The sequence below is a fragment of the Caloenas nicobarica genome, chromosome 8 (assembly GCF_036013445.1).
Source record: "Caloenas nicobarica isolate bCalNic1 chromosome 8, bCalNic1.hap1, whole genome shotgun sequence".
Taxonomy (NCBI): Eukaryota; Metazoa; Chordata; class Aves; order Columbiformes; family Columbidae; genus Caloenas; species Caloenas nicobarica.
In genome coordinates this window covers 24,527,168-24,666,949 of record NC_088252.1, presented here as the reverse complement: position 1 = coordinate 24,666,949, position 139,782 = coordinate 24,527,168, and the positions used below count along the sequence as shown (strand labels likewise).

Genomic DNA, 139,782 nt, shown 5'->3' with positions numbered 1-139,782 from the left:
AGAAAGCTCATCGGAAAGGACTCCTGGGCCTGGAAACACCTTTCCTTTACCATGGCATGCCAGCTAGTCCCATTGCTTTCCGTAGCAGGCACAGGCTACCTGAAGGCCATCTTCCCAGCGACTTATATGTTCATCGTACCACTCTTGATGAAATTCATGGCAACGCTATGCTCATGGCCACCAGCCCATACCCTCCAGTCAGCACTTTGCAAAGGGAGAGGGGGCGTCGACCAGGGAGACGAGCTGGAAATCACAAAACTGCCGACTGTAGTGCCAACGGCACGAAGAACCAAGCTGAGGACAAAACTACGGACCCTGCTTCAGCTGCGGTGGATGATGAGAAGGAAGACAAGAAAGAACCAGAGCTGGAGACACTGAACAAACATGAACAAAGCAAAAACCAGACTGAGCCATCTGCGGTTGCCAAAAACTGTAAAGAGTTTGAACAAGGCTTGAGAAAAAACTGCGCTACTCATGAAATATCTGCTGAAACCAACAGCAACATAAATGAGAAGGAATCTAATAGCTCGTGTGCTGCTTTTGATGACAAGTACATGTACCCTTCTGCAATCCCATTCTCAGCATTACCATATGGACTTCCAGTACCCAGCAACCCACTGGTACCTTCAGGTTTGTGAAGGCTCCAGATTACAATTAGAGTGGTATGGTGGTATTATTTATTTTTATTGGTTCACTCTCTCGTTTCTTCCCTCTGTTTTAAGCAAATTTTTGGTATGGTAGAATCAAAAGCACTGGGTAATGTACTCATCAGAGAAAATATTGCGGTATGATTTGTATGTGCAGTGACTGGCACGTACAGTGCCAGGCACGTACAGTGCCAGCAGTAAACAAAAGAAGCCACCAAAAGAAAACCCTCCAGAATCAGCTACTCCTGACTATCTGGTGATTTTGGTGTCTAGGACTCCTGTATCTGTCTGTGGCTACACACTGCTGGTAATATGTTAGGTTCTGGAGAAGTGTAAAAATTCTCATGCTAACAGTAATTTCTTATTGATTTGCCAGCAAAGTCCTACAAACATAATAACATCTGTGTTTCCTCCTTGAAGGAGCACATGGCCTGGTCCTGAATGGAGAAGATATTTCTTCCATTGAAGACATTCGCAAGTGGACCATTGATGATGTATACAACTTCATCATTAGCCTCCCAGGCTGTTCAGATTACGCCCAGGTGATTATAAACACTCATCGCTTTTTCAGGTCTTTAGGACCATCTACATGTAAAGGTCATCAAACAAATGTAAATGTTAGAGATTAACTGGTTGTCACAAAGTTACAAATATAATAGTTTTCATTGTGCTTCAACTTAAGCAGCCACTTGCTTCTTCAAGGAAAAGCCAGTCCGTGCTCTCAGAGGTTATATGTACATCTGCTGCAATCTGGAGTTATTGGGCATGACACATACCAAAAGGATCAGCAGCAAAACAATAGTATAAGAAAAGTATCTTAATTTTTTCAGTTCACATGCCATGCACAATCTTTACTCAGATTAAAGCAATTTTGCATTCTTGGATATTGGCATAACCCACGCACCACCCCTAAACTCTTACAGGCATCATTCCATCTAAAAATAAAATACCATTCCAAATGCAAACAAAGAGGTTAAAATCCTGTATATTCCTGATAAAGCCTTAATAAGATGAACACTATCCTTTCTATCATAGCAGGCTGCTCACTTCCTACAAAACAAAAGAAACCAAAAAGAACTCCACGAAGCAAACAATTAATCAAAAGGAACAAAAAAACTAACCAAACAAACCACAAAAATAAACAGGAACTAAGTAACACTAAAACATTACAAAGTTCCCACTTGCCAAGAACAAGTAGATAAACTACAGACCAATGGGCCAATACCCACACACCTGAACAAGAGACCTCACGCTGCAGTTAAGAAATAAATATGAAGATAAAACACTAAAATTATTATGTCCTCCTTCTATTGTCTATGCCTCAGGATTAAGCATAAAAAAATAAGCACTCGGGTCTGTTTCAGCACAGCATTATGTGTTTTATCATTTCATAAGGTATTTAAAGACCACGCTATTGATGGAGAAACCCTCCCACTTCTAACAGAGGAACATCTCCTGGATACAATGGGATTAAAACTCGGACCAGCGTTAAAAATCCGCTCTCAGGTATGATCATTAAATGTATGCCCAAATGGCAAGTCATAGAGATGTGAGTCAGAAGCTAACAGGATGAAATTTTTCCAAACTAAACCCTATTTTTTCTCACTGATAAGGTAACTATCATGATATTAGGAGAAAAGAAATTAGTCCAGCATATCACAGAACCACAGAATCACAGAATGTTAGGGATTGGAAGGGACCTCAAAAGATCATCTAGTCCAATCCTCCTGCCGGAGCAGGAACACCCAGATGAGGTTACACAGGAAGGCGTCCAGGTGGGTTTTGAATGTCTCCAGAGAAGGAGACTCCACAACCTCACTGGGCAGCCTGTTCCAGTGCTCTGTCACCCTCACTGAGAAGTTTCTTCTCAAATTTAAGTGGAACCTCTTGTGTTCCAGCTTGAACCCATTACCCCTTGTCTTACTGTTGGTTGTCACTGAGAAGAGCCTGGCTCCATCCTCGTGACACTCACCCTTTATATATTTATAAACATGAATAAGGTCACCCCTCAGTCTCCTCTTCTTCAAGCTAAAGAGACCCAGCTCCCTCAACCTCTCCTCATAAGGGAGATGCTCCACTCCCTTAATCATCTTCGTTGCCCTACACTGGACTCTCTCCAACAGTTCCCTGTCCTTCTTGAACTGAGGGGCCCAGAACTGGACACAATATTCCAGATGAGGTCTCACTAGGGCAGAGTAGAGGGGAAGGAGAACCTCTCTCGACCTACTAACCACCCCCCTTCTAATACACCCCAGGATGCCATTGGCCTTCTTGGCCGCAAGGGCACAGTGCTGGCTTGCTTTTGCTTCTCTGCGTGTTACAACAGCACACAGGGAGACACAAAGGGAAGATTAGGACTGGTAGTTTGAGAGACGCTTTAAGTGGAGTCAGGATACAACAGCACCGGAGAATAGACTGAGGTTGGAAAGGGAAAGTATGTTTGACGAATTACCTCAGTTCACTCCTCTTTTCCCTTCCCAGCTGGTAAGAACTGCTCTGCTACACACTTGCTTTTGCTTCAACCTGGCTTTCAAAACATACCAAGTAGAGTTTTCTACAGCCTTTCTGGGATAATAATCTTACATGTTTCACGGACAGGCTGTCCTTCTATGTTTAAAGTCTTCTGCTCTCAATTTCATGCAGTAATATCAACTCTATGTGTGTTTCTATCCTTGCCGGGTTATTGTCTTTTTCTTTAACCCCTTGCTCTCTCTCACTCTCCTCTCATGAAAACCACCTTCCCTGCCTCTGGCTGGCAGTTTGCTTTCCTTGCTGTCAGATCCAGCACACTGGGACGTTTCTTTTCCCAATCTCCTCCTGCAAGAACCTGGGTCTAGAAGAACATGAGAGAGGGAAAACTCAAGAGGTTTTTTTCACTTTTGCTAACTACTGGTAACCATTTGAGATGGCTGGGATTTCCTGGATGACCCTGGCATTGCTATGCCACAGTCAGCCTTGATGTTTAATGGCTTTAACACTATCTCAAGAAGCAATTGCTGCAATTGTGCTTTTGTCCTTAAAGGTGTCTCGACGTCTGGGCAACGTGTTCTACATGATGAACCTTCCCCTGTCCATGCCCTTACCACCTGCTCCAGGCAAACCCTCAGATCAGCCCTTGGACACAGCCTCCCCTCTTCACTGCAACAGCAGTGGTGACACGCTGGATAGTCCCTGCTCGCAGGACCCAGAAATGTCAAAAGCCATGGAACAGATCGTTTCAGAAACCCGGGAAAATCCATGTGACACAGCTGGATCTCAGGCTGACTTCCAGATGATCGCTTTTCAGAAAAGTTGAGCTGACTCCAGGACACGAAACATTTTTAATCATACAGGAACCACTAATTACAAAGTGTTTGAGAAGATAGCTGCAGCCTGAAACCTCTGTATGACTGGTGCTGAAGGAAATACGCTGCAAATGCAGTGTGAGGAAGTATGGTATCTGAAAAGCGTTTTAAAAGTGCAACTACATCTTGGTGCAATTACTTTCAAGTGCAATTCATTGAAAAGAATACCAGTACAGTTAACAGGTAAACTTAATTTTTCATTAAAGTCCATTGTGATCACTAAAATCTGCCAGAGACTCAGGGTGCACTGAATGACTTACAGTGTGTCCCTGCTGAGAAACTACATGGAAAAGTTACAGTTTCCACACATAGCTGACTTCTGCTTCTGTTGAACAAAATTTAAACATAATTCATTGGGAGAGTATGGAACTACTTGCAGAATATAGAGAAATATACCCCAGACTCAGCAATTTGAGTTAATTCCAATGCTATTCTAGAGCTAAGCCTTTCTAAGTGCCTGGGAAGGGTATACAGGGTATAGACGAGATACCCTGGGCATGAAAATACCATGTGTAACAGCAGTTTTAATTATTCCGAGGCATTCTTATCACTGGGATTTTAGCTGATCTGAGTTCAGGAGGAAGCATGAGCAGACTCCACCATAAAGACCAGCCACTAGGACAGCAACGTTCCTGCACGCGGTTCCTTTCCCCCCAGCACACCTGGGCAAGCCACAGGACACCCTTCACTCAGCAGCACGCCCAATGTTCTTCATTTTGGAAGAGGCCACCAATTTTAGCCTGAAAGCTCCCCCTTCTTTGCAAAAATGTTTTCCCCTCACTTCTGCTACTGATGATTCAATACCTCACAGCAAACAAGAAACACAAAATAGAGATTTTTGCTAGGGATAAATCCTCAGCATTTTATTGTGATTCCTGTGTGAATTATCTTTGTTCCCTCTTCAGGAGTTTGGTCACAGAGTGGTCTTCCACTTTGGAAGTCAGTACACTACAGTGCCGTCTTCCACTCTCCTCCTTGCAAGAACACTTCTTTACTCCAAAGAACACACAAATATTTTTGATAAAGTTAATTTCTGTAAATTGAGTGTTGATAGATTGTGGAACTGCTGTATATTGCTACTTCAGATCCTCTCCCTTTAGTTTAGTTTGTGTGGCCTCAAGTACTTAAAAACCAAGAGGTACACTGCTGTTTAGATGACAAGTCTCTAAATGCATGAGGAGAGGGAATATTCTCATATCTTAGACTGTGGGCACCTGTTTTTTTCCTTTAGCCTGAGATAAATTATTTTATATCTTTGGTATATTTGTGCACTAGATAATATGTGATTAGAGGTTTGCAACATCGACTGAAGATGTTCACCTTACTATATTCCCCAAACTTTGCAGCCTTGAGAAGAAAGGCAAGTACCTATAGTACTCCTTTTCTAAACTAGCAAAGTCTTTCTGTAAAAGGAGTAGCACCTGATTCTGCTTTCACCGAAAACTGCCACTGACACCAGCTAAGGCAGTTTTGGGCTCTGTGCATAAACCTCCAAGTACTGTAAATGGAGTGTATGATTTTAGGGTTAATCGATAAAATCCAGTAAGGCCCAATGCCAAAGTGTGGTTACGCTACGCAGCAAAATACTCCAAAGTTGTAGACAGACCCTGAAGTAATCTCCGCCTAAGTGAAGCGCTGACCTTTCCATCTGTGATCTGGTGAAATAATGGGAGTCTTGCCCAAGAGTTTGGATTATGTCTTATGCATCATCTGTGGGTATTTTTCATATAAGGAACTATTCACTGAATACTCAACCATGTTCAAATAAAGCAGAATTATAACCTGAAGCTGGAAAGTTTAAATTTAACTCCATAAGACTGTTTAAAAGATGTACACCACCAATATTAACCTTGGACTGGTAATTAGTTTGCTTTTCACTTTGTCTCAATTAATTTCAAAAAGTGTTAACCTCTGTTCTCTCCATTAACTGCTCTACATTTTTTCATGGCTTTAAAACCTAGTAAGGCAGCTTGGAGAGTTTTATGTTGAATTTGGTAACATAAATGTTTACTTTTTCAGGTTTTGGATGAAACACAATTGTCAATGTAAAAAATCATATTCTGTTTGAAATGCTTTTACCTGTTATTTTAACACATAACATCTCAGATTAGTTACACCAGAAAAATGTTTTACTTTTACAGTAGATTTAACTATGATTTTTTTAATGTAGTCTGTTCATATTCCATGAGGGAAAAATAAAATATTTTTATACAGTAAAAATGCTTGTTAAAATAAAATTTAAAAAAAAATCAGGGACATCAATTGTGTTGATCTGAAACAATCACTAACCTTTTTTTTGTACGATTGACAATCATGTTGACAATGCCACTTATCTAATTAAACACGGTTAATGAATTGGTTTTCAAATGGCATCCTACCTCCTCATCGTCTGAAATATTTAACTTAATCCACATGAGACTTTCTCCACCCTAGAAGAGGAATCTCCAATATGTTTCCAGACCATGAGGCCACGAGGCGTCGCTGCAAAGTTACAAGAGGTTACCTACTGCCCCCCCAAGTGAAATAAAGCACACTCGAACTACAGGTGGCCTGTTAAGTGCAAGGATATGAAGAAACTGAACTTATTTTTCTAAAGTAACAGCAGAGGAGCTTGACTTGAAATCCTATATGTCAGGGAAGAAAGATTGAAATCTGGTTTTGAAGAGAGTGACTGTTTTTATAAATGGCTCAGACACGAATGACGCCAAAAGCAGAGAAAGCTGGGATGCAAAGTTTGCAGTCTGGTAGTACTTCCGCAACTAAAAAAAACATATGATCCTTTGCACATATTGGGCTCTTCTTCCCAAAACGACAAAAAGAATGACTTCATGGCTTCCTGTACTGGGGGAAGATGTGCTGGAGCAGCCAAAATGTAATAAGGGCTGGACTACAGTACAGCCGCAGAGTGAAATAGGAAGGAAAGGGACTTATCTAAATGGATGTAATTGATTCTAATTCTAATGAAGGAAATACCACTGCTAATGAATGTTTCCTCCCCTACAAACACTTCCGAGAGAATGAAAAAGTAAAATGGGTAAAAATTTTAAAAATACATAGAATCTGTAGACAGACCCATATTTTCTCATTTTGATGTGTTTTCAGGAATTATGTTTATATGTAAACATTGAGGCCTTACTGATTCTCAGCAGCTACATGTTCTTTTTTGACTTTTAATACTTATTCCAGCTGCAAAGGGATGTAGCTAGCAAGCACAAGTATGTAAGAAAGCTGGCAGAACTGTGCTACTTAATGATTTTCTGGTACCTATGCCACCACTGCATTCATTTTTTCTGCTATGCCACTAAAATCACAATGGGATGCAGACAATGTATTTTAATATGTGTGGCATCATTAGAAATGTTTCACTTAACGTCTGTTGTTGTATAAGCCTCTAATAGTGATGCAGTTAACAAAGAAGAGAATGTTTTTCATGAGATATTTTTAAAGTGTCTGATTTTGCCTGTATCTACACTAAATGTGTACACTCCTAGGGACAAGGACTTCTATTTCTTTTTTTTTTAATAGGGCCAAGTTTAAAGCGAAGGTAAATAAAAAGGTATAGCAAACATATAACAAAACGGTTCTGTACTATAAATGACAAATTTAGGAAAGTCCTGAAAAGGAATAAATGGCCTGTCCTTCCTACCACAACCTATGTTTCTGACCTCATGATTGCTGCATATGATGATGATGTGGAATACAACTTCGTACAGACCTAAATAGATAATACTCTGCTCAATTCCCCAGGTGAAAAATCTCTAAAAATGCTGTGAATATACAACAGTTGGGCAGAATTCCCACCTGGTCCAAGTCTAGCAATCATCCTAATCAAGTACATGAAAATAAGAACAAGCAGCTAGGTCCACAAGGAGATGGTATTTCAAATCGACTCATATCTACATACAGACTTGACAAAACTTAGTATTCTAAGACGTTATACAATTATGAATCCCCCACAAAAGAGTTTTCAGAATGTGAATTTATCCTTTGAGTGTAAAATAGAAAAAATAATCACCTCCAGTTCTAAAAATAATCTCTGTTTTTTAAACTAAGTAGTTACTTCTCATATTTTAGACTTTCCAAATATCCTAATATAATGTTGATTGGTTGTGTAGTGTTTTGAGTCACCACCAACATCGGACATTTTACAGAAGAGCACCCAAAACTAGCTACAGGTCTTGTTTTGGTACCCTGCTCTGATAATGGCACAATAAATCTAAGCCCTTTATTGTTCACTGGAAAATAACAAGCCAGGTCTATGAGGCTGGGTGTCCATCAGGGCTCTGCTACCTGTGATGTTTAGTTTTGACTAAGCCCTTCATGCTATAATAAACAACTATAGCTATATAGCTATGGCAATTTCAGTATAAGATGAATGCATATTATGGTAAGGGAAAAACTCACCTCTCCTTTTTCATTTGTTTGGTGGTTTTTATTTGGGAGGATTGCTTTCTGCCTTTGCATTTGCATATATCTTTCCTTTCTTCGGGAAGGCTTTGCTCTTACTAACACATATATTGAGGCCACAAGAATTATTAATATTCTGTTGACTTGACCTTTATTCATTCATTTTCTTTGTCCCATTGCCAAGTTTACATAAGTCTGTATTCTCTAGAGAGACATAGTTTTGCTACTACCTATACATTCTTCTTTAACCAACAATGTCCCTGTTGGTGAGGATGCAAAGTCTTTTACCTAGACTGTAGAAAAGAGGAACTTATTGCTCATGTTGTATAGAGAATGATAGAGTATTTTTTTCCTATAGTACAGCAAAGGCATGAATAGATGTTTCACTTTATCAAAATTTAAAAACATATATATGTGGCACCTGCGTGTGTGAATTAACAAAATAAAAATCAATCAATCTAAAGAGCAAACAGAAAAAGCATGGCTGACCAAGGGGAAAAAAGAAAGCATCAAGCCAATCTGGTTTTCATCTCTGCTGATTACCTTTTAGTTACAGGGTTCCAGCAGCTCTGGTAGAGAGGAGCGCTGCTCAGTCTGTGATTCATGGGCCTCCAGCAGGCTGTAAATATTCTGCATTGAAAGATGCTCTGCAAAGCAATCACTGGCTTCTGGTTGAATCTGTTAATTGGAGAGATGTAAACTCAAGAATCACACTTTTATGTAACAAATATTTTTAACTCACTTGTAGTCATAACAACAACTTTATGGTTTTATAAAATAATGCTTTTCCTAATGCTATATCCTTAAATATTACCATTCTTCTCCTCCCTTCCAGCCACTGCCAAAAAATAGAGATACAAGCAAGTATATTTTTTTTTAACTTTTTTCCAAAACTTCAGCTGGTTCTTCAAAAAAAACCCCAGATTGATGTATTTTATATTTAACAGATTTACATGTCCACCAGCAGAACTGACGGGGGTCTTTAGGAAGCGCAATATGCCACTCCGCATCAGGACAGCCATGTCTTTATACTAGTTCACCAGTTGCTGCTAAAATAAAAATATACTCTAGCAATGAGCAAAACTGGTATGTGAAATAGATGAAATCAATCACAGAAGGACCAGAATCAGTGGAAATTCATTCCTACTTCAACTATGTTTTTTCTAAGTTATATATATCAAAACATTCTGAGTTGTATAGAAATGTAAAGGAACTTGCAAGAGTGGAAGGATTTAAGAAGCTTCTTAGTGAAAGATAATTCTAGATGCTTGTCTAATGAATCTCTGTTGTTCTGCTAAATTATAAGCTAAGTGGCTAACTAAACATTTGTAAGCTTCTGAGATGGAAGTGACTCAGGACATGTCTACACTGGATTGTGCTTCTGAGTAGTGACTCATGTATTTGTGGGTGGATTTTAGCTAAACCTGCCTTGAAAGTATGTGTTGCTGTACAGTACGAGGCTCATATTCCTTTTATTTTGAACCTATATTCAGTGCTGAAGCTGACTGGATGAAATGGGAGGTCACTCCAGAGCCTGCATGCTACTATCTATGGATGACCTCCTAAAATATTGCTGGGGAATTTGCCTGTTTTCCTCAAATCTCTCTTTGGAAGCTCCTTCCTTCCTTCCTGCCTTCCCTCCTGCCTGCCTTCCTACCTGTCAACACAATAGTAGAGGTAATTGTGATTTGTGTTCTCCCCTTTCTTCCCCCAAAGCCAGAAGGATTAGCCATGGGCCCAGTGGATAAGTTTCTTACAAGCGAATGGTTTGTTCAGCAGAACGGACACTTGCTCAGACTTCTAGCATCACTTCAACTTCTGTATTGCAGATGGCAGTGTGACTCTAGAGATACAAATGTCGATAAATTGCCCGGAACAAGAGAATATAAAGGTATAGGAAAATATGTGCCAGAAAGAGTAGAACACCACTTAATTTGGCATCCTGCCTCAGAAGCCAAGAGAGGATACCTAAAGCAGAGAAGAAGAACAAAGCAAATATCTGAGAATACTCCCTTTATCTCCAGGGATCTATCACAGACAACCAGAGGTGATTTTTATATTTAATAACTCATGATGCATTTTTGTTTCATGCATGTATCCAGCTGTTTTTTGAACTAAGTTTCCAGCATCCATGCTGCCATATTAGATCACTCTGTTGGGGTAAAGATGAGGAGGATGAGGGAAAAGAGGCTAATGAAATGTCATCGGTTTGGCTTTAGTTGAAAAAGGAAACCACTCCACTTGCATGCAATATCCTTCACAACAGTAATTTCAGTGGTCATGATTCTGAAATCCTACTCTAACCAAAATGGCAGTTGGCACTTAAGGGGCTGTAATTTTACTGCACGGTTCTGAAACACTTCTTTTTGCAGCCTGCCCTGCAGCTGACATAGACACTAACCTTAAACGCAAGCAGTTTGAACCTCCACTTCCACTCTCTGGCTTTCTTGAGATTCAGACACTTCTCTCCTGTTTTCCCGCCATACTGATGACTGCAAATAAGCTTGTCCCATCTAAGATTCAGCCTTGATGGGCTCTGTGCTGCACAGTGGTAAGAAGTTCACCATCCAGTGCCTCACACTGGAGCACACATTCCCTGGCTGCTCCTTATGCTGTGCACCAAAGTGCTGCTTCATGTCCAGCTGTCCTGTGAAGAGCTCCTGCAAGTTGGTGTTTCTCAAACTTCAGATGAATTAAAAGTTCTGTGGAAAAAAAAAAAAAACAAACGAGAAATCCAAGGTGCTTTTCTGGCAGCAAATAGCTTGATGTACTGCAGATAATATACCATGCCAAAAAAAAAAAAAAATTAAGAGCTAAGCATTAAAGGTGGGTTTGTGAATCAGCAGTATATCAAAGACACAGAAGTAAGATCTAGTGCTAAGTAAGGTCTTAAAGAGCCTGAAATCAGAGGTATAAGGGATGATGATCTGGAATGAGACTCGTCATATGGCACTTGCGCTCTCCTCAAGGAGGGCAGCAAGCAGACAAGAGCACCGCCGTTCCAGCCTCTCCCATACAGCAGGGAGGAGCTTCCCCACTGAAGTTCAGCTTGTGCTTAGGCAGGCAAAGCAGAGGGGCTCTGAGCTACGCCTTGTTAAGCCCTCACTGCAGACATTGTGTATTATTAGCACGCTGTAAGTTACAGATAGCTAAAACTTCTTCGCAAGAAAGCCTTCATTTCTAATGTGCTTTTTTGTTACTGTAAGTAAAGCACATGAAATAACTGTTGAAATCATTGCCAACCTAAAAATGTCTTTTTGAATAAATGCAGTTTGCCCACTTCTCCCAAAGCTCTGTTTTATTGTAACCATAAAAACTTTAATTCTCTATACCTGCGATTTTATCTTTTGAATTATACTTCTATAGTTCACTCACTCTGCCGTCAGTCAGCTTAATTTGTAACTCATATAGATTTTCCACCCAGGAACAGCAAGAAGAAAACATTCAAAAGAAAAAGACATTGTACCAGAAAAAACACAAAAACTGGCACGGTGACTCAGGGGCAAATATGCTGCTGGAAACAATTCTAAGTTTTTAATTACCTCGTTTTCAATCTGAGAGGTTCCAAAATCGTAGGAATGGGAAGGGGTAACAAGATTTGAAAGGACTGGACAAGACAATACAGCATTGTACATACTTTTCCATCGTAAAGTGCCAGGGTGTGGTTTGGAAACATGGAGCCAGGATAAACCATTATATGCTTTGCTAACTTGAGTGACCTCATGGTGAAAGCACGCGGGACAACTCCTGACAAAAGGCCATTTTACTTTCTAAATCTGATTCTGTAGGTATGTGAGAAGGTCTCAGCAACCAGAGTGTGTTCAAATAAGTAACAACTAACAGAGGCCCGCTGTATCAAGCGTCTTTAAGGTCTAGCGGCCTATTTAGGAGTATGGAAATTAAACATACAGATTTTTACTGCCTAAAAGCTGGAGCACCTTTTTTTCCAGCAGGACAGGCCATCACGTCCCAAGTGACACCTTCAAGCGCCTCAGTGCCGATTTGGGAGCTGAACTTTAGACAGCGGAGCCTGAGCCCCGCAGGGTGAGGCCCAGCCACAGAGAGGTGACATCTTCCCTGAGGGGAGTTTCTCATTAACCAGACTGCTGCAGGGGGGGCCCCACAGTCCAGCCCCTCAGGCAGCGATGCCTCTTGAACCAGGGCGAGGAAGAAGGACAGGGAACTGCTGGAGAGAGTCCAGCGCAGGGCAACGAAGATGGTGGAGTGGAGCATCTCCCGTGTGAGGAAAGGCTGAGGGAGCTGGGGCTCTTTAGCTTGGATGACACTGAAGGGTGACCTCATTAATGGTTATAAATATGTAAAGAGGGAGTGTTACGAGGATGGAGCCAGGCTCTTCTCAGTGACAACCAGTGATAGGACAAGGGGCAAGGGGTACAAACTGGAACACAGGAGCTTCTACTTAAACATGAGAAGAAACTTCTTCTCAGTGAGGGTAAGAGAGCACTGGAACAGGCTGCCCAGGGATGTTGTGGAATCTCCTTCTCTGGAGACATTCAAACCCACCTGGACGTGACCCTGTGTAACCTCGTCTGGGTGTTTCTGCTCCGGCCGGGGACTGGACTGGATGGTCCTTTGAGGTCCCTTCCAATCCCTAAGATTCTGTGATTCTGTGAGGCAGTTTTCCCTCAGAGCCCGGCACCGCCCGGCGAGGCTGCTGAGGGGCTCAGGGAGGCTGAGGGGCTCAGGGAGGCTGAGGCTCGGCGGGCTGAGGGGCTCAGGGAGGCTGAGGGGCTCAGGGAGGCTGAGGCTCGGCGGGCTGAGGGGCTCAGGGAGGCTGAGGCTCGGCGGGCTCAAGGAACCGCGGTCGCCGCGCTCTGAGGGGGCACGCGCGGCCCTCGCGTGCCCTTCCCGCCCCTCCGCCGGCTCCCGCCGCCTCTCGCGAGGCCGCCGCCTCCCCCCGCCCCCCCTCCGGCCCACGTCACCGGCGGAGCAGACGGGGACAACATGGCGGAGCGGCGGAGGCACAGGAAGCGGGTCCAGGTAGCCGAGCTACTCCCTCCCTGCCCGGCCCGCGCCCCCTCCCCGGACGGCAGCACCCCCCTTCCCGTCCTCAGGGTAGCCCGGCCCCGCCGGGCGGGCTGTGCGAGGTGGCGCGGCCGCCCCTCAGAGGGGCATCCCTCCCGGTTCCGCGGCCTCGCCGTGCCGTTGCGAGGAGGAGGCGGCGGTGAGCGGTGCCGGGCGGCCCGGGCGCCGAGGGGAGCGGCCTCGTCTCGGCCGCCGCCGGGGCAGCGGGAGCGCCGCATCGGGGCTCGGTCAAAGCCCGGGCTGGCACCGGGAGACAGGTTTTCTTCAGAATTTTCTAGCAAATCCCCAAGTCCTAGTAAATACCGAGAAAAGCTGGCGGGAAAGCGCAGGTAGGAGTGTTTCGTGGGGGGTCTGAGGGGCGGCCGGGGGGAGCCCGGGCCCGTCTCCCCGGCCCATCCCTGGCCCCGGCCGCCCGGTTGTTCAGGGCCCCGCGATTCTGTCCTCATGGGGTTTGTGCCCTCAGAAGTGCATGGTCTTCCTCGGTGACCAGAGCGTGAGATTTCGAGTTCTTCATAGTTTTAAATGGCTGTATTATAGTTGGGATCTCACCCGTTACCCATGGCAAACAATAGCTCAGTATGGTACAAACACTCAAAAAACCCCAGGCGAGCAGCCGCCGTAGCCTGGAGCTGACACTCGGCCTGTCTGTTCCTGTGGTTCGTAAGCAAAAGACATGGGACAGATGGTAAAAGCAACTTAAATGTGCCCCAGCCAGGAAATAATGTAGTAAGGAAAGGAAATTTGGGTTTAGAAAACATAAACACTTGCATCTGAAAATAGACCTAATCAGCTTTAAGATCATGTTGAAATGTAGGAAGAATTATATGGTGTTAAAAGCAAAATGAAGATTTTTTAGGTATTTTCACTTACCTGCAAATCTGGACTTCCTGATATATAACTTTAACAGTGAGTTTTGCAGAGTTTCTAATGGATGTTTTGGGCATAGTTACAGCATCAGTTGCCGTAATGCCTGTTACTGTTATGTATTATTAACCCTAAGCCTAAATAGTGTTTGTTTGGGATTTATTCCTCCGCTGTAAGTGGAGATAATATTCACGAGAGAAATCATAGAGCCGTTCAACAATGCACGCTTCATATGTCATCCTTCTGCTTGGTTGCCCTCTCTCCTTTCCCTTGCTTTCCCTTCCCAGCCCACTTTCCCTTCCCCCCAGAAGATGAAGAAGTGTCTGTACTCTAATGGTTCCTTTTTTCCTTTAATTCAAATTACTCGGAGTGGGGGGGGTGGTGAAGAGGGGAATAGATGCAAAGAGTAATTAATCAGAATCTTGTTAAGCAGACCTTATCAATCACAGGCATTCAACGAATTATCGTAACACATTACAGAATTATTCTCTTTTCATAATCATCATAGACTGTCCCTTACTAAGGACGACAATAGCTCAATAAAGCATCCATCAAAACCAAATTAAATGTAATCTAATGTTTTGTATAATACCCAAGGCTGTGGTCTTGCAAGCACTTAAGCACATGCTTAATTTCCAGCCTGTTAGCAGTAGAAGTATTTCCCGGATTGTCAGTAATGAAATCGATGTCTGGGTGTTAACACGTAAGGTTTAAGCTTGTGGCCTAAATTTGTGATATAATTATACAGATAAATATGTATTGCATCTTATTAGTTTCCCAGTGTTATGTCGACAACAATGGGAAGACAAGACAGCAAACAAAGAATACTGTTGAATGCCCAGAGGATGTTCCTAATTGGTCAGTGAATAAAACAACATGTATTTTTCTTGGCGCTTTGGGTTTTTTTGTTGTTTTTGGTGAGGGTTTTTAAAGCTCTCTTTGGACTCTATTGGCATAGTTACAGTATGATTATCATGTTTCAGGATAATGCTGCAAGTTTCTTTTTTTAAAACGAAGTGTGGAATTTTTATTTGTAGATGTTTCAAGTGCTTTAGAAGTGTGTACTTATTTTAGGGTGATGCGTACCCCTTAATAAAGAGACTACCATACTTCATACATGTCCAGCATTTGAATACCCCATTGTCATTAAGCAGAGCTGTATTTCTTGACAAGAGGAAGATTCTTCGCAGGAACAGGTATATTCAGCTGGAAGAGACCGATGTAATAGAGTTCAATTACAAATAACTATGTGTACAGAAATGGGGTTCTGAATAATTTTGATAGGATTTTATGTCTGTCATCAAGATTGGAATTGTGGTAGTTAGGTCAGCTAGCTACACGTGAGATGAGATGTGAAAAAAAAGTCTTCTAAGTTTTATCAAGCCTACTTTATGTGTGTTCCCTCGGAAGTAATAACAGGAAGGATGTGTTTTCTATGCATTTTCATAAAAAGACACATTGCCCAATTTGTATTGCACAGTGTAGGCTCTTCCTCTGGCTACAAACTGAAAGTTATGGAAGTTGCAGAAATCTTAACTTCTAAAGTTTGAATAAAGACGTTTCGGACGTAAAGTTTTCAGAGTGTCATTCCTGACAGTAATGTAACTGTAATTAACATGGAATTAGTTCAGACGTGCAGGAGTCAAAAGGGACTGTTCTGTGGGAAGCAGACTGCTTGAGCCAGTGGGTCCCCACATGATACAAATTTCTGAAGTCAAGAATGCTTGCTGTATATAAAGGACTTATTAAAAGAAGAACAACACATCATCTAATAGCTAGCTTAATATTTTTTCTTTAGACAGTTACATCTCAAAAGACAGGGGATGTCTTTGAATGCCAGCAGCTTGATCAAAGCTATTTCATCTCTTGGGAAAAAAAAAAATACATATCCACGTATGGAACTGTATTTTTTTCCAAGAGATGAAATAACTCACTTAAGCACAAAATCTTCAGAGTTGGTTACTTTGACAAGCGTTCAGCTGGGTAACACGTGGCACTTTGTTGGCAGGTCTGCAGTTTGACTGTTAAGTAGGCATTAAGTTTTAATTACCTTGGCTGGATTCCATTGTGCATGGTTTTATTCTGCCCATGGGAAGTTTTGTTTATCTTTGTGTTGCGGTTAATAGCACTTGTGCAGCACCTCAGTGCTGTGTCCTGTACTCTAGAAATGTTAATGCATATAAATACTGCTCTTAGGAAGAGAGAAAACAGTTCTTAGGCAAATGTCTCACTGCAAATTGATGGCTGAGGTGGCATCAATGCCCTGTATATGCCATTAATGGCACGTACTTTCCTTGTTAACTTTTTTTTTTCCCTCTTGAATCACTGGATTCAAGCTTTGAGAGTTTTCTGATAAAGGACATCTACTAATCAGTATTTTCTGTCATGTCTTGATTTGGGCTCTGCCAGAAGGAAAATATGCGACAGCTGCATTGCTACTTCCAGTGCTATAGTTTTTGTGAATGAGTGTGGAAAGGATCTTCAGAAATTACAATTCAGTTTTCCAGTGATGCAGATTTTAATTCAGTTTGTCCATTTGTCTTCTTTTTTTTTTCTCATGAATTCTAGTAAAACTGAGTGGGATGGTAACACAGAACAGTATCAGGTGATAGGAAGAAACAAAGTTTGGCAGTGGGGAGCGCAGAAAAATATAAATTCGAAGTAGCAGCCCCGCTTTTCAGTATAAGAAGAATCACTGTCTTTTGAAAATCTGAGTTACAGTTTTGGAGGTGGGGAGGGAAAAAGTCAAAACAAAAGATTTAGGGTTAGAAGGGGGCTGAAGCTGGCGTGTTCAAGGTACTGTACATAGCTCCTTTGGCATGTGTTTTAGAACTCTATGTTTACAGCTTTTGCTCAAGAAAAATAGTGATGGCTGAAAAGAAACAAGGAAGCAAACAAATATTTTTATAGGATATGTATAGGCCAGAAAAGATCTGTTAATCTTCTTCTGTAAAGAAAAGTTAATGTCTTATGGCTAGCACACAGCCATGGTAATCCAGAAGAACTGGTTTCTCTGCATGGGTCTGCAACAGTTTCTTTTAAGACACCTCTGGCAAGCCGTGTACTGGTCATCAGTGCAAGAGTCAGACTATTTTATGTTTATTAGTCACTGAAGAAAATACAGATGGAGTCATAAAAGCAAATCCTAAGACCCTAACGTGTTTGTTTCCCCCTACCCACTCCCACCCAGTGATAAATCATGCTAATTTGTGTGCTTTTTCTTTCTCCTACTGCATCATGATTTATTTTAGGCAAAATATGAATGTTTCAGCAGAATAGATGAGGAGTACCCACTCCCCTGCCACAGGAGTCTTCTAGTCTAAGGTCCTGAGAGTCAACAGGGGAAGGAAAAATATAGTTTCGTGATTCAGCCCAAGCTTTGATGTGCTTAGACCATCTTCAGGGAAGATAATTCTAATGCAGTTGTTGTGCGCTTATAATATGAGGAGAGGTATGAGGAATGGAACATGGGTGGACATCGTGTCATTTTTGACATAGCCTCTCAGCTTGAAAAACAGGCCACACGTGACAAATGTACTTAAATTTCTTTTTTTCATTTAGGCTTCAGAAGTATTCTGTGGGGGACAGTGTTCTGAAAATCTAAGTTCTCAGATGTAGGAGCAAAAAAATAGATAGTAATTTTATTGAAATCAAAGAATATTGATGACCCCTTTAAAACAGAGGAGCATAAATCCTCGTAAAGTGTTTGCCTGCATGTGAAATAACTTGTCTTGTTAGTGATAGTCATCATTTACTCTCTTCTGATTTTCCAGAAACCTTGTTTACATTACAATGCTGTGGAAGGAAATAATCCTGTCTTGGGTCCTGCTTGTCTTCTGCAACTGTGATGCAAAGCAGGGGGGGAAAGGGTGAAGTTTCAAACCACAAATATGCTCTGGCCTTTCGACATCTATTGAAGGGTTCCAGGAGTAAGAGAACCTGAATAAGTCAACCTTAGGTAGAGATTAGGGGGAGAGGGAACCTCATGGACATACTGGTTTTAATAACTCAGTTCAGATGTTTTTATTTTTAATGTATACAGGTCTCTTTGCTGCTGCAGTCCCGGTTGGAAGTTGAATTAACTGGGAAGTACATCAGCATACTGACAGAAGTTCAAAATGCACTGTGCTATAATTTGATTTGGGAGATAATAGTAAAAAAATAATGTGGTTAGGGTTTTCCTTTTACTTCAGTGGATCTGGCAGGTCCCTGAGTTTGAAAATCTCTGCGTCGTTTTATGAATCATATAGGACAGAATATTGTTAGGAATGCTTGAGAATTATTCTTAAAAATCTTAAAATTTCAGTGCATTTCTAGTAAGTAGGTACGCTCAGCCCTGCTTTTCCTGTAGATGGAGTTCTGTCTAGATAAATAAGAAATTAGGTTTGATTTTATTTTGGATGGCATTCTTCCAGAGTTTGTAAATTATCAGGGATCATAAATCTCTAAATTTCACATGCTATCTAGTGACAGCCTGTATATGTCGATATATAAAATCAAAGTAGATACAAGGATCTAAAAATCTAGAGCAGAAGTATTTGGAAGCTTGACACTATCCTGTTGTTATTAATTGGAAACAGTTTAATAATAGAATTTTAATTGAGAAGATGTTTTACAACATTCCAGATATATATTGCCTCAAATGTTTGTTGAATCTTTCTGCCTATCCTATAAAAGCAAACTTTAAATATCAAAAAGTTCCCATTTGCTTTTTGAGGCTATGTCATCTGTTTCAAAATTTTATAATTTATTGAGAACTACACCTTGATTAATTTGTATAATCCTTTTCTAAATGTGTAAGGAGGCTTAAAATGCCTGGTGTTTGGCTATTTTTACAACTGAATGGAAAGATTGGCTAAACTGCATCTTTAAGAAGTCGTGCTTAAGACACTGGAATTTTTAGTGCTTCTATTGATTTCAGTTTATAATGAAATTTAATATTCTGACAGTCATCTGTTTTAATATTTTAACAGAAGCCTGTCTTTTCAAATAAAGGGGCAAAAATAGCATGAAAAATGGGGATTAAATTGCAGGGGAAACTTGCTCAAAATGAGCTGGGTTAAACTGTGGCAGTCTTTCTGACAGGGCACATGGTGGTTTTTTTGTTTGGGATATTACGAAACTATCCCACAGAAAAGGACAAAGCAATAGACAGTAAGGAGCAATAAAAAAAGAATCTAGTGCCAGCCACTGTCTGTACAGTGAGCGTATCACATGGCCTAGCAGAATCATAAATATTTTAGGAAGAAAAAAATACTCTAGCAGTGGAATTAACATTGATGTGAAAATCTGAAGCTTCTCTGACTGTTTTATAGTCTCTGCTGTGAAGAACATTTGCCCTCTAAGTTTAATTTGCTGCTAGGAAATATTAGAAAAGCATTATTTTGAGACTGGGTTGCTGCACGTAGTCATCATTTTCCATGGTACTTTAGTGCATGTGCCATACGGTGATGATGGTGCACCTTCCCTCATTTGCTTTAAATGCACTGTCACTCTTTTTGTTGCTATTAAACCAAATCTGGTTTGGTACCAAACTTGGCAATATAGTCAGTGATTTACAATCACTGGTACAACTGCACCATATCAGGGGACATCAAACCACAGCATATAAATTATGTACATACATACACCGCCAGTTAGTGGATAGTTTTCCATGAGTTATCTGATGTTTTATACAGATTTTTAAATCATTAAAAAAAATTATCATGGAGAAGGAGTTAATGTAATCAATCTGAGGACCATTAGGGTCATCTGTCTCAATTTAGGCACAGGTTTTTAAAACTGCCAAACTGGTGAGTATGAGAGCATATTCCTGCGTGCATATAAAGAATTTAGGCTTTAAAAAATGTCAGTAACCTCAGAACTAACAAACTACAGAATGCTTTTGGTCATTTGGATATCTCATGTCTGTGTTATTCTCTTTAAAATTGTCCTCAGATAGGAAAAGCAACAATCCAGTCGGGAAGGATAATTCATTAACCAGTTGATTTTGAAAGTTAGCCATGCAAACTGTTGAAAATTAACAACTCTCTCGCCATCTGAAGTTTTTATTCTGCTGTAACAACATCTATTTGACCTTGCATTTCCATTTAACATGCTTGCAGTGTTATGGTTATACATCTTAAAAGTGGTAACGGAGCTTGTATATGTTTATTGACCTTTAAAAACATTGTCTTTAAATAGAATCTTTGAATTCTACACATTGCTGTACATCACCAATCTGTTTTGTGGCTTCTGTAATCTATTTCTTTGGCCAGCATGAGAAGAATAGGTATAGAAAAGGTACTGGCAGTCTGAAAAGATGTCCCAGTGTTAATTCTGTTACTGATCTGCAAGTAGGGGGTGATTTTGAGAATTACTGATGAAAAACACTCTTACAGAAAGGAATTTTGAGTGAGTTTGCTTGAGTCAGTGTAATATGGTAAATGTTTGTTTCAGATATGTTCTTGCGAAGCAGGACCATTAGTAAAGTTGTCCTTTCCTGCTTGCAAATATTAGGTCTTAATTTTACATAATTGAAAATGCCCATCTCCATCCTTCTGTCATACAAACCTTTGAATTCTGCTACCTCTCTGCAAGTTGGTAAATGTACAGAATTTATTAATGTGTGCAGACTGAGGGCTCCCTTTTTGTAAAGTGTCTGGTTTGATGTTTGAGTACTTCATCCTGATGTTCCTGGTCTCTAAACTGGAAGAATCTCCTCAATGGTACTCTGAAGTTTAAAGTCATTTTATAGTCGTGCAGTGGTACTGACATTTTGTAGCCAAATCTTTCAGCTTCTTTTCAGCGTGGTTTTATCCTCTTTCACACAAAATTCAAGCAGCTTTGTATTCTGTCAGTGTGCCTACATTGCTGTAATTTCATACATACTCATTCCTCTCTCTGTTGTTTCTTTGCTCTCAGCTTCACAACTGTTTTTCTCCAAGCTTGTGTGCCTTGAGCGGCTTCCTGCGTGCCCAGTGCCCTCCTCTTAGCTGCTCCTTTAATTGCTCTCTTTCCGGAGCTGTTAAAAGCGTTCATAGTTGTTACCTTCAGATAGTGTAACTTAAGAATTCCTACTCTTTTGCTTTATGTAGGCAGAAAGTTTTTGGGAAAAATTACTTGACCTATTTTCACATCTCTTACATTTTATTTGTTATTTATGTATTGCCATAAAATAATGAGGACTTTGCAATGTCTGATTTTTGAACCCAAATGAGTCATTTTCCCATGTGTTTAAAACTGTATTAATTTTGCACTTTTCCTGTTGTAGGAAGTCGGTGAGCCATTCAAAGAGGAGAAGGCTGTTGCTAAATACTTACGTTTCAACTGTCCAACAAAATCCACCAATATGATGGGCCACCGAGTTGATTATTTTATTGGTAGGGGTATTTTTAATCAGAGAATGAAGCTTTCTTCTCACATTGTACTGGGGGGCGGGGGGCTGCGGGCAGGGAGAGGACCTGTTTTGTTTTTATTATTAGTGCTTTATCTAATAAGTACTGATCTTAGAGTTTGGGGTTGAAAATTTATCTAGGCATTAGATAGCCATAACATTAATCTTATTAGCCTGAAGTAAACACAATAACTTTTAACTCTGTGATTTAAACGTGTATAGTCATCAAGAGTAATGTGTTTCAGAATAGTGGCTGGTCTTACTTTAAAGATTGAGATGATGTGGAACATTGCCAGAACTGACTGACTAGGTGGTGTGGTTCAAGGAATGTAGACTAAATTTAAAAATAAATGTAATTAATCTTAAAGCATTTTTAATTCCATTTTTCCCTCTAGCCTCAAAAGCTGTGGATTGCCTCCTGGATTCTAAATGGGCAAAAGCAAAGAAAGGAGAAGAGGCTTTATTTACAACCCGAGAGTCTGTAGTTGATTACTGCAACAGGTATGACCTAGCCTAATTCATCAATTTTATTAATGAGTGTAGCTGTCAAGATGTCTTAGTTATTTAGGAACTAGTTTCACTCAGGCTTCATGCACTCTAAAACATCTGTGGTTGTATGTAAAAATAATGATTATATTTTTATTACTGTGTTTGAGAGTGTCACACCAGAAATGTAGTTTCATCATCTTTATTCTCAAAACTCTTCCTGCTTTCATTATGCTGCTTGGAGCAGCAAGATGAACAAAATGATTTTCCTAAATTTTATAGTTATTTTAAGTTGGTAGGGTCAGAGCTCTCCAGTCTTGCCTTCCTGTGGACCTAGTCTGCCATCATGGCAGAAGCTGGACTTGGAGGTTCAATTTATGCCTCTCAAATGTTATTTCTCTGCTGCTTAGTGTACTCTGTGTGCTTTGGTTAGATGAATGGCATATTGTGACTGTCACTCATTTGGGACAGATGCATAGGGTTAAGGGGACTGCCTATGTTTTGAGAGCTCTGCGAAAGCTGCTTAGAAATGAAGAAAATGGCTAATATTTAGTATTTTTTTTCTGGCATTTTTTAGATAGCTATGCAGCCAGGTGAGATTCTTCCTCCAGTTCCAGGGCTGAGGCAGGGTTGATTCTGTGCTTGAAACTTTAATCCTTTTGCTGATTTCTTCAAGAAAGTTTAGAAAAAAACAGCATTTTTTTAATGCAAGCATAAAAATAAGTCTTCCCTTCCGGAATCTTTGGACTGAGGTAGAAGTCTGTATGTTTGTTCTTCAGTTACTAAAACACTGGATGAGATGACAGTTGGTTAAGCCCTTCAGCTCCAGCAGTGTAAAGAATGCCTGAGCAGTGTGCAAAGAAAATCCTCTGTTCTCTGGCACTGATTTTTATCACCAGTATCGTTTCATGCCTTGATGATCCATTTGGCACCATACCATGTGTGCCGGTGATTTCTCTTGCTCGCTTCTATATTGCTAATGCTAAGGCCACCTTTGGCCACTGAAGCTGTTTTCAGAGCTTTAAACATTAACACTGTCTGCTTCCTCTGCCTTTTGGAAGGGATGGAGGAATGTCTTAATACAAAACTAGTCCCTTCAGGATAAGAGGCTGTTTAAGCTCTAATTCGTATTAAAAACAAGTACCTTAACTCTCTTGGTGTGGTTATTGCTTGTTTTACCTTCTCCATCAAACAAAAACAGGTCACACTCCTTCATCCTTTATCAACTGCATTGATTAGTTGTGTATTTAAAACAGGTTACGAACTGAATTGATAAGGCTGCTCCAGTACATAAGCTCTCCCAGTACACTTACACATTGATCTAAGTTCAGCCAGTTTTCTTTTGAGGGGATTTGTTCGCAAATAAGCTACATCAACAATGCCATGTTCAGCACATTTGTAGAGGGTTAACAGGTCGAGAATCAGCAGTAATGTGGACTTTGTTAGTTACATCAGGGTCTGTCCCGCTTCAGGACCTGGCTGTTGGCTCCATGCTCTGAGCAGTAGGTCTTGCATCGTCCTGTCTTTTTGTATTCCATCTGAGACAGAGGTCGCTCCCGCAAGTGTAAGAGCTGTCCTGCAGGCCAGACCTGTCCTGTGCGCTGCTCACTACCTGAGCCCCCTAAACTTCCAGCTGTGAAGAAAAGTAGTTTCTCCTAAACAAGTGATTTTTTTGTTGCTAGAAAGAGAATCCGTGTCAACAATTGCCTGAAGGAAGTTTTTTATATATACCTGAAACAACTTGGTTTGATGGTCAGCATGCACAGAAGTTTAATTGGTTGAATGACTTTTCTCTCTTTAGTGAGTTTTCCTAATTTAACGATCAGTAGGCCAGCATAAGAATTTGGCCTGCAGCAAGAGATGAAAGAAGTCAAGGACAAATAAAATCGATTTGAGGCATAGAATAGATTTTTGCTGTGAATGAATACTTGGATTTCATACCCTGTGGCTTCCTCTCAGTCTGAGGAGCAGTATTGTGTACTGCTCCTACTGTTCTGAATTTGGCTGTGATCTTTCAAGGACGTTACTTGTTGGTGGGAACCTTAAGACTAACAAATACTGCTTCTGGTGCCCTGCTGGCCATAGATAGGCTTCCTGTAAGGTACGTTTGTAGTTTTGGAGTCGTTACGTATGTACTGCGGTTCCAACAGGGTGATTTTGTTTTATCATGCGCCTCTTACCAAGGAACTTGACAAACCGTATGTCCATTTTTAAAATTTTTGCTATGAAATACATTAACATAAGCTTGAAAATAAATATTGGATGGAGTTTTGTTAATGGGAAAGATAATTAAATTGGCCTGGTGGCTTCCTCCAACCTACATCTTTTGTATTCATTTGTATCTATGTAAAATGCTGCCACAGAAAAGTATGGTTTTTACCCAGTTTTGAACAGAAGAACAAAAAAGCAAAGCAAGTGAGCCACAGCGAAATTAGGTCTGGTGTATATGGTTGTAAATAGAGCAGATGATGGTGAGCTCTGTCTTTCAGTCATGCTATTCATTATTATATTCGATAATCTAGACTGGTATCTTATAATCAAGTGTAAATGTTCTTATTGAACCCGCACTTAAATGTACCATTTAACTTTTTTCATGTTAAGACTCCTGAAAAAGCAGTTCTTTCATCGAGCATTGAAAGTGATGAAAATGAAACCTGACAAGGATATAAAGAAAGAAAAGGAAAAAGGAAAGGCTGAGAGTGGGAAAGAGGAGGAGAAAAAGAGCAAGAAGGAAAGTGGCAAAGATGAAAAAACTAAGAAGGAAAAGGAAAAGAAAAAGGATGGTGAAAAAGAGGAGTGTAAGAAGGTAAGTACTATCCGTGAGAGAAGTGATGAACCTATAACAGAGAATACATTAACTGATAAGATCACATTGGCTTAAAATTATGGTTAGTTGTTCTAAAATGTGACATGCCTTTTTTGCCTCTTTTCATCTCTAAAATTTACTGCTTTTTTTTTTTTTAACTTTGGAGTTCTTCTGATTTTGATCTAGATCAAAAAAAGAGGCTTCAGTTGTGCCTTCGTGTGCCTCATCATCTCTAATGTAGACTGAGTTAAACTTCTGTTCAGCCGCGGTGGGCAGTGATGCTTTGTACAAGTATTCCTGGGACCTCACATCTCAGAACAGTGCAGCTGCATGTGTGAAACAAAAACAGTTTTGCAGTGTTTGGTAATAAAAATGTTTGGAATGTAATATGTGATATTTGTTGCTTGGAAATAGCTCTGCAAGAGTGGGCACTTTGGTGTATAGCAGCTCCGTTACTAATCTGCATAATGCCTGGTTTTCAGACTTCTGATTTACTTTCTTTAAAGTTCAAGCTGTTATTACAGTACGAGTTTTCATGTGCTTGTTCACGTTTTCATTCCTGATTTCTTTTATTAGCAGAACAGAATTCCTAAATTAAAATGTTAGGAATCTGCAGGAGAAACTTGATGAAGGGATGTGTTTTTTCTTCTGCATACAGTGGCATGAGTCCAGTGAGAGTTAGCAGGATAGCCTTCAAAAGTTATTCCAGACACTCCTAAGTGAAATAATGGCGCGTTTAGTGAGAGGTATGATCTGTGTACAAAGGTCTGGATCTCAGAAGAACACTGCATGTCTAGTAAAAGAATTATAAACAAAATCTTGCTGACATTCTAAACACAGAAACCAGTATAAGATGACCTAACTCCTGAGGTACTTTAAATGCTGATTACGAAAGTTATGGACCCTTCCAGTTCTCTGTCATCTGGAGTGATACATGATTAAATGTAATGTTAATTTTTAAACTAATCATTAATTATTGAACTGATATTTTAGTGGATTATGTAAGTCAGTGGGTAGTAACTTGAACAATAACACAGGAAAAAAATTAAAAAGTTAATTTCAAGCAAAGAAAAGGAAATGGGAGGCAGGGAAGAGGAAGCACAAGATCCAAAAAGAGACTGAGGAAGGCAGGGAAGAGGAAGCACAAGATCCAAAAAGAGACTGAGGAGGGCAGGGAATAAACAGGCGGAAATTGATTCTGAAAGGATCCCCATGTGGTAAATGTAGCACCAAGGTACTAAATAATTCTAATGAAGTAGTGATTATGAAGTGTTGAACCTTGATCTTTGTGCAGACTTTCTGCTATGCATTTGAAGACATAATGTAATCCTGAAGACAGTCTTGTCCTTAGACACTAACTGAATATACAATTTCTCTTTCCTTACAATTTTCCTTTATTTTTGAGATAACTCACTTGGTAATAAATGAGAACAGGAGGAAATAAAGCATCTTCGCTTTAAACAAAACTAAATAAACAAACAAAAAGTTAATATATTCAAATATTAGAAATTAAAACCCCCTTCCTGGTTTTGTTTGGTTTTGTTGTTTGTTTGTGGGGTTTTTGTTTGTTTGTTTTAATATATGTATAATTTGTGTTTGTCCTCAGGATGAGACCCCGGGGACACCCAAGAAAAAGGAAACTAAGAGGAAATTTAAACTTGAGCCACACGAAGACCAAGTTTTCTTGGATGGAAATGAGGTAAGATTTATGGATACTTTCTAACTGTTAGTGCCAATGTACTGTTGTCAGATAATATGTTAATTTACTGTATTTCTGCAAACTCACGTTGAAAGAAAAATTAATGGCAATATGAAGGCTGATCTTGAAACATCAGATTTTTAGATAGTTGCAAAGAGGTGAGATGGAGATAAAGGTAGGACAGTAACTTAGGAAAATCTAAAAGAAAACTTAACCACTGGTAGTTGAAGTGTTGGTGAGCTGTCTGTCTGCAGGGTGTAGTAGGGTGTTGGTGCAAGATGCCCAGAGCGGTTCTGCAGCCTCCAGGCTCAGGAGCTTTCAAAACCAGCCTGGGTAGAGCCCAGAGTAACCTGGGCTAGCCTCACATCTGACCCCGCTTTGAAGAGGAGAGTGGACTAGAGACCTCCTGAGGTCCCTTCCAGCCCAAATTATCTTATGGCCATTGTTACACTGATATATCTCTAAACAAAACACAAGCCTTTTAGAACATGATGTTCAATCACAGGAGGGGAAACCAAAAGTATCTGCCATCCAGAAGCTGCCTGGTTCTGTGATCTGAGCAGACAGTGACACTTAGGCATTCCTGAATTCTCTTCCTGGCTTAAGACCGCATTTTCAGTGGTAAAGTACTTCTCCGTATTTTGTTTTCCTGGAAGACAATTTAATTCTTTAAGAGCTCCGTAATGTAGAGAGTCATATTTGTGCTTTTAAAATTTGAGAGAAGTGGTAAGACTTCACTTCAGCAAAATTATACTGTGTTCTGTGTTGATGCCGTGTGTCACTGTACTGGGATCTCCCCTAAGCAAATGCTGTAAATAAATCACTTGCATGGAAAATATGCTTCCTCTATGTATGTTTGTTTTCTCAGTCAGTTCTCTTACCACCTGCCTTGCTCTCTTTCATCCCACCTCATACAGAATCACACCTGCCTCTTGTCCTCCCTGTTGTCACCAGAATGCCTGCGGTGTTCAAAACGAGGGGGCAGGGCTGTATTGGCACTACAACAGTACTTACTTTTTGTCTTAACATGGTTTACTTTTTTGTTTATTAATGAGCTGACATTTTTGAAGAACTGCAACTCCCAAAATCCTTCTTAAGTAATAGCTAATTTAGAGCCAATCCTTTTGTATTTACATTGGAACTGTTTTTTCCCTTTTCTTCATTATCTTGCACTTAAAACACTGAATATTACACACTATCTTATTGCCCAGTCATCAGTCCTGATTTTCAGTTTGTTTGGGCACACAGAGCAGTGACTGGCACCAGAGCTCCGCCTGCATATAGTCGACTTTCACACCCTGTAAGAAGTAGAATATTAAATATTTCTCATTGCATCACACTGAAAAACTGTATTACTGCCTCTCAGATGTCCTGATAGTCCAGATTAACACATCTGCTGTGAGGGTTGCTGGCTTCTAGTAATCGGCAGCTTCTTTTCACAGGTAACAATAGTTAAGATTCAGAGTGTTTAGTTTGGTAAGGAAAAAAAAAAAAGCCTTGTTTTTCTAGTTCAGAAAGTTCTGCACTTTACCAAGAAGGTTTTTTTTATAAGGCTGGGCAAATCTGGTTCAAATGGATCCACAGTTCTCACACAAATGTTTGGTACGGAGTGTTGCAACTGTAGACATTTAGATAACGGCGCTGTGGCACAGAGAGTACAATTACACTTGTCTGAGGCCATCAGATGGGACTGAGGCCGAATTGAGCGTTTCAGCTGGTTGCTTTGTCCATATGTTCAGTCTGGTGTTTTTTACACTTAAGGGAATCTCTGCAGAGCTATAAGTATTTTTTGTTTCCACTTGGTGCACTTGAGGAACTTTTCGTGCTTCTTACAGAAGTTTTTTTGGCTTCATGCTGAACAACATTAATGAATAAAGAAAGATAAAAAGAAACCTTGATTCGGTGATATTTCTGAATCCTATATTTCCCCATCACTTTTTACTGTCCGATCGTTTTCCCCAGGATTTTACACCCCCTATAAGTGACTCTGGGTACAGCTGCTTCCATGAAGTAATTCTTTGAGAGATCCAGCCTGTTTTTCTCAGTATGGAAGCTCCTTCCCTTCCTTCTCCCCTCCCGGCTGGAAGGCTCCAGCCCAGCCAGCGCATTGCCCGGCTCTGCGCCATGTCCTTGGGCTTCCAGCCGCCCAGCTCCACTGATAACCGTCCCGTAGCAAAGGCAGTTGGTGTGGGCACGTGGGCGTGCGGCCCTAGAGCTGGTCATCTCCTTCTGTGCCTCTGGATTGCAGCATGGCCATAAGCATTTGGATAGGGGAATAAATGAAATCATTTGTCAGAGAGCTTGCTTTCCAAGTGTAAACCACATTATTTCTGTTCTAGGTGTACGTGTGGATCTATGACCCTGTTCACTTTAAAACTTTTGCCATGGGACTTGTACTTGGTAAGTAAGAGTAGAAATTAGTGAGCACCCTGTAAATGTAGGCACAGTATCAGCAGGTCTGTCTGTCCATGAGGAGGTTTGTCTTTTCCCTGGACAAAGCTTTTGCTCTTCAGTGTCAGCGTGATTTGATACTGGTCCTGTTATGCGAATTTTGATCTTGGGGTGGAGGAGCTACCCGCGCTTAAAACAAACAAACCCAAACCTGAAGGGTGCTTTAGCAAATATCTGAACTTGCACAAGTTTGCAAGCTGTTAATTTCCGTTGCTTTAAACTAACAAGTAAGTTGCCCAACAGACAAATGTGGGATATATATAAAAACGTGAACGATGTTAAAAGAATTATTTGAAACTGTGAGTGGTAGCTTTCTGACCTTAGAACTTGTACTGTGTAGGGTAAGCCAAATCAGTTAATTTTATTTTTTAATCTAAATTAGCATTGCTGTGACCTGACACCAGTGAGCTAGCAGATCTTGGTACTGCTGGTCTGACACCTTGACCTGTACCTTCCAGCTTCCTCACCCTGAAAGCACCCCCTTTCCTGAGAGTCCTTGTGACCCCTCAGGGCTGTATTCAGTCCTGGGGCCACCACCTCCACCCAGCTCCCTGCTGTGCTGTGTCCTGCCATGCTGGTGACAGCAGCTCCCTGCTCACCCACTTGCTCGTGCCCTCTCCTCAGAGCGGCTCTTTGCTCTGAGCACAGCGACATCGAGTCACTGAGCGTGGTCCTGGGGGTGCCCCTGCTCCACACGAGAACAGGAGCTCTGGGACTAGACAAGGTTTTAGTCAAGGACTAAAATACTGTCAGTAACTCATACTATGTTAAGCCAGTACCTTGAATAAATGTTGAGCCTAGAACCTTTTTACACGTACCAGGGGAAAACCAGTCGTGCTCCTCAAGCTTTTCTCCTTATCTTTCTATTCAGTGATTGCCGTTATAGCTGCAACGCTGTTCCCGCTCTGGCCAGCAGAAATGCGTGTTGGTGTTTATTACCTCAGTGTAGGCGCAGGCTGTTTTGTCGCCAGTATTCTTCTTCTTGCTGTTGGTAAGTGTCCGTCATCGTCGCTTTATCAGCAAGTGAAGGCTAAAAGGGGGAAGGCACAGGCTGCTTGATATATGTGGTCTGAGATGTGTGACTGTCTGACTTCCCAGCAATAGCCAGACTGATTCTCTGTACATATTTCCCTCCTGGCCACTGGGTGTCAGAATTGGGCCACAGAATGAAAGAAAACACAAGCTTGTGTCACCTGTTTGTGTTTTCCTGCATAGTGGAGATTTGTTTACAGCCTCCATTAAAAAAAAAAAAAAAGGCTTAACAAAGCCAAGAACTGTATATATGAAGAGATTCAGTAGTGAGAGTGGTCTAACCAGGTTTTTAAAGCATTTTGTGTCCTATATTTCTTCAGCGGAGGGGCTAAGGGCTGAATAATAGATAAGATACATGGTTAATGGGAGACGTGGTGAGAACAAACTATTCCACAATGTTGCTGCAGAATGAGATTCTCTCCCAAGGCCACCCCTGTCCCTGGATTTGGGTGGGTGGTAGTGGATATCTCTCACACCATTGTTGTACAGTGTAGATGAATTTCACCTTTTTTATTCAGCTCGCTGCATCCTTTTCCTTATCATCTGGCTTATTACTGGAGGAAGGCACCACTTCTGGTTCCTGCCAAACCTTACAGCAGACGTGGGATTCATTGACTCCTTCAGGCCCCTGTACACACATGAATACAAAGGACCAAAAGCAGACTCAAAGAAAGAGGAAAAATCAGAATCCAAAAAGCAGCAAAAATGCGACAGTGAGGAGAAATCAGATAGTGAGAAGAAGGAAGAAGACGATGGGAAAACAGAAGCAACGAGGAACTCGGGAACAGATGGCTCGGGAGGAGAGCGACATTCAGACACTGACAGTGACAGGCGCGAAGACGACAGGTCCCAGCACAGTAGTGGCAATGGAAACGACTTTGAAATGATCACAAAAGAGGAACTGGAACAGCAAACAGATGAAGAGGATTGTGAAGAGGAAGAGGAGGAAGATACCGAAAGTAGGCCTTCACATGAAAAATCATAACTCACTGTGGTTTGGGGACTAAGTATGTGCAAAGAGTTGGATTTTCTTTGTTGGCTGATCACCAAAACATAGACCATACAGTAGCATCTTTGTTTGCTGAAATGTACGTGTTACCGAACAGTTTTATATCTAGTTCCTTCATTTTTTTTAACCATTAACCTGATTACTTGGTACCATGTTAATCATTAATATCCATTTATGGAAGTTTTATCAATCTGACAAGTTTTCTATTGATTGATAGATTGCCCAGATTGTCCTCAAACATACTGAAAACTGTAGTTTTCTGGTACTTGCATAACTGATCAATCAGTTTCGCTTCTCAAACTTGCTTTTGTGAAACAGGTAAAAGTGGAATGACCAAATCTCAGATTATCCCTAGTTATACTCATTTGATAGCTAGTTAGGTAAAACCTTTCATAGCCCACAGCTTTCTTGGTATTTTTCTTGATTTTATTTTCAAAAGATTGTGAAAAATTTCCGAAGAAAACTAGTTTTAGCAGAAGTATTTTGCTTCACATACAAAAAGGCAATAGTGCTGAATTGGGCTGCAGTGTTCTCTGTTTTTGCAGGCTGTGTGCCAGCAACTGAGGAAATCCAAACTGGTTTTGTACATCTGGTTCAGAGAAAGACGTCATCTCCAGCAGGTGAAGGAAGCAGCACAGTTTGGAAATTATGGCTGTTTTCTTTCTCCTGCTCCATCTTGATTAAAAAAAAAAAAAGTGTATTCTGTACATAATTTACAAATAAAGCGAACCATTTACTTTAACTGCTACTTATTATTTAGAGATTTGATCCAGCATTCAGTTTGTGTTATTAAAGCCATTTTGTGGTGTATCTATCAGAGAAATGCAAGTCAAGAGGACCTTACAGAATATTTGTGTATGATTGGTAGCTGTTCCACAAGAGCTTTAGTTTTGTGCCAACATTCCATGTATTTGAGTAAATTGATCTTTATTAAATGAAAGCAAACAACCTAGCTGTATGTATGCCTTAATGTTAAAACTGTCTCTTTTCTGGAACTGGAATACTTTTTACACTGAAGAGGCAGGAGGTTATTCGTCTGCTCAGAAATGCAGGTAACTCAAAGCTAATATGAAGTGACCATTAATAATTTGTTTATAAATCTCTTGGAGTAGTTTGTGCAGTTTCTCTCGCACATCCCTTTCTGCTGGATGTTTGGAGGGCGTACGCTATGTTTTGGTTAACTAAGTGGTGAAGAAGTTAAGACCTGGTGTCATTCCTCTGGATGACACTAACAGTAGTGTGGATATTTGAAGATCTCCCAAAACTACTCAGAGAAGAGTGAGCTTGACCTTTTAATAACTGACTTAGCAAACTTTTTTCCCCAATCCTAAGTTACTTCCCCTTCCTGCCAGCATCAGCATTTTGGATAAAGATACTAATTTTTCAGATTGTGCAAATATATACATCATAGTGGGTTTGTTGATATGCAATTCATGGATATGGTGTATTTGCTTCTCAAGTCTGAATATTTACTCCATAAGAAAACACATAAATTGGATCACTTTTTAATTAATGTAGATAAAAATTAAAGGACCCATTACTTAAAACGGATTGACTCCTGGGCACTTGTGTGATTAAAATGGCTAACGCAGTCCTGTCGCTGCCGTCAGTGCCTTACTGAGACACGTGTTTCGTGATGAAGCATTTGACCAACAGTTTGGTGATGCATTAAGTGATGGAGTTGTAGAGTGAATCTTGCCATTGAATTCTGTTAAGCTGCGCTTTTCTTTAAGTGATCTACACGTTCCTTTGTGTCAAGCAGGCCCCTAAATCACTCATCCACTCATCACCAGTGAATTATGCAAGTGGAGTTGCAAGGAGGGGTTGAGTTTTGTTTCAACAGCGAATCTTGAGAGATGACAGCCCACAGGGATGTCTTTGCTCTGACAAGTAGCAATGGTCTCAGAGAAAGTGCAGGGCACGACAGGAAGGGGTGCAGCGAAGGGCAGCAATTAAGATCAATAATTGCCCTTTCAGGTCCTTCCTGTAGGGCTCTGTATATTTTGGGATGACCAATTGACACACGTAGAGCTCTTCATCTTCTGCAGCCTTTTGCAGGTGTTCAGATTCATCCTGCCTGATGGAGTTAAGGAAGCCAACATGCAATATCTTTTGGGAGGCAGGAATCTTACTAGTGGGAGAAGGAAGAAACTCTAATGTGTGGACAAGAACCCAGTCCTAACAGGGAGTTTGCAAACCTTGGCTGCTGAAGGAGGCATCTGACTCTAGACGTGATAGGACAAGCGGCCGGCGGAGCTGTCAGTCTATGCTTTCAAACAAGCAACACAGCACTTATATTGAGGACTGTGATGACCCCCGAAGAGTGTTCGCCTGTGCTGCCTCCTGTACTGGGTGGGAGGGGATACCTTCGGCAAGGTTAAAGGTGTAAAAAATTTACTGCCCCAGTTAAAGCCTCAAACCATTTAGGGACACAGTTAGAGTTAGGTTGTGGTTGGATTTGATGATCCTGAGGGTCTCTTCCAACCAAAATGATTCTATGATGCTTCTACGAGTCTATGCTGCAGGTGAAATTATGGGCGCAAGGTCAACTGCTGCTCATCAGGTTGTTGAACTCCCACATGTGTTGTTCTGAAGATCTGTATCCTTCCTCTCCTACTACCAGGATTTTTCCACCTGTGAAATGACGATTAGAGCACTGGTTCTCCTGTGACCTGTTACAGACCCCCTGAGATCGCACACTGTGACTTCCCCTTGAGTTTTCCAGTGTTCTCCTAAAGCATCTCAAACTTGCTGCTTTTTATACTTGCCAGTCGCTGAGGAGCCACTGTTGGGAAATGCTGCTCTAAACAGACACATTTGCAACCGCTCTTATACAAGGCTGCTGGCTGCTTCCTTTGGCCCTGCCCTGAGAATGCTGCCTCGCGAGGGCTCCTGTCCTTGTCTGTGTGCACACTGCCTGGGTGACAGCTACAGTTTCGTGTCTGAGCCCTTGGCTTATGCGTAGTCTGTGCTTGGAGCGACGTGTTCCATCAAACCGATTGCTCAAAGGGATGTTTCTGGATGAGGTGCCTCCCTTCTGGGCTCTGCTGGGTATTAAAGCGATGGTGGCTATTAGCATATTGCAGCATAGTGAGGTATTAAATACACTCAAGAGTGGGAATGCTCCTCATTTTCTGGGCTCAGGAAGCGTGGTAGGAAAAAAGGGAGAAGAAAAATTCAGAAAGCTTAAATGTGATAAGGAAGGGTTAAGAAGAGCAATATAGAGTCATTTTGACAGACAGATTCATAGCAGTTTTCTCAGCGATAGAGTAGTTTGGAGGCGTGAAATTATGATAAGTGTAGCTCTCATATCCCTGGCTTTGTTTCTTCTGGGTGCGCAGTTCTTGAAATTGCAATGGAAAAGTCGTGGATTTCCTCCTGGACCGACCCCGTTTCCCATCATTGGAAGCATGTGGTGGATAAATTTTAGAGCTGATCATGGGAGCCTGAAAAAGGTACGGATTTGCAGAGGTGAACTAAAGAACCATTGAGGCAAAAAGTAAAATCTGGTGGTGGGTGTTGATAGGCTAATGTGGTAGCAGAGAGAACTTAATCCTGAGGGAAGGTGAATCATGAAAGTTGAATTAATTCTTCACGGAAAAGGTTGTCGGGCATTGGAACAGGCTGCCCAGGGCAGTGATGGAGTCACCATCCCCGGAGGGGTTTAAAAGACATTTAGACGAGGTTCTCAGGGACATGGTTTAGTGCTAGAGTTAGGTTAGGTTATGGTTGGACTCAATGATCCTGAGGGTCTTTTCCCACTGAAAAGATTCTATGATTCTATGATAAGTTAAGTAAAATCTGCAGAGAGTCTAATTCATGTGAAAGCTAATATGCGTGCAAGTTAAACAGAACTGAGGACAGTAATTTTTTCTCAAAAAAGACTTTTGGTAACCACTCCCACTGCAAAAGAAAACTATTGACCCTTCTAATTTCCCGCACCCCTGATGAATATCATGCTAGAAGAGAGCAGCCCATTGTGTGTACATTTTGGTTGATGGTTCTCCCATGGGTATTTTTTTGGCATTGAACAAACTTACAGCTGGCAAAAAGCTATGGCAACATCTGTACCTTGTGGCTGGGTCACAAACCCATGGTGGTGCTGTATGGATTCCAAGCCGTGAAAGATGGTCTCACCACCAACTCAGCAGATGTTTCTGGGCGACTACAGACCTACGTCTTCAACAAAATGGCAAATGGAAAGGGTAAGATGTTCATATCCATGGAAGGACTTAATAGTTGATTTTTTTTGTTTCCTCTTGTTAAGGAAGTTTCTTTACCCTAGGTTTCCTGAAGCAGAGACTCAGGCATGGATTCCAGCAATTGTTCTTAAATAAATAATTCTATGACACAGCGTAGAGAACAGCTTGAGCTGGGTGCCTCTGGAATAGGGACCCCAAGTGAAGAATTCCCTGGGCAATTATATCCTTACAATCTAAGCTTCCCGCTCCTCGCCTGTCAGTTCAGGCTGGTTGTAAAATTAGGGCCTGGGGTCTCCCCGTTCTTCATTGGTTTTCTTAATTTTCATCAGGAGAGCCTTTTCTTGTCTCTGTGGGTAGTTGTTTGTCTTCTACTGACCAGACTGGGTGTCAGTTCTAGGTCCTGTCCATCAGTTGTTATTTTGCACCTGCAGCTGGGGAGAAAAATATGTCCCTGGCAATAACCAAAACATTCTACTGTGTCTCGTCTTCTTTTATATGTGCCATTCCATTCCTTTGCTCATTTCTAGGGATGCAGCTCCTATTAATGATTAAAAGCTCCCTTATCTTCTTGCTTTAACAGACCTTGTGGCCCTCCTAGGCAGAAAGTTGAAAAGTTCACAGCTCACGGACTAAGCAAACTTACTTATGCTAAGCAAATTCTATATAAGCAGTTTCTAAGCAAGTTCTATAAGCAGCAGTATAGCAAGTAGTTCAATAAGCTAGAGCAGTCTATTCCCTAACACTCTCTTGTTTTCTTTATTGACAAGGCCTTAGCTCCCAATTCACCGTTTCTGTCTGCTCAGGGTGAACAGCACAATTCAGCACTACTCTGAGCTGTCTCCAAAGTCCTACCGTCACACATGAATTTCAGAATCTCATTAGAGCAGCAATATTTGTACCTAGTTAGGTCTTGCTTGTCTATTCCTAGTGTTGTTGAAGTGTGTGTCCTGATTTGAAATAATCTGGAGTTTGTGGCCTCCTCTGCAAGCTGAGGCTGCGGTAATTCTTTATGGTCCCAGTTGTTTACAGCAAAGGTAAGGAGAGCATGGACAGAGCTGTAGAACAAGGTCTGTCTTTTTGGGAAGTGCAAAGGCACAGGAAAGTCACTGGAGCTTTAAATGTATTAGCCAGGCTGTACCTGCAACATATTCAAAGCTTCTTATTGTGCTGTCATTTACATCAGACACTGAGAATGATGGTGGATGGAGAATAAAGAGGATGCCGCATTTAAAACAGAAATGATTGCGCTTGTTTCACTAGCCTCTTCTCCAGAGGATAAAAAGCAGATGCCTTTATCCTCAGTCAGGCTTTATTGCATGTGGATTACAATCTGGAAAGCTTTAATTTATAACACTAACTAACGTAAGTAGAGAAAAGCATCCTTAAGGAATGGAGATTATTAAGTCTGGGGCCATTTCAGTCCATTTGGAAGGGTCTTTATTGCTGCCTTTTGTCTGGGTGACGTGGAGTGAAGCAGCGGGGCTGTGCCAAGGTGCCCTCGCGCTGGCAGTTTGCAGCAGGGCTGGCTGGAGCTATTGGCTGCAGGTTGGCAACTCTGCAACACAAATATCCGCCTGCTGGGCTGGCTCCTTTTCTGGTAGCCCAGGCTCTCGGGATAACAGAAGGAATAGGGGAGAGTTATTCCAGACAGTGGCCGTGCAGCTGGCTCAGGGAGCAGGCTGGTTTTCCCAGGGGAGGGGTGGGTAGAGTGGAGGAGATTGATTCCCCACCGTAGAGATTAAATGGTTTGTGCTGGGCTGTCTGCTGGACCACAGGCTCACAGCGGGGCTCTGGGGTTCCTTCCTGTCCCACAGTGAGACCTTGGTCTCACAAAGCTGTTTGTAGCTTGGCTAAAGCCTGCTCTTCCTATTCTTGTTCTTACTGGGTGGTTCTTGCCCTGGCTTCCTTTCCTTTCCAGGAGGGATCTGGACCAGGACAAGTGCTCGATATCTCATGTAAACAGCCTGGTAAAATTAGCATCCCCTAAAAGCCAGAGACTGTGTAGCACAGGAAACATGTGCTCAGAACCAGTTATCAACTCTAGCCATTAAAGAACTTTTCTTTTTGAAGCACTACCAAGCAGGAGATGCAATGATCTCCAGAAGGTTTGCATCAGGTTAAGAAGCACAAGTACAGGGAATGCCCAGACCCCCACAATGAGCTCCGCAGAAATCTCTTCTGGGTATGAGTAGCTTGGTGAGAGACACCATCGTATTTCCAGGTAGTAGAAACCTGAACTTAAGCGTTTGTTGAGGAAAACTGTCTTTGCCACTCCTGCAGAGTTGACATGGGGCAACATCTCCAAGAACACAATGTCCATATGGGGATATTGGCAAACACAGCTTAGAAGTCTTAATTGCACTGGAAGATTGCACAAGATAATAAATGAGATTGTAAGAGATTGCATGAGCTGGACTATAAGCTCGTCTATGTGAATAAGGGTTTAGATTAATTTCTGCTCAAAGCATGGGCAAATAGAAGGCAACACCAACCCACACTGTCTTGGCAAGTGTGGGAAGGCAAGTGTGTGAGTCCTGAGATCTGAGTGGGCTTTTTGCAGGGGTGGGAATGTATTAACCAAGGTGGTTTCTCTGTCTCTGACAAAATACAATTAAAAACCACACTGCCCTGATGCAGCACTCTGCTTTGTGACTGGCAGCATGATGAGATTACCCAGTGTGTGTGTCGTTTACTATTATATGAACATTAATGTGACATTAAATTGATTCTTGGTGACCGAAGGTATCCTGGTCTCAAATGGTCTCATCTGGAAACATCAGAGACATTTTGGAATTGGAGCTCTCCGAAAACTGGGAATGAGGAACAAAGGAATGGAACACGGGATACAAACCGAGGCCCATTATCTGGTCGAGTTCTTCAGGGACAAAGCTGGTACGTCACTGGTGGGGTGCTTGGTGCACTGGGGCTTTTGAGATAGAACATCATGTGCATGACTCTAAGGGCAAAGACTATTTTTGCTCTATAAAAGAAGGGGTTCGGAGCACAACTTAGAGTGCAACGAAAACTGTTTGTACAGTCAGACCTCAGCAATGTAAGTTTTGGTATCAACGCCAAGATCGAGATTTAACAAAAACAAACAAACAAAAAGGCAAACAATATAACAAGACCGGGAGTTAAAAATCGGAGGTCTTCCTGTCCTCATTTTTGAATGAGGTTTATCTTTTGTTATATTTTCCAGTGAATTTTGGGTGTTTCAGTGTAACAGTCTAAATAGACATCTATTATAAAATGCCATTGTGATCTTGCTTCCAAAATCACAAGGGAGATGAAGAAAGTGTTTTGGAGACAAACGCGTATCTCTGTCTGCAGGAAGAGCTGTCGACCCTTCCTTCCCCATTGTTCACGCTGTCTCGAACGTGATCTGTGCCGTGGTTTTTGGACACCGTTTCTCCCTAAAGGATGAAACCTTCCGCCAGCTGATTGAAGCATACAATTATATAGTGGCTTTTGGGAACAGCTACCTTTACTATGTGAGAAAATGACTTATTTAATAAGCAAATTATTTTATTATCGAGCACATTATTTATTGCATTAGTACATATGTTATTATAGTTACTGTGTTATTTAATACACATTAAATGCCGCTAAAAAATCTGGCTATGAATACGAACTGGACCTGCAGTGCTTTGGCTTTGACATCATTCAATTATTATATTAATAACCTTTATTAGAATTTCTCAGCAAAGGCAATGTGCTTGGGATGCTGAACTTTTCTGTAATGCAAACACCAGTATTGTTAGGGTGAAAAGGCGACACTCTATCAGAATAAAAGAGAAATTTTTTTCTATGTGCTAAAGTAATGTATATATACATTTATTAATATTGAAGTTATTAATATTAATTCATGTTAAATTTACTGTGAAAGTGACTTCTTTTGTGGGTGGATTAACAGGGCAAATACAAGTAGAGTTATGCAATAAGGATATGAAAGAATCCAGGGTGGAAACTGTGTTGTCTTTAATTTGTGGTTTTAATATGTGTTCATGTACTCAGCATGTACCCAACATTTCTTTTTGATGCTACAGCATTTTTCCTAGAGAAATTAATTCAGCAGTTTGGCCCCAAAAATGCCCACGCTGTGTCTCTATAGCAGCCTTGCTCGTGCCAGGTAACTCAGAGCAGCTGTGCTGAATTCTTGCTCCACAGATAAGCGAAGTTTTCCCGTGGGTTGCAGAGCATCTCCTGGGACCCACACAGAAAGCGTCTTCTTGCTGCGACTTTGTTCGCGCTTTCATAAGGCAGGAAATCAAAAGCCACAGGGAAAAAGGCAAAATAGATGAACCAGAAGATTTCATTGACTTTTACCTGGATCAGATGGAGAAAGTGAGTGATTTATGTGACGCAGATCCTGTTCTAACAGACTCTCTGCACCTTTCCTACAGTTCTCTGCACAAAGCAAAATTTTTACAGAGCTCTTTCAATACAGTTTAAGAACTCTGCTGTCAAACTCAAGTATGAACTTTGAATAGTTAGTTTAATAACTTGTTTCAGAAGTATAAATTAATTACATTGGTTTGTTTTCATACTGTGGAATCCTTAGTGCAGGGTGGGCAGTAGGGAGGACTTTGGAAAGGTGCAGATATTTGGATGGCTGTCTCATTCTGATTCTTTGTGTCTCATTAATATTTGCATTTATTATCTTTGTGCTTTGTACTGAGCTTTTGTGTGCTTAGTAGTAACGTACAATGGCCATAACAATATTAAAATGATGGCAGTCTCTGTCTTTTCGTTGAAAACAAGCATTAATTTAAAAAAATGGTAATAGCTGAAATCGGCAAATGTGCAGAGAGCAGCAAGGGTGGGATAAAACTACTTTGAAATGCTTTTTTCTGATGTGGAATTTAGCAGCAAGGCAACGAGTCATTCTAGACGGCAGCTTAACAGGATCTTAGACACCTGAGACTTTCGACAGCGCCTGTAATTTAGCAGTATCAATGTACTTATTTGAGGAAAATATTTGCATGCAGTTTTGTTCTACACAAGTACCTGTATTTTCTCCATCCTCGAGAACTATTGTTTGTTTAGCTATAGCGATCGCTGTTTGTCTCAGTGCTTTTACAGAGGTGTGCTGCATTTTACCTTTCTCATTGCCACCTGCAGACTAAAGATGTCCCCAGTTCTACCTTTGATGAGGACAACATGGTGCAGTCTGTTTTTGACCTTTTCCTGGGTGGCTCAGAGACCACGGCCACCACCCTGCGTTGGGCTCTGCTCTACATGGTGGCTTTTCCTGACATCCAAGGTGAGTTGTAGGCACAAGCACAGGTGTGTTTCATTAGAAAAATTGTCTGTTACACCTTTTTTTTTTAAAACATCAAGTTGGTTTTGAAGATCAAGCTTTCATTTTTGTTTTTAAGATCACATTTTTGAGCTTTGCTTATAAGAAGACAGTGAAGTGGAAAATCTTCAAACAGATATTTTAAAATAATTTCAGGGATATTCAACTTCTGATACTGTATTTTGTTAATTTTTGCCAGACTGTTTCAGTACTGTAAGCACATAATCGAAGATGCGGTCCAGCTGATAACACTCAAGCTGAAATATGAGCTTGGGTTAGGGAAAAGTGACATTTTTCTGGTATCCAGAGTGTATAATAAGCATATATTATTTCTACTCATTAACTGACACACCAGTTGTATTTCTGTGTAATAAGTATATTTGTTGTAACGTATGAGAATGTTAAAGAGAGAAGGAAGACAAAAAGCTGACTGGAAAAGTCCAGGCAAAGGTGTAGTTACACACTAGTTTCAAAATTTTTGAATTATTTGATACAAGGCTTTCAGAAGTGAGTACACGTTCTCGACTCTCAGGTTTAGAGCTAGAATTCTTTTCATGCTTTTGGTGCTAGAATACTGGAAGAACAGAGCCCTGCTCAGGCACATACGCTTCAAATTCTAATGAAATAAAAAGCAAAATAAATCTCTTGGATTACTAGCCTCATTTTTAAGCATGAAATTTGACCCTGAACCCTCTGATACTGTGTAGCTGTGTTACTTACTGAAGCCGAGACAACAGCCGAAAGAGATTAAGAGTGGGTGATGGTTTGGTAATATTATCCCGTTCCAGTTCTCAGCATTCCATCTGTATATCAGCCTGATACGATGACTCTCTTGCAACATCCTGATTAGTGTGCTGTCAGTCTGTACTTAGCTACAGTAAAAGTAATAGCTTGAGTAACTTAAATGATCTCTTAATGAGAAGTTCTTGTTTTATTTACAGTTCATTCCCCTTCCTTTAATTGTGAAGCTCAATAGTTCTCTTTGGCTTGTGGAAAGATGCCCCGAACATAGAACCAATAAACTAGGAAATACCAGAGTGTAGTAAAATCATAACTAGATAGTTGAATAAATGTATTTATAGTTTAAGATATGGTGAAGTATAAATTATTTACATATTATATTTTTTCACTACTATAATCCAAAAAGGAGATGAAAGCTCTGTTTCATGCAAAACACTGTTCTTATATCTATAATGGGCTTGTTTTTCTCTTTTGTAGAAAAAGTCCAGAAAGAGCTGGATGCCGTTCTGAGTCCCTCGCACCTAATCTGCTATGAGGATCGGAAGAAACTGCCTTATACAAATGCTGTGATTCATGAGATCATACGCTTTAGTAGCATTGTTCTAATCACAATTCCTAGAGAAGCAGTGAAGGATACAACCGTTTTGGGGTATCAGATTCCAAAGGTACAGGTATCCTTTCTATTCCAGTGTGATCTTTGGCTGTGAGTTAAGTTCCTTGCAGTCATGTTTACCACTAACCCCTTTCCTCTCCAGTTCAGGACAGGTGGCTGCTGGTGACAGCGCTGGCAGACACACTTTTCCCCTCCCATGGCCTCTGGCCTGTGCCTTTCTCTCACAGACAGTGAGCGAAAATGCTTGCCAAAAGCACAGTTCCACACCAATTACATTAGTGTTCTGTGAGAGTGCTGCAGGGTCTCACTTCTCAAGAGCTTGTGATTTTGAAATACCTTATAAGCATTTGAACTGTTATATTTTTAAGAGGTCTCGGGAAATACTTACTTTATAAGCATTTGAGCTCTTATTTTTTCAAGAGGCCTCAGAAAAGACTTATCAGAATTGCGCAGTGGTGTCTGTAGGGAAGGTTCAACGGACCATTAACACTAGGATATTGTCTGCCATGTGGACAAAAATTTTCTTCATTGGTGATGTCTGAAACAACTCCAAGTGTCTACTCAACTTCATTCACTTAGGTCTTCTTTTTCCTATTATTACCTCTCTGGCATCATATTTGAAATATAGAATTATAGAATCGTAGAATGTCCTGAGTTGGAAGGAACCCACAAGGATTATTGAGTCCAACTTCTGTCCCTGCATAGGACAACCTCACAGTTCACACCATGTGTCTGAGGACATTGTCCAGTCTCTTCTTGAACACTGTCAGGCTTGGGGCCGTGACACCTCCCTGGGGAGCCTGTTCCAGTGTCCAGCACCCTCTGGGTGAAGAACCTTTTCCTAATGTCCAACTGACCCTCCCCTGAACTGAACTGAAGTTTCTTTTCTTATTTTTGGAAGAAAAAAAACCCCTCAGAACAGTTTGAAATTTTTTTTTCCTAATAAAATAATCTTTCGTTTCTGCTGCCTCTCCATGTGACCAGCACTGTGATGAATTATAGCTGGAATCTGTTTGTGTCCTTTTCATCCTGATGTGTGAGAGACGGAACCGAGCCAACAGGATCTTCCTTTCAGGGCACTGTGATTATGGCAAACATCGACTCGACTCTTTTTGACCCTGATTACTGGGAGACTCCTCACCAGTTCAACCCTGGCCATTTCTTGGACAAGAATGGGAATTTCGTGACCCGAGAGGCTTTCTTAGCCTTCTCAGCAGGTAGGTGCACTGGTGAGTGAACCCCTTTGGGTGGGTTAGATTGTAAGCGTGAAACTATATTATTTTCATTGTGGGGAAGGCCAAAAGGAATATAAAACCAAACTATAGGAGCACATGTTTTTTTACAGCCCAGAAAAATGTTTGATTACAAAAATAAGTTGTTTGGTAACCATATAATCCTTGATCTTAGATTTTTGTGAAAATGCAGAGAAGGGAAAGGAATTGGCCTTGGAATTGCCAATGATTAGGGGATTTGAGTCCTTACACTGTTGTCCTCTGTCATGCTCTGCATATGCCAGATAATGCTGTTACAGTAGCTGTCTGTGGCAGGCTGCTCTGCTGGAGCTGATTTATTTTGTATAAATAATCCAATATTAATGGGTGCAGAAATTTGAAGCTGAATCAAATACATCCCAAATAACTGTGTCTTTCCTGGGGACCTTCTGGAGCCTCTCTTCCACACAGTGTATGATTTTATAGAAGTTTAAACAAACAAAAGCTCTCGGAGATCACGCCAAGATGGAACAGCCTGATTGTCAGAACCCTCGGCTGAGATGTGGAAGAGTCAGGCTCAGGTTCCTGCCCTAAACTGGGCAAAAGATGAATTTGAACGTGATTTCCAAGTCGAATGGCCTAACGACATGTTTCAGGGTCTGTCACTGTCTTTCTCTGACTGGAAACTATGTCCTGGACACGGTTAACTAATAAATTGGGAAAAGTTTTTTCTTCAACAATGGTTTTCACTGAAAACATTACATAGGAAAATGTCTAGTCACATGTAGAATGTCCTCTACATTCTGATTTTTCACTGCTGTTAGTGAAGAAAAGTCAGCCTGTACTAAGTGGAAGCTGTGAGGGAACCTAAAGATGCTTTCTTGTCATTCTCATTTGGAATCGAGACTGAAACTCAGTTCATAGAACTGGGGAGTCCTATAGATTAGAGAGCAAGTTACAAAACTGCTGAGAAGCATCTTTGGTATCTTTTTCTATGATCTGGCAGATCCTGCAAAGAATGATTGCAGACGTCTCAATTGTCTGGTCAGTTCCATCTGGGAGGAAAATGTCAAATTCAGGAAAGCCTGTTGTTCCTTGCTGATGCTCTTTTGAAAAGCTGGAGGGGACTGACTGCTCTTTCCCTTCTCCCTCCGCAGGGCACCGTGTGTGTCTGGGAGAGGTGCTGGCAAAGATGGAGCTTTTCATCATCTTCTGCAGCCTCCTGCAGATGTTCAAGTTCACTCCACCAGAAGGAGTAAAGGAAGTCAACACAGACTTCATCTTCGGAAGCACAATGAAACCCCATCCGTACAAGCTCTGTGCAGTTCTTCGCTAGGTGGCAGGGCATTGTAGATTTGAGAGAGACGCATTGCCACAGCTTTGCTAGTATGCTGATCTTTTGTGCAGCTTTTATGTTTCTTATTTCTAGCTCAAATTCGGTGTGACTCTGTCCATGTTGTGCTATATGTCTAAGAAGCTGCCCCTGAAAAATCTGCTGGTTTTCCTGTGTCTGGGAAATATCTGTGCATTTTTTTCTGCTGTATTGCAAATGAAATAAACATAGAAAATTATAATGGTGTCTGGTCTTACTAGAAACTCAACAGGAATCTTACTGGAATCAGAAGGTGTTGAGGTGCTTCCCCTCGTTCCCATACATTCTCAAATCTCGAGTGGGTTATAGAAATGCTCTTACCAGAGGTGGTGGCTCTGGATATCACCAGAGCCCCAGGTATGTTTGCACGAGGGAACAGGGTTGTGGAGGGGATGCCTCAACTAGGTGTGAGCCAGCTGGCTTGTCCAGTTAGCCGAGCCATGCAGAGATGACAGCTTGAATCTGGAAGTAACAGACCTCCAACAATGCAACCCTTCATTTGAGCGTGAGGCTGGTGACTCAGGCTGAAAGTGAAGGCAAACCCCTCGTATTCCTTGATGAAGAACTGCAGAGGGGAGCTCACTGCTGGTGGAAGAGAAGTGGGTGTATTGGACCAGTGGGCTGGCCCGTGGATGTGTGGTGTGGTGGGGTTTTTTGTGTGTGGTTTGGTTGGTTGGTGGTTGTTTGTGGGTTTTTTTTTTCCCGATATATTGTAGTGACACATTTGAGAGAGATTTCAATGAAAGAGGGAGTCCTCTGACACAGCTGTGTTTGTAATGATAACGCTGTGCAGTACTCCAGGTTGGCCATGTCTGTTGATGCCTGCAAGCACAGTTATAGGGTGCTGCTTGTGGTCTTGTTAAGCAAAGCTTGATGCCTGCAAAGGAGGGAGAGGGCAGAAGAAATTTGGGTAGCGTTTCCCGAGAGCTGTGTGAGAATTGAACTTCCTGAGAGTTTTCTGTGAGCACAGGAGCAGCTGCACACAACCTTCTAGCAGCTGGGCTGAGGGACACTGAGCAGAGTGGCAGAGTTGGGCCTGCATATCGCGGGGAAGAGCTGTGCAAGATGCACCTGGCAGAAGTAGGGACAGTGCCCAAGCAGGGGTAGTGAAGAGCAAGTGCCAGAAACCTCTCACACTGTGAGGCTGGCTTGTTACCCAAGAAGATTTAAAAACTGAGGTTGGAGTAGGGGCTGCTAGTGGATGTAGCAAACATTCTGTTGTTTTATCAGTTTTCTTCCTTGAGGAAAAGACTTCACAACTGTTATTGCAATTATACTTCAAGGATTAGTTTTCATTGCGTTGTTTATCCACCATGTTAGAGTTTTCTTTCTTTAGTTTTAAGCTGTTGGTTAAAAAAACCCAACAATTCGTCTTTGTGAAGGAGCTCAGTATCATAAGGTTCAGTGCTCTTTCCTCAGGCTTCTGGGTTGGGGCTCCAATGGCTGCTGTTGTGGTGACTCCCATAGATTTGAAGTTGGCGCTTGCTGCTGCTGCAGCTCGTCTGGGTTTGGCAGAAGACATGTGTGAGCTTAGTGGGTCAAGCAGATGAGGCTGATGCAGCTTTCCTGCTCTTTAATCCCTACCTAGCTCTGTGCTGCTGCCTTGTGTTGATGCAGACTCTGTCGGAAGCAGAGGGTGGGTTGTGCACTGCTGCAAAACTAGGATTCGTTTTTTTCTACTAACAGAAAGATGAGGTGGTAAAATGAGGTGACTGCGTAACTGCTGTGTTGACACCCAACTCTCGGGCACCTCTGTGAATATAGGACAAATGAGAGACTGAATAAGAGGTGAGGTTTAGGAACAGCAACCCAGGGTTGTATTGCTTTAAAACTTTTTTTCACTTATAGTATCTTTAAAAAAAATAACAATGGAGGCGAAATTCCTTTCGCAAATTTTTACAAAAAATTGTTGTCTTCTTCACAGAGGCTATCCTGGAAGGACAGAGTGGTTTTGTCTGGGGTGTTGTCCCAGAACAGCTGCCGCAGTCACAACTGTGACTCTTCCTCCTCCCAAGGATTTTGGAAAATACTAAATTTGAAATGGGACAAGATTGAGACAGAGAAAAGGGCAATGCCACAACTGAAGGAACTAAAGTCACATAAGTGGTCTCTGAAGTGGATAATTTAGTTTTTCAGTTTGATCCCAGCTCTCGGTTCAATAACTGGCCAGCAAGACTGCATAAGTGTTAGGTCTCTGCCCCAATTCTGGGGTGAACCATCTCGCTTAATGCCTCACAACTTTTATTTTTAGCTGTGCCAGCTCTGTAAGTTTGGCGTGCGAGCAGCTAAGCCATCTAGGTGACTTCCCAGAGTGCCACACGCTTCTGTCTAAGCCAGTTGAGCTGGGTCTAAGCCAGTGCTGCTCCTGAGCAAGTGCCAAAGCTGCGTTGTCCGAAATGACGCCCTTTGCAGGGGCACAGGCTGTACCTCAATAAAGGAAGAGCAATCCACAGCTCCCAAAGGGCGTTGCTCCGTTGCTCCAGGCACTACGGTGGGAATTAGCTGAGAGGCAGCTGGAGGCGGTGAAGAAATTTCATTTTTTATTTGGCCATGAAGACCTTGCAGCCTCACTTATCTGTACAACTGGACAGAGTGTGTGGACACTTAGGTCTTACGCCATTATAAACACCAAACTCTTGTTACCCAATGACAGCTTAGAGTCTTTTGTTTGTTTTTTTTATGTGCCCTAAGTACAAAATTAAAAGGTCTGGCCATCTCCCAAAGAGCTTACAATTTAAACCATGAGGAAAAATGAAAGGAACAGCAGAGAACATCAGAATTGACCAATAATATGAAGCGAGTGAAGGAGCACTGCACGCGATTGATACATGTGGTGGCTACTGATGAGCCCGAATTTTGAGTAATCCCATGGGCCTTGGGCGTGTAACCAACCCTCAGGATATTTTTTAAAATGATTTCTCTGTTCTTGCAAGGGACTTTTTATGAAACCAATACTGTGGGCAGGGATTTTTGTCACATCGACTGTCATGGCACAAGGAGGCATGTAATTAACCTGCATTTTGTATACCATGAAGACCTGATGATGGTCAGATTTGTAACTGCAATATTATGGAATGATGTCACATATGCTTAAAAATAAGAACACTTCATTCTCTGGGATGGGGAAGTAAAGTGATAAAGAGGGAAGGACTGAGAGGCACAGAAGCTTCAACACCTTTTTCTCTTTTAGGGAGGTACCAGCAAAGCAAGATAAAGTGGATCTATGGTCTGTGGAGCAGTTTTTCAAGACAACGTAGCCTTGTAAATCAGAAGTGAAATGTTAACAGTAAGTGTGGTGCTGCTATTTTTTGTGGTGTCTCTGCTGTTTATGCAGTTTCTGAAACTGCAATGGATAAGAAGACGATTTCCTCCTGGACCAACTCCATACCCCTTCTTTGGAAATATGCTGCAGATGAACTTCCAAATTCATCATGACATCCTTAAAAAAGTATGTATTTTCAGGTAAATAATTAATGGACTCATAAGCTGATTGAAAAGTAAATGTGACTGTTTAACATAGTCTTATTTTGAATGCTAGGAAGGGATTTATTCTAAATTGTGTAAATGTGAAAATAGATGGGGACCATTTAAAGTATCTGCTTCTTGGTATGAAAAATTTCCAGCTTACTATGACATATGTTCGTTAAAACTTCATATGCATATGAACAAAACAATACTGATAATATATTCTTGTCTTGCACATAGGAAAAAGACACATTTTAAAGCAGACTCTTTAATTCTGCGCAGTCTTTTGCATGTCTGTGTGTTGACTGTTGTTGCACTGGCAGTTTCTAAATATCACATGAAATATAACTATGGAGTGCTTATGTGTTTCAAGTATAGAAAGGAGGATTTTTTTTAATATATCTATTCAACAGATTTTTCAAAAGATCTTGGAAATTTTTCTTCTGACCTATTATACAATTTGGTCAGGTTTTCACAAGGGACTTCAGTTTGCTGAGCCAGATTGGGTGTTTAAGTAGCCGAACTAGTAGTTAATTATGTGCCTACATTGAACCTCTTTTCTAAGTCCAATTGTAATGCACAGCACTTCTAGAATTTGTATCATGGTGTTTTATATTCCCCCTACATACATATTAAATATTTACCATTTAAATAAATGCATAATAGCACGTCACTGTCACTTTTTGCTCTCATCCTTCCTTTTCCCTGACTCTTCCCTGTCCTACCCATTCTCCTCTCCCGAGTTGCATACTGAAGGCAAAGTAGTTATGACTCCACAACAGAAAACTATGGCCAGTGCATGTCTGTTGTGTTTTCTTCTATTTCTGACCTCCCAGTCCTGAAGAGTAGTATTGCTCATCCCAAGATTTCAAAAGCCATTAATTAGTCCTTCCAAAAATGACATTAGACACAAATATGGAAGCGTGTGTGTATAATTTTTTTCTCAATGTCCATATCTGTTCCCTCTTGTTTGTTCCCAGGGAGCAAAATTTTCTAGGTGAGCTAGAAAGGAGAGGGTGATTCCCGCTTTACCCATCTCCTCAGCTGCTTTTTCTACACTTAGTACATAAAAGGGAATCTGTAGATGGTTCACATAAAACTCATGAGCCTAATGTTTTCCTCTTACAAACATTCATCTGCAATGAGTTTGAATTGTAAGACATGAGATAAATAACATAACAGACATTGGCATTGTTGGCTGCCTGACATTTTAGGAACATCTTTATCTTTAGTAAATGAGATGTTGGCTAGAAACCTGACTTCAAGCTATATATATTGCTCTCTACTCCAGGTCAATCATCCCTGGGGCATCCGCCAAGGGAGAAGATCTGGTTCATCTTGTTTGACTTAAATATCCTCGTTCTGACCTATGTTGTTCTGATGCTGCTTTGTTCTACAGATGGCCAAAATTCATGGTAATGTCTTCACCTTGTGGGTTTTAAACCATCCTGTAGTTGTCCTGCAAGGGTTTCAGGCAGTGAAGGAAGGTCTGACTGTCCACGCGGAAGACGTTGCTGGAAGGCCAACAAGCCGTTTCTTCCATGTTTTGACTCATGGAAATGGTAATTATTATTTTCACAAATTATTTGTGTGTGCTTTAACCCTGATTTTGGAAAGTGATTTAGATGTCTTGATGTCCATAAGTTACAGTGGAAAAAAGTTAATATTTTCATGAGTTTTTGATGAAACATTTCTTCTGTCAGAATAATAGTGGCAGAATATAGCTATTGTAAGAGTTTCAATACAGGAGATAGATGGCCAAACTGGAAGAAGAAAGGAGGGAAAAGAGGTATGCTGCCTGACTACCGGCAAAAATTTGAAAAAATACAATAACTGTATCGATTCATGAATTTATAAAGCATTAACAGCATTAGTTCGTTATGATCCTAGGTGTTATGTTCTCTAATGGTCATCTCTGGAAGCAACAGAGGCGTTTTGGACTTGCAATAATGAGGAAAATGGGAGTAGGGAAAAAAGACCAGGAGTATCGACTCCAAGAGGAGGCCTGTGACCTGGTGGAACGCCTACGGAAAACAAACGGTACGTGACTCAGTGTGCAGGTCAGTCTATGCGATTTTATTACAAAAACGGATTTAAACTGTACATGCAGAGCTGAAGCTCAAAGGTCCGTATTGTATGATCTGCATGAGACATTTACCTGCAGAAGTGCTACACGTGAAACCCCACAGTACAAGCTTAGAACTGGGACTCCATGGTCCCTGTCTGCTGGTGTCATTACTACTTAGTCAGTTTGTTCTGTCTGTGTTGCTGAATAATGAGGTGAATCTATAGCTGTGCTCAATTATTGTGTTATTCTGGTTTTAAAGGGTAGGAGCAAAGAACAGAAGGTGGTTCTCTTTTCAGTTCAGCTGCGTATTCGTACAATGTCTCAGCTGATGTTCTTTGAATCCTGGTTATTGCCAAACATGAGATCTACTGATGCCAAGATTCTTTGAAATCTGGGTGTTTTTATAACTATTATGACTACTAATTGCATTCCCACCAGCAGTCTTTGGTTTGTTGTCTTGTTTTGTTTTGTTTTAAACCTACAGTGTTTTTTAGATGTCTGAAGTTACCTTTTACTCATGCATTTTACCAATAAATTTGCAGTTTGTCATCCGACAATCTAATTAATGTCAGAAATGCTTATAAAGTGTTATCAGCTCTCCTATCAGTGGGAAAAGCAGGAACAGTAAGTGTTAATAGTGAATGCTGTTCACTGTGTTCACAGGAGGACCTCTGGACCCCACAATGCCTGTCGTTCATACTGTCTCAAATGTGATTTGTTCTGTGATTTTTGGACATCGCTTCTCTAAAGACGATGAAAATTTTCAGCGCTTGATTGAATCCATTGATACTATAACAGCATTTGGGAACAGCATCTCCTTTTTTGTGAGGAAATGATTTTTGTTTGTTTGTTTACTTTATATAGACAATGAAAAAGGCAACTTGCTTGTTACTTTTATAAGAAAAATAGCTACAACAGTGCAACTGGAATTGCTGGAGTACACATCAGTACTTCCAGATGCCTAGTTCAAAACTTATTTCAATTGTCTATGATGCATCATAGCACAGAAATTTCCCTTGGCTGGTGGGCAGGGATAGAAATACAGAGGCTGCTATGCATTTGGGAGAGGTACAAAGGACTTGCTTGTAAACGCACTACCTGTACAACTTCAGTGTTTGAAACTACGATGGCAACTCAGTAGGAAAATCCAGGTTAAAATATCTGAAAAGCTCTGAAATAGGCTTATCTTAAATTCTGTCTGACAAAGTGACTTTCTTCATTGTATCAAATCATACGACTACCAACCAAGGTCAAGAGCAATATGAGTCTTTACTCCTTCCTTCACTACTCTTAGCTAACTTCATAGTTGAGCAATTGTAGTGCACAAAGTTAACATGTAATGAAATTGCTCAATGGTAGCTTTTTCCAATAGTTTTTGGCAGTGACACCTGTACCACTCCTGCATGTCCTTGTGAGAATTCAAGTCACACACGCTGGAAGTCACTCTGTTAGCTGCTGGGTGGTATTTGTCTCCATTCAAGACAGCAGCTCCTAACTTCACATCTGGTCCGCTGGACAGAAGAATTTGCTGTCTTGCTTCTGTGTGAAGCTGTGAGTGCAGCTGCAAAACCAGTAGAACCATTTGCCTCAATCAGGCCAGTTTTATTATTAACCATTTACAAAGGGGAACCACAATACTGTACCAATTTACCAGTGTCGAAAGCAGCCTGCTTCTGCAGAACTTGCTGGAACTCATCCAGATTTGTATCTTGCATGATTTCCACTGTCTCTTACTAATTGGAAACTGCTGTAATCAAGGTCCTAGAGAACTTGAGGACTAATCTGATACTTTTGGCAACAAAACAAAACAAAACAAAAAACCAACCAACCCACAAAAAATATGACAAAAACCCCACAGCAAAAAACCCCGAAATTACTCATAACTTTTTCTCCCAGAAGATACAGGTAGAATGATTCTAAGTTATCTTCTAATCAGGGTAAACACAGGATCAGCTATTTCCAAACTTCTCTCAGTAGGTATTTATATAAGCTGTTCTTAACAACTCTTAATAGTGTATCTATGGCTAACAAAAACATTCTAGTCCAATATTTCATTCTGTCCTGCTCTCCACAGTGCTTTCACAGCAGTGTACAATCCTTTAATGATGGTCTGTACTAATCTGTTTTCCTGGTAAGCGGACAGGTAGATTTAAGCAAAATTCTGCAGTAGGACAAAAAAGCAGTACAAGCCAGGAGTCAGAACAGGTTAGTGGGAAGATAAATCTCTGTAATGCAGCTGCCATTTAAACAGGTGAGCCCAAGAGTTATGACCTAATGGATAATTTAAACTGCAGTAATTCTGTAAACTGGAAGGGCATGATGCAGTCTGTAAAAGGGGAAAAAGAAAGGGAAACGAGGTAGAGGAATTGAATTAATGTAAAAAGAATTTTGTTTCTTTTCTGCCGAGGTGTGGTCTTATAATGGGATAAGTGCAATAATGTGAATAGGTTTAGAAAAATGAATAAACAGTAAAGAATCCACGTGGGTCAATATTTCTACTTCATCAAGTTGTTTTACAGACCACACGGATGACGTTTGCGTCTTATCTATGAGAAGGCGTACCTGAGTAAAATCCCCATGCATTCAGTATCCTACAATTAGAAATCAAACCTGGATTTGAATCTTTCTATTTTCAGTTAACATGTGTCAAGGCAGTCAGCCTGGATCTGTTCTTTTTAGTGACGAGAGAGAAATTATACATATGTTGGATAAACTGAGAACAGGGGCATGTTTTATACGGAAGTCCTTGCTACTGAAGTTCAGCCTAGCAAAGAACTGAGGTACAGAGGAACTTCGTTTGTTCTTTGTACACCTCAAGGCAAAAATGTAGCATAAAACTAAGAAATTCTGCTCCAGGGAAAAATGGGATTAGGACAGATGTTAATGAGTCATGGGATAAGCACTTTCCCTTCAATGTAAAGGTGAAGGTGCAGTCATCAGAGTCTTTCATTTGCTTTTTCCACTGCCTAAAAGCCTGTATTAGGATTCAAGTTTATTTTGCTAATGTCATTAATACCACATATCTAAAATATCTCTTTTACAGGTATATGAAATGTTTCCCTGGCTTGCAAGCCATTTCCTGGCACCATTTAAACAGGCTATGTCCAGCATCAATTTTGTGAACGCTCTATTAGCAAAGGAACTCAAAAGCCACAAAGAAAAAGGAAAACCAGATGAAAATCAAGATTTTATTGATTACTATTTGAATGAGATAGATAAAGTGAGTATCTCTGAACTCTTCTTACGCTCCACTTGCAAAAAGAGATTTTAAGTGCTCCTTTGATTATAATGATGTCTAACATAAATTTAGAGGTGTATGATTTCTCCATAGAAAAGCTTATAGGTAGAAGAATTTTAAAAAACTGATACTAAAAGATGTTGGGGGAAGATGAAGTAATAATGTAAGCAGATTTACAGGTAAATTATCTATACCACAATAATAACAGATCTGCATAGCTTTAAGGTACAACTAGAAATGAGTGTTCTGATGGGATGCAGCAGGTGTAGAAAGAATATACAATTAGTAACTTGGTTATGGCTGCAGAAAAAAATTGATAAATTGACAAATGTACTAGAAAATGTCTTCATATTATTCAGAATGTTTTATCTTCTAACCCTCCCTCCCTCTCTTTTTTTTTCATTTTGGGTAGTATCTGTAAATATTCCTGTGATGCAAGGTGGCTTACTTGTTTTCGTGTGCCTTAACTTGATCTTTCCAATTCACATCCGCAGACTAAAGGAGATCCTGATGCTACTTATGATGAAGAGAACTTGATCCAGACTATTTTTGACCTGTTTATGGCAGGTACAGAAACTACAGCCGCCACTTTACGTTGGGCACTGCTCTATATGGTGGTTTATCCTGATATTCAAGGTAAGCACCCAAGCAGTTCTGCAAATTTTTAGAAATTACACGTTCGAATAGTAGTAGAGCTTGTTCAAAGAATACTAGAAGAACTAAAAAGTAGGGTGTGAATCAGCTGAACTGCATTGATCTGTTTCTTGCTTTATCTTTCTAACACACGGGCTGGTCATTTTAGGTTTTGTTTTTAAGTGATCCGTACAGAATGCAGGGTGCGATTAATCTCATCAGGTGGAGGAGTCTGTTCTTGGATGAGATAAACTACACTGTTGCCCCTCCACTGACAATAATGGTCAGACATTCACTGCGGACAAGGTGGAGTCTTCAGGTCATCATTTTCAACCCACAGCTGCTATTCTTTGATGTGCCTCTGGCTTCTTTGGAGCTGAAATAATTTCAATGCAGTGGGAGGTTGCTAATACATGTGGTTATTTCATGAAGCTTAAAAATTCAAACTTAGATATCTACATATAAATAGATACTCAAAAAATGAGTGGGGTACCTTGAAACTGTATGCTTTTAATAATGATATTCACAGAAGAAAGATATAGGTTGGTAGAGGAACAAAGGTGAAAAAGAAGAGTCAGAGTGTACAAGGTAGAAAGGATTAAAAGGTATACAAATCACTTCAAAGGCCTCATATTTGAGAATTTAAGCTGGGTAGCAGGCACAGCAGGAGGCTGGCAAGAAGAAAACCGTGGAAATGGTAAGGAGAAAGGATCTTCCGTTGTTGTTACCAAAAAGCTCTTCAAAACACCTAAAATTTGAATTTTCTCGGCACGATCTTTCACCCTCTCAGGATATGTTGAAGTGGTTGTAAGTTTCCTGATGCACAGGGTCAACCTAATTGCAATGATAAAGGCTGTAGTATTAATCAGACCATTTTGGCTCAGAAATTAATCAGAAATTACCATTTCAGCTCAGATTGTAAGTAAAAAAAAAAAAGTCCTTGAGAAAAATTAATTTGTGTGCTTCCCAAGGCAGGTAATTACAGAATAGCAATTAGACCATCTGTAGATGACAAGCAAAATCTGTGTGGTTCTGAGTGAAGAAAAATCCTTGGTCAGTTACTAAAGCGGTCTCCCAATACACAACGAATATTTCATATTCCAGTTGATTCCCTGCCTCTAAAAATAAATATTAATAAAAGTCTTTTCATAAATTACCTCAGAGCAGTAAATGTAACAGGGATCTAAATATTCTTATAGAATGACTTTGTCAGCTGCCATTATTTTTCAAGTATTACTTGGGTATGCAACCTCTAAACAACTTCAGTGTCAAATTTTATTCAAGTCATCTGTAAGTGAATTTGAAGGCATACTGATTTTATAAAATATCTTTTTCACATTTTTGGATGTTATTCTTACTGTAAAAAGCAATAGGGAAAAATATGAGTGGAGAGTTTATAGATGGTTTCTTGTGTATTTAAAGCTGAATATTCCTCTTTAGAGAAAGTCCAGAAGGAGCTGGATGCTGTTCTGGGTTGTTCCCGTTTAATTTGCTATGAGGACAGAAAAAAGTTGCCCTATACAAACGCTGTAATTCATGAGATCCAGCGGTACAGCAATATAGTCTTGATTGCGCTTCCCAGACAGAGTGTGAAGGACACGGAGTTGCTGGGATTTCCTGTTCCAAAGGTACAAATATGCTGTGTATTTGAATATTTGATGTCTGGTTCACTTGTAATGCTTTTTAAAACTGATTTACTGTAACTTTTTAAATACTGAAGCCACCTCAGCTAGTGATTCCCAAAACACTTTCATTTTCATCCCTTTTTTTCTGGATACGTTCAAATCAACTCTAACATTCCAGAAATTATCGAGTAACAATGGGAAAAATTAAACTGATATTCGTGATATTCTGTAACTCAAAAGCTGAATAAGTAATAAAAATGCTTAGTGCCTATAGGAAAAATAAAAGCAACACATTTTAAGAATACAAATATTATAAAATCCGAACCATTTAGTTTATTGAACTTCTTGGCAGCAAGTAATAAAGGAAAGGAAGTCGCAACATTCTCAAAAGTTTAAACTTCTTATGAAATGTTATAAAGCTTGATCTCATTTTTGAAAAACAGAGACTTTAACTAAGGTCTTTATATTCTTTGTTCCTTTGTCATTATTTGCTTGTCTGATGAATATGAACAATAAGACAGAACTGAAGCCACTGCTCCTTTTTTTCAGAACACCATAATTTTAGCAAATATTGACTCTGTTCTGTCTGATCCTGGAAAATGGGAGACACCAGATCAGTTCAACCCAGGCCACTTTCTGGATAAAGATGGAAGCTTTGTAAACAGGGAAGCATTCTTACCATTTTCCATAGGTATGTGCACTGAACAGCAATTTATTTACTCGGTGTGATAACAACTTAAGATCCATTCATTCCCCAGCATAACTTGGAAGGAATCTGCAAATAGGTGTGTAAACATGTTCCACTGTTTTAAAGTTCTCCAGGAAGAGAGAAATCCAATTGAATGTGGAAAAGATTAGAAGACAAGGAAAGACACATAGAAAAGTTTATCTTGGAAGACAGATCCAGTTTTTCTCTTGGAAGAGAGATCCAGTTTTCAAAGTAGTAGCAGCAAAATGTATAGCACTCGGAAGGCAGTAAATGTAAACTATGCAATCCTGGTGATCATCTCTGTGATGCCTTGCTGCCTGCTGTAAATATAGATTAAAACTTTTGGTGGAAATACAAACAGCCTTTTAGTTCTGAATCATTAAATGAAAAAGTCAGTGAAGATAAAAGGCCAAAGTCTGCAGAAAACAAGCAAACAAACGAAAACCCCAAGCAGGCTAGAAAGGGAGGTTTGACAGAAATCCTTTTTGGCCAATTGCCTTTTCTCTTTTCACAGGGCACCGTGTGTGCATGGGGGAGCTGTTGGCAAGGATGGAGATCTTTATTGTCTTTTCCACCCTGTTACGGGCATTCACGCTCACCCTGCCAGAAGGAGTGAAAGAAGTCAATACGAAGTTTGTTTTTGGGAGCACAATGAAGCCACCTCCCTACCAGCTCTGTGCCATTCCGCGGTAGGAGAAGGTGCCCCGCAGATTCAGGGAAGACTTACTCTGCAAGGTTGTTTCTGCATGTGAAGCCGTTTTTGTATGCCTTCAGATTTTTGCTTTCCTCTTCATTTTGTTAATCACTGCCCTGAAAGATGCTTTTCAGACAGTCGCATCCTGAGGGTCGTGCCTACAAAGCGTTAATCTTTCGTTCTTGTTTTCTGTTTGGAGAATCTTGATTAATTTCTCCTGATGCATAACAAATAAAGACATTAAGGGAAGAAGTAGGATTTGCCCTTATTTATTGCTAATTATGAAAAGGAATTACAAAAAAAGAACCTGAGGCAGTCTATAAATTAGAAGTCTTGTGATTAAAGATCCGTGCATTATTTCTCATAAGCCACAGCTGCATTTGTGGAGATAGGCTTAGAGATCTTTCAGTCTGTCGCAGGATATTAGTGGGTTGAGGAGTGAGAAGAAGCTCTTGGAGGAATCTTTCTAGAGAGGCAGATAATATGAACTGAGATAACATTCCTACAGCCTGATCAGGTTTGGTTTTGTGCGAGCTTGTTGCATACAACTCTATCATTTGCACCTGGCAAGACAGTTCAGGGTTTCACCCACTGCAACAGGCAGTAATTCAGCCCTTCAGGTGAAAACAGGGGAGCGGGTTCATCAGCCACGTGTGAAGAGGTTTCCACAACACAGGCAAGGGCAAGGACTGGAAGACAAATAACAACAGGGGGCAGAAACAAAGTGTTGATAAATTGTTATTTTTATGAGTCCACTGGTTGGCAAGCAACGGGAGAACATGTCTTTGTCATGACAGGTAGTCTTCTGGTGGTTTTTGCTCTAGATCCTCCAATAATTTATTCAGCTTCTTTTATTCTTTCAGATCTTTAATGGATCCTTTATCACAGTTAACTGACTTCACATCAGTCAGCACAAATTAGTATATCATGGCCAACAGAAGATTTAGCACTATGGAAGAATTATTGAAGCCTTTTATGAGTATGGTGCTTAAGGACTTGGCAAAAGTGGATATTTAACATTTTACTAGTTTTTACTAGCATTAGGAGTATGTTCTTCTTGTCTGACATACAAAGGGGATACTGTATGCCAGCACAGGAAGGATTATTTTTATACACTGATTAGCTGATAGTGCTATGGGACTGAAGTCATTATCAGCTGTATTTGTTCCAGGTATCTCTACCTACCTTGTTTTTCAAAGTAGGTATCACCCAGTCTATAACAAGCAGAGATGTGTGAAATCAGTAATCTGCATACCAGATTGTCGTGGTTTAGTCCCACTGGCAACTAAAACCATGTGTCACTCACCCCTCCCATGCAAAACTTGTGGGTTGGGATAAGAACAGTTTAATGGAGCAGCAAAAGGGAAAAGATACACAATGATCATAATCATAATCATAATCATAATGAAAGAATATACAAAGTGAGTGATGTACAACGGAGTAGCCATAGTTGTGTTCCCTAACAGCATTGCTTTGTATGCATTAATATAAAAAGCTGGTAATGACAGGATGGATTGCAGCCACTTCACCTCCACAAGCAGAAGATGCAGGGGAATAAGGTAATCGTTGAAGAAAGCAGCTTGAGTCTTTATTGTCCCTAACAGCAGTAAGAAAATACCATTTTGAAAAAGGAGTGATTGTTGGAAAGCTTAAGAAAAAAAGACCAAGAGGGTAAGTGCTAATTTCTCCCTTCCTCTCTCTGGTAGGGCCATGCTAATACCCTCAACAACTGCATTCATTTTGTTGTGAAAATGTGTTTAGTTCTGGAGAATGTAATTGGCACCAAGTATCATCATTTCTGCACATGAAACAAAAATCGCTCAATCCTTGTTTCTTGGTTTTCTGAATCTCAACCCATGCTCCCAGGACCTTCCATGTCCCTGGTGTTAGATTGAGTCCCTGCAGCTGTTACTTCATCATTTAGGAAACTGGTTGTGTCGGGAGGGGTTTGGCTGCGTGCTGTGATGTCTGGATTCTGCTGAAAGGCTTGAAGAAGTGTACTACTTAAAAATCATCACTGGGGATGAGTTATTGTGTTTAATACACATGGTCCAAGGAACCGTGCCATCCTAGAGAGGTATCTGGAAAAAATTCAGTGGACCCAAATGTTTCAGAGTTTCACACTTGAAAATCTGATGGAAACAAAGATAGCCCTGGAGAAACTGGAGATCTAAGATGGACATTGGAATTTAAACTGAATCTTTGTTACCTGCCATACAAATATCATGAAACATCACAGATGGAAGCAGAGGGCCAAATTTTAGAAAAGACAGGAAATCTTCCTCAGGAAAACACCACCAGGGAAAAGATTTTAAACCCTCCTGAAGTGGCTGGTGTAAGAGACATGGTTCCCCATATCAGAGGAACTTGTTGGCAGAAATGATGCCAAAGAAATAAGGAAGGAAGAGCTTCAGGCTGGTGTTAGAACTATGGCAAAGGATGTGGGTGAATCTGACAAGGGGCTGAAGGGACCAGTGGTATTTGAATACCTGGATTTCTAAGAAATAGCTGATAATGTGAAAACTCAAGGCTGCAAGGCTAAAGAAAGAAATAGAGATTCTTCTGCAAGGCTGCAGCCCTAGCACAGGTGAGACCCCGGCCCTTCGCTTCTTCACTTCCCCATGGGAAACGTCACTGGACAAAAATGACTTTCACTGTTGAGAAAAATAATTTAGATGAAAAAATCTTTGAATATCTAAAAGGCAAGGGAGGGTAATACATTGATTCCAACTGAAAAAAATCTGATCGACTTGTACATTTTAAGTAAATTTATTCTGGATACAGGGCAGGTAAAACAATTCATCAGCATTTCTTTCTAAAGAGAAAATTTTTTTCCTGTTGAAGTAGAGAGCAAAACTAGAAATGGGTGCCTTGAAACATCAGCTTTTTTTGTAAACAAACAAAGCTTTTGTAGAAACATAGTTACTGCCCTTTCTTGGTTAAAAACACATTAATCAGTTATGCTTTAGCAGTAGTGAAGCGCAGTAGTTGGAGGCTGATTTACCTGGGGGCTGGCAAACACCAGGCTGTTCTTTCTGGATAAGTGAGTTTCCTATCCCAGAGCCATAAATCTTGTGAAACACTTTCTGTCTCGAAGATAGAGCCCTCAAAAGAAGCAAGTTGATGTACAAGTCTTCTTGACACGTTTTCAGTAGGTTAGTGAAAACATTTTTTTTTTGCAAGTGTTTTGCTTTCAGGGAATGGGCATTTTCCACGAGGAACCATTTTTCCTTTAGCATTTCAGTCTAGATCTGTAACACGGGGCTGGAACTGTCTTTGTTATGTGATGCCTGGAATCCCTCTCACACGGTTTTCACGGTCTGGTTCCCTGCAAGCTCAGCTGAAGCTGGGTTTGTTCGTCCTGCATATGCTGAGCCTTGGCAAAGAGCCTTGGCTACAAATTGTGTTTATTCTCAGGTTACCAAGTATGGTGCACATGTCATGACTAGTTCTTGCTGGGGCCCTTAGTTCTGGTTGTAGCTCAAGATTCCCAGTAGGTTTTTCCCATGTTTTTTTAATCTGTTTCATACTAGTTGTACTCTCTATATGCGTATGCTTTATTTATCTGGCAAGCTTTCTGGTGATAGCACAAAATATTCTTTAGGGCAGGAGTATCAAACTCATTTTCACTGGGGGCCACGTCAACCTCACGGTTGCCTTCAAAGGGCCGAATATAATTTTAGGACTTTTAGGCAGGTGAAAATGAGTTTGACACCCCTGCTTTAGGGTACCGACCTTTATGTCAAGATTGAAAGGGGAAATTCAGAAGCAGGCAAGAACCTCAGTGAAGCTAGCCAGTGCAAATAGGTAAGAAAAAAAAAAAAGTGAGGTTATATATTGAAATTTTCAATTACATTTGAAAGCATAACAAATTTTGCTTTTTGTATTAAGCGTTAGATACTCATCTGTGTATCTTGAGATAAATATGGGCTTTTAACTTTTATCCATTACTGGATATATGTGTATGTATGTGTACATGGAATATATACAAAACATTTTAAAAACTCTAAGATTGAATATCCACTTACATTTGCATGCTTTATTTGTATGTATGGCTATTGCCTTTCTAGAAGCATTCATGAAGTCTTGGTAGGAGCACATACTGTCCACAATTGTTTCAGAAAATTAGATGAAGAATTTACATGAGGATATGTGAATCTACATTGCCTGGAAAATCTTGGCCCTAGTCTTTTAAGAGACCGTTCCTACAAATCCTGTGATCCATATCTGATAAACATAATCTGAATGAGAAGAGGGAGAGGATATGCATCTATTAAACATGCTTGAGCGTGAAAATGTAATCAGTGGGACAAAAGGGAGTGGCTGATGATATAGAGGGAGGGTTAGAGGCGGGGAATGGTTATTATATGAAATTTAAACTCTTATGAAAGAACTGGTTGAGCAGCCAGCCTTAACAGCTTCAATAGACTATTTTCAATAAAGACAAGCTTGTAAAAGCAGACGTTAAAATGTTGACAATAAGTGAAGTTCTTATAGCCATGGCTGTATTTCTTCTAATTATGCAGTTTTTGAAGTTGCAACGAGTACGAAGACGGCTTCCTCCTGGACCAATCCCTCTCCCAGTTTTTGGAACCTTGATACAGCTGAACTTTGAGTTTAACCGTGACATCCTCATGAAGGTATTTATTTTCAGATACTCCTGATTGTTTAGAAGTCTTTGTAATTTCCCATTTCTCATGTTTGTTTGCTATGTGAAAACATCTTCCCTCAAAACTACATTGGTAACATACTGTAATTGTTAACTAGCTGCTGTGATATTTCATTTGGTTTGGTTTGGACCTGCTGGTTTGATTGGCAAAATAAGAAAAAGGTATTGCAGCATAGAGCAATTTGCCACGCTATAAAATCTGGTATTGGAATTTTTGAATGTGTGAAAATAATTCTGACACTTAAACCCATCACCTGTTAACACTGGATTTGACAAATTCTTGTGAAACTTGGTATTATTTTGGATTGAATACCTCTAAGGATAATACGTCAGATTTCCAGTTAGGGAAAAGAAATACTGTTTTTAAAAAATTACTTTCAAAGCATGTATTTTTAGCTTTCTGAGCACTGGCAGTCTCTAGATGGAGAGTAAATAGATATTTAGGATGCACTACCTGTGTATATGCTTGTTTATATTGACAGGATCTTTGAAAATACTCACAAACCTTTTGTTGGTCATTTTTTTTGAGGAGTCCTGTGCACAAAGCCACCTCTATTTCATTCTGTTGATTCTCACAGTGCTTTCAGGATTCTTAATAGACAATTCCAGTGGCTTCTGTCACTGGGATGTGGAGGAGGCTCGTCAGTGGTTGTGACCACACGGCAGGTTCGGACAGGGAGTAAGGACACTGTGAAACGGAATGGTTTTACTCAGGTTCCAGTACTGAAATAGGCAAATGAGCAGGGGGAAAGCAGAAAGTAACTGGTCCGGTCTCTACAAGGCAGTTATTCCCCTGACGTTTCTGTGTTCTTTTTGTGCCACTTTACCAGTACAAATGACAGAAACCCTCCTGAAATAAATTCATGCATAGAAAATACCCTTTATCACATGTATCATTGTGAACTTAGCCTTGGCTTATATACGGTAATAAAAGCTACTTAATGTTTCTTGGCATAGATCTGTGGCTCTGAAAAGCCGGAATACTCAGGTTTTTCCAACAGTGAAAGCTGGAAGAGAGTTCATGCTTTCTCACAGATAATTGTAATCTTGTGGGAAAGGTGGAGAGCATCATTCCACCTTGGGGCTAGTCCTGTAATCGGTGTAAAAACAGATTCATCCTCTGTTTGCAGCATGTGGGATTTCATCTGTGCTCTCCTGGCTTCTTTCCCATCTATAGCTGGCAAAAATTCACGGTAACATATTCACCTTATGGTTTGGATGGGCCCCAGTGATCATACTGAATGGATTTCAGGCAGTTAAGGATGGTATGACCACGCACCCTGAAGATGTTTCTGGGAGGCTAGTGTCTCCTTTCTTCAGAGCAATGGCTGAAGGAAAAGGTGAGAATTTCTTGCCATAAATATTGCACAGAAACATTGCCTTGACAAATTGCAGCTCTTTTGTAACTTGTAACCATTTCCGAAGGTACCACAGCGGCAGGGTTTGTCTATGAGGAATGACTGCCAGGTGAACTGCAAACTAGGGAGTGATGAAATAGCCTTTGGACAGCAGGAGGAGGAAGAGACCAGCAATAGGGAAAAGATTCATAATGCCTTGTGTGAAATATTCCCTGTAGCAGATTCAGAGGCGATGAGATGAGGCAGTGGTGGGTTGTGCCACAGAGAAGTGGAGGAAGGGCAGGAAAGAACATGTTTCTTTGTCCTGGACTTGCTGCCTCCCACCATTACATTTTCAGCTGGAGACTGAACTTGATGTGGGATCTTCTTCCCATTCTATTCCTTTTATGACTATTTTCTTACTCTCACAGTTGCATTTAGAGATTCAGTGCACTTCTGTTTCAACCTCGCTATAGGTTTCATGCTCCCCAACCATACGGCAAATTCCCAAGCTCCTGTTTTTCACGAACACGTGCATTGTGAAACAATCTTTCTTTTATTTGAGACCTTGACTTTTTTTAAAGGAAACCTAATTCCTTCAATTTTTCTAATTTTAATTTGTTTTAGTCATTGGTGATTCTTATACTATGTTAAAAATCCTGTTAGTATATGTTTATTTCTTCTAAAGATATTTGTCAGAAAGCCCAAGTACTGAAATTTCTGGCCTGTGGACAGGAAATTTTCTCCTTGACTCCCCTTTTCCCTTCATGAGACAATCACGCTGGTCAAGTGAGCTCCAAGTATAGAAGAGAATGGGAGGCAAGCACTTCAGAGAGCATCTAGAGAAGTAGCTGTCAAACTTTCTGAGATAATTTGTTGTCTTGAATCAAACTGAATCCTGAAAGTCATCTTATTACCCAGTTAAGTTTGTCCATTTTATCCCTGCCTATGTGTTTACCTGCTACAGCTGTTCCTTGGTGTCTTTGTGTTCATAGGCAACGCAATAGTTTCATTATATTCTGCGGTTTAGTGAATCTTTTAATGTGGTCTTTATCTAGAATAAATATTAGCATGATAAAGAGCTTTTCCTTGAATGGATGCAGGGATTATGTTGGCAACTGGTCACACCTGGAAGCAGCAGAGAAGGTTTGCACTGAGGACTCTCCGCAACCTTGGTCTGGGAAAAAGAGGTCTGGAGCATCGAGTTCAAGAAGAGGCCCACTACCTAGTAGACTTCTTTGCAAGCATGAAAGGTATCTCTGCAATAAATAGTCGTTCATTTTTGTCATTAGTCTGATGTGTATGTGTATGAACTTCTCTGCCATGCCCTGATATCAAGGGCAGCTTTTGTTCCACAAGAGAGTGTGCAGGGTCTTATAGTGTCCGTGTGGAATGCACTGAAAATGCAAAGACCCCGGTGCTGTGTTTTCAAACCCAGTGGGAGACTATTCTTGCTCAAAGTTATTTACAGAACTACTAAAACTGGGAAGCAAAACTGGAGCTTATTTATTATTTATATCATAGAGTGCTTAAAGTGGAAAGGGATCTCTGAAGGTGGTCTAGTCTAACCCCTTCTCAATGAAGGGTCAATCAGAGCAGGTTTCTTAGGGCTGAGTCCAGTTGAGTTTTAAATATTTGCAAGAGTAGAGACTTTACCACCTCTCTGGGTAACATGTTCCACTGTTTCATCAGCCCTACAGTAAAAAAGTTTCTTCTGTTGAGGCAGAATTCAATGTATTTCAATTTTTCCACGTTGCCTCACTTGATACTGCTAAGAAAAGCTTAGGTCCATGTTCTTTATTTCCCTCCATCGAGCATTTATACACATCTAAGATAATTCTCCGAGCCTTCTCTTCTCCAGACTAAACAGCCCCAGCTCTTCCAGCCTCTCTTGCATCAAATCCCCTAATTGTCCTTGTGGCCCTTTGCTCAACTTGTTCCAGTATGTCGATGATCCCTCTTGTGCTGGGGAGCCCAGAACTGGACCCAGCACTCCAGACAGGTCTCTCCAGTGCTGATTGGAGTGGAAGGATCACCTCCCTTGACCTGCTGGCAATGCCTTCGCTAATGCAGCCAAGGATGATATTGGCCACCTCTGCCTCAAGGGCACATCGCTGGCTCATATATGGTGCTGGTGCATAAAGATATGGACACATTGTCAACGCTGATGAATTAAGTCTTGTAACACCATATGCATGAGCTCTGTAAAGTACTGACTAGAATCTTGTTTTTTGTCACAATATTTTATCCTGAATAATCTAGTTAGGAGTATGTGAGTTGGATTTCCCAATACCAATCGTTATGCAAAGGAACAGTAAACCAGGACATGCTGTGGCTAGTATTGTATCTATTAAAAGTCATTAAATCTAGCCAAGTCCCATGGTTTAAGAACTAGGAGAGACTGAGATGTGATCATGCATGCAGGAAATAAAAGCCCAGAAAAATAAGCTGCTAATCAGAATTGTGCATTGGGTGTTGGACAGTTGCATTGGTACATACATAAACACAGTTGTTGATAGTAGTTTATTCTGGAGTCATAAAAGAGTCTTCTTGGGATTAAGTTTTGAAATAATTGCTTTAAAATTAGTTATTATATTACTGACACTAGCAGTTGAAATGAGTTTATGACATTTTATCTTAATGGAGGTTGCACCTCTCTAACAAGTTCAAATAAAATATAGTAGCCTTGCACATATTTATCTCCTCACTGAATAAGACTGCCTCTCTTCTAACGGTTCTTCCCTCTTTGATCAGAGTGTTCTCAGTCACTTCCATGCTTGAGACCTATTTTGAATGTGCCAGACAGAAAAATTGCGTAGAATTTTTTCCTTCTTACCTCTAAATTTGCTCTATCATATTACAAAATATTTTATTCACATGGCGTTTCTTTAGAGTGCCACACACTCCTGGGATTATGAGATTGCACCACAGTTGTGAAGAATCAGTTTAAAAACTGCAATTTTGTAAGAAGATTGCTGCTTCTCTGGGAAATGCAATGCTCTGTTGAAAGTTCTTCGGGTAACCTAAAACATTCTCTCATTTCACTAAAGCAGATAGGAGATATTAAGAGTGACGTTCATTATTATGGTTGCAGGGAAACCCCTGGATCCTTCATACCCTCTCGTTCATGCTGTCTCAAATGTAATTTGTGCTGTCGTTTTTGGACACCGCTTTTCCAGAGAGAATGAAACCTTCCGTGAACTGATTAGAGCCACAGAACATCTGTTCAAATTCGGAGGCAGCTTTATTCATCACGTAAGTAAATAACCTGTTTTCTTTTTCTGAACAAGACAGAAAGTGAGAAATGCAGATTCAAGAGGTAGCTGTTAGGCATAGAATCATGGAATCATTTTGGTTAGAAGAGATCCCTCAGGATCATCAAGTCCAGTCATAACCTAACTCCAGCACTACACCATGTCCCTAAGAACCTCGTCTTTTAAACGCTTCCAGGGATGGTGATTCCACTACTGCCCTGGGCAGCCTGTTCCAATGCCCGACAGCCCGTTCCATGAAGAATTTTTTCCTAATATCCAATCTAAACCTCCCCTGGCGCAACTTGAGGCCATTTCCTCTTGTCCTATCACTTGCTACTTGGGAGAAGAGACCAACACCCTCCATGCTTTAACCTCCTTTCAGGCAGTTATAGACAGCGATAAGGTCTCCCCTTGGCCTCCTGTTCTCCAGGCTGAACAGCACCAGTTCCCTTAACTGCTTCTCGTAAGACCTCACCAGCTTAATCACCCTCCTCTGCACTCTCTCTAGTAGCAGTTTTAGAATAGGTGAGCAGTGTCCCATGCGGCTTTGCTGGGCAGTGCACTACCTCAAAGTGTGATAGCAGAGCTCTGTATATCAGCCTTGGTCGTTTGTGTTCATTGTCCTATGTGTGAGTACTGTGATAAGGCAGTTTGCACCTAAATCTTTGTAGCAAGGCACAAGGTGATGGACTGCTCCTGGGTCACGTTTGTTACCTGGTTTCTCAACCCCCATCTACAAGAGATTCCAGCCTTGGGCATCATGATTGTTAAATACTAAATGTCAGGTCTGCAAGTGTGATTCACATACCAGGTTTAAACACTGTTTTATATACAGTCAACAGAGAGAATTATTAAAATATCTAAGTGTTTTGCCTGTGGCTACTTATCTCCATTTCCTCTAAAAGAAGTGGAGATTGAAGACTTCCCAGAGAAACTGCACTCCTTCAATGAGTGAGGAGCAGCTCTAGACACAGGCAGGAGAAGATAGGAAAAGCTAAGCCAGCAAATATACCCGTGAGCTCGCCATCAAAACCATCAGCGCTCTTATGAGAGCCAAGGAGTTTCCTGACCCTAGAAAAGGCCTGCTGTGCACAGAAGTGTATTCAAAGTTGCCCAGGAGTTCTGGTTCCATTTCTAAAGTTGTCCCAAACATTTTATGCAGTAGCTTCTTCATGTAAAACACATAAGCAATCCCTGTAACATAGAGATTTCCTCCCATCCCCCCATCCCATGGAGCAATCTTCTCACTGATTTAGGATCAGGTTCCATTTTGCCTAGTCTAGCACTGGTTCTGTAAGTTTTGTGTAGTGGTGGCAGGTGACACCTCGTTTTGGGAAAGAGAATATACCTCCTCTTCATCTCTCCTTCCTGTCCCACCTTTGCTTTAATCCAATGAATAAGATCCTGTTCTGGGAAATAAGAACAGAGGTTCAAAACATTCCAGAGGGAAGTCTGCAACCTTCCCACCTCCGGGTTGCAAAGGGAACTCAGCATTATGTAAAAAGTGGCCATTGCTGTGTCCGCATCCCCATTTCCTAACTGGATTCCACACTGACAGGCACTGAATGGGAGAACTGGGGCCCTCCAGAAATTGAGGAGTTTTGGTAGGACTTGTAGCCAAGAAGGTGGATGGACTCCGTTCCTGTCTTGGATGTTGACAGCTAAATTCCACTTGCAATTTGGGTGCCATAGCAGTGGGAAAGCACAAGCATTTGAGAGTAGGAATGCATGTGATCTGGGCAGCCATATATGATTAATCAGACCACAGTTGTATGTAAGGCTTCTGAAGAGATTTTGGAAGAAAAAAAAATACCAGAGATGGAATTAACAAAAGGATATGAAGTTCTGTGCGAATTTACCAAGGCCAGACTACTGCCTTTCTGTGATAAGGCAATGATTAATTGATATTCTATGTCTGACAAAAAGAACTGATTTTCCAAAAAGACAATAGCATAGTCTAATTCAGCCAGACTCCAGTGAACACCTAATAATGCGCCCTTCTGTGGTATAATTAGGAAAGTACTAGAAGAGCTCAGCAAAATGAAGACTGAGAAAGGATAGAATTTCTGCTGATAAATAAATCATGGGATTATGTTTCAAGCCGGAAAAGATCTATTAAGACAAAATACACTGCAGATACAAGAATAATGTATACAAATTACCCAGGCATTAAATACAGGCTGGAAATCAGAATGAAATTTCTAGCTATCATAATAGGTAGAAAGCACTATCCTTAGGCCAGATTTTCCCAAAGAGTAAGAGAGAAGGATAAGATTAATCTGGTTGTATCAGCTAACCCCTTCTTCTTTCCTAGATGAGAGTGCTCAAAAAAGTCAGGTACTGTTTCCCAGCTTTTTGGGGTTTCAGATGTTTCAAGTTTTATTGAGGGCCCTTCAGAGCTCAATTAGTAGAGAGATTACTGAGCTCGTGTGCCAGCTGCTGGTAGCCGGCTCTAGTTTTGCGTTATATCAACTGCTTTTGCGCATCCTGGTGAGAACAGGTTGCAATGGCCTTGCTTCTTCCTTCCCAGTATTCTCCACTGGAGGGCAGGATCTCACTTTTAAAATGTCTGAATACGGTTCATTGTAATTGAATACGTGAATTGAATAATTGAATAAATGAATATAGTTAATTCTAATTATTATCTTTCTAATTTGGCTTGTGGTTGAGCTGAAAGTCTGTGGAACTTCGAATTTTACCATCAACACAGACAGAAATTGTATAGTGTATTGTCTCACTACTTGAAAACATAAGCGTAGTCTTTGTCAGAATATTTTACTAATCATGCCAAACCCACATACTAACATGAATATTACCTTCTCTTTTTAGTAGGCCTAAAATGCATTTTCTAGTGGTAGAGACTTTGTGGTACCTCTTGTGTGTCCCTCCCGCAGCTGTATGAAATCTTCCCCTGGTTGATGTGCCGTCTCCCTGGTCCTCATAAGAAGGCGTTGTCTTGCTACGAGGTCCTGAGCTCTTTTACGAGGAGAGAGATCAGACTGCACAGGGAGCGTGGGATGCCAGATGAACTGGAGGATTTCATTGACTTTTACCTGGCTCACATTGAAGAAGTAAGTATTTGTTCTGCCTGATCGTATATTCATGGCGAATAAGGTGAAATGGACCATTAAATCAACCACTCGGAGCCCTGCTATCACAATCTCTTACCTTTCATGGACATCTTTATGTGAATCCAGCAACCATGGACTTGCTAAATCCTTTCTTATTATTGACATGCCACAGTACCTTGCAATCCTTTATTTAAAGGGCAGGTTAATATGTTGCATTTTTTTCTCAGTGGCACAAGTTACAAAATAATTTAAGACCTCCAGGAAAGAACACTGAATTTCTAAGTGGACCACAAGAGAACTGGGAAGGTGTTAGGGAGACAGAGTGGGATGTTCTGGATAGGATATTTGGCCAGTAAGGTTTGTCAAGAGAGTTTGCTGAAAGAGGACAGTTGGATTTGGAGAGCATTTTGCAGGGAAATAATCTAGGAGTCAGCAGAATTTCAGACAAGGCTGGGAAGAACAGAGTGCCAGGGTCAGTGAAGCTTCAAGCAAAGGGAACTGGAGCAAATAAGGACATTGTACGTGGGGATCCATAGAGTTTTGAAAGGCTGCAGAGGCTTGCATAAGCTGTGAGTGGGGACACACATCACTCCCTTTTCTAGACCTTACCAGGATAAATTTTTCTGTGTCTGAATTTCTTGGGAACTGGATCCTCTCCCTAATCCCTGGACTAGCAGATGCCCTCTCCCTCTGTGACTCCTTCTACCTCCACTTAATCACTCTTTCTTTCTCCTCTTCTCCACTGCAATGGGCTATATTCCTCTACCTGTTCTGCTTGGCAGTAGCAAGCAAAAGGAGAAAGAGGAGGAAGCGACAAGATGAGACTGGTGTTACTGGGAGTTGACAAGGCAGGGGAAGAAGGGCTGTTAGCTATTTCTGTCAGCCGGCCCCTTAGTCTTTTAGCAGATGTTTTAAGAATACTTCATAGTGCTTGATTTTTCTTATTATTATTGTGTGGAACAAAAGCAACTATCTCGTGGAACTCCAAGGATGTTGCAACTGTGAAACTGTCTTTATCATCCAAGCTGGTAATTCCATCAAAGAATCAAATCAGATCTCCTTGCCAAGATCAGTTTTCCATGTCATAATAAATAGCATTAATTTGTATTTCTAGCTGGTAAATCTTTATTAATTGATTCCCATATCAGCTGCTATATTTTTTATGTCCAGGCTGGATATCAGCCTAACTGGTTTCTAGTTCCTTAGATCCTCTTGTTTTAAATCTTTTTTAGACTGACACAATATTAACACATCTGTTTTTCCAAAGTGTTTAACTGCTTCTGAAGTCTTTCTCTGCTGTTCTAAGATTTATGAGACTTGAACATCAGTGGACGAGAAACTGTTTGAGTGAGCTCTTCTGAGACTCTGCTGGGTGGAAATCCTCCAAGTTTGTTTATTAAAAAAATTGAACTGTCTGTAATAGATATGCGGGGGCAATATAAAAAGAGTGGATGATACTACAACAGGGGAAAAACATCCTTCCCACTTTCCAGTTGCTCCAGTTGGCTAAAGAAAGGTTCAAGACCCCCGAGCATAACCTTCCTAAATTTAGATCATGAATTCCCCCAAACTATAACAATATTCTTTCATAGCACATACATACATGTCCTTACACTGGTAATTGGTAATCATCTTCGATGTCTAATATTTTTTTATCAGTCTGTCTGTATTCTACTATAGGCAGAACACACTGTAGCTTGGAACCAATGATAAAATCACATTTAAAGCTATTCTGCTTTTTCTAACTTTCATGTATAAACCTTTACTTCTTCTCATCATTTGCAGTCCAAAGGCATACCCAGGTCTACATACAATGAAGATAACATGATTTATTCTATAAATGACCTTTTCTTGGGTGGATCAGAGACAAGCAGCACTACTTTGAACTGGGGTCTGCTCTATATGGTGGCAAATCCAGACATCCAAGGTGAGTAGATAAGCACATCACAAATATCTTTAGTGCAATAGAACAGCCAAGTCATAAAATTTTCACAGATCAGAGATTTTTCCTAGATACCAGTGTATGGCTAGTGGCACACGGACCTTTTCGTACTGGTAGATCTGTGCTAGGGAGAATCAGTAGATCCAGAATATCTGTGTGCAAGCTCTTACAGCAGTCACAGGCTGTATTTGAGCTTCTTGCAACAGAAATTACTCCAGTCAGGAGGAGAATTTGATGGCTCATCTGTTAGATCTATGTATATTTAAGAAGTTTATTTTTAAGTCTAGCTTTTAGATAACCATCAGTCACTTTCATAGAGCATTAAATGAAAACCAAAGAAAGAATGATCTCTTATGCTGGATTACAGAAATCTCATTGTTAGATATCAGAATATGTGCAAATACCCAGAGGAGAACAGGATTTTAAATTAAGGAAGGAGGCGAAGACAAGAAAAAATGACTCACCTTGTAGCTATCAGACAAGAAGGTCTACTTAATGTTGCATTATTGCATGGTAATTATCACCTGATGTAATTAACATTATGAAAGCGCTGACTGACCTAAATAATTTTCTTTATCTAAATATAATACCTTGCACAGACTTGGGAAAGCAGGGTGTGTGCGGAATGATCCTTCTTGAGTCATACATTGCGTCTAGACTCTCATAAAGAACTGACACCAGTATATCTGTCCTCATTTAATTGGTGGCTTCTTTTTCTACCCATCGATACTTTTGCCTGTGTTGACACCCAGTGAAAATGTTATGCTGTTATGCAGTTCCATCAGGTTCCATATAGAACCATTTCCTTTTAATAGGAATTAGGCTTTTTAAGGGCCAGATTCATCTGGTTTAAATTCCAGAGTGCTCTGAGCTTAGTGGTTCTAACTGGCTGTAGGTGCCTGAGACATCTAGTCAAAAGAAAATCCAAAGATAAATCAGTTACCTCTTGCATTTAAGTGTTAGTAAGGCAACTCTTTAAAAGTTTTAAATTTTTAAGCAACAAATCTCTTTTCTTAATCTACAGTCAAGGAATTTCAGACCCAGAAGTAGAGCTCCCACATGTTTAAGCTGTCAGAACACCCTGCTACTTTTATTTCCTTTATAAAAGTTACTTACATTTTTTACAATAATTTTGTTGCTCTCTTTGTAGTTCTAAATAGAAAGTGTCCTTGAAAATGGAATTGGTGAAAATATTTTATACATTTTTCCACCTGAGATAGTGAATATTTCTCCACAGAGAAAGTGCAGAAGGAGCTGGATGCCGTTCTGGGTCCTTCCCAGTTAATCTGCTACGAGGATCGGAGAGAACTGCCCTACACAAATGCTGTGATTCACGAGATTCAGCGCTTCAGCAACATTATCTCGGTTGGCATGCCCAGGGTGTGCGTGAGGGACACTACACTGCTCGGCTTTCCCCTCAAAAAGGTATAGACATGGTTTCTCAGTCACTACAGACCTTTCCTGCATCACTAGAGCAAGGTGTGCATTAAATCTATTTGTGCCAGGATATTGTTCTCAATAGCAGCGGGGTTGGATACCTCTGCATCATAGTCTGAATGGGAAGGAGGACAAGAAATCATCTGCCAGGCTGAGCTTAGTGATGCAGCTCTTGGGAAAGGGTTATCAGCAGATTTTAGCAAGTGTTTCTACAAACCAATTGAAGACAAAACCTCAGAGATTGATATTGAAGAGTGCTGTGATTGATTTGTGCTGATAAGGCATCGGAAAGATTTCTGACAGAATTTTTGCCTGCAGAGAGCCTGTAAAAGATCCAGGAAAAAGCATGAAGCAACTAGCCTTCATCAGAGACCGAATCACAGAAACTTCTAATATTAGAAGTAAAAATAGGTTTAGTGCAAATAAAGTTGTTAGTTTCTAGTGACACAGCCACTTCCACTGCCAGGCTGGGACTGACATTCTGAAACAAAAAGGCTTCATGTTCCTTGCAGTTCCTACTGGGGTAAGGAACCTACCAGCATAAAACTCTGAAAATAAACTGGCACTGGTCTCGTCTGGCCGGTTCTGGCTGCTGGGGGAGGATTGGCAGCCAGATCTGAGTTAGTGCTTTTCTCCTTTCAGGGCACCATCATTCTACCAAATATCGCTTCGTCTTTGTATGACCCAGAGCACTGGGAAACACCTCGACGGTTCAACCCTGGTCACTTCTTGGATAAGGATGGAAACTTTGTGAGCCAAGAAGCCTTTTTACCATTCTCAATAGGTAAATGGACTGACAGCACAAACAGTTATGGTTTGGATTTGGACTGTAGAATTAGATGTTTATTAAAAACCTATTGGTCATTTATTTTAAACTTCTTTTTGGAAAACAGTTATAAAATCAACATGATTAATATCAGTAACATTTCCCTATCCAACTATAAACATTTGTTCTACTGAACGGATAATAAAATGGAAAATCGGAGATGTCCTGACAAATCTATACATTTAACTTGCCCTATTTTTGGAAAGAAATTCTCTGCTAATGACTATGGTTATTGACTTGGGGAATACATTTTGACACCACACATACATTTAGAAAGTACTTGCAAGCAGCTGTGCTGATGCTTTCTGCATATAAAACTGGAGCTTGACATCTCCCAGGAAGAGCTAGTCCTTAATGTTCATTTACATGACTGAAAAAATTCCTTTAAATGAAGATGGGGGTTTTCGAGGTAAATGAAGCAAAGCTCAGAGCAGAAGGGCTGCACAGTTCTCTATAGCTGCAGATAGGATTCTTTAAAGGAAGAATTACATTAAGTTTGATGTCACTGATTGCATTAAGTCCTAAAGAAATTCTGGACTTATCAAGAAAACCTTTGCTTTGTATGAGGATGAATACGATCACTTTTGAGGTCAGGCTAACTCACTGTCCTTCCTCTCTTTGTTCTGCAGGGCACCGTGTGTGTTTGGGGGAACATCTAGCGAGGACCGAGCTTTTTATTTTCTTTGCCAACCTGCTGCGGGCATTCACCTTCCAGCTCCCTGAGGGAGTGACAAAGATCAACACAGAACCCATTTTGGGGGGCACGCTGCAGCCCCACCCGTACAGGATTTGTGCCATTCCACGCTAGCGTGAACATGTGCAGTACGTCACAGACCATCTACTAAGCAATCTTATTTACTTTTGTGAATGTATGTCTTGAGACCATACAACATTTTTTTGTCTTGGATATGAATTTCTGCTCCAAAACCCATGTTTTGTCTACAGTAGATAATTTTGGTCAGATCCTGTTATCTGCTTGTGAAGGGGATTTTATTTTTTTTTATAAAAGTTCATTTGGTCTGGAGCACACCATCATTCTCAGCCATGAAGGCACCACGCAGTTGCTGCTTGGCCTGGCAGATTTAAATCTGGTACGCTAGTGAGCAAATGACAAAATAGACTGGCAGACTTCAAAAATTAATTCATTCTCTCTGAGTTATCCTGTTTTGAAAAGCAATGGAGTTTGGAAAAATATACCTGGAAAATTCTGCCTCTTTATATTAGTGTCATCACTTGTAACATTTAGGCAACTTATTGTTGATGGTTAGTAATAAAAGATATGAAGGAAAAATTATCAACTGGTTTTATTTACGGATGACTTACAGTTCACTGAGAATTTCTAGATTTGATGCAGCAGAATATTTATATCTGCCAGAGGATACTTGGTTTGAGTTCAGTAGAGAAAAGGTGCATGCTGAAACTTGGTCACAGAGTGAAGATACAGAGAGACGATTTCTCTTAGGGCAGAGACTTTTAATATTTAAAATTATGCCAAGTTAATTCTTGGAAAGTCGTTTCTAACAGAGCAACTATTTATACTTGTGGGTCGATTCCTGTCAGCATCAGCCCTGGGTGGTTGCTACAGCAGGTGCAAGGAGATTTGCCAAGGAGCAGTTTGGGTTGAGGAGCCTGCTGGAATTACAGCTGATGGCACATTGAAAAATATTCATGGAAAACACTGAAGATACTTTTTAATCACCTCAGAAGTTCAGTGGCATACCTGAAGCTACAAAGGCTCGTCCTATACACGAAGTGCTGGTCAAATTCAATGAAAGAGTCTCTAATAGCAGAAAAGGAAAAACTTGGTTCCTGTGGCAAATATAAATTTATATCATCTGGAAAAGACTTGTAAAGTGTAAGTAAACTTGTCCTTCATTAATATTCCTATTTCTGTGAGAAGGGATAGGTCGGCTAAACAGATGATTACCTGTTAAATCAGTTATCACTAGGTGTCAACTGCTGTGTGATTGTGATTAGTTTAGACAGTTTATCATTAATCACAAATTTAGACCTGTCTCATTATTTCTAATTCAACAGCTGATGGAGCACTGCATCAAAATAGTAAGCACTTGATATTTAGCTGTTATTAAATTAAATGGCAGAATAGCACTAGTGAAATATGGAAGATCACGTCATGACATTTTATTTGACAGAAAACTATGTGCCCTGTTAAAAACTGATGTCAAAGTCTCTGCGAATTTGCATGTGTGCACGGATAGATAAGGCAAAGCAGAAAATGCTGTTATTTGGGAATGCCGGAGCTGTCATTGCTTCTTAAATATGATGCTGGAAACATCAGTAGCACTCCAAGCATTAACGCTATTGCTGCGTGATACTGTCACTCCTGATGGCCATGTGCTTCCCCAGACACCCTTCCAAAAGGGAAGCTCACAAATAGGAAGCCTGCCCAGGAGGGACATGTGCAGCTGGAGCAGGATGAGTTGCCTGGACCCAAACCAGTGGCAATCGTCACTTGTCCGGATGCTCAAGAGGAGACACTCGGGGTGCTCCAGAGGAAAACCATACCTTACATGTGGGTAGGTTATTCGCACGTGGTTGTGCTAATGTTTATATGTGACAGGTATTGCTCATTGGTGACTTTTAATTCCTTTGTGCAGAGATGCCCAGGAGAGCAGAGCCCAGCATGTGAGGTGTGACAGCAGGGAGACAGCACAGGTACGCTGTTCAGAGCCTTCGCGTTTCTGTTCTCACCTGACCTATTTTAAAAGTGACGCACTTAAGTTTGTGTTCTAATAAAGCCTGGTCTTTTTCAGCTTAAAAGCCTTTTAAAGCCTGGATGATGTTGCCATGGAAGGCCAACAAAGCTGAGAGCAGCTCTGAGAGGAGCCCAGGTGCCACGGCAACTCCCTCAGCCTTGGCAACGTGGTGCCTCCTCCATCAGGCTGCGGAGCCGTGTCGCTCCAGGGCTGCTGCTCTTAAGGGAAAGGGGTGTCTTGGAGACCTCCACCATATCCTTCATTCCTCTCCCTGCTCTTCTTTAGTGCTTCTACACTAATTCTCACAGCTTGCTTGCGCTCTGATTTGGGGACGGAGGGACTGACACCCCTTCCGTCCTCTATCATAGGTGCTAACCAACCTATTAGTGTCAGCGCAAAGCTCAGCTTGCTGCTCCCAAATCGGCACTGTTTCTGCTTTCTCTGTGATGGCTGAGGTTAGTTGCTTTTAGCCTGTAAAACTGGTTGTATTTTGGTGTCTGATTTCTTGGCAGCAGGCCCCATTTAAAGGACAGCTGTTCTCCTGGGTCATCGCATCAGTGTGTAGGTCAGTGTCTTGCACCTTTTAGATCACACTTCAAAATTTAAATCTTTGTGCTGCATCTGCAGGGGAAAAGTGGACCTTTCCCACCTGTGAGAAGTATTCCCCTTTAACAGGGCAAGAAATGTAGCTCCTATAAAAGAATAAGAGAATGGCAATGGCAAGAAATAGAGTAAGGTGGAGATATTTAACTCAAATTCCCACATTAGTAAGGACACGATTTTTGCCCTTCTTTCTTGAGCCTTAGCAAACGTATTCCAGTGCCTGCACAGTGTCAGAAGCACAGCCTGAAGTGAATGTTTCTGTACTGTTCCATTTCTTGAAGACTTTGCCAGCAACTACTGAGATGAAAATGTCAACATCTTGAACTTCTAAATGTGTTACCTGGCAGATTTGCTCCATGTACCCTTAAAGTTTATACACAAAGTGAATACAAGTAATAAAGTATAAAAAAACCTGTATTTCAGTAGTATAATGAGGACCAAGGAAAGTGCTGGTTTCTCAGAACTGCAGTACATCAGGCAGGCTCTCTGGCAGATGGAAAATTTAATGCTTTTTTTGGCTTTGGTTGTGGATGAAAATGGCAATGGTGATCCAGAGGCCAATACATTTAACACCACTCGATGTTCGTGGAAGATTTCTGTCTAGATTAGGAAGAAGAGGTTAGAAAATAACTAGATAAATGTGATGTTTTCAAATTGGCTGGGCTGATTCATCCCAGGGCACTTAGGGAACAGTATCAACCTCAGACCTATTAGCAATTATCTGTGAGAACCTGTGGAGGATGGGAAAAGGTCAAAACATTTGCTTGTCTTCAGAAGGTAAGAGAAGTTGCAGTGTTATAAATCAGTCAGCCTGATTGTACTTCTCAGAACATCCTGGAAAAATAATCAAGTTATAAGCACTGGGAGGAAAACAGAAAGAGTCAGTACTTGCCAAATCATGTCAAAGTTACTTAGTTTTGTTTGATGACATAGCTGGAGGTCTGTTTTCCGGAGAGAAGCCATTAATGTAATTTACTGCTCTTTAATGTGGCTTTGACACCATCGCAGAAACTGTAGGGAAATGTGGGGTACCTGAACATGTGCAAAACTTAATGGAAAACTCAGGAAACATGTATGAATAGTACCGTGTCAAACTGGAGAGATACACTGAAAGGGATTCTGTCCTGCATGTGGTACTATCAAATATTTAATCAAGGACCATGATAGTTAATATAAACACCAAGCCTGGCTATGGTCTTGATGTCACCAGATCCCAAACAGATGCCTTCAGCAAGGTGAGAAATAGGCATTCCCAGACTTGTCATGGTTCACAGAAACTTAAAGGCAGGATGATTTTATTTGGATTTATTACCTTTGTGAAAGCACAAAGGCTGTCATAACACGGATACTTCTCCTTATCAGTTTTAATGTCAGATAGCTGGAAAGGGGAGGATGACGCTATTCCAACATCTCTCATTGTTCCCGCCTTCCTTTTTCCTGGAGTGACAGTTTTCTCTGGGGAGTTTCTCTGGAACTCTTTGCTTGATCATTATGGTTCCCACAGAGCAGTAAGTTGCAGCAGAAAAATATATTTTAGTTTTGCAGAGTCTCAAAATGCCTCTAAAGCCCGAGTATTCAAACTCAAGTTCGAGGTCCTGAGCTAAAACATTTTCTTCAGACTTTCTTGAATAAATATTTAGTGGGAAAGATAGGAAGTTTTCATTAACAAATTTCTGAGAGGGGTTATTTGAGACTATATTTATCCATTGAGACCATCAGCCTAAAAAAATCTCAGTGGACTGGATTAATTTGAAATAATATTTCAGCTGAGTTTGGCGTATTTTTTTCTTAGTAAAAAGCTTATAAACTTGTCCTAATATCTGTGAAGAAATCTCAGCCTGTGGTATTTTTAGCCAACACTCTGGCAACTATTTATTTGCATTCCTGCAGTGTGAAATTCTAATGTTAAAGGAATAATACTAATAAAATTGCAGCCCTTTCCCTGAATAGTTTCTGAGATACAGCAGATAAGACAAGGGACGAGCTAATAATATGAGTATGTTTTGAGGTCAGCTGGTGATATGATGATATCCTACAAGGAATGCATTTTAAGGAGTATTACAGAGAAAATGGAACGTTTTGTACTGTTTTGTACGATACTCTTTTTGAAATAACTCTTTGGAATACTACAAAAATGTTTAGTGATGCAGTCACATGAGCATAGGCTCTGCCTTGTAAATTCATCTTGGATTGGCAACCATGAGCTATAGCTGACTCTAGTTTGTCATATAAGGCTTCCGTTAACCTACTTTTCAGTAGTTTTAGGCAGGAACAAATATCACAGCCACCACCCTCCGCTAATACTGAGGGTATCAGTAGCTTCAGCACTCACGGACAGTAATGAACACCATACAGAAACACAGACCATTACTGCACTTTTAATTGCCATTACAAGATTTAAGGCTGCTATTGAATTATGGGACTGCAGGCAGAGGTGCACAGGATTTCAGGCTTGCTATTCTCTGACTCTATTGTGGCATTGGCTTGAGTCATGGCAGAAAAGGGCACGTTTGCAGGAGTTCCATCTTTAGGTGTCTAGTCCTAATGCATGTATTTGGTCTTAGGCTGTAATTAAGCGAAGTTGTCTCTGTGCAGCCTTCAACCTGCTCGAGAAGAACATCAACAGCTACTAGAGATGGTGCCGGTTATTTCAACATAGGTCGAGTGTGAATTCTGCAGCGCCACGTTATCCAATTTGAGCATCTCAGCGGTGCATCCTCCAAGGAGCCAGGCAGAGGGCAGCAGAGGACTCTCTGAAAGGGCTTTTAAAACTTTTTAGACTATTGTTTTGGACAGTTAGAAGTTAATTCTGTTAATAAAAGCAGTTTCATTATTGTTTCCATTTCTAGATGAGATTTTCCTGAACATAAGGCAATTTTTTCAAAATCTAGTGTTTGCACTATCCATCTGCAATCGCAGTGCTCTCTTTTACATCCATAAACTGAACACCCCAAGGATCTCTGGGGGAAAACCATTAATTCATTAAAAGCAGTTGCAAATGTGTCATACAATTGTGACCACATCGCTTAGAAGATTTTGCCTTAGAATAGATCAGACAGGGCATATTTGAGGATTAATGTCTGCTGTGCTGGAAAAAATTGCTTGTGACAGAATTAATGACGTCCTCTTCAGCCTGTAACTCGTTATTAAAACTGGTGAGGAAAAGATGAGCAGTAAAAGAATGGCATGTGAGATGTACATATTTAACAAGGTTAAATCTCTGTAGGAAGGACTACTAGTAAAAAAGTTTGACCTTCACATTGCTGCAGGCATATGTATTTTTTTAAGCAGACAAGTAGAGAAAACCAGCTGTGAAATGTGAACAGACACCATTCTCTGGCCTTGCTTAGTGTCTGCTAATTGTACCATTTCTGGACTTATAATATACAAATACACAAATACAAACTCATGCTGTTTTGTCTCCTGGTTTCTGAAAGAACAAAGCAGTTCAGTGTGATCTCCTCATGAAGGTGGACAGGAAATACCAAGGGCAACAGCACAAGAAATTAGCCTACTGGATTTATAAACATTTAATAAGAGAGAGAAAGATGAATTCCTTAGTAACGAAGCCTGCGAGGCTCATCGGTCAATGGAGATACCTTGTTCTTCCTATTCATTACTGTATTTTTTTTTCTAACTTGTGTTTTTTGGGAGCTGATCGGCTCAAACAGGTTGTAAAGCTGCAGGATATCTTCACTTTGGAGAGGCCCCAGTGACTAAAGTTTGAGCCAAGGGGACACACCTGGTCATCCACCCCGAATGAGCTGTCATGTGAGCGGTACCTATTTCTGGAAAGTCACAGGAAATGGTAAGGGAGAGATCACTTTGATGCAGAAACTGCCTGGAAATATTCAGCTGTCCTTTTATGTGCTTGTCCCTGTTGTTTCTTATGGCAGCAAAGAGCTGCTTTATGCGTGTGGCTGTTCTGCCAGGAAGGAGCAGTGTGAAAAGCAAGAAAAACGAAAGTGAGGGCAAATACCTGACCCAAAAGAACAACATCTGAGAAATGTGTTTGAAGGCTTCACAGAGGTTTTGAGGAGGGGTAGGTGATCTTTCAAGTATATATCCTGAGAACCTCTGCAGGCCAAGTGGATTTTCCACTTAGCGAAATGGTTTATAAGATGTTCTGAAGTAAAGTCTTTCCTGAAGCAAATAAGCCTGAAAGAAGTTGCTTTTCCTGCTCTGTACTTTTCTCCAGTTGTACAGTAGTTCTTCAGCCTCCGAGGGCGTTTCTTTTCTCCCCTGGCCCCAGGTCCAGAACTGCAACCTTGAGCTGTCCCGTGCATGTTCAACATCTCCACTCTCTGCCATAAATCCTCACTCCAGCTGTCACATGGAACTGGTGGCTGCAGCGGAGCTGACAGGAGCAATACATGAAAGTGATGGATTTTTAGGGTGATACATATTGTTTCCTGCAGTAGAAGATGGCTTTTCTGGTTTACATGAAAAACTCTGGTGCCTCTCTCAGCAGTATCAGTGCAAGCAGTAAAATTTCTTCCAGCATATCTGTAGGAGGAGCGACAGTTTTGACCTCAGATGGTGTTTCTCAATCCCTTTTAACTCAACACCCATGGAAAACTTTTTGGGGAAAAAGCACCTTCCTGGACACTGCTATCGTAATGCACAAGCAATAACATAATAATTGGAAAAATAATTAAAAATCAGTTATGTTTGCGGAGTATTTTTGCTTAAGTTTGGGGATGTGTCCATGTACTGCAGTTACTTCATGAGCAATCAACTGAGAAACTTGTGTCTGAGGGACTGCATTTTCTTTGCCAGTATCAGCTGCTAATCTCTTGCATATTAATTTGTTATATGGTATCACTGGCTGCCACCCAACTTACGCTTTAAGCCTTAAGTAATTGTCAAATGCTGAAAGCTGTGGAGCGTGCTTGCCATCTTTCTTGAAAGTCACACTAGCAGAGTTGCTCTAGGTGTTGGAAGTTATTTCCTGAGGGCAGGTGCTGAAAGGCAGCGCCATAAGCAGCATTGTCCAAGGGCCTTCTTCCATAGGAGGTCTGGATATACGTGGAGGGGCACTGATTAGACGTGTCCCTCCCTCAGGGAACTGGTGGAAAAGCAACAATGAACCAGCAGCAAGGCAGATGCTGAGAGGGCAGCTGAACAAGGCTTGTTGGGGCACAGTCCAGGCTGTGAGATCCATCGTGAAGGGAATTTCTTGCCAATTTCTTACCCTCAGTCCCCCTGTTCTCTTCATATTAGCACCTCACAGTGCAAGTCCACGTCATTGAGCTCTCCTTGGAAGCAAGAAGAAAAAGCTTCCCTGAATGGGGAGAAAGGCATGAGTCAGACTTCTGGCCACTGCGCTTTATACACAGCTAATTGTCACATTGCTACTTTAGCAAAACAAATGTCCTCTCTTAGCAGCTTAATGCAGTTAGTGCAGCACTTCTAAAGGTTGCTGTCCCTGCCCCCATGCTGGAGATTTAGGAGCATGTGTGTGACCAAGGATTATTAAGCCTCTGTTCTACTGCTTGATTTCTTTTTCACTTAAGATATATAAAATCAAATACAGAAACGTCACCTACATCTATCTCCAAAGTGGTTTCGGAGGTTTATTTAGGTTGCCAAGTCAAACTCTTGAACCTGAAAATGTTACAGAAAACAGCCCTGCCTGAGAAAAAGGAACGATGGTGTAATTGAAGACTCCGAACTGCCAGTCACCGTTTCAGGTTGGGTCAGAGGACATGTTGTCTTCTTGTGGCCACGAGCCATCCTGATCATCTGTAACACCCATGTCACTGATTCTGCCTCGATCTTTCCTTGGTTTCTACCTACTGTCGCTCAACTTTGGTTTGCCAGACCATAATTAAAGACTCTGGGGAGCTGTAAATACCTGAGTGCAAAGGATTTACAATGGGAAGTATAAGGCGGAGATGGGTAATGTGGGTTGATAAAAGCTCCACTCGTACTAATGCGGGATAATGTATCGCTACTAGTTGAGTGTAGTGATTAGAATATGTTATTGAGCCGTGCTGATTCTGCCTGTCATGTTTTGCATTTAAATTCCTGCCATGTAAATTTAGGGGTATTAATACTTGCCTGATTGGCAAGTCTATTCTGTTACACATTTTAAATATAAATAATCCTACAGTGTTGTGTAATTTCTGGCCTTTATGAGTAGGAATAGATATCTTTGCCTTGACACATCTAAAATGTAGTTAATAATTATAAAGTACTCTGAGACACTTGATGGAGTGTGAACTGAAGAAGTGAAACCATTACTTATTTTTAGTATTGTATAAAGTACATTGGAGTTATAGGTCAGTGCTTGTATCTTGAGGTTTGGTTGTGTGTGGTTTGTTTTTCGGGATTTTTTGTGGTTTTGTTTGTTTTGTGGGGTTTTTTTGTTAGTTTTTGTTGGTTTGGGTTTTTTGTTTGTTTGTTTGGGGTTTTTTTTAAGGCTGGTTTAGCAGAATACACATTGTAAACTCCTGGATGTCTTCATTTTGAATGTATGAATTGTTTACAAACACAGGGTGGGGGTCATATTGATCTTGCAACCTTTTAGTCTTGCAGTTTCTATTCATCAGCTTGTTTGTTCACTGTTGTACATTATGGCAACCTTCTCAGCCTCTTGTCTCCAAGTCTTCACCTACTTTAAAACCTACTTTTCATTTTGCAAACATTGGTACATACACCTACATCCCTTTAAACACGTTTATTCTCCATTTGCTTATGCCCTTTGAGCTTTCTCTTGCATATGGCTTTTCTGGAAGCTGTGGGGTTTGTATTGCTTTGCTGTTTGGGTCACCTCACGTTTTTGTTGTTGTTTTGTTTTAATAACCTGTGTCAACTACAGCTTCAGGTCTCTGAGTTGTGGTAAAACTGTTGCAGACGTTTATTCCAGGGAAAGATGCTCAACTGGGTGCATTGCTTTTCAAAGCATTGTGAGTCCTTTGGGGAAAAGTGAGCTCATGTCACAGAACTGCAGAGGTGGCTGCTTTGTTTCGTATTTCAGGACAGCAGAGTGCATAAACCCAGAAAGCCTGAAGTATTTAATGTTGGTGGATATGAGGGGAGAGAGCTGACTCAGCTCTGCTAAGGTTACAGTTAAAGAACATAGGGCCAAGTTGTCCAATACCAAGTCCCTCTGCTAATTTTTTTCTTGTGCTTTTATTTCTTTTTCATGGTAGAGCTCTCCTGGGTAGCAATATTAGTGCCACAACTGTGTGGCAGGTTGTGTGCCAGACTCATTTATCCTGGCAAAAGAAAAAAAAAAAGGCAGAAACCAGAGACAAAGAGAGCCTCATACAAAAGTTTAGTAGATTTTGCATCCATCCAAAGATTAAAAGCAAGAGTTGATGTTTTTTCCCGTCTGTTCAAACAAGTTGTTTAGGAAACTCATTTGTGTCAAAGGCTCAGGCGAAATTGTCCCTGTTGATGTTCCAGCATATTAAACACTGAATGAACAGGGTGTAGTGGGGTAACCTGACATATATGAGGTTAAATTTTGAAAAATATTGTCCATCGCACCAGAATTGCACATTTGGAGAAACTATTTCTGTACTTTTGAGGAGGTCTAGAAAACCCTGAGCAGACAGGAGGTGACAGAAGAAGAAACGTTTGCTGTCTCTCCAGTGGAAGAGCAGGCAGGTGCCAAATGCAACAAAAAGGGAGATCGCTCAGAAGAACCAGAGGGGATTCACCGCGCATGCCTTGTTGGAAAGCTGTGCCTCATCACAGGACGTTGCACTAAACATTTATTTCTGTTCAAAGAGCAATCGGATAAATTTTCAGCAGAAAAATTTCTTTTGGTCTGTTTAATACCAATACAGGATTTCTGATTTGTCCTGTTATTACAAACTTTCCTAAGGCATCTGCTACCATGTGCTATTACAAATGGAACATGAGATTAGCTGAACTTTCACCTGACACAGCGTGGCTGTGCTTAAGTTTTATGCCATTTACTCAGAATTTTAAAAGTTCAATATTTATCTTCAGTTTGAACAGTTATTATCACAATCTTATATTTTCCATTTGAACTATTTGCTGTTTCTTTCAGACAGTGCCCTGACAGAGAGCCTGATGAGACATAAATTGGGAGATTAGAAAAAGATGCTCATCCAAGCAACTTGTAATCCTGGAATATGAGCCAAAATGCACTTAATGTTATTCATTTGCCTTTGATTAAAAGTCTTGCTGCTGGCTCTTTTCAAAGTTCAATGTATTCATTTGCCAGATGTCTTCAGGTGAGAAAAATGCATTGTGAACAGTAAATCAGATTTTCTTGGGTGCTAGAATGAAATTTCTGGTTAGAAAATAAAAGAGATAACATGCTAATTGAATTGGGGTTATACACACTTCCTTTAATGTATCGTTAAGCAGAAATGTATCATCAGATGTGAGATCTGCATTCAAAGCCAGGCAGTCAGGGCAGCCTTGAGCTGCGACTTGTGGGTAACTCAAGATGAGGAAATCCCTCCCCATAAAATCCTTATGCTGTAAATGTCATTATCTGCCCACTTCTTCACCTTTATCTTCAGTATCTCCATTATTTTTACAATTGTGAAATGCCACGTTAATAATGTTTGCAGATGAATTAGATTAAAGGAACAGCAAACTGCAGTGGCAGGAAAGAACAGACTTAGGGAGATTTGGAGACGGCTGAGTTTCAACGTGTGGAAAATATCGTTGATGTACCTGCAAAATTGACCCTGAAGTCAAATATTCAGTGGAAGAGAAACACGCTGCAGAATAAAGCAAGGGCATCCTTTTGAGACTAGGCCTGTATAAGGACGATTCAGTTTACTTCCGGGTGTTTGTTACAGTTAATGATATAGACAGGACAGATCGGTTAAGCCACGACACACAGTGATCAGAGGACAAGATATGGCAAATGTGGGGTCTGAAGAGCAGCTTTGCCATTTCACTCAAAACATTACAGCTAAGCCAGTTTAGGGTGTCAATCAAATGGTTGGAGGTTTCAGTACTATGATTTGAATCAGGAAGTCATTTTGTTAGATTAGATTTTTAGACAAAAATTGTACCTGAGAAAAGAAATGTCAGCTCTTTAACCTTGTTCCAAGACGTGTAGGTAGGTCTTATTTCATCCTTGTGCCTCAGCCCTTTGAGATGTCTCTCTAGATCGAAATCACACTGTTAGAAATTGTTCTCATTTGTTGAGGTGAATTACACTATGGTGTCTTTTTGCCTTCTAACAGTAATTCCACACAAGAGGTCTGGTCTCATCAGGTCTACCAAGAAGGTGCCTTCTCTGAGACCTAATTACAAAGTCAACAGTTTTTGCTTGTGCTTTTTTTAGCTCAAGTTGAGTTCAAACCAGTTTACAGTCATGATTTATAAAGGAACAGTAAGGGATGAGTTTATGATTCTGTAGCAGTTCAGAGGGTACAGCTCAGAGTCACTGCACAGAGAGCTGCAGGAAGCTTGGTCAGGGCAACAAACACCCGTCCGGATCTGGAATGTGGCTTTATTTAGCAGTGCCAGTACCCAAAAGCATCACTGACATTCTTGACTGCATGGTATACAAAGTTCCTGAGTGAGTGTAGACTAATTACAAGACAGAATGCAGGATTCAGCTGCCCCACCAATGAAGACGAGTTAATTTTGTAAGAGGTAAGGTTCATGTAACTCAGTTATCCATGTAAGTATTAATAAACCACCAATTTTTAATCTTCATTTCTCTGTCCAATAGGGAGCCTTAACTTTCTGATTCCATCTATTAACCCACTTCCACTGCCCAGCAGGGGTATAACGGAGTTCTGGTTTAAGTGGCCAGTATTAATGTTGCTTAATTGTTAGTGCAGCTGTGTTTGGCCAGAGAAGGGAGGCACGGGTATCTGGTTCTCAAAGACGTGTTTCCCCACAACCTGAGCAGGAGCTTGTGTTCCACAGCACCCATCAGTCTGGATGTGAACAGTGGAGGAACCAGACAACCGCCAGGTTCCGCAGCTTTGAGTCTGGTCCCTGCCAAACTGAGTTTGAGCCTGCAGTCCTGAGCACTGGTGATCTTATCCACCTTTGAGATGTCCCCATGGTATCCTCCACATGGCAGCCTCCATTCCAAGATTCCTTTGGAGAACACACAGTCGGGGCTTCAAAGACACAATGCATGTGCCTGAACCCTGCGTTGGTGCTGGTACTCTTGACAGCAGGTGCTTTCAGAGCACTATTTGCTACAAATATCCTTCTGGCATCTAGATAAACCTGCTTTACTGTGCTCAGTGCTATGGCTGGCCTTGTGTTGGCTATTTCAGTTAGTCTCAGTAAAAACTCAAAGGCATGGCTGGATACTCACTGGACATGGTAAGGTATATTTGCAGGGACGGCACCAAGTGATCTAGCATTAGGTTTAACTTGATTTAATGTCCTCGCTGATGATTTAGAAGACAAACGAGCTTTGTAATGTGACATTTTTTAATTATTCTAAACTCCTTGCAGACCTCTTACAGGAAAAGGGGGTTTATGGGTCTGGCTGAACATAAAAATGAAGACACAAGGTAGAAAACAATACATGGAATAAACCCAAACAAATGTGGGTAAAATAAAACACATGAAAAATAGTCCTGAATTATCTGGGTCATTCTCCAGCATATTCTGAGGAGCCACTATTAATCTGTATGAATGATCTGTTAAGGTGGTTCCATAGTGCTCTGCTGCTCAGGAGCAACTCATATTAGCTGGAGCAAATCAATGGCTTTATTTGCACAAACACATAGAAATATATCTTATAAAAATGCATAAAAAATTGTGGGTTTAACTGTAGTTTTCTCCTTGCTCCAGAGATATCAACTGGAAATAAAGCAACCAAATTTTAAAACCACAGCAACTCTGAGCTCTATTTTTTAGCCCAAATAGAAAGAATTTCAAATTTTTTCTCCCTCCATGTACATGGAATGAAATTTGCATTCAAAATACCTTTTACCATTCCCCTCTCTGGAGTAGAGGCAAGTCTTAGAAGGAGCTAAGAGACTAACAGTGCACTAGGTGAGAAACAGCTGGTGAAAAAACGTCAGACACTAAAAAATATTCAGCCCAGCAGCCTCTGCCCTGCTGGAGGGTCCAGAAAAGGAAAATTACAAGGAGTGTAGAGAAGTGGTGGGAAGAAGAAAAGCCTCTCCTACTACTGGTGTACAAGAAGTTCAGCTCTTGTCCTGGTCAGCATTGCAGACAAACAGGCAGTGGCAAGGAGATAAAGGAGGGTTTAGCAGCTCCAATTTTCTTTCCTAGTCTAGCACTGTCTGAGCTGTGATGAGCAAAGGAGTAGAGTAATACTGTATCTGTAGCTTACTCTTGTGAAAACATACGTCACCTACAGAGTCCATGGAAAAACATGGATTTAGGGGAGCCTTCTGAGCCTGAGAGAGAATGAAAATGGAGTTATTTGTGACTCAGTCAAAAGCCAGTTAAGAAAGCAGCGTTTTCACCCTCAGGGAACAATTAAGTCCATTTGAAAAATCTTTCGTTTATTGTTGCAAGCACCGGCAGCCTAAAGGAGAGATTTCCAAGTTCAAATAGAGTTACAGAAGTAAAGTAGTATGGTATTTAGAAGCACTGAACTTCCAAAGAAATCTGTGGTGCTCTACACAATAAATATGGATTTATTTTTAGCCCCTCTCCTTAAAAAATTTCAACCTAGATTATACTGACCTATCTACCTTTCTTTTGATATATTTAGTAGTAACTAATACAGTCACTAGTACATCTCCGTTAAGGACTCTTCCCCAGTCCGTTATTGCTCTCCAGTGTGACCTTACAAATAAGAAATTCTCGGTAAGAAATTCTCTCCAGAATGAGGCAAAAGGACAGAAACAACTTAAGGATGTCATGGAGTGACCTGGATCCTCAAACTGCTGGAGGAGGGGAAAACAACTGGCAACTTTGCCATTCAACAGGATATGTGTTTTGTCTTCAAGGACACAATCCAGCACCTTGAGTGAGATTTAATTGATCAGAAGTGTTACACAGATTATATTTTCTCTAATGCAAATGTTGCTAGTTTGCAAAAAGCCATGAAGACTATCGTAAGGAAAGCCATATCATCTGGGGGAGGAGAAATCAGATAAACCAGAGCTGAATGGTTTTCTAATCAGGAAGACGGTTTTCAGGGAAAGAAATCAACATGCCACAGGGGATGTGTATGTCCAAGAACAAGCTGAGAGGTTGATTTCTTTGTGCTCCTGCCTGTGCCTGCTGCTAATCCAAGCTGCAGAGGGGACAAATGCCCTTAAACATGTGCAGAAGGAAGGAGAATGAAGAGATCTTCTGCCATAGTGAGGTCCAGACTGTTGTCGGGTATTGTCACCAAAGCCATGGAGACTCAGAAGAGGGTCTGGTCTAAGACAGGATCTGCCACTGCTGGTTTATAGCTAAGTCAATGAAGGGATGACCTAGAGAAGACCTGGCATCTGCCTGCAGAAGGGATCTATTTCACATGTATTTTCCTACTTCATGTTTTTTATGATTGTTTCTAACATCACAATCATCAGAATTCACTGTTCTTTTCATTCTGAGCTGCTTTGGCGACTGGTGTGTACTCAGGTGACTCAGAGAGGTGTCCCTGAAGACACAAATCCACACTAGGCAATGCTGAGTACCAGCCCTGTGGGATGCCAGCAGACCAAGTTTGGAAGTCCTGGAGGCCCCACTAAATTGCAAGGAGTTTTCAGCAGTTTTAACAAGTGCCAGGTAAGACTCGAGAAGTTTCCCCCATTCCAGTGTCGTTCAGTGTCAACAGATCAGTACTGGGAACCTGGGGATAATCCGTGCTGTCACACATTAGCACTCAACAGCTGCAGCTTGCAGGAACACCACAGGACTCTGTTCCTGCAGGATGGTACAGGAGGACAATGGTGGAGGAGTGGGACTCTATAAACTTGTCCTAAAGTCTTCACTGAAATAAGAAAATCCCATAGAGTGTTCTCAATTCAGCAGATCTCTGAAAGAAACATCTGCCACAGAACAACTTTCAGCTTGATCTTTTGCTGCCATGCAAAACACTTCTTAACACTGCCAATAAGACAGGATACAGACAGGAGACTTATGAGATATTATAACTATTGCCTACTGCTCTTCACATTGCTTTGGAAAATCAGAGATTCTGCAAACCATTGTTTGCTGAAGTCAGCTGGAGTTAATGACTGCACATGTTGTAATGTCTGCTGTACTCCAAACTCACCCCTCTCTTGCCTGAAGATTAAAGGCAATCTGCAATTTGATGAAGACAACCTGGTCTGGGTTCTTCACAAGCTCTTCTTGGCAGGAACAGAAACTGCAACAGCCACTTTGCGCTGGGCACCGCTCCATATTTTGACTTACCCCAGAGAAGCGGGGAGACTAATGAGATCACATGCAAAACTACTTGGATTGTGCTTTCTCAGAGAATGCATCAAGGTCAGCACGAAGTGTAAAGGTAAAAACTTGGAAAACTGCATCCAACTGGAAATTCATAGTGACAGCAGAGGGTGCAGTTTCCCTGCAACCATGCTGCTGAGCACAGCTGGTTGCCGAGGGCAGTCCTGATGAGACAGCCGTGCTGTCACTTGCACATTCAATAAGAGGGAAAACACCCATCCATAACATCCAACTGCAACATGGGATCAAAACGTTTTTTCCCTTACAGGCCACCACTGACCTCCCCCAGCACAGCCTCTCCTGAGCAGTGGCAGACACTCTGAAAGTCCTTCAAATTCCAGATGCTGAAGATGGACAAAACTAAACAAATTTCTCAGAGAAAGTTTGATTTGGGGGAGATAACAGAGCTGGCAATTCCTGAGCTCTTTTGCATGATCTCTTGAAGTGTTTTGCAATGTTTTGTTGTCTTTCAGAATGTTTCTGAAGAATATAAAATTTATTAGATTTGTCTTCAGTCTTCCATAAAGTTCTCCCATTATTATGTCTCCCCATCTCCGAGCCATCCATACACTTACTACCTCTAAAATCTTGTTAGATCATTAGCTGAGAATGTTTTAGTGCATTAGAAGGAAACAATCACTAGAGTGTGTAATATAATTTCTGTACAGTTCTCTGTCTTCTGTCACTGGAATGGTTAATTGGGAATGTATTTGTGACAGCAACTGCCCCAGGAGCTCAAGTAGGAGCAGAGAGGATACAGATAGAGATTTGTGCTGCAGCTAAAATGATGGGCGAGTCTGCCAAAAGGGCTGGTCCTGTCTCCTCTGTCCTTCACCACATTCTCACTCTGCTTAGTGGGACAGCAGCCAGCAGGTGAGTCTGTTCAGACTGCCGAGCTGGCATAAAACTACTCCTGCAACTACAAATGAAAGGCTTTCCACTAGATCAACCAAATGAATCCACTCACTTTGTAGCTCTGCAGTTGCTAGATCCGACCCTGGTGAAAGGGAAAATGAGGGCATGGGACTATTTGTTTTCAAGGCATCTTAGTTATAGGTAGATTTCAGACTGGTTATAACATGAAACTCCATGAAGCAGCTTGCCCAGAATCACAGAGGAGATCCATAGCACCGCAGGGAATTGAGCCAGATCTTTAAAGCCTAATCTAATGTCTAGACCAGGGTACCGGCCTTGTTCTCACTGTGACTGCTGAAAAGTGGCCCACCTTAGTTCACCTGCTCCATGCTTCCTGCTCACTCTGTGCCCAGTTCAAGGGACACACTCGATTGCAGCCCAGCTGTGCTCATATGGGACCACAGACGGTTCATTTGCCTGTGTTGTCCAAGGGCACTGTATCTAGAGACCCACAGGACCCTTTCCTTTCTCCTTGTGCTGCTGGAGGATGAGCCAGGAAGGTTTCATGCCGTGACTCCATCTCTGGCTGCTCTGGGAAATGCAGCAATATTGGTAAAAAGGAGAGTCACTAAACCTGGGAGGTGTGTGAGACAAGACGCATTGAAGCTCCTGTTTTCCTGTGCATACAGAAGAAAACATAAGCCCAGGCCCTGCAGTTCCTTTGAGTACTCAATGGAATCCAATTCAGGGATTCAAGCACTTGTTTCTTCTTCCCTCTCCACCTTACTTGGGATATTAATGTAAAAGTCTGGACTCCAACTGCTGTGAAAACCATTCTTAAATCACTCTCCCCTACAGAAAACATTCATTGTTCAAAGCAAGTGGCAGCATAGTTGCTGCCTGATCATATCTGCATGCGTTTTCAGTACGGTCAGCATATTTCAGCATATTACAAAGGGGAAGGCCTGCACCCATCTCCAGAGAGATACAGTCCTGCTTATAGATGTTCCTGAGCAACACCTGTGAGTTCAGCAACACATTACCAGTGGATTCCTAAGAGCAAACCGCAGAAGCCAGGACGCATGAAAACCGTGCTTAGTCAAACTCTTAAAAGCTTTAAAAATTGCGAGTTTTGACCAGTTCCCTGAAAATCCCTAGAGCAGAGATATGCCTTTTCATCTTTCAGGTGTCTGTCACATATCACCAAAGTGTTGCAACCGCTCTGAAAATGGTCACATATTATATTAATGGCTACATAAATATATATAGTTACTTGTGGTTTGGTGTTACATATACAAATACATGTAACAATATAATGGTTTGGAATTACATATGTATGTAACACTAAAAACCTGTGCAGGCATGATCTTTATTCGGCCCTCTGCTTCATACTTTAAAACATATGAAATAGATGTTCAGAAATCCTTACCTCCTCTCCCATACAATCACAGGCTAGCTGATGTTGTTCCTATCTGAAATCCCAAATCTTTGAGCAAGGTTATACTATCTCACCTTCCCTCTCGCTGCAATTGGGTCTTTTTCAGCTACCCATGGTTGAAGAATTCATACATGGTCTCTAGTTTATACGTGCCAGAGACTTGATTTGCAGAAATTGATTGAGAACCCAAATGCCGGTGGCAGTCAGAAGGATCTGCAGGAGCTGAGTACTCCCCAGGCGGTTCATGAGCCTCAACACATCTCAGATGAGACACTCCAGATCAATGGTTATGTTTGAAAAGTTTGGCTTAACTGCTTCACTTTGCTGGACTTTGCGAGCACACTGCTCAGTGCAATGGTGAGCAAACATTACCATCTAATGGCTGCACGTGTTAATTACAACTATAATTTCTACTTTAACGATGAAAGCTGTTCCTTTTTTAAGTACTGATACACTGAAAAAGCTGTATGATTGGAAAACAAACAAACATGGAAATATAATAAAAACAATATTTATGATTTTGCAGTATCTATCAATCACCTCTGGTGGGACAATGCAAATGGAAAAAATTCTGTTGGAGTATTTCTGGGTAACATGACACAGTTGTTGCACTGATGGCTATATATACTGCAGATACATGAATAATAACAGCCATAAATAATAATGCAATGCATTATTAACAGTGAAAGCCTTTTAAGATTTTAATAGTGAAACATGATTCTAACCTCTTTTATTTCCTGACAGCGGGGTGTAATTTCTCCCGTCCCTTTCTTGGGCAATACCAAGGGACGGTAAACAGCCCTTACACAACAGAAATGGTCTTTGATCTCTGGCCTATGAGAAACACCAAGATGTGGAAGGGAGATACAGCCTCTCTGTCAATGTCTCATATCTTTATGTCATCATGTGTCTCATTGTCTCTCCAGGTTGTCAGCATGTATGGAAATACATACACACCCAGGCTATGGGAAACACCAGCGATTGTGCTAAATGGATTTCAAGCAGTGAAAGAAGCCTTGATTGGGCACACAGAAGAATTTTGTGAGAGACCTGTGGCATCCTTCATTAGGAACATTGTGGAAGGCCCGTACGGTGCTTTCTGTTGTGTGTACTGAAATATTTTTAGCAGAACAAGCTGTTCAGAAAACAGGGATGGGTACAATGACTGCATCTACTCTTAATGCCTCTTTTCAAGATGAGCTGCTCCTGGCAGCAAGATGAATACCATACAATCACTGCTACATGTGCTTCTCAAATGCTGGACCCAAAATATACATTCAGCACATAAAACTAACGTGGATCTCATTCATATACTTGCATAACCTAGGTAATTCTTAATTACTGGGCATGTTAACAAACTATCTCAAGAAACCTTTGTGATAAAATGTGTAAAATTGTAAAAATATCAGGCAGCAGGACCCAGCTGCCTCTATGTTGAGTGCATGGTTCTAGGTAAAAAAGCAGAAAAGGAAATACACACATGGAACTTATTTCCCACAAAAAAGGATCAAGTAGATGTGAAAAAACAGCAAAAACATCTCTCATTCCCTACCTTAATAATGTCAGGGATCCTTCCGAAGTGGTAGATCTTGGAACCTCTATGATTTCACCAGCCCTGCTTATGGAGATTCCAGTCCCATAATTCCCCAGTTTGTTGCAGGCATCATCTTTGCCAACGGGCACGCCTGGGAGCAGCAGAGACGGTTCAGCCTGATGACTCTTGAGAAACCTCAGACTAGGGCAGAAAAGCCTGGAAGCCCGGATCCAGGAGGAAGCTTGCTGCCAGACTGAGGTCTTTGCCAGACAAAGAGGTGAAACATACGTCTGTATGTGAGCATGAGATGGGCTCATTCTCCTTCTTTCCAAACCTCCTTTTTCTACTGGAAGTTGCAATTTTTGCGGTAGGTTCAATGGCAGGTTTACACAGCTGATTGTTTCACTATTCATTTTACTCTTGGATGGAACATCACACCTGACTCACTGCTTTCATGTTAACCATTTATGGGAGAAAGTGACAGATGAGACTCCTAAATTGTGCTGATTATTCACTTTTCTATCAGACGGAATCTTTTGCTCACTCATTATAAAGGTTCCTGAAGAACAATCTCCCAGTTAGATTCCTGCATCTCAGTTCCTGCAGGCTCAGCTATTTATGTAATCCCACGCGACATCAAGAGCAGGCTGGATGGGAGCTCAGTGTAACAAAGGGTCATAGCCTATAGAAGAAGTTAATGATGCAGCTTTCTCTGTTTGCAGGTGTAGATCTCTCTGTCCCACTCCTTTCTTCCATCTATTACATGACTGCTGATGTGCTTTTCGGACATCGCTTCCCTACAGAGCCTGCCATGTGTCAGAGGCTGCTCAGAGGTTCACAGACCATGGCAGAATTCCACGGCACCTCCTGGCCTTGGGTGAGCAAGGACAGATCCATTCCCTGTAACCGTATCAAATCCCGGCAGCACTCCTCAGTGAGCCATGGCATGAAACAGTCACTCTTTGGCAACACACAGGAAGGAAGAAGAGCTCCTGATTAAACACCGAACTCTGCTAAAACCAGCACTCACTTCTGTCCTCTTCTTTCTCAATAATGATCCCTCTGCAAACATTCCTGGCTTGCTTTGTCTACGGGCCCATTGAATCTCCTGTAATAACTATATTAATCAGCATCAAGTTTGCCCTGGCACCAGAATCAGGTTTTCCTCTTAGCTTTTGCCTTGAAGGGTTTGTAACAGCTCTGGTTTCCTGTCTCAGATTTGGCTGCAACGACCATCCAGAAAAAAAAGCAGGACAAGCCAACATGGTTGTGGTTTTGAGAACTACAGCCAAGTGTTGACTTCAGATTTAGGAGGTAAGAGGTCATTTGGGAAAGGCTTCACTTAGAAAACGTAATAAAAAATGTACTCAAGGGCATTTAAATCCTCCAAATCTGAGAGTTACCAGTGGAGAGCAGGCAATCTAGAAAGTAACTGTATGGTAATAGTCAGTCTTCACACACTTCTTATCTCCAAGATAATTTTTTAAAAATTAAGTGGTCTTTTTCCTATAGTCAGACAGGTGACACATCTGGATCACAGTCACGGTTCGGCACAGTTCAGCTGTGAACATTCAGGCTCTAAATACACAATGAAGCTGAGATGTCACGGTGCCACTTGGGCTTGTATTTCCACATGCAGCTCTACGACACTTTCCCGCCACTGTTGAGGCACTTAAGCAACTGTGTTAATGAGGTTGCTGGTGGCACTAACGCACTTGCAGGATCTAGTTCCTTCTTCTCCTAAGAGTCTCTTGAGCTCTTTCTTTCTTTGAATTCAGCCTCAAAAGCAAAGTACTTTGTGAAGGTACTGAGGATGTTCCTTGGCAGTCACCACAGAGACGGTAATGTTCCACCTTGGGCTGAAAGGAAGCTTGTTGTACGCTGTCTTCCTCAGTCAGCAAGATTATTTCTTTAACAGAGGTACATGGCTGCTGTCTTACCAGCTTCATTAACTCAATATGGACTGTGCAATGAAAAAACAGCTCTGCTGCTGAGAATTTGCTATGCTATTAAAACAGTCTGAAATCTCATTGTCTGTCTGTCATCTGCAGGCAAAGGATGACCCATTCTGCATTCAGTGAGAACGTCATGGTGCAGATGATCACAGAGCTCGTCATAGCAGGCTCAGACACAACCACTATCGTTTCTGCTGGGCTCTCTGTGATAGTGTAGCTGGACGTACAAGGTGAGAAACGTATGTATCTGCACTTATCTGTGTTGCTGTCCTTGCTCAGAGCAGGGTAATAGGCAAAATGCAGTTGACTCAGCTGCCCTGATCCAGCAGTGTAAGGTCTCTTGAGAGTTTTGAGTTTCTGCATAGAGTCTCCATGTGAGCTGCCTTCTTGAATCCTCATTATTAGTCCTTTTATTCTGCAGAATGAGTCCAAGAAGAGCTGGTTGCTCTCATTGGTCCATCCTGTGGAATTGAATATAAGGACTGAATGATCCTGCTACAACACAAATGCTGTTCTACGTGAGATTATGCCTTATAGCAGCACAGTGTTTATATTTTATCCCAGGCTGCAAAACTGCCCAAAGCTGAGTTTGAACAACTCATGAGGAACTCTTCGCTGTGAACAGGCTGATGTAAATTCTATAGTATGAATAATCTGGTACTCAGTTGCTCTCTCCTTTTTGCACAAATATCACCCTTACCATTTTTCTGGACAGGATTTCAGGATTAGATCAGTACAATTGTACTAGTGTAATGACCCTGGGCTTCTTTTAAACTGATACAAGCTAAATATAAAACCCACAAAAATTCTGGAGGAACAGTGCCTGTATACACAATTCATTGTATCTGCAAAATGCTTTAAATCCATATCCAGCCACATGTAGGGGGTCTTCCCAAAGGATGGGACCTATGTGGCTTTTGGGGAAGGTGTCTTTGAGAATATCAAGATCAAAGTCAGGAGTTGTGGATCAGTGTGAAGCCTTCAGTTCAGTGTTTGGCGGGTTTTTGTGGGTTGTGTGTGTGTGTCAGGTTTTTTTTTCTTCCCAGTTTCTGATTACTGTAATTACTGCATCTTCTGGTGCTCTAAAATCAATTTTTCAGAGTGCCTAATAATTTCTAAATAAGCTATTCTGTAGGAGATAGCACAGGGTGACCCTGTTTCTCACCCCGTAATAATTAGCTGGCACTTGCACTGAGCAATTTAAAGAGAGCAATTGATATCTGGGCAACTTATGTCATTAGTTTTTGACTCTGTGATGAAGAACTTTATATGTTCTTTTTGTCTTTCAGTAGGACAGCTGAATTTCCCCCAATGTATTTTCTGTTTTGTGTGATCAAGAGCAGCAGAAGAGTCCTTGACAGTTTAACCTTGGTCATTTCCCAGATAAGGATGGAAATTTTGTGAACAGAGGAGCCTTTTTCTGTTTTCTGCAGGTAAGAGCAATCCTCAGTATCGCCCACAGTTGTCCTACAGTGACTGTTCCACAGGCCAAGACTTTCTTAACATCTGATCTGCCACGAATATCTTTATTCATTCCAATAATAAGCTCTAGGTAGAGGAGGAAAAAAAAAAAAAAAAAAAAAAAAAAAAAAAAAGAAGGTGCTGATTTCGGAGACCTGCTGCAATTTCACTTTCTTGAGGAAAAGAAACTAAGAGTAGCTGGTGAGCTGGTGTCTGAATTTCCCAATAAAATTAACCACAATTGTGGTAGAATGCCAGATTGTCCTCTGAGAAAACAAGGGCTGATCAAAGGTCCTCTAGAAGGCAGGGGATGCAAATCCATTTGCTAACTAAGGACTGGCTCCTGGAAGGCATTAGAAATCTTTTACTAATATTGACATCAGCAGAGACCGAGAGGCCAGCAGAGGAAATAGCCCATTAGGTTTATCTGTGAATACGTCTCCACAGCAACTTGTGTAACACACCCTTTCTGAAATATCATTGTAAACTACTGGCCTTCAGAGCACACAGATCCTATTTATGTGTAACCGCAACCAACTAGGAAATTCTTTATGAGTTTTTAAACTCCTTCTGCTAATATTTATTTCTAAATATTTTTCTGTGTCTTCTAAGATTATGAACACAGGTTTGAGCCTACAAAACACCAGGATGGGAATTCCGGAGTAGGGATATTTAACCTGGGGCTTTGGAGACCCCTTTTCCCTGCTCTGCCATATTTCTATTATTTCAGGGATGTTGCCTAGACACCCGTTGCCTTTGATTACAAATGGTAAAGCGGGGATACCAGCATCACGTTACTGTGCTTTGAAAGGATAAATATAGCCCGACACTCTAGTAGCAGAAGACACATAGTACCTCACATATGTTGAACACCCTTTTTTCGTATTCCTGCCGTACGGGCTGTGGATTTTCTCTGATTCTCTGCACACCACAAGGTGGTGGAGAAGCAGAACCTACATCAGTCAGAAACCCATTTTCTAATTAGAAATTATGGGTCGGAGGTGTGCAAAACACTAATGAGAAGATTCTGTGCTCATGGAGTAGCGGGGTTCATAAAGTGTGAGGAGACTCCCTGCCCTGAAGGGAAAAGGAAGCGCGGGGGGGTGTCCAGGCCTGTCTGTCACCACAGGAGGTGAGTCGGGCAGACCCCTTAAAGAGTGACTGACTGACTCCTGAAACTGTATCTACCAGAGACAAATGAACACTATGAATACAATGGCAGGGTGCTCGAGCCTGCTGGCTGTGTGTCTGCAGCTGGGGGGCTGCGCGGCCGGGCGCTGGGTGTCGTGTGAAGTGACAGCCCGACCCGCGGCCGCACCCCACGGCGGGTTCCCGCCTCTGGCGGCGGGCTCGCTTCGTGCCACACCCAACATGGCGGCCACCCCGGCAGAGGGTGCCTCCCCAGAGCTCACACTCAAGATGGCGGCGGGGAGCGTCCGTTTTCTCCTTCCGCCCTGCCCCGTGCTTGTGCCGCCGTGGGGAAGCGCGGGGCGGCTCTCGCCGGAAGCGGCGGGAGGCTTTAGGGGGCGGACTCGGCGGAGCGGAAGTCGCTGAGCTGGACGGAGGTGGCGGCGGCGAGCGACGATGAACAACAAATTCGACGCGTGAGTCGGCGGCGCGGCCCCCCCGGCACCCCCGTCCCCGGCACTGCGGGGGCTGCGCGGCCCCGCTCCCCGGCTCCTGCCCTCAGCGCCGGGCGGGCGGGACGCGATGAGTCACGGGCCGCGCTCAGCCCCGGCCCGGCCCCGCTCGGGTGCTGCTGCCGGGCCCTGATGGGACGCGGGCCCGAGCGTGGGGGCAGCGGCACAAGCCTGTGCGGGTGGCGGGGCGGCCCTGGGCGGGGAGCCGCGGGCCGGCTGTGGGCCCTTCGCAGGGATTGGGGAGGGCGGAGAAACCTGGGGGTGTCTGCAGGCCTGGGGCTGCCTGCAGCCTGGGGCTGCCTCTGCTCGGCTCAGGGGCGCGGGGAGCTGGGTGGGAGTCAGGGACAGCGGAGGGTCTCCGTGTTCGCCTCCTGAGTAGTTTAGGGACCCTGGCAGTAGTCGGGGTTTTCTGTGGCAGGTCCGTGTTTAGGATGAACTGCTCGAGTTTGTTCTAAAAAGTCATTTTGTTGCTCGCTTGAGCTTCAAAGCGTGTGACTACAATTCCTGCAATGGGCTCTGGGCATGCAAAGTATTAATAATAGTAATAGTTTTCAGGGTGTGGGTTGTCAAGTGTAGATTTCCAAACGCCGATGGCCCTTGTGCCACAGAGGAGCTTAGAAGCAGAAACTACTGGGGCTTGGTAGGAGACTTCTCAGCTGTGAGATGCAAGGCTCACTTTTTGCATTCTTTTTCTTTATCAGATTAAAAGATGATGATAGCGGAGACCATGACCAGAATGAGGAAAATAACACACAGAAAGACAGTGAGAAGGAAAAGAATGACCGAGAAAAACCACAGAGTACGACTAAGAGGAAGGTACAAGGCTGACACCTGTGTTCTGTCACTAGGGCACAGTGTTGGGGGTGTCCTGAATTCAGGGATAAGGGAAATGTGTCTTGGTGGGCTGCGGTTGCTTAATGCACTGTTACTATTGTTAATGAAGGCAGAGGGGCTACATTAGCATTTGGATAATTTGACATAGTTTTTGGAGGTATGTAATCTGAGGGGTGAATTCTCCCTTCACAGACACAGCTGGTGCTTTGCCAGGCTTTTGAATAGAAATGAGAAATAAAGTTTTATTTTGTCCCTATGTTTTTTTTCTAAGAGCATATAGGGGAAGGACTGATTGACGGGGGAGTCGTGGCTTGCAGTTGGTTTACCAGGCTGTGTTTGTGCCACTGTTGAAAAAAGTGTTGAAAGTGCCACTGTTGAAAAAGAAAGGCCTCTAACTGCATGAATAAAATTAACCCATTTTCAGTCAAACCAGCACAAACTCTTAAGACGGGGTCTTGGTGAGTGTACTGTAGGCTAGTGAAGAAGGCATAAATTCATCCTGCTTTTTATGTTGTGCTTAGGAAAGCTGGTCTGTCTAAAGTAATTCAGTCCTCTAATTTACCATAGACAAGAAGAGAATAGAGATTTAAGCCCTAGTTATTCCTGTAACAATATCAAGTGATACAATATGAGGGCTTTTGAGGGATTTTTTTTCTGTCCATTTTGACTCTTGGATAATGAGCTCTCATTAGCCTCTCTTATGCTTATTAGAAGTCTTTTTAATCAGAAATGGATGTTTTGCTAACTGAAAAGTGATCACTGCCCAGTGCTGGCCATGGGTTTTACCAAAGCTGACATAACTAGTTCTAAGACAGACTAATCCTCCCAGACTGTCAGGGTGTTGGTTGCTTAAGGGAACTGGTGTCACAAAAGAGTTATAATTACTTTTGAATCATGGTTTAGTATAAATGGGTTTTGTTCTTTCCAGAGGATGAGAGTGGCTTTTTTTTTTCTTAATTTGAAAAAGTTTAAACTCTTGTCCTTTTTAGTTTGTCTTTTCTCCTTTGAAATAGGAACAGTTAAGGACTAAAGGTAAAATTAGTAATACTGCCCCTACAAATTACAAGGGTTGCTTTTTCTGTGATGCTCTCCTGAGCTAACTTATTATTTCCTTAGTTAGCCCTGTGCTGTAAATTTCTAGTATTCTTTATAGTAGTCAGCTGCTATTAGCCTAATGGTCCATTTCAAAAAATAAATAGATACTATTTTTCTGTAAAAACGAGGATCGGTTGTTTGGTTTAGAGTCTGTGAGGGCAGGACAATATGGACTTCTCATGCTGTGAATGTAATTTTTCTCATTGCCCCTTTAGAGGAGTGTGGAGGGGTAAGGATGCTTTTCTGTTTTGCAGGCTGTTGTCCCAGGGCCAGCTGAGCACCCCTTGCAGTACAATTACACCTTCTGGTACTCCAGACGAACACCTGGGAGGCCAACCAGCTCGCAGAGTTATGAACAGAACATCAAACAGATTGGCACCTTTGCCTCCGTGAGTATATCCCTGCTGTCCTTGTGTCCCTTGGGCACCGCGTGGCCGTCGTGGCTGGCTTACCCCTGTGCTCTTGCTGTCAGGAACAGAGGAGAGTGAGTGAACTTCTGTGACTTGTGTAGGAGTTCTTGAATTGCCTACAGCAGTTGATGTGCCTTGAGAGTTCCCTGCCCTGTGCTAGAAATCTGGGCTGGCAGTAGTGGTAGTAGCTGGAATAATCATAGAAAATGAAAAGAACTCCCATGTAGCTTAAATGTGCTAGCTGGAGCAGAACTTGACAGGTGAGCAAGAGGAGAAAGGAACAGTTTTTCTGGGTGCTGTGGAGGTGTTGGCACATTGTCTTTTGCCTGTCTGGAAGTGATGACTGAGGAGCAGTTTGGTGTTGCAGTGGAGTTCATTAAAAGGCAAACTGCTGTCCCATTCCCCTTCCACTCTTTGTGGAATAAATTGAGCGTATCCTGGAAAGGCAGTGTGATGTCGTTGCATGGTACTGGCATTGTAAATCTGTCATTAACATCCCAAGATGCATAAGCAAAACATGTCTCTGTTGTAGAGGCACCACATATGATACCATTCATAAGGCTGGGAAGTCTGGCTGCTCAGTGGTTTTGTATTAAATCTAGTACTTTGTCCAGATTTTCCAGGGTCCCTCGCAAATGTTAATTTTGCCCAGCAGTAAATCTCTATCTTCTGTAATGTGAGAATTCATAACAATATCCCTTTATCCCTTCTGGAGGCTGCAAAAATAGGCCTGTCCAAGCAGCTGGGTTGTGTTATTGCATCCACACAGGATAATCGGGGGAAGAATAATTCTAAGCCCGTTGGATTGTGGGCTGTCACTGCTGCTATTCCCTTGTGTGAGCAAGTACTTTTAGTTCAGTGAATGAAAAATGTGGCTTCTGCATGATGATCCTGCAGTAACATTTCAGTCCGTTAAATCAGTGTAGACTTAACATTGATTTATTTAGCTCCTTAGAGGAAAAACTTAACACATTCTGTTGTCTGCTCTTTGCTGCAAAGAATTTGTGGTCACTGTTGTAGGTTGGAAGTGCTAGAGTTGTGTTAGGATGGAGGAGGACTGGCCAGCAGATGTGGTAATGTGTTTGGTTCCAAATTCTCTTTAAGGAGGGGGAAGAATAAGTTTCAGAAAGAATTGTCTGAGCCTAAGTCTGGGTTCAGATTTATTCTTTTTTTTTTTTTTTCAGTAGTAAACTCTAAGAGCTTTTGAATTCTGACTGTTAAAGGACCTATTCGCTCAGTGCAAGAATTTATTTCCACGCTGCATTTGGATGTGTCTAACAGAAATAGATTGCTTCTGACCCCACCTTAATCTTGATTCCTAATTTTGTTGAATATAAAAGCAAATTCTTGCTTGGATGGCAGAGGTCAGAGATTGGAGCAGAATTCCAAGTGCTGACCGAGTCATTAAGGTCTCTGATAAAGTACTTGGGATAGTGTCTGACCCCTCCAGCTTCACTGCTGGTCTGCTTAATAGCTATTGTCTTCCTGAGTAGAGTCCCCTTAAAATGTAGTAATTAGTATAATCTCTTCCAGTGCCTTGTTTGTTTTAAAGATCCAGCCTTTCTAAAATCTTTTCTCATCCAGAGAATCTCAAAGGATAAATGTGTTATTTTTAGGAATTAGAAAAGATAATTGCCTCGCCTTCCAGCCAGATTGTCTGAAGTAAACACAGGGGTTCTGGAATGGAAACTGGTCCAAGTGTACCATGGCAGATTGTAAAAAGGAAATAAAGAGGTATTTAGGTGAAAGCTCTGGATGGTGCCTTAGGATCTTAAACCAGCACCGGAATGTGTCTTTTGTCTTAAAACCTAGATACAGTAAAATTAAATACAAAAAAGTCTCATTTGGAGGCTCCTGCAGTCTCCACGATTGCCGAGTGCCATGGGTAATGCTGGGCTAATATGTATGGTGTAGAGAGGCTTAGCTGTAGCTTATGCACTTGATGTATACCCACTAATTGAAAGCTTGGGCAGTAAGATTTACAAGATACGTTTGGAACTGTTCTCCAGAGCAGCAGTTACCTTAGCACAGATTTCTCCAGACAAACACCAAGTAACTTCAGAGGCACCTGCTGAATATTTCAAGCGGTCATCTGGTAATGGAGGCGGCCAGGAACAGACTCCCAAGCTCTGATCCTCCCGCTGCCTTCTGGGTATCCTGATCAACAGCCTTGTGACAAGAAAGTAGAACAGAAGAAGGGAAGGTGGCTCTGGCCAGCTGGTGGAGAAAGGGAAGCCTGTTTCTGTAGGAATCTTACTGTGAGCAGTTCAAGCAGCCTCATTGTGTGGTTCATGTCATTGCAGGTGGAGCAGTTCTGGCGGTTTTACAGTCACATGGTACGTCCTGGGGACCTGACAGGCCATAGTGACTTTCATCTTTTCAAAGAAGGGATCAAACCCATGTGGGAGGTGAGTTGGAGCTTTCATTTCTGCCTTGGTATTTTCCCAGAGTATTCTGGAGGGAACTTTCCACAGCGAAGGGACTCTTGTCATTAAATGGCACTCCAGGCTTCTCTTGGGTGCAGTACTTCATTCTGGCTTTCATGTAAACTTGTCCTCGGACCCTGTCCCATGTCACCTAGCAGTCCTGTGACCTGCTGGCAGAGGAGGGGAGAGATGAGAGAGTTGCCAGCTGCACTCCCACAGAGGTTGTGGAACTGCCTTTGCCTGCAGGTCCAGAGGATCTCTGGGCAATGTTGTCTGGAGCTCCACGAAGAGGGGACCTCAGTTAAGTTCTGTGCCTCCTAATATAGACACTCGCCCCTTATTATGGCTTTGTCCAGTGACAGCAGTATCGGGCTTTCCTCTAGAAGGGCTGGACCTCTTAAATGGAATTCAACAAAGCTTATAGGAAATGAACCCTCCTTTTCCAGACAAAGAAGAGGTGCATATGGTTAAAAGCCTACAGCTGTACTTGGAGATAGAAGACTTAGCCCTTCATTTGCTTTTTTTGTTTCAGGGCATTTCATTTGCTTCTGTTCATTCCTATCCAAATCCAAAAAGAAAAAAAAAACCTTTGCCCAGCAAATCATTCTTCCAGTTCCTGGCCTGCTTCCAGAGATGACCAATACCATTTGCAGTATGAGGATTTTATGTGTTGCTCCGAAGCACCTAATTATGCTGCTTGGTCCTAAGAAATTTATATGTGACCCTAGCTGGCAATTATTTTAAGCAAGGTGTTTTATAGCCAGTTACTGCAAATACAGTTTATATAAAACATTTAACCCTCTTTGGACTCCTAGAGAGCTAGCTGCTCTGATAATGTGTCAACCAGAGAGTCCACGAGTTAGTGATACTGGAATTTCTATAAAGTGTTTCCCTGTAGCCATTTTATGGTGGAGGTGGAGAGATTTGGTTTTTTACTTGTGGCTCCACTCCCTTCTTATATTTATAGAAGAGGACCCACAGTCTTGCTGCTGACCTTCCCTTTGCTGCTTGCTTTGCAGGGCTTTGTTTCTGCGCTTTTCTCTCCCAAGCTAATCCTTACTTATTGTCATTCTTTTAGGCACACAGATGCATATATGTAGTTCTTACCTTTTTCTGGATCCATCTGTGCCTTTTCTGGGTAAAGTCAGAAACACTAAGCATAATGATCCCTGGTGATTTACTGGGCTGCAGATCATTATTATTCTGGTAAAGGGAAATCAAATGCTTGACTGAACCGAAGCTTGTTTAACCTGAAAGAAAACTAACAATAACCATAGAACATGCAATACAGCATCTGCCTCCCAATCACTGTTCTCTTTCTAGCCTTGAGCTCCCTTTGAAATATTTTGAGCAATACCATTTTTTCTTCTGACCCGTATTAGTCATTGTGGAAAGTTTGAGGAGTTAAACCCAACTCCCTGCTTAAAGGCTGAAGCCTAAATGGCTGAATTCTTACAGTGTGATGTTCACAACTTGGAAAACAAGGATGCTTAATGACAAAGTAGTTTGCATCTCATGGGAGTATGCCACATTCCTGGAATGTGTTGATTTGGATTCCTCACCTTGCATGTGGCTGCTCTCATGCTCTAGGGTTTGTCCAGAGCCGACACCTTCCGCTTTCAGCACAGGTTTTAGCACTTTACTGAAAACTGGGAGCCTGGTGAATGCTGCTGCTATGCTGGCACTTCCAGGATTGCTTCATTAGCACTTGCTGTCTCTGAGAGCACACAAGTGTTTTGTTTTATCTGGGCCCTAAAGAGCCTTTAAAGCTAAAATGAAGTTAACTGTGTTTCATTAAAGCCTGGGCTGCCATGCCTGGCATCTTTAAGGGGTGTCCCAGGTTGGCAGAGGGGATTGCTGGTGATTTGGCCAGGGATGTCCTGTGTTATGCAGTCCCCTCTGCATTGTCCTTTGTTCTTCTCTGTCCTAGACCTGTCTTCCCTTTCCATTCCTTACTGCCACCTCTTTGTCTTGTTCCTACCCCTGTCTTCAGCTTTGGATGGAATTTGTTCCTCTCTCACCATGTAAGATTTCCCAGCTACAGTGTTGTACAAGAGCATGCCGCAGGGTTCTGCACAGAAGAGGAGCTCCTATTTGACATAGTGTGTGTTCTGTGAAGCAGAGGAGTCTGTAGCAGTTTTCAGCTCTTTTTCAGGTGAAATATATGGAATGACAATATTAAGGTGACAGACTGGGGGCTTAGTGTAATTTTTTTCTTTATCCCTTAATTTTCGATTATTGTCCTGAGTCACCACAGTCTTGGAACAAACATTCAGCTATATGATGTGTGATAATGTCAGTGGCTCCCAGAGAACAAACTGGTCCTTTCTGTGTTAGCACAATTTGTGAGCCCATTCCTGGAAATGTGGAAGGAAAGTGTTTATCAACTTTTAGCTTGCTTTTAAGTATCACTTTGTGAACTCTTTCCCTGCCTTCATCTTCTGTGATGAGGGATTTTTCCAGTTTTACAAGCAGAACTACATATGCAGGGAATTAGATGAAGGGTGAATTGGTCTCAGGTTTAGGAATAGTTTTAGGGTCCTTGCTGTTGGTTCGGTGTGCAGATTGGTGGGCTGGTGCTAAGTCTTTTCTAGTGGGATCAAAACACGAGAGCTCAAGTCTTCAGTGCATAGAACTTTGGAATGCTGAGAGTCATTGTTTCGAATACTTTGTATTCAAAGCGGTATACATCTGTCTCTGCTTGTATGGGGGAGAAGTGAAATGCTTTTGCTTGAAAATACCTCCATTCTGTCCCTTGCCCCACCCAATCAATATCTGCCCCTGTCTGTGGCTTTGCTGTCTTGGGGGAAAGCAGAAAAAATAGCTAGAAGAAAATAAATTGATTTCTTGCCCCTCTTCCTAGGACGATGCCAACAAAAATGGAGGTAAATGGATTATCCGTCTGCGAAAGGGTTTAGCGTCACGGTGCTGGGAGAATCTCATTCTGGCAATGTTGGGAGAACAGTTTATGGTGGGGGAAGAAATCTGTGGGGCAGTCGTCTCTGTCCGATTCCAGGTAAGCACTTCTGAGAACTGGCATGTACTTCCATTTGGAAGCTGGGCTACAAAAACTACCATCTGCTTGCCCCTCCCTTGCTATTCTGTAGGAGGATATTATCTCGATATGGAACAAGACAGCCAGTGACCAGGCCACGACAGCCCGGATACGCGACACGTTACGAAGAGTGCTCAACCTACCTCCCAACACCATCATGGAATATAAAACACACACCGATAGCATCAAGTACGTGTGGTGGCAGGGGGAGGGCTTGCTGCTGGTTGCATGCATGCTTGAGCAATTTAATGCAGATCGCAAGAACTGAGAGAAGTGCTTGCTTGCGTTGGGGTTGTTCACTGTGAACAGTAATACAAACAGCAGCAATTGTTGCCAGGGCACTTTGAAAGCCAAATATCTGTGTCATTATCGTGCTGTTGTTAGGGACATTTGGTTCTAGAAGTAAAACCTTATTTTTTTTGAAGTGTATAGTCTGTAGCTTTGTTAGCAATCCACCCAGCCTGTCACTTGGGAGATGGGCAGCCCAGTGTGGGACTGTGGCTTGATATATTCAAAGACAAGATTGCAGTGGGGGGTACGAGATTGTTTGAATAAATAGAGATTCTGGGGAATAAAGTGCGGAAGCTAACGGGGATTTATAGTGCCATTAGACTTATAAATGGTCTTGGGAAAGTGCTGTGTGAATTTACAGTGCTGTACAAATGATTTCTAATCATAATAAACGTCGTATATTAAGTCTTCCAGGCCCTGGTGACAGAGGCTCTTTAACAAGACTAGAAGATCACGGTACACAGAGAGGACAGCTGTATTTTTAAATAAACGTATTATAGCTTGCCATGCCAGGCCATTCAGGGTGACTTTTATTTCCCACAAAGTGACGAAAAATTGCATATGTAGGTATTAGAGATGAATAATGTAATTTTTCTTTTCTTTTTTTGTTAAGCGTATTATAAACCAATACACTGATTAGGTCATATTGGTTAAATTAATGCTTGAAAAGGTGTACCCAGAAAAAGAAGTGAAACAAATTAATAAGACATTGATAGAGCAGTGAGTTTTCTAATCTAGCCCATAATCAGGGTGCAAATACTTTTCATGACTTGCTTTCATTATGCTCGTTTGTCCATTCGACATATTCACCCTGTCATCAGCATGCTGGCAAACAGTTTGGTGAGATCAGTCCTGTTTGTAGCAGATAAGTAGCTTCCAGTTGTGGCCAATTTTGAGTGTGGGCCACTAGCAATAATACAGAGGTCTCATTTGAAGTGCCTGTGGGCATCTAGTGTTCCATGTGACCCTCCCCACTGTGTGTGTAGGAAAGAGAAGGGAAGGAAAAATTATTATTATTAAACTGAATCTTTTCCATGCAGATTTGGTTTCTGAAAGTTCCCACTTCTGTTGTTGAACTCTCGTATTCATGATTTTTGCCAGTAATGTTTCTTATGCACTTTGTGCCAGGAGAGGGCACTATGGACTCTGTGTCTGTGTTATGAGGTAGCAAAGTGCTGGTGTGGACACACAACAGGATATTTTACTCCTGTTCAGCAGTAGCAGACTGCGGACTGTGGTGATGCAGCTTTGAGGTGGGAGATGTTTGACTTCTCTCAGTCTCTGCAGGGAAACCTGTCCCCTGAGCCAGCTGTCCAAAGCTGTGGTGGTTGTTTGTGTAGCAAGCTCAGAATGGAAACGACGTGGCCTTTCCCTTATAAGCTGTTGCCACCAGGACTTCTAGGACAGAGAATGCTGCTATAGCAATGTCTGTAGCTGTTCTTGCTCTGGCAGGTGCCAGTCCTTGGGTGATGGTGCATCCAATATCATGGTTGTATTTGCCTGCGACAGTGTAACTTGCCGTGCTTGCTGCCCTCTCTTCCTGCATAGCATCGAAGTTTCATTATGCGCTGCTGACACGTGCTGCAAAATGAGCTTGTCCAGGAATAACAGGTGTTTGAGGAATGAAGTTTAGTAGCTCAGATTACAGCTGGGAGCAGTTCTTAAATAGGGGCGGACTGGCTTGTCTCCCACCTATTATTTTGTGTGTAGGAGGGATAGTCAGGAGTTGGTTTGATGGTGTCCTGGTGAGGTAGGTCTAAGTGATTCACTTTCCGCCATGTAGGGGGATCATGCGAGCTCTTTTTTTCCATTGCCTCGAGCTGCAGCAGCCTGATTGCAGTGCTGTCCAACATCTCCTTCTAATGGCACTGGTGTAAACTGAGAGCAGAACTGCTTGCCAGTGGAGTTTCTGTGTAGTGACGTGTGGACTGACTTGTGCCTTTCTCGCCTGGTGGCAGCAGCTGCAGAGAGGTGAGGGTACCTGTTTTGTTGACAGAGAAGAGCAGAACAGCCCCAGCTTTCAGTCTGACTCTGCTTGGCTATGCTTCATATCATTAAGGATCTCTCACTAATGAAGAATCTCTTGTGTAACTATTTCTATCCTCCATAAAATCTGTCTCCTTTTCCTCACCCATCTATCAAGCCCTGTTGAAATACTGTCCGTCATGAATAAACTCCACTTATGCTGTGCATGTACCATGTGATTTATGACTCAGGAGAGCTTTCTAGCCAGCACTCTATATTCGCACTCTGGCTGTGTTTTATGAAAGGCTCTAATGGAAGAGCCATGCTGTAGCCTTTGTCAGGGCTGCCTTTCTGGGGGGGCTTGTGGCATTTTTCATTTGTATGGACCGCAGCTCTCCACTAGAGCTCTGCTCATGTGCAGGGTTTGATTGGCATTGATTGGGCTTCGGGGAAGGGAGCATGCTTAGCGAGAAAAGAACAGGCGTTTCTCAAAACCTTGACTTTTAGGTAGTGAATTGACCTGGATTAGCTTTTGACACACTGTAAATGAACGCTTCTGTAGAAATTACTAGCGTGCCCCTCACTGTGGAACCTGAGCCCTGTGTTTCAGGCTTTATATATTTCTTTTGTGATGTTGCATTTCATGTTAACTCATTTTTAGACACCATTTTTCATTAGTTGTCAGTGAGGCTGCAGCCCCCTTTGTTTCAGAAAATGGTGGTGCTGCCAAGCTGTGTTTGAAAAGTATCTGTTGCTTCACAGCTATTCCAAGGAGCTATTCTGCATTCTGTCCTTTTTGCTGTCAGTAGTGGGGCTTGTGCATTTAGCTAGATAAGCAGATCTTTCATTGCAATTTTCCTGTGTTTGTCCTTTCTCTTGCTAGTGATATTGACAAGCTGCCTAAATCCCGGCCAGTGGAAGGGTCAGCCTAGTCTGTATTAGTTTCCAATCTTCCTAGAAGAGCTAGAGCAATCTCTTGGACTCTGCTTAATTCCAGGGGATTTATAGTACCTTAGGCATTACAATGCTGAGCATCTGAAAAGAACACGTGTGACATTTTGTGGGCTCCCTTGTTTAAATAGCTGGAGAAAAATCACTTCTCTCCATTCCCTCGGCGGTGGACTGAGAGAGGTGTGCTCGGTTGTAGTGAACCACTTAATAGATTCTGTTCATCAGTGTTGTTAACCTTGGAGGTGACATAGTCCAGCAGTGACAGTGGGTTATGGACAGTGGTACTCCCTGTGGTTTGGAATTAAGGAAAAAAAACAGAATGATCTCTTGCTGCCTTCGGAGGTGTACTGTGCTTGTTTTGAAAGCGTAATATTGGTGGCTGCAGCCTGGTCGTGTCTCAGCCTTTTGCCCTGCCTGGGGTTTTCAGCCTCTTCTGCACTGATAACTGTGTGGTCAGTGACCATCTCTTGCGTTGAGAGCTCCCACCTGCACTAGTGTCCAGGAATCCCAGGCAAATTCAACAACATTGCTTCAGATGCCAGGAGAGATCAAACCTGTGGCTGTAGAGCAGCTGCCGCTGAGCTGGCTGCTCTGGAAATATTTTGGTTGCTGTGTGACTTTATGGATCGTCCTGTCAGCTCTAAAGCAAGGCTGCTTTTTCTGAAAACAAAGCTTCAGTTATTTGTATGTGCCTGCTGCAGTGAGAGCTGAGCAGGGTATAAAACTCTCCTTTCAAAGTCACCACTGATAACTAATGGGATCGCTCGAGTAAATGAGAAGAATAGTTGATCTTAATAGGGCTGGCACTGGGTTCATTTCACTGCAGGCAGCTGGAGGAAATGGCCTCAGACTAAATTTTAGCTGAGAAACAAGCAGATATCCTATGGAAGGAATAAGGGTATGTGCAGGAGCAAGGTTCTTGGGACAAAAGAGTGAGGTATGACCAAAAAAAGAGAAATCCCCATTGAAGAGGCAGGTGTTTGACAAGAAGATTTTTGTGAGGCAGCAAGCTGGTGGTGGGGTGCCTGTGAGAAGTGTCCATTATTGCTACATCAGAGCTCAGCCAATTCTGTTAACTCTATTACATTTTTATAGCACTGGTTTCCATTGACTTGCTAATTTCCAAGACTTTAGAAGAACTTCTCACTGCTGCTGTCCTAGTTGTGTTATCTTTGACTGTATCTTAAGTGGTGTGGGCCAGGTTAACCTTGTCTGAAGTTGGGTGGTTTGCAGATGGAACCCACAGACACTCTCTGATGCCCATCAGTGGAAGGCTGGTTGCCTTGGGTCTTGCCAGCTCTAGTGAGCTGGCACCCTTATTCCTTCAAGTCTGAGAGCAGGAATAAAAGCTAGAGGAGAGTGGTGAGGTTCCACATTTGATAGCTGTCCTCCTGACTATCTGCAATAGTGGCTTAATTGATTTATCACTCCATTCTCCAGTTCCAGTAATATTTCCAGGTGCTGCAAGTCCAAGAGCACTTCTGTAGACCTGTGATTTGAAATGATGGATTCATTGATTTGCTCTCCATCACCCTAGTATGCTTTATTCAGAAGTGTCTGTGACTTTGTAAAAAACTTCCTTATCTCGGTGGCCTGTCTCTTACCAAAGAAGTGACTGTTACCTATTTATTTCATGTTTCTTTTCAAGGAGGTCAGTTCATTTGCGTTCATTTCAACGTCGTGATGGCTTCCCTATTTGCCTTTGCTACAGATACTGCCAGATATGTGAAAGAATTACTTCAGACTAGAAGAATATCCTGGATTTTTTTAAAGCTGTGGGTTTTCAGGCCTGTCACGAAGTTCTAAACTGGCTTTGAACAAATCTCAAATGCTGCGATAGAGCACAGGGAGCACCCGAGACGAGGCTGTGCTGCTCTGGACACCATTGCAGAGTGTGACGGGTGGTCACTGCTGGGAGGTGACGTGCAGGCTGGCGGAGGGAACAGACCCTGGTGACTGTCGTGAGGGTGGTACACACCATGAGCTCGCTGTCTGCTTTTTTAGCTGGGGAAGGTGACAATAAGGAAAGAAGGCTGCACGGGGAAATACTGAAGGGGAACTGCTAGGACTAAAGATTGAGGGTGGGTGGAGAAAACAGCAAGTGCTGCTTTCACAATGTGGTTTGGAAAGTCCCTTGAAGCGGCTGTGGCTGCTCTTCCTCTTTTCGCTGGAGTCTCTGATAGTGGCTCCTTTTTGCTTTTTTTTTTTTTGTTTTTTTCCCTAGCTTACTTGGTGGGGATAAAGGGAGCCCTGCCTGGGTCCTGACCGTGAGCAGTGCGGGAGAGGGTGGGAAGTTTCAGCAGTTGTGGGTCAGGAACGAGTGTGGAAGAACAGCTCTGGCTGGCTTTATTTAGCCCGCTAGTGTTTCCATTTCGCATCTGTTCAGTGGGAATAACCTATGTGTTGGGGATCAAGTCTCTGAGTATCTGACTGCTGCGCAGGCAGGATAGCAATAAGGTACTAAAAATGTCTATACATAAAAATAACCTCTTAGACTGTCTGGCACTGTGCCTTTGGCACGTCACAGGCTGTAAAGATTCTGCCAGATGAAATTAACTGGCAGCCTTGTTCGGTACGAAATGGAGAGCAGTTTGCCCCGCTAGCACAGTTTAGGTACATTAGAGCAGACACATCCTGGTGAATTTTTTCAGTCAAGTCAGCAGATAGTTGGAGTAATTAGTACTATAATATGTATGAGGGTCTTGGCTTAAAAATTCTTGGCTGGAAGAGCTTTTTCTGTATGTCTGTGAGAAGGACTTGGCAGCTGAAGGACTATGTGCATGATGTTATTAGGATGTTGGAACAGGAAACTCCTTGGTTTGAAAGGGGTAATAAATTATTGATTATGTTGACAAATAATCTGCCCTTGTGTCCCTTCTGCAGAGAACAGAAGTTACAAATTTGAGGAGAACTGTGGGAGAGGAAGGAAAGAAGATGTGGGTGATGGAAATGTGGTAGAAATACAAGGCAGGAGAGGCTGGAGGGAAGACTTGAAAGTAGAGACTTTACGTGACTGGAGATGTGCGTAGCTTTCCAATCTGTATTCAGCAGCTAAGAGGGCTTTGGATCACGTTTCTCTTCCCCCTAACTTTCTTCTGGAGGGAGGCAGTTGCACCCACACTGTCTGGTACCATATGCTAACTGGGTGACATGGGCAGTCTTCCTTTCTCTGCAAGATTTCTTGACCTCAGACAGTGCTGTGTCTAGGGAGACTTGGGGGAAGGTTCCCATTTAGAGGCCTCTGTGCTGCTGCCTTGCTTAGAATGAGCGCCTTGAGGGTTTGTCTCTCCTCCAAGCAGCATACTGCTGTATGTCAAGCTGAATTGCAAATCTGACCTCAGCAATCATCTGTGAGATGCATCACTTGGTCCTTCTTCTGCAGACCGATTCACCCTTGATTTTGCCCTGCACTTGCCCAACTGAGTCTTGAGGGAAGGCTGGTGTACGAATGCACCACGGCTGTCCTGTGTGCTGTCCTGTGTGCTGTCCTGTCGCATCTCCAGCACCCTTCGCTGTCTTCCTCACATTGCCTTGGGCTTCAAAGGCTCACGTCTGAGGGTCAGCCAGAGATGCCATGTAGCTTTGGGACTCCCATGGATGACTGTTACTCACTTGTCCATCCTAGTCAAGATCAGGATTTTGAGCTACCGTGGATAGAGGGAGACTGAGGAGAAAACCCAGCCAGCTGTAGATAAGTGCTCTCTTAGACCAGCTGATCACCTTGGCAGTTCACAAGAGTCTGTGACTTGCAGGGCTATGGAGATTTAGTTGCTTCTTGGAAGTTTTCTCAGAGCAGTTTTGAACTGGGAAGAGCTGGAGTGTTTTGCCACTCACGGGGCTTGTACTGGTGCTGCTGAAGTCAGTGATCTTTAGGATTTAACTTCCAGGACTTTCAAAAGAGCGTTTTGCTGTCCTGTAGTCTGGGAAGGCAGTGTCACAAACTCCACGCTGTATGCTACAGTGACAAGCATCTTGCTCATGCCCTCTTTGTTGGGTTCCCAGCAAGACCGCCAGTATGTGCTGTACAGTCTTGCAGAGGACATTGCAGGTGCTCTGCCAGTATACTCTGTGTTCATTTGGGCTATGACTTTGCTGAGAAAGAGCATGTGAAAACTGAGCTAGAGCATGTGAAAACTGAGCTGCTTTTGCACACAGTGATGAGGAGCTTGACACAGTGAGGCTCAGGTAAGAGACGAGTGGAGGGTCTGTTTTTGGCACAGATGCTGACTAATACAGGATTTCCATTTCTGGTCTCTCCTGCCATGTTGCAGTGGCCAGATGTGACAGTGCAAAAAACAAGATGTGAAGTAGCTTCTCAGTACCAGCAACAAAATCTGCAGGACAGTCTGGGTTTGTGACTTACCTGGGTTCCCTTTAAGGTCCCTCCAACTCCATGGGACTCTCTGTGTTCCATAAATGACTTGGCATGTGCTGTGGGCACCAGCGCTGTTTTGCTGGGCATGGGGGAGCTATGAGGTTCTTTGATGTCTCTGTTCCCAGAAGATAATAGTCATGCTCACATTAACCTCAGCATCTTTGCCCTGAGAGGGCTTTCAGTATGCTGCCTTCGTAAAACAGACAGCAATTTTTCAGTCTGCTAGCTTCGTCCGTCAGTAACATTCTCCGCCAGGGAATGCAGTGTTAGGCCTGATCCCTCTAACTTATCTGAAAACATTTCTGTTTCAAAAAGCTGTAATATTTTTACTGGGTCATCATTAACAATGCAGGTTTACAATAGGAAATGAGACTTTCTAATAACAATTGGATTCTGCTGCCCGATCGAAGAATATTGTAATAACTAAGCTGTGTAGCATTAAAAGAAGCCCCTTTTGGGGGGATTACTACATACGCAAGTATGTGGTGAAGCGTGAGGCTAGTAACTGGCTGAATTCAACCAGCCAAGGAAAATTGTAATCCTCCAGAAAAAGGTAACATTGGCTATTTTATTAGCAAAAGGAAATAGATGTTCCATTTGTGGCTGGGAAGGTCATACCTGTCTCTGGGTATTAATGTGGCTGTATCACCAGCAGCCATTGGGAACGCTTCATGTCTGTGCAGAACGTTAAAGCTGCCTCGCACTGTCAGATGTTTGGCTGGGTTTTAAGGATGCTTCTGTCCACTGGGGCTATCGGAGAATATTGCCTTGCTCTCTGAAGACAAGTGCCTTTCAAACGCCATTGAATGTTTCTGCTCTCGTTAAAAGTTAAGAAGCCTGTGATCTGAAGTGCTGTTTTTTTGTTTCTTTTTTTTTTATTATTTTTTTTTTCCCTCTGGCTTGCCAGGGCCTGGGAGGAGTTTCATGGCCTGGTGAACAGCAGTGGCCGCTGATCGAACGTTTCCCCTCCCTCTGTCACACCCAGGGTAGGGCCTCATCTTTCTTTGTATGTGACTTCATGGCATACCTCTCAGCTTCCAACCCTCTTCCCACGGGCTGGCATGTTCTCTTGCCTTGTGGGCCTGGTGGTGGGCCCATTCTGCTACTGACTCTTTCCCAAAGGTCAAAAATGATTTTTTTTTAAGGTTTTTTTTTTTTGACCAAAGACTCCATTCACTCAGCATTTGCTGTTGTGATGCTGTGTGCTGTTGTGCTGACATGTCCTTCTTCTGTGCAAGGCACTCGTGTCCCAGACCTGGTCCCAGGAGGCTGAGAGGTATGTCTTCAGCTTGGGTCTGTTGTCTAGGGTTGCCTGTCAGATGTGGAGCAGTAAATGAATGCTGAATACATCCGCGTGATGGACACTGAGCTTGGCAAATGCACCTTTGCTCTTGACAGTGGGCTGGAGCAAAATAAATTAGTCTGTCAATAAAAGCTTGTTCAGGAAGGACAGACAGTAGTTACTGTATTTAGAAATAATAACGCTGTGGCTAATGAGATTAAACCACCTGCTACTTCTGGTAGTGGCAACTGGCCATGTGCAGAGAAAATAGCCAAGGTGAGCTCAGCGCTGTTGTGAGCCTCACAGCTCAGATTGTTTTTCCCCTCCAGTGCCTACTTCCCTCATGGTAGGACCTTTCCTACCCAGGGCTTGCAGGAGGCCTGGCGGTGGGAGTTGTGTTTGGTTGTAGCCAAGTGGGATTGCGGCACTGCCAAGTGCCAGAGCAGGGGAACCCTCTGGAAGGAAACATTACATCACCAAGTTCCCACCCCGTGGTGGTACGTGGCTGTTCCAACACAGCCGAGCTATAAGGGGCAACAGGGCATCCCAAAACCTCCCTCGGCAGCGTTGGGCAGGCAGTGCTCTCATAGCTCACTCTGAAGTCCTGGGTGGAGATAATACCTTTCCTCACAGATTTGGCTTTTTATGAGGATCAATGATTACAAAACATTACACAGTCATCTAGTAGTGTTTTTATTGTTAGATGACATTCAAATGACCTTCCAGCAGAGGAAGCCAGCTCAGTTCGTGAAATACCAGTCTCAGAAGGCAGGAAATGTGCCAAGTGTATCGGAAGACAGTGACAGAGTTGATTTAGCTCCCAGCTGGATTGGGCTGCCTGTGATGAGCAGAGGGCCTGGGGCACTCTGATAAAGGCAAAAGGAGGGGAAATGTAAAAACCTGTCCGAAAAAGGTCTAACCAAAGTGTGCTGCCCTCCTGAGGCAGATGGCACAGGTGAAATTACAGTATGGGATGGAAAGCCAAACCATTGTTGCAAATTAACCGGAATACAGTTAATGAATCCTGAATCATGTTCCCAAATGGCTGCACAGCCTGCTTTGCTGGCAAGTGCAAAGGTGAACCCCAGTCTTTTGCACATGGCCTCCAGCATGGTTTTTTGGGTCATGTCATAGCAGAGTAACTTGTTTAACTCTCTAAAGAGTATTTTTTACTTCCTTCTGCTCCTCCAGCTCTCCAGCCCACCTCTTGGAGATGTTCCAGCACGCACTGTGCTGTTACAGCTCTTAGCAGCACACAGTGCTAGCCCAAGGGTTTAAGCAGAGTTTTACAGTCCTGCAGAGCACTTTGCTCCTGAAGCTGCTGCCTTTGCTCTTCAACACAGCTCTGCTGATTTGGTGTGATAGGTGCTGGGGCATCCCTAGGTGTTTGGTTTGGGCAACTTACTGCCTTGGCCCCGTTAGGGGAAGAGCTGCCCAACCTATCGTCTCAAAAGATTTGTAATCTCATTTATTTCCATTTGAGTTTAAAAAAAAAAACACACCACCTTTCTATTAATGTGTAAATACACTTTGCCACTTGCTGCTGCTCACAGGCTAGCAGTAAGCATTAACACAGAGGTTTCTGTAACCTGCCCCATCTTCAGTTGCTGCCACGTGCCACAGGACTATACAAATGGAGGTTGTGGACCAGCAGTCTGCTCTTTGTCAGTAGCCCCTGTCAGTGGCTGTACTCATGTGAGTAAAAGGTACTGAAGAAACTCTTCTATTTAAACTTGAGGGAAACATCCCTTTGAGATTAGATATTCTTTTAAGGTAGGAAAGACCAGAGAGCTAAACTTGACAGCATGACAAAAGGAGCCTAAATACAAGGGCCAGTGTCAGGAGAAGGTTGGACTGACATATTTGTGCTCCAGGCAGAACTCCTGAGGACAAATGTTTGGGAAGGAGGAGATCTTGCAGGCTGTTCAAACTCCAGAATCTATCAGGGAGATTTCCAGATACTGTAATATGCTTTGCTCTCAGGAGGTGACACTTTTTTCTTCCTGATGAATGGGGATGAATGAGGCTCCCCCTGTATTCCAAGTGTTCTGGAGCAGCAGGTTGACTTGTGTGAAAAGTGTCTAGTTAGCAGATCTGCTCAGGAGGTTTAATGAGCATTGATTTGAGTGACGTACTGGGATGGCAACACTGGTGGCTGTGGTGGGTGGAATGGGGGTTGCTGTAATCTGAAGGAATGCACACCTTTAACCTCTTTCTCCTCTCTGTTTTCCAGGGATAATTCAAGCTTTCGAAACACAAAAATCACATTGTGAGAACAAGAGTTGGCACTAAGCTCCTCTCTCCGTGTTGAAAGCACTGAGAGGTCTCCACCAGTGCCCTCCGACCTCTGAAGGGACTCATGGGCCGCTCTCTCGCACTCCTCCTTGGAGGAAGGATCCATCTGAAGCCCTCCAGCAGCGGTGACAATAGAGGCTGATTTTGTCATACACAAACTTTTTTTTAGCAGTGGGGCGGGAGGCCAGCCTTTCAATTAGCAGCGTGCCCTTGGGGGCCACATCTTGCAGCACTTTCCTCTCTTTCTCTACATGGCGTGCAGGATCTCTGGGATTCTGCCTCAACGTCAGAGCCTTTTGCTGAGGGATACCAGTATTATAAATCTCTCTGCAGCTGGGAGGAGCTTCGCAGTTGAGAGTCAGCCCTATGGTTTTCAGATGCCCCCTTTCAGCTCTGCCAATAAATTATTGGGTCTCTTTGTTTCTTTCAGTCTCTCTTTTTTTGGCTCTGTCTGGAAATCGGTGGGTGGTATTTCTCTAGGCTATGGTAAATCCCTAGACCTGCTTCTGCCAGCTCTGCAAAGCATCTTCCTCTGAGCTGCAGCAGCAAAGCACCCCAAGTGCCAGTGGTGGCCAAACTTCACCGTATTTGTGGATTTACACGGGCAGAGAAGTTAGAGATGTAAAATCTTGCTTAAAAAATTAGGTGCTTGCTTCATCTTTGCACCTTCTTCATACTCCCTGGTTAGCAGTGCCTTGCACCCAGCTCTGTTTCTTGGGGAGAGGGATGCAGCCTCCCTGAAATGATGACAAAGAGGCGTTTGGTGTCACTTAGTTACCTTGACTCTGTCTTGGTGGAGATCCAGCAGTGCTACCCTGTGTTGGATCCAGGGAAAGGCTGAATGCAGGGCCGTGTGTGCTTCTAGAGGTTTGCAAGTCTCTGGCCATCTGAGAACCTGGACTCCCCGTGCGTGTGGCAGGAGGGGGTGATGGCCCAGGAAAGCTGTGACCAGAAGAGAGGCTGCAAGTGACCCCCTGTCTCCTGCCTCCAGGATGAGGCTGGGCTGATGGGTTGTTGCCTGGAAAGCTGTAGTTCGGGTGCCACAGAAACAATAGGAGCTAATTATTTCCTCTGATTCGCTTGACTACAACGCTAATTGTACTCATTAACAGCTTGAGCCTTTTCCCCTTTTCCTTGGGGAATCACGCAACTGCCTTTCATTTTTAATAGAGCCTTTGCATTGGGCCCAGGAGGGGAGGCTCTGGCCGGAGATGGGGCGCGTCTCCCACCCGACTTGCTCTGCGCAGTCCCGTGGGAGAAGGGGCTGCTTGGGCCAATTTGGTACCGACCACAGAACCAGCAGCCCGTGTCTGAGACAATTATTGGCCTTGGGGACCAGGAGACTTTCAGCCTCCTGTCTACAATTGCAAATTCCTTGTGTTATTATTGAAGCCTAGATTGAAAGCAGCCAGGACGGCCAGAGAAAACTGCCTGAAATATTCGGTCTTCTGAAGGGTTTGTTTTCTGCAGTGAGGATTTCAGTCCTGGGCTGCCTCTGGAAACGTTCGGTGCACTGACAGTGGTGACAAACTGCTCCCTTTGCTCAGGCGGTCTGTGCCTGCTGGCAGCTGGCTGGGCAGGGAGCAGGGCACTTCCATGGGCTGTGCCATCCCTCTCTGTTTCTCAAGACCCCATGGTCCTTCTACTCTTGCCACTTGTTTGCCACCAGCTTTCAACCAAATGCTCTTTTCCAGCGACAGTTTGTTTTCCCTGCTGCGATCAGGTACCACTACGGCTGCTGCTTAAAATTCCTTTTAAATACAACTCTCCCCTGCTGCTCTCCAGCATTTGTTAGGGGGGATTTAGTTGTAATTACATTTTGGCAATCTAAGCAAAAAATAGCCTTGCAAGGCAAGGCTGAAATACTAGCTGCAGGCTCCTTTTATCCACAGCGCATTTAGCTTCTTGCAGATGACATCACTTGGGGCTTTAGTCCTGTTGTTGTGCCCAGCTGCGCGTTGCGTCCACCTCTGCTATTTCATGGACTCGCCCACTTCTCGCCTCTGATACCCCGCGTCTAAGCTCACGCTGATGAGCGCAGGCTTGCTATTAAATCTGAAAATGCTGCAGTCCTGCTGTGTTTGCCCTTAAATACGCTTTGTGAGTGAGCTGTGGAAGAGCCCATCCCTTGGGGGCTGTTCCTCTCCTCCCGCTGCTGCCATGGTTGAGGTTTGGAGGAACTTGGTGCTGGTTCCTCTTGCTCAGCCCTGAAGGGAGCGAGCTGGCTGGGGCGTGGAACTTGTCCTCTTGAAGGCTACAACTTTTCCTGACATCAGGAGAGATGCAGCATTTGATCAGTGCCAAGCACCAGGTTTGGTGCTGGATGGAGCCAGACTGGGTTTTGAACAGGGCTTTTGGGTTGTTATCTACTCTGTCCTGCTAATAAGAGTGGTGAAAAGACAGCCGTGGAGTGGTTTGGGAGGGGAAGGAGCCTCGGTCACACTCTAGAAAAAAGTTTCAGATCCTCTTAATTCAGGAAGCAAGCCTGGACCCGTGGGAGCCCCATATCTGTGGTGAGTTGTGACCTTCCCTGCTCTGCTCATCCTTCAGGCTTTCTCTGTCCTTAAACTTGTTCAGATCCTTATGTTGCAACCTTTGAGGAAACCAGCAGGGCCTTGAACCCCTTCAAGCCTTGGAGTCCAGCCCCAGGGGTTTTTCTTTCCCTGGGAGATACTGGGGTATATGTGCTGTGGGTGTCTCTGGCTACGACTGGTTGAGTGGGGGCTGATGGCTGGGCTTGGCTGGGGGGCTTAGGGGGCAGTGGTGGGGGGCCCGCTGGGTGTTCCCGAGCTGGAACTAAGGAGGAAATCTGCTTCCCAGCCCACAGAACGGAGTCCCTAGTTTTGGAAAGGAGCAGATGGAGGATGCTTAGAAGGGGTCGTTGCCCCTCCTTAGTGCTTCTTGATGGAGCGTGGGAACGTGGGACTGATACTGGGCTGGAGGGGCTTTTCCTCTCTCACTGCACTCCCCCCAGGACCCTGCCAGCAGCAGCAGGGTGACCTGCAAGGTGATGTCCCACCGGTTGCTGTAAAACACAACTGCTGCCCAAGGCCTGTGTCATCATGGCTACTGCTTTTGGTTGTTTTGTCCTTGTCTCTGGTGTGGTGATAAATCCCGAGGACCTTCAGAGGGCAGATAAAACCACTGCTTGAGGATGGTGAAGAACATGGTCTTGTTCACATGCTCCTGGCAGGCTGGAAGAGCTCATCCCTTTCTGGTTGTGCTGTACGAACATGCTGGGGACTGAGCTCACCTGGAAGCAGCAGCTCTGTGGAGCGGGGAGGAGCGTGTGACAGTACCTGGCCCTGTTCAAAGCCCCCTTGCCCTGGAGACTGGCAGCAGGGCAACGGGGACCCAGCAATCAATGGGAAATGACCCGGCACAGCACGTCCCGGAGCTGGGCGCAGGTGGCGTGAGCTGGACCCCAGGGGAGCGGACGCTGACCGCCACCATTCCCAGGCTGACCTCCACATCTCCCCCACCAGCAGGGACAAAGCCGTGGCAGCCTCAGAGGTCAGTGAGGGGCACAGGGGGACGCGGTGTCGCTGGGGTGGGGGGAAGGGGCTGTGGTTGACAGAGGTGATCCCGTGGGGCAGGGAGGGCTGGCAGGAGAGGGAGTCATGTAGTGATGCTGGTAGCAGGGTGGGTGCCAAGTGACACCCACCCCTGAGGGGGTTTGAGTGCCCGGTGGCCCATGGTCTTCTCACCACAATCTGCTTGCTAGGGAGTAGGGACAGTGATTCAACTGCCCCCAAGAACCATGGCAGGAGCATAAATGGAGGAAGGAATTACCTGTCCCTAATCCCCTCTGTGGCTCCATTGCTGTGCCAGAGTGGGGGCCTGTATCCATGATTCCTGACTGTTGCCACCATTGCCGTGGCAAGGGGTGCCAGGGGTTGCATTTGCACTGGGCCTGAAGCTGTGAATTTGCAGCGGGGTAACATGGCTCTTGCTGCCAGCGCTGGTGCGTGGCCCATCAGATGCCTGGATTCGTCTTTGATTCCCCCTTATCTTGTCTCTCAGCACCCTTGTGGGGTGCTGGGACAGGGCTGTGTGGCTTAGAGAGCTGTAGCCAGACTGCACGGATGGCACATCCAGTTCATCCAAGAGAGGTAACCCCATCAGTGGGCACGCAGCAATGATGCCACAGAGGCTCATGAGACTGCCACAGGCTTTACTTCCATATTCAGCACAAACGCAGCCACCCCGTGCTCCCCCCTTCCCCACCACCACCACTGCTGGGGGGTGGCAGAGCTCCCCCTCCTCCCCCAGCTCTGTGCTTGGCACCAGGAGCTGCTGTGCCCACAGGGATCTCAGCTCAGGCTGGTTTGGGGATGCCCAGCCCCTGGCTTCAGCAGTCCCAGCAGCAGGAGGGCTGGCAGGGGCCCATGGGCATCACTGCGGCAGGTACTGCTTGGGGTCCCCAGGGAAGGGCAAGGTGGGCGCCTGGTTGAAGTGAGCCATGAGGAAGATGCCGACAGTGCCACACACGAAGAGGGAGGCCATGATGAAGAAGCAGACACGGTCAATCACACGTCCCACCAGAATCCACTCTTCGCTCTCCTGCCGACGGCATGAGGAGGGGGGTGAGGGCTGCCTCCCATGTGGGTCTCTCTCCCCACTCCAGCCCCAACTCACGCTGCTGAAGTCATTCTGTTCCCGCGTGGCATTGGCGATGTGGTTGCAGGCATCCACACAGGCACGGATCTCGGGACCTGCCTCCTCCAGGCTCTGGCAGAAATCCTGGGCACTGCCGCTCTCCAGGCCACGTCCTGCAGGCAGCAAAGCCAGCACAGCAGGCACCAGTTGCCTGACACATCACCCAGCCTCTCACGGAGGTGTCAATTCCCCAGGGGCACTCACCAATCTTCTCCAGCACGGTTTTCATCAGCCCATCCCTCTCCTTCTGCTTCTCGAAGAGCAGCTCAGTCCGGGCTTTCCAGAGCATGTACTCATCGGCTTTCACCATGAGCCCCAAGGAGCTGCGTCTCCGAGCGGCTCGCTGCGGCCCTGGTGCCTCCGCCGGCATGTGCATGCCCAGGTAGTGGGGCAGGAGGTGCAGGAACACCTGGGCACAGCGTCACCCATAGAGACCTGATCCCCCAAACCACGCCGGGACACTCAGTGGGTGTGACTGGGTCCCCTTGCATTGCCTGGAGCATCCCTGTGGGGTACCCTCGTGCCACCAGGATGCTGGGTGTGTTGGCACCTGCTGCTCCTCAGTCCTCAGTAGTGGTTTGGAGGGGTTTGGTGGCACATTGTGGTCTCTTGGGGACATCTGGGTGTTCCCTCTTTGTGCCAGGACTTGCATGCAGATTAAGGCATGCCAGCCACCCCACTCTGCAAGGGGGATGGCTTGGGTCCCCAAATACCCACCCCTTTCATCATGCATGAGGAGTAGGGGGAAGGCAGAGGGTACCTGGCGCACTCTCTGGGACATGGAGTGAGTGTTGGGTGTTCTCAGCGAGACGTTGAGGACAATGACAGCGTTCACCACGATCACTACCGTCACCACCATGAGGAAGGTCAGGTACCTGGGCAGGGGACACAGGGCCTCACATGGGGCTGCTGAGCCACAAGCTATGGGTGTGTGAGGTCCCTCTTGGGCTGGAAACTGGGAACCAGCAGTGGCACATGGGCGTGTGGTAGCCTTATGCCAGCCCCACCTGGGCTGGGGGTTATTTCTGGGCCAGGGTCCTGTCCCTGGGCACTGCTGCACAGCACCCAGGGACCCCGCTGGCATGGTGTGACAGCAGGGCTGGCACCTCCATCCCCACGCATCACTTACTTCCCGATGAGAGGCACAGCCTGGGAGGTCTCAGGCACCTTCTGGGCGATGAGGAAGAGGAAGACTGTCTGGGCCAGGAGGACATTGATGGAGACGGTGCATTTCTGCCCACCCGCTGCCAAGGAGCGGGGGAAGGCAGAGGTTGACATCAGGCAGCAGTGTGAGCATTGCCCTCCTTTGGCAGAAAGCCCCCACCCTAAAACTGAACTGGCCAAGTCCTGAGGCTTTAACTGTGGGGTACATGGAAATTCACACCACCCGCAAATATCACAGGAGTGGGTGAAAGATGGCACTGATGGTCCCTAAGCACAGAGAGGACAATGAGCCCTTCCTCGCTGTGGCTGCCCCCGTTACATGTCCCCATGTCCCCTGTGGCCATGGCACCCGTGCCTACCTTTGGCAGGCAGAAAGTACACCAGCACGGCCATGGCGGAGATGAGGACACACGGCACAATGATGTTGATGATGTAGAAGAGTGGCTTGCGCTGGATGATGAGATAGAAGATGACCTGCTGGTACTGGATGTCATCTGGGGTGAAATGCTCCGAGTTGATGATCTTCCGAGCCGGGCGGTGCTTGATGGCCCATTCGCCGTTCTCTGCCATGCAGCGCTAACATGTGAGTCCCACCACCCCACTGGGAGCACTGAGGCTGCTAGCCCAGGGGGGAGGAAGGGGAGGGCTGGTGATCGGCATGGGCCCCATGGGGCACCCAGGATGGACACCGTGTGGGGAAAGGTACTAGAGCTGCTGGAGAGGGAGATTAGCGCTGCGGAGTGTGCCAGAGTGCCTGGGTAAAATACCCCTAAAGGCTGTTGGAGGGGGGACCTGGGCATCTATGAGGCATCTTGAGCCCCTCAGGTGCTGCCAGGGTGAGTTTTGTGTGGGGCTGGGATCCCCCCGTCTCCCTGTCCCCAGGGCATGGCGGGGGGAAGCCGAGCGTGACGCTGGGTGACGGCACGCTGTTTTCTCCTGCCATCCGTGGGAGCGATAGATTTTTCCCAATCAAGATTGCTGCTCGGGCTAGTAATGAAAAAATAAATCTCGCTGCCCGAAAAGCATTTTGTTCCTTCAATATGCAATTAAAATGTGATGGAAAACGTCATCGTTTGGCCATGACAGCTACGTTCCCAGCATCAGTCAAGCTCCCCAGGAGCGGTGTTCTCCAGGAGCGGCTGCCAGCGGTGAGAGCCCCAGGCTGAGGGGGTTAGAAAAACAAATCTCTCCCACACTCCCGCTTCCACTAATAACTTAAGTGCCCATCTAATGGCAGGAGCTGCTAATAGCCCCTGTAGCTCTTCTTTGGGCAGCCACCGGTGGTAGCACCAGGCCTGTTCCGTGTCCCCTGCGGTGGGATGCTCCTGTGCCACGGGGGCAGCTGCGGTGTTACCTGTGAAAGCCTCAGGGTCGATGAAGATCCACTCCACGGTCTGGCCATCCTCCACCGTCAGCAGCAGGTTGATTTCGTTGGCGCTGTAGGTTTGGGACCTGGAGAGGGACAGGGGGGTGGCACAGGCTGGCATGCAGCAGGCTGGATGGGGAAAGGGTGTCAGTGTGACACCAGGTTACGCCAGCCACCTCCAGCCCTACTTAGGGGTGCTTGGCTTAGCCAAGGTGCCTCCTGCCACCAACAGGGTTCCAGGGCACAGGTAGGTGGCACTTGTCTCCCTGGGACCTCATTGCCCTGGGGCAGAGGTGGGCATCCCATGCCAATCCCTTGTCTGGTGCTCACTGGAAGACCATGGTGCAGTTCTGCCAGTCGAAGGGGAAATAGGTGACGTGGATGGAGCAGGAGCTGCGGTAGATGGCAGGGGGCAGCCAGTAGATGCTGCCATCAGGGGACACCAGTACATTGGTGTAGAGAGTGATTTCAAATGTCCCATCGATGCTGGGGGGGAAAAGGGTGGGCTAAGCCTCAAACCATGCTCAGGGGGCAGCTCATCCCCTGTGCAGGGACATGTCCCCATTGCCCCATCACCTACTTGTTCTCCAGGACAACATCGGGCAGCCAGACCATGGTGGAGGGCACCCGCAGCAGCTGGATGTTGTCGTATTCCTCGGGGTCCCATCGCAGGCGATAATCGGACCATTGCTGTGGGAAGGGGAGCAGAGAGGGAGGTCATGGTGCTCCCTGGGGCGGGGGAGCTTGTGAGCTGCCTGTCCTGTTCTGTTCTGCTCCCAAAATGGGCTCAGCGGGGGGGCACCCACAAAAGAGGGTGCAGGTTACGGTGTCAACCCTCCACGGGGTGCCACCCTGAGATGCAAATGTGACCCTGGGGGAGGTCCTTCCTGGAGATGAGGGGTCTCACCATCTCGATCCAGACGTTGGTGGTGAGGGTCTCCTCCCGCTCGTTCTGGCAAGGAAGAAAGCGGGGAGAGAGCTTTAGTGCCCTGCCCACCTCTGCCCACTGCCCCACGTGTGGGGGCAAATCCCATCCTGCTATGGGGACTGGGGCGGGGGTCTCTCACCAGGGAGATAAGGTTCGTGAGGGTGAGCTTGAGGGTGACATCAATGACCTGATCCCCGTGCAGGGCTGGGCGCAGGTGCCGGTTGTAGTTGGTCATGAGGTCCTGGAGCAGCTTCTCCTCCTGGTTCCTGCAGCCCACGCCTGGGGAGCACACATGCCATGGGGGCACCCTGGGGTGGGGACAGCAGGGCCACCGATGCTCCCAGGACCTGCTGGCATGGGTGGGGGTGCACAGGGTGTGCGTGGGGAGGGCATGTCCATGCACGTGTTACTGTGGGTGTGCACAAGCAGCTGTGCGTGCCTGTGTGTATCAGTGGCCCAGTGTGCAAGCAGGGGGGTGTGTGTCCCCCATATCGCCCACCCCGCTCACCCCAGGGACCTCTCTAGGGCAGGACGTGGGGACAATGGCCTGCCAGCATGGGGACACCCTGGTGGGACGGTGCATGGTGCTGTACACCCATGGGTGACAAACCCCCAAAGGCAAAGGCAGGGGATGAGCGGGTGCCCCCCAGGCCTCCCCCCGCGGCAGGCACCCCTTACCTGCCAGGGCGCAGAGGGTGAGGAGGAGGCTGTGGCAGCGCATGGCGGTGCTGTGGGGCGCAGGAGCTCTGCTCGGCTGCCCGCACAGCGCTGTTCTGGGCCTGGCACCCGCTGGGACAGGACAGCTGTCCCTGGCCACCGTCAGCTGTTCCCAACAGCCACGGGAGATGGGGAGGGGCGAGTGACCACCCACAGCCCTCCCCGCCAGTGGAGTGATGACAGTTTTCTGGGAAGCTCCTCTGGTATTTTGCGCTCAGGGAGGTGGAACATGGTCTGCGGGCAAAATGAGCTCTGTGCCTCAGTTTCCCCCTGTCTCCCACAGAGGGATGCATCTCCCTGAAGCATAAACCCAGGTGCCCAGCCTCGTAGAAAAGGGATGCCCCCCTGCAAGCACTCCCAGCAATGCCCTCTCCCCGCATGGTGGTGGCTGTCCCTGGGGTGTTGGGGGGGGAAGATGCAGACGAGTCCCACCATGTCAGCCTGGGAAGTGGTGTCTGCCTTGCGGGTCCAAATCCTGCCCGGCCCTGTGCAGGGGAGTCGGGGCGGGGAGGTAAGATTCCTGGCTCAGTGGAGAGGACGTGACAGCTGTCCCGGGCCACTGCCGGTGGGGGGACGTCAGCTGTGCCCCCTGAAACCAGAGCCCTGGTGTCCCTCTGCTGAGCTGGGGGAGAAGACACGAGTCTGACTGGGGGGACATTCCTGGGTCTGGCTGGGGGGTCATGAAGACGGGGAGTGGTGTGGGCACTGATGGTGTCTCTGCCCATTGCATGGGGTCCACCGGAGATGGTGCCATGCTGGGGGGGGTCCATCCTCTTCCCCAGTCCATCCCGTCCTGAGTGCCCAGCCCAAACTAGGGTAGCAGGGCTGGTACCACCACAGCTCCTCTGGGAAACACCCCTTCCAGCCACAGCTGAGCACCACCACACTCCAGGCACCTAAAAACAGCCATTCCCTGGTGGTATCACCCTCCCTGACACACACACAGCACTCAGGGTGGGCACTGTGCCCAGGAGGGGACACTGAGAGCAACCACCAGCTCAGCACCCCATGGCAAGAAGCACCCAGCTTTATTTTCACGAGCCAAGGTGGGTGAGCAGGAAGGAGCGGGGGACTGGCACATGGGACCCCTCAGCTAGATGAAGCGCTTGTTCTCCTCCCGGTAGTCGTAGGGGTCTCCAGCGAAGGGCAGTGATGGGGGGTGGTTGTAGATGCCCATGAGGAAGATCCAGAGAGTGCCCACCACCAGCATGGGGGTGATGAGGAAGAGGCAGAGGCGGTCCATGGTCCGTGCCACTTGGTTCCAGTTGTCCTTCTCCTGGGGACAGAGGTGGGAACCAGGCAGTGGGGGGCACAGCAGGCACAGGGAGTCCCCTCTGCCCCCTCATGCCCATGGGCCCCCACCTCGTTGTAGCTGTTTTGCTCCCGCATGTGCTTAACGATGTAGTTGGCACCATCAACGATGGGTTTTACGTGCTCATAGAGCTGCTCCTCGCCCGCGTCTGTGCCCGGCGGCGCCAAACCTGAGGACGAGGAGGGTGGTGAGACGGGCTGCCACCCCCGGAGAGCCCCATTCTGCCACTCTTCCCTGTGTCCCCGTGGAGGGGCTGCGGCTCACGGGCAGGGGTGACACGGCTGGCCAGCCCGTGACGCTCCGACTGCTTCTCGAACATGAGCTCGCTGCGGGACTTGACGCTGAAGTACTCCTCTGCCTTGGCAATGTAGCCGGCTGAGCTGAAGCGCCGGATGCACGGGGCACGCGCCGGGCTCTCGGCCGGCTGCGACATGCCCAGCAGGCGGGGCAGGGTGTCCAGGAAGACCTGGGGCATGGGAGGGGGTGTCGGGTCCCTTGGCCACCTCCTCGGTGCCGCGCCACCTTGTTACCACCTTCTGCCCCCAAGCTGGGTGTGCAGCCCCTTGGAGCGGCACAGGTGGGACACCGCGATGCAACGCCAGGGCTGTGCTGTCCCATGCCTTCAGTGGGGCTCGGTGCCACCTCTGTACCTACCAGTTCACCCAGCTCAGCACCCTGCTCACCTCTTTGATCCAGTCGGACATGACATGGGTGCTGGGGGTGCGGAAATGGAAGTTGAGGACCACGACGCAGATCACTACCATGGCCGATACCAACAGCATGATAAAAAGCAGGTATCTGTGGGGGACATGGACCTGGAGCTGGCATTGTCACAGGGTCTGGCACAGGTAGAGCTGCCTGCTAGCACTGTGGGGACCCTGTGATGTCTCCACTGCACCCCACAGTGTCCAGGACTCACTTGCCAATGAGAGGGATGGCATGGGAGGTGGCAGGCAAGCGCTGGGAGATGAGCAGAAGGAAGACAGACTGGGCCAGGAGCACTGAGATCACCAGGGTCATCTTCTCACCACCTAGAGAGCAGGTGAGCTCAGGGCAAACCCTGCCCCAAGCCTCTTTCCCAGTGCCCGGATTGCCTTTCCAGTGTCCCACCATACACTGTCCCACAGAGCGTTTTCTAGTATGGCGGGACCCCAGGGTCCAACATGGGGTATCCTGTGCCCAAGTGTGCAGTTGCCAAGGTGCCTGGCTGGAATGATGGTGTCCTATGTGGTGGTGTCCCACATGGCAGTGTCCCAGTACCAGGATGTCCCTGTGCTGGGCATTAGGCTGTCCCCATGTCCCAGGACCTGATGCAGGTGTGGGATATGGAGGTGCTCCCTGAGGTGACCCCTATGCCCAGTACAGGTGCCGCGGGGCTCACTTACTGTCAGCGGGCAGGTAGAAGACAAGGATGGCCATGAAGGCAATGAGGATGCAGGGTGTGACAATATTGATGACATAGAAAAGCGGCTTGCGTTTGATGATGAGGTGGAAGGTGATGTCCTGGTGCTCACTGCTGTCAGGGGGGTTCTCAGGGTGAATGTTCTTGCGGGCTGGGCGGTGGATGATTTCCCATTCCCCGTTCTCTGCCAGGACACGTAGGACAGCGCATGGCATGAGAGGACCCTGCCGTGCCCATCCTCACCAGCCTCACCAGCACAGGTGTCCCTGTCCTGGGGCTGGGTAGCTCCAAGCCTGGTGGGATGGGTGCCAGGGTGCCAAAGCCCTGGGCACTCGGGTGCCTGACTGGCAGGGTACCCCAATGGCAGGGTGCCCCTGAGCCCCATACAGAGTGTCCCACTGCCACAGGACACGGCAGAGAGCACAAGCGTTACCTGTGAAGCCTTCGGGGTCGATGATGATCCACTCTACTGGGTAATCCTTGCCCGTCTCTGGGTCGTTCTCTGTCTTCAAGTGCATGCTGATCTCCAGGGCACTGTACGCCAGTGAGCTGGCCCATGGCCGGGGGGGACAGGCAGTGAGGAGCTGTGCGGCTGCTTGATACCCACCACCCACCCACCCGGACCTCCAGCATGACAGACTTGGGCCACCAAGTCACCTGCAAACCCCCACCTTGCTGCACTCCAACAGCAAGAGAGGGTGCTGGCAGCAGAGGGCACTGCAGGGGGCTGGGATGCCCACCCTGCTGCCCACCCCTGCCCCAGCCAGCCCCCCAGCACCTGAATTTGAGGGTGCAGTTCTGCCAGTCAAAGGGGAAGAAGTCGACGTTGATGACACAGGTGGTGTGGAAGATGGCGGGTGGCAGCCAGTAGACGTAGCCTGTGTTGTAGATGAGGACGTTGCAGTAGTAGGCGATCTCGAAGAGCCCATCGTTGCTGGACCGGGAGAGAGATGAGGTGATGGCAGGGGCAGGGGGAGCCCTGGGCCTGTATGAGGCACAGCCCATCGTGTTTGGGAAGGGAAACTGAGGCACAGCTCACTTGTTCTCTAGGACTATCTCAGGCAGCCAGACCATGTCTGGTGGCAGGCGGAGCACCTCAATGTCCCCAAACTCGGACTTGTTCCACTGCAGGCGGTAATCAGTCCAGCCCTGGAGGGGAGGAACCCTAGGTCACCTGCTCACCACACTGGGCCACCCCATTTCCCATGCCTTGGGGCACAACTGACACCATGGTGCCTGTCCTTACTCACGTGCTCGAGCCATACGTTGGTGGTGAGTGTCTCATCTACTTCTTTCTGCAATGACAGCGTGGGGCAGTGAGATGCCATGGCCATGCCCTTCAGCTGCATCCCCCAGCCCAGAATCCCTCTCCAGGGATCCCCCCATGCAGCCAGCCCTGGGGTGAGGCATGGCCGGCGTCATCCCACGGTGGGCACTGTCCACTGGGGCTCACCAACGAGATGAGGTTGGAGAGGGTGAGGGCCAGGTAGACGTCCACAACCTCATCATTGGAGGTGACGGGGTGCACCTCCTTGTTGTAGCCGTTCTCCTCAAAGAGGTAGTGGATGAGCCGCTCCTCCTGGTTGACACAGAGCCCGCCTGGGGGTGTGGGGTCAGGCAGACCAGGGTGGGTTACTGGGTCTAGTGCCACCCCGCACAGATGCTCAGCAAGGGCAGGGTGGGGTAAGGATGGAGAAGACAGAAAGAGGGCAGGACACTGCGTGTCAGTGCTGCACAGGGGCATGGACACGGGGGAATGGCACACATGCAGGGGCACATATGGGCATGGGACAAGGACATGAGCATGGACACAGAGGGACACACGGATACAGAGCCAGCACACACAGGGACACACAGACATGAGACCCCTGGGCACAGACATGGTGGCACTGTGCACATAGGTGGATGCACACACAGAGGCACATGTGGACGTGGACCCATATATGCAGGGACATGTGGTCACAGATGCAGTGGCACTGTGCACACAGCACACACAGAGACACACAGACACAGTGACACTGCGGACAGACACACACACACACGGCCCAGCTAGGGACATGGCTCCGGGTGGCACAGCCAGGACAGAAGTGCAGGGCATGCTCAGCGATAGGACTCTGCCAGGCAATACCCAAAATGCAGCTCTAGGGATGCTTGTGCCCAGCTTGGACCCTGCACCGCCACCCTCACCAATCCCACTGAGGGGGCCCAGAAACCCCCAGCAACGTGACAGCCCCGTGCCCAAAACCCCATGGTCCGGCTCACCCGTCAGCAGCAGAGCCCCAAGCAGGGCCAGCCACCCCGGCAGGTTCCCCATGCGGTGCCCGTGGCGCCCCCGTGCCGTGCCAGGCCCTGGCTGCCTCTCCGCCTGGCCCGGCCAAGCGGATGTCCGGCTGCCGGCCGCAGCGGGAGATGGATGGTGCCAGGTGCTGAGGGGGAAGGGTGCCAGTACCGGATACCCGCTCTGACCCCCCCTCTTCCAGCACCCGCATGCCTGGAGAAGGGGAGACAGGCAGGCACAGCTGGTGTCACCAGCCCCATGCATGTCAGCCCATCGCTCTGCGTCTGGGCACCCTGGCATGGGCACCGGTGGGCACTGGGAGGACCGGTCCTTTCCCCGCTGCTGGGGGATTGACAGACTCCCCGTGAGCAGGAGGTGGGGTTGTACCCACCGATGCCCAAGCACGGGGTGGCACCACCCCGGCGCTCACTGCTGGCCCGGGGCACGCTCAGCTTCCTGCGGGTCCCCGATGGGGTGGCACCAGGGGTGGACACTGGTGCTGTGCTCCGGGCGCTGCGGTGGGCAGGAGGGGTGTCTGACTCCCACGGGGGAGGCTGAGGAGTCTGTGCCAGGCTGGGCACGGCACTGATGCCGAGGGCAGGAACTGAGGCTGGCGGGCATTGCTTTGGGTACAGGGGGTGGGAAGGGAGATGTGATGGGATGTCATATCCCCCATGGAAAGTCTCCTGTTGGTGCCCGCTTTGCTGGCATTTCATGGCACAGCACTCGCTTCACACTCACCAGGTACCGGAAAATAAAGCCCTTCTTTATTGAAAAATAGACCTTTCTCTGTACAAATAAATAACAGCCCAAGTGCCTCTAGGGAAAATGAGGTGGGGGTGGGCTTGCCAAGGTGGGGGTCCCAGGGGAGAGGAGGGCTGAGATCCTCAGCTGAAATGCTCCAGGTCTCCCCCAGTGCCCCGTTGCCCTGGGGAGACTGGCCAGTGCTGGCAGGAAGAGGGAAACTGAGGCACGATGAGGGACAGAAACATGGAAGAGCCTGAGCTGGGGATGGAGCTGTGTTCGAAGGACATGAAAGACCACTACCCCAGTGTCCCATTCCCATGCTGGCATGGTGCCCCAGGGCACCATTAGGTTTTCAGTGCCTCAAGTGCCAGAGCGACGAGGCCGGGCATGCTGCGGGCCAGTGAGTCGCTCTCCAGACCCACCAGGCCAGCGAAGACTGTGGGGCGGCCCCCCACAGTGGCCCGCACCTGCGCCCGGTATAGCCCCTTGGCATTTTTGGAGGTCAAGTCCACCAGGATCTGCGGGGAGACGACAACACCGTGAGTTCCAGAGGAGCCAGGGGCGCGGCGGGATGGTGATGGGCTGGAGGGTGGCACCGCCTGGCTGCCAGTGTGGGGGGCTTGGAGCAGCTGGATGGGACACTCACCTCCTGGAAGGTCATGGCCAGGTCTGGCTCGGGCACCCGCAGCACCCATGCATACAGCTCCCGCACCTCACCCACCCGCACTGCCGACTCGTTGAGGCCAGGGCAGGCTGCAACCCCGGGGACCGGCAGGAGAGAGATGGAGGTGGGACATTGGGGATGAGTCATGGGGGCATCATGCTGCTGCCCACCCGCCCCAGGGAGGAGCACCCGTTCTCGGAGGGAGCAGGGGCAGAGGGTCCCTGTGGATGGGGGGTATGGCCAAGGGCTGTCCCACCAACACAGGACAACCAGCCCTGGGGCTTGGGTGTGAAGCTGAGGCCGGGCTTGTCACTGTCCCCATAGTGGCATATGGCATCCCACAGTGGCCAGGGGCTGCAGGGCACTTACCTCTGCCCACACCTGCCTCCTCCTCCTCCACCTCTGGGAGCTCTGTAGGCACCAGTTCACGTTTCTGCCTTGGCGCGGACCCTGCCACCAAGAGAGGTATGAAAACTCCAGTGGGGACATGACCGGAGGGCACAGGACCATCGGGCAGAAGGACACCCCACTGCCACATCAGCCCCAGCAGCCCAGGATCCCGGGGCTCACGGCTGGGTGCAGGGGTCCTTGACAGCTCTTCAGGTGCCCATCGTGGCTCCATGGCTTCAAGAGCGGTGTTGAGGTCCAGCTCTGCCCGTAGCTGGGCGAGGAAGGCTCGTCCCTGTCCCACCAGCTCCTCCACCACCTCCTCACCCTGCTGAAGGGAAGGGGGGACAGGCTGGATGGTGGGGCACCCACGGGGCACCTGTAGGCACATCCAGGTGCACAGTGGCAGAGTGCAGGGCACAGCTGGGCTGGTGTTGGACATGTTGAGGACATGCAACATCTATATGGGTCAGATCCTAAGCTGTGGGGTAACAGCCATGGCTGGCTCTACATTGGTTGGACTGAGAGCATTAGTTTCAGCTGCGGAAGGTGAGATGCCCTCTTTGTGGTGGCAGGGCAGGAGATGCCACTTCCATGTCTGTACAGGGGATGATGGGTCCAAGGGATGTCACAAGGGGACACGGAGGGAACTGCAGGTTTTGGTCTGTGGTGGCACTGTCACCAGAGGGGTAGGGCCTCCCCCCTGCCCATCCCTGCCCAAATACCTGCAAGAAGAGCCACGTCTCCCTCGGCAGCTGCTCCTCGTCCGGGGTGGGCGCTGGGAAGCTGCCCCCCGCCATGGCCCTCAGCATCTCCACCCAGTCCTGCAGCCGGGGCCCCACGGCCCCAAAGAGCCCTGCGAAGTGGGGTGACAGCCCTGTCCGCTGCCTGCAAGCACGGTGGGCAAGCTCAGGGCAGGTGCCCGGTGCCACTTGGCCCCTCAGCAGTACCACCTCACACACGCCCAGTGGGGCTTGGGTGGTCCTGGGCACCCTGGGGACCATGCCCACCTCCCTCCAGATGTTGCTTGGTTGCAGGAAGAGCAGGACCCCAATGATTTAGGCTGTCCCCCAAAAGCCATGTCAGCACCCACAGGCATTGTGCCTGCCTCCCCAAACCCTTTAGCCCTTCCTTGTCCCGTAGCCCACCATGCCTCACCTGGAGGGGGGTCTTTGGGATCCCTTTGCTGTGGGGTTGGGTTGGCCCCCTACCACAGCCAGGCCTGTGGGGACAAGAAGGGAACAAGAGGGACGAGGAGTGGGTGAGCCCCATGGGGGTGCCAGAGCAGGCTGTTGGCATAGGGGTGACCGATGGGACCCTGAGTGGGCATGGGGTGAGAGGTACCTGGGGCATCCCTGCGGACACGGGGTGGGAAGAAGTGCCCATAGATCTTGCCCAGGAGCTGGGGCAGGGTGTGGGTGAGGAAGGAGAAGTCGAACTGGTTTCGGATGAAGTCACCAGCCCGGCGCAGGAGATCCACCAAGGTCTGGGCATAGGAGTGCAGCTCTGCAGGCACAACAGGAAAGACATCGCCCTGTCACCACGCCGGCCCCATCCCGTCAAAAACGGAGTCCCTCCCCCTGCAAGACACCGTGGCTCACCACATCGTCTCGTCCTGGCACGGCAGGTCTCCTCGGCCAGGCGGGCACAGGCAGCCCGGCCCTGGGGGGCCCGGCAGGACCTGGTGTAGAAGGCGCAGAGGCGGGCACGCTCGGGGGGCTGCTGCTCGGGGGGCAGCTGGGCCAGCGCCAGCAGGTCGAAGCAGCTCGGTTCCCGGCTGCTGGGGGCGGCTGCAAGGGCACCAAGGATGACATGAGGTGCTGAGCCCCCACCCTGGAGTAATGTATCCCCAACAGCACCCCTGGCACCCACAGCTGCCTCCAGCCCCCCTGGTGCGGCTGACGGCACTCACGGTCCATCTGGAGGCTCAGCCAGTCCACAAAGGCAGCAACGCGGGTGTAGACGCCCGGTTTGCCCCGCTCGCCGCAGCCATCACCCCACGAGGTGATGCCGTAGAGGACGAAGCGGTGAGAGGAGGGGTCCTGGCACGCCAGCGGGCCCCCTGAGTCTCCCTGAGGGAGGATGTCTGTGCGTCAGTCAGAGGTGGGACACCAACCACGCTGCCAGGCTGTGGTGCATGCCCAGCACCACATGCCACAAGAAATTTTCAAGTTTGGGGTCTGGCAGCCCCCCAGCACCAAGCGTTACCTGACAGGAGTCTATTCCCCCAGACAAATACCCAGCACAGAACATGGCGCTGGTGAGCAGGTCCTTGCCCAGGGCACCCCGACACGTCTCCTGGCTGAGCAGGGGAACCCGCGCCTCCATCACCACATCGGCTGTTGGCCCCTCTGCCAGGCAACACACCTGTTACAGAGTCCCCCATGCCCAGGCACCCCCCTCTCTTTTGCACTCCCGTGCCCTGGCTCAGTGCATCAGCACTGGAGAGGGCACTGAGGGGGAAGCCCCACACACTCCACAGGTGCTGGGGTGGCACCAACCTTCATAGAGGGACCCCCAGCCCGCGATGTAGCAGGTGGTGCCAGGGCTGGGCTCTGCGGGGCTGCTGGGCAGGCACACGGGGCTGACGGTGGGCGACGGGGCCAGTGGCACTGCCAGCTCTAGCAGTGCCAGGTCCCCGTGAAATGTCTTGGGGTTGAACTAGAAGGAAACAAAGGTGTGCTGGGGGATGCCCTGGAACCATGTAGAGGGAGATTGGGGTGTATCCACCTCCACCAACCTTGGGGTGAGGCAGGATGCGCCGGACAGGCACTGCCCGCTCGCCCGCATCTGGCTTTCCCAGCTCATGGTCACCCACTACCACCGTCCACACTAGCTCATTCTGGTTCCTGGTGGGGGGCAGCAAGTCAGGGGGGAACAAGGGTGCCATGCCATGCCCCTCCTCTACAGGGACAGTGCCCCTACGTTGCCATGCCCCCTGCCATACCCGGTGAAGCAGTGGGCTGCGGTGAGGACCCAGGAGTGCCCCACCAGCACCCCTCCGCACATCAGCTCCCCATGGAGCCGCACCGACACCAGCCAGGGCCAGGCCCCCCGCGGGGCCACACTGCCGCCCATGATCCGTCCTCGGGGGGCTGTGCTGTTGTCCTGGGGGCCCCCACGGTGCCCACAGGTCCCTGGGAGACAAAGCCAGAGTGAGAAGGGGGTCCCACACTGCTGGGACGTCTCCTCTCCCAGGTGGCCGGGCATGGCGGTGCTGGTGTGGCTGTGGCAGGTGGAGGGGGTGACGGGCAGCCCCCGGGGGTCAGGCAGCACCAGGCGTGCTGTCAAGCCTCATTGTGCTCACGGAGGCGAGCGGGCGGCGGGCCGGGGGCACCCCGCAGCCCGGCAGCTGCCGACGCTAACCTCTGCCCCCAGGCCCAGCAGGCAGCCGGGGGGCTGGGGTCGTCCACCGGCGTGGGGGGGGTGGCGTGGGCACTGCAGGGCCATCCCAGCTCACCTGGCATCACCGTCTCTGCTGTTGCATCAGCGCCCAGGGCTGCACCTGCCGTCCCTGTGGGGACAGGCTGTCATGGCATGTGGGGACATCCCCCCAGATGTCACCACCATGTCTCTGCTGTCTCTCATTTCCCCTGGTTCCTCTCAGTGCCTCCCAGATCCCCAGCATCCTAAACACTCCTGTCCCACCCAGGAGTGCTAGTCACCCGCAGTGACTTGGTATCCCAAATCTCTCCATCACCGCCCTTGCTCCGTTCCCCCACACTCCCCTCTCCCACCTCAGATTCTCCATCACCCCTCAATGCCCTGTTCCTTCCAATCTGCTCCATTGGTCCCAACACTTCCATCCCCTAAATCTCCACATCTCACCCCAGAACCCTCCATCCTCCCAATCTCCCCATTCCACCAGAGATCCCTCATGACCCTACCACACCCCTACCTCCCCAGTCTCCCCACTCCACCTCAGCATCCCCTGTCACCCCCAGTGTCCTATATCCCCTCCAGGAAACCCCAGGCATCCCCTGGCGATGCTCTGTTTGTTATTGTAGGGTCTCCACTGTATAGGAGGAGCTAGAGGCAATGCGGGTGCCCACTCACGGCACTCCTGGAGACGGTGGAGGCAGAGCCGGGCGCTGAGTGGGGTGCAGGTGTGTTGGGCCCCCTCGGGTGGGCACAGGTGCTGGTAGGGGGCACAGGCCTGGCTCAGCGCCCAGTTGCGCTTGGGCAGCTCGGGCAGTGCCTGGGCATCCAGCAGGGCCTGGCAGCTGGGGGGCATGGCAGGGGGCACGGCTGGTGCTGCAAGGACAGTGGAGAAGTGGGCATCCCTATGTCCTCCTCCCTGCCAGCTGCCCACCTCTGCCTGCGCCACCCCAGGCTCTGCTTTGGGGCAGGTGGGAAGGGGGCATGATAGGGCTGTAGTGTTGACATATTTTGATAAGGTCTCCTGGGTGCTGGGATATGTTTTGGAGGGATCTCTGGGAAGGAGACAAGGAATTGGGCAATGTTTTGGGTAGGGATCCAGGTGATGTTTGGGTAGGATCTAGAGAGGATGAGGAACTTCTTGGTTAGGGTCTCTGGGTGGTGTTTCGGTAGGGTCTCAAGCAGTTGAGGATATGTCTGGGGAGTCTGGGCACTGTTTCAGTAAAGCCTATAGGGGTAAAGCCTACATAGAAGAGAGGGTACTGTTTAGATAGGGTCTTGGGGTATCATTCTGGTAGGGCTTCTAGGGGATGTGGTGGTGCTTTGGTAGGGTCCCAAAGTAATATTCGGGTAGGGTCTCCTGGGTGTGGGGTGGTGGTTGGGTAGGGACTCTGGGCAGCATTTGAGTAGGGACTCCGGGCTGTGCCTGGGTAGGAATGCTGGGCAACATTTGGGTAGGAGCCCTGGGCAATCTTTGGATGGGGACCCCAGCCTCTGTTTGGGTAGGGTCTCCTGGGGATGGGGCCACGGGGATCAGGGGGCCATGACTCACATGGGCAGCGGCGGGTGAGGTTGGCACAGGGCGGGAAGAGGCAGGGGGCACAGAGCCTGCAGGCACCCCGCTGCCACTGCTGCTCGGCCAGCGCCCGCTCCAGAGCCAGCAGCGCGCTCCTCAGCGCTGCCTCCAGCACCAGCGTCCCTCGGCTTGACAGCGCTGCCGGGCACACGCAGGGCGCTCAGACCCCTTGTGTCCCCACCACAGCCCCCCACCACAGCCATGGGTGCCCCCAGCCTGCCCAGCACCTGTGCCCCAGTAGCTCCATGGTGGGAGTTATGCTAGGCACAGCCTGTCACTTGTTGGCATTGACTGTCACCTCCCTGGTGGGGTTGGCACATGGGCACATGGTGTGGGGAGGGTATTTGCCCGGGCCTGTGTGTGCCATATGTGTCGGTGTGCATGCACCTCTGTGCACAATGGTGCCCTCAACATGGGTGCACACTTGTGTGTGCCAGGGTGTGTGTGACGGTGCCTGCACATCCTGAGTGTGCCCATGTGTGCGCACTCCTGTGCCTGCCCTGTATGTGCATCCCCATGTGTGCCTGCACCTGTGCACACCTCTAGCCACCCGCAGTCATCCTCCCACTGGCTGTGCCCTGTCAGAGGGTCCCCCAGGGCTGGCACAGGTACCCAGGCAGGAGGGAAAACTGGCAGCTGTGGGATATGAACCACATTGCTCCCTGCGACCCTGGTGTCCCTGAGTGCCATGAGCAGCATTTGCCACCCAGTCCAGGCAGTGCAGGCATGGGGGGCTTTACTGGAGACCTGGGCATCCTACTTGCACTTCCCCCACTTCCTAGGAGTCAACCCAGGAGTCCCGGCTCCTACAGCCACCCCATCCACGGCCAAACCCTCCCGTAAAGATGCCCCCATCCCTGTGCCCCACTGACCTTGCAGGACGCTGGCCGGCATGGGGTACAGCCCCTGGCCCAGGGGGGCCCCTCCCACCAGCTGCAGCAGCGGCAGCAGCGGCAGCAGAACGGGGGGGACCAGGCAGACCCCGAGAAGAAAGCCCCGTGTCCTCTTCCCTCCTCGTTCCATCCCCGGGCGGGCAAAAGGGGGCAGGAGGGGGGAGCCCCCGAAATGCCCGAGGCGTGCGAGGAGGGATGGATATATACAGTGCCCCCCGG

General features: G+C 44.8%; 9 protein-coding genes across 11 annotated transcripts in view; 6 read left to right on the top strand and 3 right to left on the bottom strand.

The window, feature by feature from the left end:
• The window catches only part of SAMD7 (sterile alpha motif domain containing 7), a 9,115-nt gene extending 5,173 nt beyond the window's left edge, over positions 1-3,942 (top strand). The window contains exons 5-8 of the mRNA XM_065640516.1: positions 1-630; positions 1,068-1,189; positions 2,043-2,153; positions 3,670-3,942. The exon at positions 1-630 is cut by the window's left edge and continues 44 nt beyond it. Coding sequence (XP_065496588.1) covers positions 1-630; positions 1,068-1,189; positions 2,043-2,153; positions 3,670-3,942 — 1,136 coding nt within the window. The remainder of the gene's footprint in view (positions 631-1,067; positions 1,190-2,042; positions 2,154-3,669) is intronic.
• A 9,393-nt stretch (positions 3,943-13,335) lies between these two features.
• SEC62 (SEC62 homolog, preprotein translocation factor) lies at positions 13,336-31,908 on the top strand. The gene is made up of 8 exons (XM_065640093.1): positions 13,336-13,399; positions 21,561-21,669; positions 22,079-22,184; positions 24,771-24,975; positions 26,582-26,674; positions 29,014-29,074; positions 29,997-30,116; positions 30,676-31,908. Exons 1-8 carry the CDS (start codon positions 13,364-13,366, stop codon positions 31,140-31,142), a joined length of 1,197 nt encoding a protein of 398 aa, XP_065496165.1. The 5' UTR covers positions 13,336-13,363; the 3' UTR covers positions 31,143-31,908.
• A 2,548-nt stretch (positions 31,909-34,456) lies between these two features.
• Positions 34,457-44,568, top strand: LOC135991251 (cytochrome P450 2J6-like). Its single transcript, XM_065639665.1, has 9 exons — positions 34,457-34,621; positions 35,209-35,371; positions 38,111-38,260; positions 38,699-38,859; positions 39,536-39,712; positions 40,490-40,631; positions 41,886-42,073; positions 43,097-43,238; positions 44,390-44,568. Exons 1-9 carry the CDS (start codon positions 34,457-34,459, stop codon positions 44,566-44,568), a joined length of 1,467 nt encoding a protein of 488 aa, XP_065495737.1.
• A 3,313-nt stretch (positions 44,569-47,881) lies between these two features.
• LOC135991252 (cytochrome P450 2J2-like) lies at positions 47,882-57,035 on the top strand. The gene is made up of 9 exons (XM_065639666.1): positions 47,882-48,052; positions 49,469-49,631; positions 49,960-50,109; positions 50,801-50,961; positions 53,181-53,357; positions 53,870-54,011; positions 55,449-55,636; positions 56,183-56,324; positions 56,857-57,035. Exons 1-9 carry the CDS (start codon positions 47,882-47,884, stop codon positions 57,033-57,035), a joined length of 1,473 nt encoding a protein of 490 aa, XP_065495738.1.
• A 4,462-nt stretch (positions 57,036-61,497) lies between these two features.
• On the top strand, positions 61,498-74,853 carry LOC135991381 (cytochrome P450 2J4-like). The gene is made up of 9 exons (XM_065639975.1): positions 61,498-61,676; positions 62,883-63,045; positions 64,146-64,295; positions 66,137-66,297; positions 69,191-69,367; positions 71,153-71,294; positions 72,547-72,734; positions 73,389-73,530; positions 74,202-74,853. Exons 1-9 carry the CDS (start codon positions 61,506-61,508, stop codon positions 74,378-74,380), a joined length of 1,473 nt encoding a protein of 490 aa, XP_065496047.1. The 5' UTR covers positions 61,498-61,505; the 3' UTR covers positions 74,381-74,853.
• A 24,136-nt stretch (positions 74,854-98,989) lies between these two features.
• On the top strand, positions 98,990-118,497 carry EIF4E2 (eukaryotic translation initiation factor 4E family member 2). Of its 2 annotated transcripts, XM_065640157.1 has the most exons (8): positions 98,990-99,077; positions 99,815-99,929; positions 101,297-101,431; positions 103,756-103,860; positions 106,742-106,894; positions 106,986-107,122; positions 115,423-115,501; positions 118,031-118,497. In XM_065640157.1, exons 1-7 carry the CDS (start codon positions 99,058-99,060, stop codon positions 115,466-115,468), a joined length of 711 nt encoding a protein of 236 aa, XP_065496229.1. In that variant the 5' UTR covers positions 98,990-99,057; the 3' UTR covers positions 115,469-115,501; positions 118,031-118,497. The 2 variants fall into 2 exon arrangements, with proteins under 2 accessions (XP_065496229.1, XP_065496230.1); XM_065640158.1 differs by lacking the exon at positions 115,423-115,501.
• Positions 118,498-122,318: 3,821 nt separating this feature from the next.
• On the bottom strand, positions 122,319-127,022 carry CHRNG (cholinergic receptor nicotinic gamma subunit). 2 transcript variants are annotated; one of them, XM_065639854.1, is made up of 12 exons: positions 126,888-127,019; positions 126,349-126,488; positions 126,189-126,233; positions 125,862-125,971; positions 125,612-125,767; positions 125,270-125,367; positions 124,275-124,478; positions 123,881-123,995; positions 123,512-123,626; positions 122,956-123,160; positions 122,731-122,864; positions 122,319-122,655 (listed from the first exon to the last, which is right to left on the bottom strand). In XM_065639854.1, the coding sequence occupies exons 1-12, from the start codon at positions 126,928-126,930 to the stop codon at positions 122,488-122,490; spliced, it is 1,533 nt and encodes a 510-aa protein (XP_065495926.1). In that variant the 5' UTR covers positions 126,931-127,019; the 3' UTR covers positions 122,319-122,487. The 2 variants fall into 2 exon arrangements, with proteins under 2 accessions (XP_065495926.1, XP_065495925.1); XM_065639853.1 differs by lacking the exon at positions 125,612-125,767 and having other exon boundaries at positions 126,888-127,022.
• An 871-nt stretch (positions 127,023-127,893) lies between these two features.
• Positions 127,894-132,029, bottom strand: CHRND (cholinergic receptor nicotinic delta subunit). Its single transcript, XM_065639787.1, has 12 exons — positions 131,903-132,029; positions 131,094-131,239; positions 130,891-130,935; positions 130,680-130,789; positions 130,419-130,574; positions 130,074-130,189; positions 129,624-129,824; positions 129,158-129,269; positions 128,922-129,036; positions 128,503-128,704; positions 128,289-128,407; positions 127,894-128,202 (listed from the first exon to the last, which is right to left on the bottom strand). The coding sequence occupies exons 1-12, from the start codon at positions 131,952-131,954 to the stop codon at positions 128,020-128,022; spliced, it is 1,557 nt and encodes a 518-aa protein (XP_065495859.1). The 5' UTR covers positions 131,955-132,029; the 3' UTR covers positions 127,894-128,019.
• A 980-nt stretch (positions 132,030-133,009) lies between these two features.
• On the bottom strand, positions 133,010-139,564 carry PRSS56 (serine protease 56). Its single transcript, XM_065639786.1, has 17 exons — positions 139,543-139,564; positions 138,623-138,808; positions 137,773-137,970; positions 137,177-137,230; positions 136,664-136,853; positions 136,457-136,565; positions 136,218-136,377; positions 135,925-136,067; positions 135,629-135,788; positions 135,318-135,506; positions 135,061-135,222; positions 134,875-134,938; positions 134,442-134,604; positions 133,900-134,047; positions 133,699-133,779; positions 133,312-133,418; positions 133,010-133,183 (listed from the first exon to the last, which is right to left on the bottom strand). Exons 1-17 carry the CDS (start codon positions 139,562-139,564, stop codon positions 133,010-133,012), a joined length of 2,310 nt encoding a protein of 769 aa, XP_065495858.1.
• Between the last annotated feature and the right edge of the window lie 218 nt (positions 139,565-139,782).

Coding starts and splice junctions, on each gene's coding strand:
- SEC62 (XM_065640093.1), top strand. CDS start 13,364: ATGGCGGAGCGGCGGAGGCACAGGAAGCGGGTCCAG. Junction 22,185..24,770: donor GTAGTTGATTACTGCAACAG/GTATGACCTAGC, acceptor TTTCATGTTAAG/ACTCCTGAAAAAGCAGTTCT. Junction 29,075..29,996: donor TGCCATGGGACTTGTACTTG/GTAAGTAAGAGT, acceptor CTTTCTATTCAG/TGATTGCCGTTATAGCTGCA.
- LOC135991251 (XM_065639665.1), top strand. CDS start 34,457: ATGATAAGTGTAGCTCTCATATCCCTGGCTTTGTTTCTTCTGGGTGCG. Junction 34,622..35,208: donor ATCATGGGAGCCTGAAAAAG/GTACGGATTTGC, acceptor ACAAACTTACAG/CTGGCAAAAAGCTATGGCAA. Junction 38,860..39,535: donor GGAACAGCTACCTTTACTAT/GTGAGAAAATGA, acceptor CTTGCTCCACAG/ATAAGCGAAGTTTTCCCGTG.
- LOC135991252 (XM_065639666.1), top strand. CDS start 47,882: ATGTTAACAGTAAGTGTGGTGCTGCTATTTTTTGTGGTGTCTCTGCTG. Junction 48,053..49,468: donor ATCATGACATCCTTAAAAAA/GTATGTATTTTC, acceptor TTTGTTCTACAG/ATGGCCAAAATTCATGGTAA. Junction 49,632..49,959: donor TGTTTTGACTCATGGAAATG/GTAATTATTATT, acceptor TTATGATCCTAG/GTGTTATGTTCTCTAATGGT.
- LOC135991381 (XM_065639975.1), top strand. CDS start 61,506: ATGTTGACAATAAGTGAAGTTCTTATAGCCATGGCTGTATTTCTTCTA. Junction 66,298..69,190: donor GAGGCAGCTTTATTCATCAC/GTAAGTAAATAA, acceptor TCCCTCCCGCAG/CTGTATGAAATCTTCCCCTG. Junction 73,531..74,201: donor CTTTTTACCATTCTCAATAG/GTAAATGGACTG, acceptor TTTGTTCTGCAG/GGCACCGTGTGTGTTTGGGG.
- EIF4E2 (XM_065640157.1), top strand. CDS start 99,058: ATGAACAACAAATTCGACGC. Junction 103,861..106,741: donor GGATCAAACCCATGTGGGAG/GTGAGTTGGAGC, acceptor CCCTCTTCCTAG/GACGATGCCAACAAAAATGG. Junction 107,123..115,422: donor ACACACACCGATAGCATCAA/GTACGTGTGGTG, acceptor CTGGCTTGCCAG/GGCCTGGGAGGAGTTTCATG.
- CHRNG (XM_065639854.1), bottom strand. CDS start 126,930: ATGCGCTGCCACAGCCTCCTCCTCACCCTCTGCGCCCTGGCAG. Junction 126,234..126,348: donor TCACGAACCTTATCTCCCTG/GTGAGAGACCCC, acceptor CTTCCTTGCCAG/AACGAGCGGGAGGAGACCCT. Junction 122,865..122,955: donor AACCGTGCTGGAGAAGATTG/GTGAGTGCCCCT, acceptor TGCTGCCTGCAG/GACGTGGCCTGGAGAGCGGC.
- CHRND (XM_065639787.1), bottom strand. CDS start 131,954: ATGGGGAACCTGCCGGGGTGGCTGGCCCTGCTTGGGGCTCTGCTGCTG. Junction 130,936..131,093: donor TCTCCAACCTCATCTCGTTG/GTGAGCCCCAGT, acceptor CTGTCATTGCAG/AAAGAAGTAGATGAGACACT. Junction 129,037..129,157: donor GCCATCCCTCTCATTGGCAA/GTGAGTCCTGGA, acceptor TGTCCCCCACAG/ATACCTGCTTTTTATCATGC.
- PRSS56 (XM_065639786.1), bottom strand. CDS start 139,564: ATGCCGGCCAGCGTCCTGCAAG. Junction 135,789..135,924: donor GGGGAATAGACTCCTGTCAG/GTAACGCTTGGT, acceptor ATCCTCCCTCAG/GGAGACTCAGGGGGCCCGCT. Junction 135,507..135,628: donor GCTGAGCCTCCAGATGGACC/GTGAGTGCCGTC, acceptor GTGCCCTTGCAG/CCGCCCCCAGCAGCCGGGAA.